At 41.7% G+C, this 139820-nt stretch overlaps 2 protein-coding genes across 2 annotated transcripts; both read left to right on the forward strand.

Moving 5' to 3' along the window:
* The first annotated feature begins 24229 nt into the window (after positions 1-24229).
* LOC106573258 (terminal nucleotidyltransferase 4B) lies at positions 24230-71189 on the forward strand. Its single transcript, XM_014148166.3, has 12 exons — positions 24230-25089; positions 35353-35476; positions 48552-48598; positions 48698-48827; positions 49008-49115; positions 49235-49363; positions 50974-51187; positions 51678-51804; positions 64689-64792; positions 64944-65113; positions 65413-65559; positions 68739-71189. Exons 1-12 carry the CDS (start codon positions 24515-24517, stop codon positions 68922-68924), a joined length of 2061 nt encoding a protein of 686 aa, XP_014003641.1. The 5' UTR covers positions 24230-24514; the 3' UTR covers positions 68925-71189.
* A 35016-nt stretch (positions 71190-106205) lies between these two features.
* LOC106573257 (sal-like protein 1) lies at positions 106206-113370 on the forward strand. The gene is made up of 2 exons (XM_014148165.3): positions 106206-109511; positions 110904-113370. Exons 1-2 carry the CDS (start codon positions 106281-106283, stop codon positions 111336-111338), a joined length of 3666 nt encoding a protein of 1221 aa, XP_014003640.2. The 5' UTR covers positions 106206-106280; the 3' UTR covers positions 111339-113370.
* The last annotated feature ends 26450 nt before the right edge of the window (positions 113371-139820 follow it).

Here is a 139820-nt window from a genome sequence, read left to right on the forward strand (position 1 = left end):
GTGCCAAAGTCTAGGACAAAAAGGCTTCTCAACAGTTTTTATCCCCAAGCCATAAGACTCCTGAACAGAAAATCAAATGGCTACCCGGACTATTTGCATTGTGTGCCCCCCCACCCCCAACCCCTCTTTTTACGCTGCTGCTACTCTCTGTTTATCATATATGCATAATCACTTTAACTATACATTCATGTACATACTTCCTCAATCAGCCTGACTAACCGGTGTCTGTACTTTTATAGCCTCGCTACTTACCGGTGCCTCGATACTTGTATAGCCTCGCTACTGTATATAGCCTGTCTTTTTACTGTTGTTTTATTTCTTTACTTACCTATTGTTCACCTAATACCTTTTTTTTTGCACTATTGGTTAGAGCCTGTAATTAAGCATTTCACTGTAAGGTCTACACTTGTTGTATTCGGCGCACGTGACAAATAAACTTTGATTTGATTTGATCCATCCCGTTCTGATCTAATGAGAGGGATGTAGGATTTTCTACGGGCTAGAATCGAGGCCTTTCCCAGTCATGAAGTACGAAGCTATAGGCCCCTGTTGGTTCTCATTGGCAAAGGCTGAACTCAAGTTATGTCAGATTCTCCTATACCACTTTGCCTAACATCTTATACCCCAGAGGTTGTAAATAAACCCTTTTTTAAAGGTGATATAACTTGTATCATTATTATAGGGCTGTGAAACCTATAGCCGAATGGCTTCAGACTGAGCATTTCTCACCATCTATTTACACATTGCAATTTTCGTTTTATAACAGGTAGTGTCCATTTATTTACAGTAGTGAACTATTACTTTCTTCAGTGGAAATACAGAATATATATAAAACTGTCAAATATACCAAAGCTAAATCAAGTAGAGAACTACAAACATTTAACCAGTTAAAGATAATGAATACATGACAACTAGAATATTTTATTATAAATAATGAATACAAAAGAGTTGGCTATAACAGTACAAACAAAGTGAGTGTGTGTATATGTGTGTTAGTGTTTGTGTGTGCATGATCATTTCCAATCATACAACTGTATCTCCATTCCCCAATTGAATACCTTCATTGTTAACACAAAAAATATATATACTGTATGTATATCTTTTTGGGTCCTATCTGACAACCCTCATAAAGTTCGACATAGCCTTGTATAAAATGCATTATGAAAGAAATGGTGTAATGTACACGTGGAGCCTTGTATTAAATGCATTATGAAGAAAATGTTTTCATGTATGATGATGGCCTACTTTATAATAAGGTGGTAGGCCTAATTTGGTGTTTTACGAATTAAAAAATGTAAGTGTATTATAAAATTATTTTATACAATAGGCTTCATGTCGGTACCAACTTTCATTCAGAAACGAAGGCTTAATAATAATAATAATAAAATGGTGCTCCCGTAGGCTACATTATAATAATGGCACTATACCACTGGATATAATACATATGAAGTAACTGCCATGGGTGGTCAATTGATCATTCCAGCATCGTTTTGATTGGGACAGTATTATTTCGCTGCTTTGAGACAAGCATGGGAACTCATCTTGATAAATCAATCAATGTCAGATTTTTGTTTTCAGTGAATCTCCGTTTGGATATTTGGTTACAATTAGGCTGAGAAATGTTAGTTAAATTGAGGTGAGCGCTCATGATCATTAGTCTAGCAATTGAAAGCAATGCAGATTTTATCTACACACACACAGATTAGGCCCATAGCCTACCTGATGAGCTTCCCTAATGTTTTCCTGAACAATCCTGATGCATTTCAGTCACTTAGCCTACTGATGCGAATACACATTTGTACACTTTTCACATAGGCTATTCAAGTCACTTGACATATTCATGTATTGTTTTAAAAAGGTCCTTCAATAACAATATAGCTGAAAACACTATTGACTTCATTGATTTACAGAGTTTATTCTCGTAATTGTAGGCTAGTCTACTTGGTGATAGATCGTTTTAAATAGTATTGTAACAGTAGGCCTACCTACACTATAACCCCATATGCGGTTACTGACCACAATCGATTCAATTAAAAATAAGAAGTGTTGATTCATTTATTTGGCAATGGGGAGAGCACCATGCGTGGAAGCGCTGCAGGAAGGGGTGCAGGAAGTGCTGCAGATAGATTGAAATACATATGCCAAATCCTTGAAAATGCTACACCAGTATAATTTAGCCACAGAGGACCAATAGCCTATTAAAAAAATTGCTGTAGATTGTGTTGTCATATTATGAGCGCATATGCCTAGTCTAGTCGGGAATCCAGCAGTTCGGCAATCGGTAGGCAAATATAAAACAGCTGACTGTTGATTGTGGCTGACAATGAATAGCAGGCAGTAGCTAAAAGGTTTTTCAAAATACTTCAAAATACAACTGCGGGAAAATTTGGTTTGAATAGGTGAGTGCAACTGGAAAAATTGTAGATGATAATTTAATTTCCACAGGCCTAAAATCATTGTATCCACATTTCATTGGAATATGCTATTGGTGGCCTTTAAGTCATGGGTCGTTCATTGTCTTGATCTCGGTATGCAAATGTAGGCTTGTCATTTTGATCATTTGTGTGATATAAAAAAATATTGTAACCTCTCCAGTCGTGTAAAATCATTTTAGAAAAGGCTTTTTTTTTTCAGAACGACAAACCCCTCAGCCCCTGTTCTTCAGGACTGAGTCCCGAATGCTATGGAACTTTGGAGACGGCCCCGGCCTGCCCTATACTTTATCTGTATCATCAGAAAATACATCAACTGCGCGATAAGAACGAATTCGACATGACAATTCAACATGCGAAAGGCAAAATACTTTTCAATGTTGAAGGGACACAATTAACAGAACAACTAGATACATTTCGATGAGAATGTAGGACATTCAATGAACCAAATGAAATACTAAACTCACGTAAATTCAATGTGTGTTGGTTGAACTCGTCTGGAATGCCTTTGGGTCTCTGAAATGCAGACTACGGCAACTTGCATTCAACTTGCTCGCTCTACGCGTATACTGCCTTCCACTCAGAGAAGTTCATGAATGAATGAAAGTGCGGAAGTGCGTCTCTTGATAAACTGATTCCGCCCTCAACAACCCGCCTTCATAAAAGACCTGTGGAAAATTAACGGAATGAGAACGAGTACTTGGAGTTTAAACTGAAGGACAAATCCTCCAGACTTAGTTTATTGTCGATAAGGAGGGAAAAGGGTCGGTGCTGTAATGTGCAACACACAGAATATTATTCTGGTTGCCGTTATAACAGACTTGGAGTATTTAATAGGCTATTTTGTTTCAGAAGGCTATAACGAATGTGTTATCAAGTAATTATTATAGCCTATATTAATGTCACTTTTATTAGTCCTATATTTTTATGAATTTGTAGTAGAATATTGTTATTATGTGGGCTATTTTCTTTATTTTCCACAAAGTTGAATTAGCCTACCAATGTGGAATGACTCGAGTCAAGCTGTGCTGAGCGGAGCAGAACTCGCTTCAAGATCACCTCCACCACCTGCTGGTCACAGCATGTACACAAGGACCATGCAGCAAACATATTTCACTCTTTGATTTCAATGTGTGTACTAAAAAAATCAGCATTAAGTCAAAATAAAGTGTGGTCAAAATAAAGAGCTGGCTCTGGGGGGCCCCAAACACGACAATATACTTTGTAGAATAGCATGAGAATCTATAAAACTGCAAATGTTTGTCACGTTGCAAAATTAGCTGTATATTTTCTGGGTTGGGATGATAACAATAGACATGACCACAGACAATTGTCACATACTTACAGAGTAGAATTGCCACACATTCTCTGCTTCCATTTGTGAAGTACATTAAAAATGAAAAAAGGAGAAAAAGGAGCAACAAATGAAACAAGACAGAACTGAAGACTGTTTCTGAGAAATGTTTTGTGCCCCCACTAAATCCTTACCACAACCTATGAGCATAACTGGGAAATGTTCCATTTCACCCCTCTCTCTCTCTAACACATTCTCTCTGTAGGGGTTTCCTGTGAGTCCAACAATTCACTGCTGCCGGCGGTTTCCTGTCATCTTCAAATAATATTTTTGCAGGAATCTCCTTGCGAATGATTTTGCCGAAGATTGTATCTCCGGCCTGGGCAACCTGAGCTTTTGCAAGATCTGTAATGACAACCACTTTTTTCCTATCTTTCTCTGTCCAGTGTCTGTGTTCTTTTGCCCATCTTAATCTTTTTTTTGAAACGCCAAATAGTATTATTTGACACGTCCAGTAGTGTTAAATAGTATATTTTTGACATGCAAAGACCCAAACGGCGTTCCATAGACATCCTGGTTGAGAATGAAACGACTGAACAACGAAACAGCACAGCAAGTACAGTCAGGGAAAAAAGTATTTGATCCCCTGCTGATTTTGTACGTTTGCCCACTGACAAAGAAATGATCAGTCTATAATTTTAATGGTAGGTTTATTTCAACAATGAGAGACAGAATAACCAAAAAATCCAGAAAAACGCATGTCAAAATTGTATAAATTGATTTGCATTTTAATGAGGGAAATAAGTATTTGACCCCCTCTACATCAGAAAGATTTCTGGCTCCCAGGTGTCTTTTATACAGGTAACGAGCTGAGATTAGGAGCACACTCTTAAAGGGAGTGCTCCTAACCGCAGCTTGTTACCTGTAAAAAAGACACGTCCTCAGAAGCAATCAATCAGATTCCAAACTCTCCACCATGGCCAACACCAAAGAGCTCTCCAAGGATGTCAGGGACAAGATTGTAGACCTACACAAGGCTGGAATGGGCTACAAGACCATCGCCAAGCAGCTTGGTGAGAAGGTGACAACATTTGGTGCGATTATTCGCAAATGGAAGAAACACAAAAGAACTGTCAATATCCCTCGGCCTGGGGCTCCATACAAGATCTCACCTCGTGGGGTTGCAATGATCATGAGAACAGCGAGGAATCAGCCCAGAACTACACGGGATGATCTTGTCAATGATCTCAAGGCAGCTGGGACCATTGTCACCAAGAAAACAATTGGTAACACACTACGCCGTGAAGGATTGAAATCATGCAGCGCCCACAAGATCCCCCTGCTCAAGAATACATATACATGCCCGTCTAAAGTTTTCCAATGAACATCTGAATGATTCAGAGGACAACTGGTGAAAGTGTTGTGGTTAGATGAGACCAAAATGGAGCTCTTTGGCATCAACTCAACTCGCCGTGTTTGGAGGAGGAGGAATGCTGCCTATGACCCCAAGAACACCATCTCCACCGTCAAACATGGAAGTGGAAACATTATGCTTTGGGGGTGTTTTTCTGCTAAGGGGACAGGACAACTTCACCGCATCATTTGACGGGGCCATGTACTGACAAATCTTGGGTGAGAACATCCTTCCCTCAGCAAGGGCATTGAAAATGGGTTGTGGATGGGTATTCCAGCATGACAATGTCCCAAAACACACGGCCAAGGCAACAAAGGAGTGGCTCAAGAAGAAGCACATTAAGGTCCTGGAGTGGCCTAGCCTGTCTCCAGATCTTTATCCCATAGAAAATCTGTGGAGGGAGCTGAAGGTTCGAGTTGCCAAACGTCAGCCTCGAAACCTTAATGACTTGGAGAAGATCTGCAAAGAGGAGTGGGACAAAATCCCTCCTGAGATGTGTGCAAACCTGGTGGCCAACTACAAGAAACGTCTGACCTCTGTGATTGCCAACAAGGGTTTTGCCACCAAGTACTAAGTCATGTTTTGCAGAGGGGTCAAATACTTATTTCCCTCATTAAAATGGAAATCACTTTATAACATTTTTGACATGCGTTTTTCTGGATTTCTTTGTTGTTATTCTGTCTCTCACTGTTCATATAAACCTACCATTAAAATTATAGACTGATCATTTCTTTGTAAGTGGGCAAACATACAAAATCAGCAGGGGATCAAATACTTCCCCCCCCCCCCACTGTAGTTATATTAATACACATAGAACAGAAGTAACCTCACTATCAGTACAATAGTATTTCTCACTCAGGCTTATAGAAAATAAATATTGATAAGCATTACATAAATGGTCCACAGGTAAGACGTGTGTGATCTTAATGGTCATTCGCTGTTGTGATGGACAGTGTGAGCAGTCCTTATGATCATAAACAAACCAAGCGTATTTGATAGTTTGCCAAATTCAAAAGGCCTATTCCGAAGAGTTGCATTTTCCAGAAAAGTTTATTTTCACTCTGAAAAGCTGGAAAAGAACATGTCCTTTTAATATAATATTAACTTTCTTGATAAGTTTGACATTTTCAGAAATGAGCAGTCACAGAGTGGACCTGCTCGTTCCTGGACAACACAAAGACGAAAGGCTTATGCTTCTTAGGGCAGGAAGTCCAACAATTCACTGCTGCCGGCGGTAAGAATATTTTATTGCTATAGAATCATTGTTGTTGTTGTTGTTGTGTTACATTTGTAAGTTGTATGCCCTTATTCTTAACCATATTTTTTTATGAACGTTTGCCTTTCAGATGTCACTACCACTCAGAGACTAGTGGTCCCAAGAGCACAATCTGATGAGCTGATGAGGGTGGTCCCTCAAGATAATTTCTCTGGCTGCTAATGAGTGCCATCCATTCCTCTGCAATAGTTGAGGGACCTGATTGGCAAAAATGCCTTTCTTGCAACTCTCAAAGTGAGTTACAATTTTACACAAACAAAGGCACGTTTGTTTATGACAATATGTAGGACTTCAGTAAGATGTGATTTTTGTATGTTACGTAATGAGTCCTTTATTTACTGTTTGTCTTCTGTGTGACAGCACAGCGTATATGGCGTATACAAGCAGGTGGGCCACATGATTGCTGTCTGTCTGGTACATGGGGTGTAGAGCCACAATTTTTTTCATAGAGGCTATACAGGCACGTGTGTGGCCTACAACCTCCTGTGCCAGAACTGAAAGAAATTGTGGAATATGACTTCAGAGAGAAGTTGGAGAAGGTAAGTCACTTTATACTGTGATGGATGTTATGTTACTGTTAATTTGCAGTTTAAAAAAGTATTAGGGTTGTAGTTGTTTATGAATACTTTTCCACATTGATTTGGTTTCCTTTTGTTGTCAATCTTTTTAAGGGTAGTGATAATCAGTTTAGTGTTTTGCTAATTTGTCAAAAACACTGTTATTGAACTATCTAAGATCCAGTTAGCACAAACTGTTGACGAGGCACAGGAAGCGGTCATGGAGGCCTCCGAACAACTGGTCATGTTGGGTTCAGTTCGATACATTCGTACATTGGAGGAGAGGGATGCCCTGGTGGAGTCAGCCACAAAGTTCTACTTAGAAAGCAGGCTACGGGATGCTCTAGAGCAGTGAGTTTCCATATATCTAAGGAATATCATAAGCTGAATTAAATTCTTCAGGGCAAATTCATTATGTGACTTTTTGTACTTTATAGATTCAAAGAGGGTCTGGAGTGTCTAGGTCTCCTGCCTTACATGAATAGACACTCAAGCCTCTTCAGAGAGGTTTTCATCTATGCTGAGCCTCTTTTGGCCAAAGACAGCTTCTCTCTGCAAAGCAGAGCTCTCCCCACCTGGTACCAATCAAAAAGCAATAGAGAGCAGAGTCATATGTTTCTGGAGGGACTGGCTGCTGGAGGTGGATAGTTAATGCAAAACCATGATCATTAAAGTAACACGTCAATAAAATATAACACCTAATCACTCTCACAGCTGTGGGACAGCATTTTATAGCCTTATTCTTTCATGGGCCCCCTAAGGACGTAATAGATCAATTAAATCCCAAACTACTTTCACTTAGAGTAACGTGTTCTCCAATAAGTGTTACTTATGGACTTTAATGTCCCCCTCTCCTTTTTTTTCAGAGGGGAATGCATACCATTTAACGCTGAAGAAGGTTCTCATTTTCACTTTGGGGGCTTCGGCCATTCCTAGGCTGCGATTCCCAGTGGAGCCACAGCCACAGTTCTTATACAAACAAGAGAATGAGGCTGCCAGGATCTTCCCGGAGCAAATACATGCAGCGTTGTTTTAAGGCTGCCAATACACCCAACTTACGCAACCTTCAGGGAGAAAAGGGTGATTGGAATTCTACAGTCACCAACATTTGGTGTCACTTAAAGGGAATTAATTTAAGGGGAATTATCCAAAATGTTTATTGCATGACTACCTAGTAAAGTTCGGAATACCGCAGTCAATGTTAATTGGTGATGTGTCCCAAGAGGATTGATATATTATGAAAGTTTCAGACAGGATCGGCCATCAGCAAAAGAAAGTTGTTTAGCGAAAGTTTTCAAAAGCATTACAACCAACCAGAATCAATTGGACACAGTAATACATAATGCAGCTTTAATATTTTAATAAATGTATGATTTCTTAGTAGAGTGGGTAAACTGAGTATTATGCAAAGTAGTTAAGTCATGTATGTCAAGGGACTATAATGTTACAGTATGTGCAATGTTACCATAAATAAATCTTACTGTAAATATGGACAACATTTCATTTACATGTGTTATGGCAATAAAAGACACTGTAGTTGGTACATAGGTCGTGGTGCAGCAAGTTGATGAGGAAAGTGGAGGAGCACTGGTGGGACTTTGAGTGAAGTGACTGAGGGCAGAAAAGGATATCAGGGTGCCCAGGAACTTGAAGCTGCTGATCATCTCCATGTCAATGTACAGTAGATGGAAGAATGGTCAAGTCTCACCATCTACTTTGTTTTGCTGACGTTGAGGCTGTTGTCCAATCACCATTATGTCAGACCCCACAGCTCCTTCATGTACTGGTGATCAGGTGTACCATGGTAGTGTCGTCAGCATGTTTAGGTGTCGGGTCCATTCTGGGGATACACGTTCTTGTGATAATGTAAAAAATGTAATTAGTTATTACAGGGTTTACACCCAGAGGCCTGAGTCTGCTAACCAGTTTGTGGGTCAGGATGGTGTTGAAAGCAGAGCTATAAAAGAAAACGCGCTCTGATGTATGTAAAATGCATAATTGACAAATGTGTTGACACAATAGGCAAACGGAAGTTGGTCCAGTGAATTTTTGCTACACGATATCTATTGTTCCAGTTTTTAAAATGGATATCGACTGGGCTGCAGTGGAGATGGTAAGAAGCTTCGATATCATGGGGACCTAACTTCTAACGTCCTTTCCTGGTACACCCACACAGACACCGCAGTCAAAAATGCCAACCAGCGGCTCTCCATCCTACGGTGGCTGAAGACGTTTTGCCTGACGTCAAACATTAACAAGAGGGTCGGATTGAAGTGTCTGAAAAAATGTAAAACAGAACCATAAGAGTAGATTCCTTTTTATTTGTATCTTTACTGGCACAGTGGTTTTTAAATCATTTCTAATTGTAGTCACTCTCAATTAATTCATTGACTCCAAGAACCGTAGATTGTTTGTAGTTCATTACATCAACACACAACTGACATTAAACGTTGCTTGGTCGTAGACTGGGATACATGCTCTAACAACACTGGATATTTGATTGGGCTTAATGTTGCATACCTTGCCGTGTTGCGCATGCCAACCAGGTCAGAATCACCAGAATTAACTGTGATAGTTGATGAATCAGGTCTTCTCTGCTGCTTTATCAGCCTCCCCCTTGCCCACTCCAAGTTCCTCTTCATGGTTCCCTTCTGCAAGACACAATTGTGTGAAAATAAAGCGGAAGGAATGGGAACCCTATTCCTTTGTACCAGTACTATATAGTACTGGGTATATGCCTAAAGTTGTTATTTTACCCTAATAGGCATTGATGGAATGTAAATATTCAAACAACGAAGTGAACGTCCACATTAAAGTCTACTCTGTTCGAAAACTGATATGTTGTAGATGTTCGCAAAGGTTTTACAAGGTTGTCACTGGACAAATTTGTTTTATGTGAGCTTTTCAGCGTCGACATGCTAATCGTGAGCTGGCGCAGCTAACGCTAGCATTGAAATGACAGCCAGTCAGGCTGAAGAAGTTGCCTACCTTCAGCTGTTGTTTTGCTTAAATACAAGGCTTTGGGCTAAAAACGTGACTCAAAAACATGTCCTGCTTCAATACTGGCCGATAAGTCACATTTAGGTAGCTTGTCTTCCTTTAGTCAATGATAAAGCAATATAGAGACAAAATAGTCCAAAAATCGACAACTGCCAGGATTTTCAGCAGGATGTTTTTGGAGTATCTCTGTTGTCTAATCTATGTATGCCTGGCCCTGCATTCAAGCAACAATCTTGCTAGCATGTATTTTACCTTGATAGTCTAATGTGTTTCCCTGGCTGTTGTAGTTGTTTTTTCAGCAGGGCTTTTAATAAAACACAAGATGGTGCCGTTCACTGTGGCGAGCAGTATGGCCGGGCAGAGGTTGAGGCTAACTATATGATATAATATGGCCGGGGATCGAGGCTGCCGACGTTAGCTAAATTAGCTGGCCAGTATCCGACTTAGTTTATGCTAAGCACTGCTGATCCTGGTGCTTGATTGTTAGCTGAATTTTATCCTCCACTGCAAACTAGCTGATAAACGTTATGATTCAGTAACAACAATTTTCAAAGACAAAACTGTTAACTTGTGAAGGCTCATACTCTGCTAGCAGTGGAAAAGGAAGTTCCTTCAAACTGTGAAATCTGGTTGAAAGGAGGACCTAGGGAAATTGGCTGGTAAAATTCGCATATTAAAGAACGCGTTAAGTTAGCGTGTGTCCGTGTATATTTAGCAGCTGTAGGCATTAATTTCACATGTGCAGGATCGCTTGCAGATGTTTATTTAGCACATGTTGGACCACCTGCAAGCACATTTGCACGAGCTTAACTTAGCGCGTGAAGATGCTAACTTAACACGTGCACATGTTAATTTAGTGCCTGAACCTGCTTACTTTACACACGTAGCGTTAAAAAGATTGTGTTTTGACCACGTGCTTTATGACCCAAACGGCATTCCATGACTGCTGCAACTGGTGGTACACGACTCCAGGATTTTTGGATTCGACTCCGACTCCTGTGTTTGGAGTCGACTCTTGCTCGACTCCCAAAACATGCTGAAACGAATGCGCACACACACACACACCACCTCATTATTGCAGAGTCATACTAGAAATAATACATGTCACAACTGTCGGAAGGATTAGACCAAAGCGCAGCGTGTTGAGTGCTTATCTTTGTTTATTAGAGTAACGTGAACACTTAAACAAAAAATAACAAAACGACACGCGACAGTTCCGTAAGGTAACAGACTAATACAAAAAACAACCACCCACAAACCCAAAGGAAAAAAGGGCTGCCTAAGTATGGCTTCCAATCAGAGACAACGAAAGACACCTGCCTCTGATTGGAAACCATACTCGGCCACACAGAAAATAAACATAGAAAATGAAAACTAGAACCAATCCCCTCTAAACAAACCAACCCCAAAACAACACCACCTACCACGCCCTGACCATACTAAAATGACAAATGACCCCTTTACTGGTCAGGACGTGACAACATGTGTATTCTAGCGAGGACTGGCATGTGCATGATGCTGCCCATTTGCTTATCAACTTATAACAAGGCATATTTTATTTGAATACATGTGCATAAACTAGAATATTTCAGTGACATTTCTGCTGTGCGCAGCCATGACAGCTCCCCTGGAATGATGCCCACTCGTCGCTGATAAGCATATTCTTTGCCTTGTTATAACTTGACGATAGGTTATAAAGGCCTGGGGAAGCTTGTGTAATTTAAATCGCCTCTTCCTCTCTGGTTTTAGGCTAAGTAAACAGGTAAGTTAAGTGTTATAATAATAAACACTGTACATTTTTTACAAAAAATAATTGAAAGACAAAACAAGAACCCTGTCTAACATGAATAAATTAGCCTAATTCAATCCCTTCAACAGGCGCGTAGGCCTATGTCAAAATGCAATTAATCAACAGTAGCACCAATTACACATTTACAAAAATTGCAGGGTTAACTCATGCCCATTCACAGAGACAGCGGAACAATGTTTTCACAGTGGGTGGAGAAAAAAAGTTCCAAACAACCATTTGACTGGTTTTAAAGAAATAAAAAGCTGTGAAAACAATCAAACATATTTCTCATAAGATTTCAGTTTGCCTACAAGAAAAGGTTCCTGGAGTATCCTTTAGGCATTCTTCAAATTGAAACTGTTGGGGAACCCCTATAAGTTCTTTGAAGAACCCTTTAAAAAAGTTATTCAAAGAACCCTTTTTAATGGATCCTCAAAGAACCTTTTGAAGAACATTTGAGTAATGTTTTAAATACCCCACCAGCCCAGTTATTATTATTCATAATAATATGCATAATAATAACACAATCTTTTAGTTCTTAGTGTTTGTTATGATTTTAGTAGCAAAGCAGAATAAAAAAAAAAAATCAAAATATGAGGTAAACTCCCAGCAGAGCCCCAAGTCCAATGGATATATCCTCTGGCGTGTTGATGTTCTCCGTATCCATAGCCAGAATGATTTTGTAGCGAATGGTGATCGAGCAGGTTTCCTGTTATATTCATCAGAGGTGTAGGTATATGCCTCCTTGTCTGTATACCTGCAGACACAGACACAAAAATGAGCATTTTTGGCTGGTACTGATATCCGATATTTTTCTTGACAAAAAAACCCCGATACCGATAACCAATATTTAAAATTTTAAGCATTCTAGTACAGTTAAATAGTTAACACACACACGGACGCAGCGGTCTAAGGCACTGCATCTCAGTGCAAGAGGCGTCACTACAGTCCCTGGTTCGAGTCCAGGCCGTGATTGGGAGTCCCATAGGGCGGCGGACAATTGGCCCAGCGTCGTCCGGGTTTGGCTGGGGTAGGCCATGATTGTAAATAAGAATTTGTTCTTAACTGACTTGCCTAGTTAAATAAAGGTTACACAAACACACACACACACACACACACACACACACACACACACACACACACACACACACACTGACCAAAAAGTTATTTTGTTGGCATTTACCTATGTCCCCATTACCAGTTAAAACATAATCAAAACCTATTTCTTTCACTTACTTGCTGTGCTGTTTCGTTGTTCATTTGTTCAGTCGTTTCATTCTCAACCAGGATGTCTATTGTAACGGCTGTCTATGGAAGAAGTGGCCCAAAATGCGGCGGAGTTAGGGTTTGTCATATTTAATGTCACGAACACTATGCATTTACAAAAACAACAAAAACTGACAGCCAACACAGTCCTGTCAGGTGCAACCACATTGACAAGCACAATTACCCACAAAACCCAAAGGAAAAACATGCTCCTTATGTGTGACTCCCAATCAACCACAACCCTCTACAGCTGTGCTTGATTGGAAGTCACACGGCCAAAATCAATGAAACAATAAAAAACACACACTCCCTTCTGCCACGTCCTGACCCAACTACACCCTCTACTGGTCAGGACGTGACATCTATGGAATGCCGTTTGGGTCTTTGCATGTCAAAAATATACTATTTAACACTATTGGACGTGTAAAATAATACTATTTGGCGTTTCAAATAAGCTTGTTAATCAATCAGGACATGAATATAGCTAACTATATAGCTAGGTGTCATCATCTAAAATAGCCCTAATTTATAAGACAGTTCTTATTTGATTAATGGTGGTCGGACCCATCTATGTGAAGCTAGCCACAAAAAGGATTAGCCACAATAATGGACTTTGCGGTTAACCTTTAAAATAAAAGTATGGCATAATTCTACTATTTGTATTCATTTGCATCACTGTCAATGACATACCTTTATTTTGAAGGCAAACCACAAATTCCACTATTGTGCCTAATCCTTATTGTGGCTAGCTTCACAACACATAACCCGGTCCAGTCGAGCGTCACTAGCCACATGACGCTAGCTGGCTGCTTATTCGGGTTAGATTTTGGCAACAGGGTTAAGTAGCTGGCTAGCTTTTTATTTTCATGAACTGAAGTTCAATTTCAATAGGTGAACAACAAGTGGAAACCTAGCTAATACTTACTCACAAGGATTCCGAAATCATTGCTATGAATAATGGAAATGACTGCAGTTCATACTGGTCATTGTTTTCAGGCTGGTTGTATTGATACTAGCTAGGTACCAAGCTAAAGCTAGCTACCCCAGAAGTTGTGGTCAAACAAATGATGCTTTATTACCAACGCGGTATTGTAAACACATAGTTCGTGGCCGGTGTTTGCTTGTTTGCAGACTTTTTTTGTACAGCTTTGACAGTGGTACTGTATCTTTTTTGACACGCAAAGACCCAAATGGCGTTTCATAGTATGTATATTGTGAAGCTATTACTGTGTAACTCCGGTAGGGAAACATCTGAAAAATAGCGCACTTGGTAGTGTGTACCGGTGCTCGACCAGTCGGTGACAGCCAACATCACCCACGACAGAAAACGGTTGATTGTCAAGGGCAATGAATTCCATTATCTTGCCTTTAATGTATTTTGCCTTTGAGTTGTCTCGCTGAAAATGTGTTACTTTCTCAAAAGACTGCTTGACTTGTTGACTGCTCGATCCACAAAGCAGACATTGTGGGCTAGTTTAGGAATGCTGGGTTTTGCACATCGGCGTTAAACTAGACATCGGCCGATACCGATGTTGGCATTTTTAGCTAATATCGTCCGATTCCGATATGTTCACCGATATATCGTGCATCCCTAGTTCAGATATCTGCATGCAATACAGCTAGCCATCAACATATTCTTATAGCCTACATATTCTTACCCGTTGATATCTGTTGAATCGTGTCCATTTTCTGTTTTAGAAAGATTGGCACAAATATGAAAAGATCGATGTAATCATATTAAACAATATACATTTAGATTTAGGACAAACCTGATATTGAAGAGATCTTTATATTTTTCAGGTAAGTGCCTGCACCTGTTGTCCTTTCAAGATGTGTCTGTTACTTGCACTCTGTGAAGCATTGATTTGGGCTGCAATCTGAGGTGCAGTTAACTCTAATGACCATATCCTCTGCAACAGAGGTAATTCTGGGTGTTCCTTTCCTGTGGCAGTCCTCATGAGAGCCAGTTTCATCATAGCTGGTTTTTGGGACTGCACTGGTTTTTGCGACTGCACTTGAAGAAACTTGCAAAATTCTTGACATTTTCCGCATTTACTGACCTTCATGCCTTGACCTTTTCACACATACCAACAAACTGGTGTGATTATTCTACAGTGGTCCCTGCAGCTTACGCTCAAACCGGTGTGGTTAGAACGTCAACTTTCGGTTGATGCAACAATCAGCATTTGAGCTGGCCACACTTTTTTCACAGAAACATTTTGCACAAAGACAGTCCTTACAAAGTTATGTCCAGAATGTGACCAGTTTATTTTTGGATGCAATGTTCAGACATTCACAGAAGTAGCTACAGCATAACACAATCATCCAACTTGGAAAATGCAGGCTACATTTGTCCTAGCACAAACTGAGAAAGAAATTGACGTAACAAGTGCTCATAACTATCGTCTGACAGAAACTACAGTGGGGGGAAAAAGTATTTGATACCCTGCTGATTTTGTATGTTTGCCCACTGATAAAAAAAGGATCAGTCTATAATTTTAATGGTAGGTTTATTTGAACAGTGAGAGACAGAATAACAACAAAAATATCCAGAAAAACGCATGGCAAAAATGTTATAAATTGATTTGCATTTTAATGAGGGAAATAAGTAGTTGACCCCCTCTCAAATCAGAAAGATTTCTGGCTCCCAGGTGTCTTTTATACAGGTAACGAGCTGAGATTAGGAGCACACTCTTAAAGGGAGTGCTCCAAACCGCAGCTTGTTACCTGTAAAAAAGACACATGTCCACAGAAGCAATCAATCAATCAGATTCCAAACTCTCCACCATGGCCAAGACCAAAGAGCTCTCCAAGGATGTCAGGGACAAGATTGTAGACCTACACAAGGCTGGAATGGGCTACAAGACCATTGCCAAGCAGCTTGGTGAGAAGATGACAACATTTCGTGCGATTATTCGCAAATGGAAGAAACACAAAAGAACTGTCAATATCCCTCGGCCTGGGGCTCCATGCAAGATCTCACCTCGTGGGGTTGCAATGATCATGAGAACGGTGAGGAATCAGCCCAGAACTACACGGGAGGATCTTGTCAATGATCTCAAGGCAGCTGGGACTATTGTCACCAAGAAAACAATTGGTAACACACTACGCCGTGAAGGACTGAAATCCTGCAGCGCCCGCAAGGTCCCCCTGCTCAAGAATACATATACATGCCCGTCTAAAGTTTGCCAATGAACATCTGAATGATTCAGAGAACAACTGGTCAGATGAGACCAAAATGGAGCTCTTTGTCATCAACTCAACTCGCCGTGTTTGGAGGAGGAGGAATGCTGGCTATGACCCCAAGAACACCATCTCCACCGTCAAACATGGAGGTGGAAACATTATGCTTTGGGGGTGTTTTTCTGCTAAGGGGACAGGACAACTTCACCGCATCAAAGGGACGATGGACGGGGCCATGTACCATCAAATCTTGGGTGCGAACCTCCTTCCCTCAGCCAGGGCATTGAAAATGGGTCGTGGATGGGTATTCCAGCATGACAACGACCCAAAACACACGACCAAGGCAACAAAGGAGTAGCTCAAGAAGAAGCACATTAAGGTCCTGGAGTGGCCTAGCCAGTCTCCAGACCTTAATCCCATAGAATATCTGTGGAGGGAGCTGAAGGTTCGAGTTGCCAAACGTCAGCCTCAACCTTGATGACTTGGAGAAGATCTGCACAGAGGAGTGGGACAAAATCCCTCCTGAGATGTGTGCAAACCTGGTGGCCAACTACAAGAAACGTCTGACCTCTGTGATTGCCAACAACGGAACGTTTTGATTAGTGTAATGTTAGCTAGCTACATAGTTGTCTCTGTATCAAAGATAAAAGATAAAGGTAAACGCAGCCACTGCTAGCTAGCCAACTCTACCAGCTAGCAGTACTGTATCATTTTTAGTCAATAAGATTTTTGCAACGTAAGCTTAACTTTCTGAACTTTCGAGTTGTGTAGTCCACTTGTGTAGCTAGCACGACTGAACTTGTGTTAGCTATTCAACGTTTAATTACTTCTGCGTTATGAAAGGAACTAGACACGGACACGAATGATCCATTGGTAGTTTGTTGTAACCAAGTATTGGTGCTAACCGTGTGTTATTGGATGCTAGCATGCTAGTTAGCTACGGCGTCATAGGATACGGTGCACTGGGTGAGTTTCACGGAAGAATATTGTACCAAGTTATCTAGCTGAATAAACTAAGTTTGAGCCTATTCCTGTAAACATTGAACCACTGTAGTTTACATCAATTAAAATTTCTAAAGTGGAAGTTGGAAAAGTTATATTTGAGTGTTTCAGTGAATGGTTAGTGAGGGAGGCCCTGCTCTCTCGCTTCCCCAGTTGTTTCGTTAATTTTCATTCCAATCTCCTTTGCATTAGCGTAGCCTCTCCTGTAGCCTGTCAACTATGTGTCTATCCCTGTTCTCTCCTCTCTGCACAGGCCACACAAACGCTTCACACAGCATGGCCGCTGCCACTCTAACCTGATGGTCCCAGCGCGCACGACCCACGTGGAATTCCAGGTCTCCGGCAGCCTCTGGAACTGCCGGTCTGCGGCCAACAAGGCAGATTTCATCTCAGCCTATGCTACCCTCCAGTCCTTCGACTTCTTGGCGCTGACGGAAACATGGATTACCACAGAAAACACTGCTACTCCTACTGCTCTCTCCTCGTCTGACCACATGTTCTCGCATACTCCGAGAGCATCTGGTCAGCGGGGTGGTGGCACTGGAATCCTCATCTCTCCCAAGTGGACATTCTCTCTTTCTCCCCTGACCCATCTGTCTATCTCCTCCTTTGAATTCCATGCTGTCACAGTCACTAGCCCATTCAAGCTTAACATCCTTATCATTTATCGCCCTCCAGGTTCCCTTGGAGAGTTCATCAATGAGCTTGACGCCTTGATAAGTTCCTTTCCTGAGGATGGCTCACCCCTCACAATTCTGGGTGACTTTAACCTCCCTACCTTTGACTCATTTCTCTCTGCCTCCTTCTTTCCACTCCTCTCCTCTTTTGACCTCACCCTCTCACCATCCCCCCCTACTCACAAGGTAGGCAATACGCTTGACCTCATCTTTACTAGATACTGTTCTTCTACTAATCTCACTGCAACTCCCCTCCAAGTCTCCGACCACTACCTTGTATCCTTTTCCCTCTAGCTCTCCTCCAACACTACTCACTCTTTCCCTACTCAGATGGTATTGCGCCGTCGCAACCTTCGCTCTCTTCCATCCTATCATCTCTTCCCTCTGCTCAAACCTTCTCCAACCAATCTCCTAATTCTGCCTCCTCTCCTTCCTTTCTGCATCCTTTGACTCTCTATGTCCCCTATCCTCCCGGCCGGCTCGGTTCTCCCCTTCTGCTCCGTGGCTTGATGACTCATTGCGAGCTCACAGAACAGGGCTCCGGGCAGCTGAGCGGAAATGGAGGAAAACTAGCCTCCCTGCGGACCTGGCATCTTTTCACTCCCTCCTCTCCACATTTTCTTCCTTTGTTTCTGCTGCTAAAGCCACTTTCTATCACTCTAAATTCCAAGCATCTGCCTCTAACCCTAGGAAGCTCTTTACCACCTTCTCCTCCCTCCTGAATCCTCCTCCCCCCCCGCCTCCCTCTCTGCGGATGACTTTGTCAACCATTTTGAAAAGAAGGTCAACGACATCCGATCCTCGTTTGTTAAGTCAAACGACACCGCTGGTCCTGCTCACATTGCCCTACCCTATGCTTTGACCTCTTTTGCCCCCTCTCTCTCCAGATGAAATCTTGCGACGACCGGCCACCCAACAACCTGCCCGCTTGACCCTATCTCCTCCTCTCTTCTCCAGACCATTTCCGGAGACCTTCTCCCCTACCTCACCTCGCTCATCAACTCATCCTTGACCGCTGGCAACGTCCCTTCCGTCTTCAAGAGAGCGAGAGTTGCACCCCTTCTCAAAAAACCTACACTCGATCCCTCCGATGTCAACAACTACAGACCAGTATCCCTTCTTTCTTTTCTCTCCAAAACTCTTGAGCATGCCGTCCTTGGCCAGCTCTCTTCCTATCTCTCTCAGAATGACCTTCTTGATCCAAATCAGTCAGGTTTCAAGACTGGTCATTCAACTGAGACTGCTCTTCCCTGTGTCACGGAGGCTCTCCGCACTGCTAAAGCTAACTCTCTCTCCTCTGCTCTCATCCTTCTAGACCTATCTGCTGCCTTTGATACTGTGAACCATCAGATCCTCCTCTCCACCCTCTCTGAGTTGGGCATCTCCGGCGCGGCTCACTCTTGGATTGCATCCTACCTGACAGGTCGCTCCTACCAGGTGGCGTGGCGAGAATCCGTCTCCGCACCACGTGCTCTCACCACTGGTGTCCCCCAGGGCTCAGTTCTAGGCCCTCTCCTATTCTCGCTATACACCAAGTCACTTGGCTCTGTCATATCCTCACATGGTCTCTCCTATCATTGCTACGCAGGCGACACACAATTAATCTTCTCCTTTCCCCCTTCTGATAACCAGGTGGCGAATCGCATCTCTGCATGTCTGGCAGACATATCAGTGTGGATGACGGATCACCACCTCAAGCTGAACCTCGGCAAGACGGAGCTGCTCTTCCTCCCGGGGAAGGACTGCCCGTTCCATGATCTCGCCATCACGGTTGACAACTCCATTGTGTCCTCCTCCCAGAGTGCTAAGAGCCTTAGCGTGACCCTGGACAACACCCTGTCGTTCTCCGCTAACATCAAGGTGGTGACCCGATCCTGTACGACCCTGCCTCACACAGGAAGCGGCGCAGGTCCTAATCCAGGCACTTGTCATCTCCCGTCTGGATTACTGCAACTCGCTGTTGGCGGGGCTCCCTGCCTGTGCCATTAAACCCCTACAACTCATCCAGAACGCCGCAGCCCATCTGGTGTTCAACCTTCCCAAGTTCTCTCACGTCACCCCGGTCCTCCGCACACTCCACTGGCTTCCAGTTGAAGCTCACATCTGCTACAAGACCATGGTGCTTGCCTACGGAGCTGTGAGGGGAACGGCACCTCCGTACCTTCAGGCTCTGATCAGTCCCTAGCTCCCTCACGACGCCAGGACAGCGGAGTCAATCACCACCTTCCGGAGACACCTGAAACCCCACCTCTTTAAGGAATACCTGGGATAGGACTAAGTAATCCTTCTAACCCTCCCCCCCAAAAAGATATAGATGTACTATTGTAATGTGGTTGTTCCACTGGATATCATAAGGTGAATGCACCAATTTTTAAGTCGCTCTGGATAAGAGCGTCTGCTAAATGACGTAAATGTAAATGTAAGGGTTTTGCCACCAAGTACTAAGTCATGTTTTGCAGAGGGGTCAAATACTTATTCCCTCATTAAAATGCAAATCATTTTATAACATTTTTGACATGGGTTTTTCTGGATTCTTTTGTTGTTATTCTGTCTCACTGTTCATATAAATCAACCATTAAAGTTATAGACTGTTCATTTCTTTGTAAGTGGGCAAACGTACAAAATTAGCAGGGGATCAAATACTTTTTTCCCCCACTGTACAATATGAATTAGCTAATAGCAATTACTATTTATAATTAATCACATTATGGGTGAGCTCACCATTGATGTAAATAATTGAGTAAAACACTTTCTAGAAATCGAAAGTAATCCGAAGATGGGTAGTTTGTGCGTGCCGCCATGTTTGTTTTTTCGCATCAACCAAAGATAAGAGGAGACAAGATGAGTTTGGTCTGTTTATAGTATGCATGTTGAATGGGGTGTGTCTCCTACGATCATTCACTTCCCTTCATTCACTTCTGGCGGTTTACCCGAAAGATGAATGAACCATTCCTTCAACTCATTATAACATCTTTGGTCTGACAGACGTTTACGTGACACCCAGAATGCATTGTATAATGTCAACAAACATGGCACCACACATAGCTGGCAAATAGCATAGCATTATCTCATTATAATCAGTACAACCTAAAAAAATATTTTACACACATCATAGATGTCCATTACAATCTATTCAATAATCAGGATGCATTATTTATCACAGGTCCTTGAAAACATGTAAATAAAATTGTAAATACATTATGCTACATACATACATACTGTATATGCCTACAGTAGAAACGACAACACGATATACAGAAAATAAGGAACTTACTGTGATAGGAACGTTCAAGGAGGGCAATGCGAGCGCCAGCCAGAACATTTTCCAATTTGTGCAAGACTGTGCAAATGTCTGCAGACTTGATCTGCGCAAACATTGGTGAAGTGCGTGGGCTCTCCTCAAAGAGAGAAGTTTGTCCTCAGTAAAGCCTCAAACATAAATTGTCCGTAACACTGAAATGGGCAACTTCTATGTGAATTAATGAGGAGGTGGAACACACCTCAATTCAAACTGTTGTTAGAAAATACAACTTGTTAGAAAATATTTTGAAATTGACACGTTGAAACACAGCTTATAGATAATTAGCAGGCAGCACGTGTTAACTGTCCTGTTGCATAATAATCACATTTTGGAACAGGGAGTGCATTCTGACATCACGTGCATAAAACAACTCACGCTGGGGTGACCGTTAGAGATATTTGGAACTCACATATGAAAAGGTTAAAGTAGGGCTATCTTCTGTATACCACCCCTATCTTGTCACAACACAACTGATTGGCTCAAATGCATTAAGAAGGAAATAAATTCCACAAATTAACTTTTAACAAGGCACACCTGTTAATTGAAATGCATTCCTGGTGATTTCCTCATGAAGCTGGTTGAGAGAATGCCAAGAGTGTGCAAAGCTGTCATCAAGGCAAAGGGTGGCTACTTTGAAGAATATAGAATATATTTCGATTTGTTTAACACCTTTTTGGTTACTACATGATTCCATATGTGTTATTTCATAGTTTTGATGTATTCACAATTATTATACAATGTAGAAAATAGTAAAAATAAATGAGTGAGTAGGTATGCCCAAACTTTTGACTGGTACTGTACATAAATAGTCTACTATCAATGAGGGCACGAACAGCAAAAACACTGCAACAAAACCAGGACACAGTATCCTTCGCTCCTACTTGACAAGCCCTATCGTCTGGCAACGTCATGGGAAGTAGCTACCTTATAGCCAATATGAGGGTTACAGTCACGGTAAGCACACGCTTAAAACACATGAAGCAACAGTACACCTATCAACAATACTTTTAATAAAAAATAAAGAATAGCCAGTTTTATAACTGAAAATGTACACTTATTTGTGTAAAACTAAGTGAAATAGGACTCAGACTCATCCCCTGGCTTAAAAACGTAAGTCCAAACTCTCGCGGTACCGTAGCTCAATTTACGGTAGGTGCGTGGTAAGAAACGGAAGAAAAAACAACAACAATCAAAACCGTCTAACTATAGCAGAACGCACCCACATGTCATTCAACACACCCACTACTTTCCCTAAGATCTTTATAACTGAACCGAGATAGACCACAGCCCGTCGTTTCAAATATGAAGAAATTAGTCATAGTGGGCAGAACAAGCAAGGAGGTGGGCAGAGCCAAGCACGAGCTAGCGAGATCCTATTGGCGCGTTGTAGCATATATTTTCATATTTCCGCTAGGGAACGCCTACTCTGAGGCGCCAGTGTGCTGTCTAGCTCCCGCCTATCCTTTCTTTGGATTGGTGGATACTTCTCATTATTGTATCTTGTTTTTAATATTCGACGAGGGTTGTTATTTAACTAGGCAAGTCAGGTAAAAACAAATTATTTACAATGACGGCCTACCGGGGTTAACTGCCTTGTTATGGGGCAGAACGACAGATTGTACCTTCTCAGCTCAGGGATTCGATCCAGCAACCTTTCGGTTACTAGTCCAACGCACTAGGCTACATGTCGCCCCATTTTTCAGGCAAAACCTTCTCAAACCTCAGTAGCACTGATAAACTTACACTTCTTTCTCTTTCCTACAGATCAACCTTTTGGCCTCAATCACTTTGCTTACCTTCACATTTGCTTTGATACCATAGTGTGACGACCCAATTCTCGCTCATTTCCACTATATCTATAAACTCAGACTCTACCAATCGATCGAAGATTTATCTTCGCAGCTTTCACATTGGAGAGGAAGTTACCACTCTAGATACTGATCTAAAATAATTTTGCATGTTACTACCTCATGGTGAAGGTTAGGATTTTTGGAGGTAATCTGATTGGAGGTAATCTGATCTGTGTCTAAAGCCCTATTCGCAGGGGACTAGTATTACAAAATAATTTTGGTTATGTAATTATAACCCCAGAATGTCCGTTATTCCAGAGCACGATTCAGACGGGACTATTCTTTCCCAAACTGCCACCTCTAATTCTTTCTCTTTTTTTCCAATAAATGGACAGTTCTGTCTGAAGCCTGGAGGTTCCATCAGCCTTCAGATGTGAGCGAAACAGCGCACTTGCACTTGATATGCATTTTTAGGCTATGGATGAGAAAGCGAACTTGTCCTTTCCAAACGTTTAGCTCAGTTGTATGCTGCTTTGCGATCTATTAACAGCAATGGTTGCATTAAATAGACGCAATATTTGTTTATGATGCATTTGACTATGCTCAATTCATTCGCACAAGACGTATTTACAAAAGCATTCACTGTGAAAGTCGATACACGTACTATAGGCCCTTCATATATAGACTATATGCAGCACTTCGTTTATTTATCGAATCAGTTACTGTTTTCTTGCTCAAACCGCGAGCAACACCTGTCAAACTCAGACATTTCTCAGGGATGTCGATTCGCATGGGACTAGTATTATCAGAGGACTTTGGAGTTTGCCCCCCCAAAAACAGTAGGTTATTCTGGCTGGAATTGTTACTCTCCTGCCATGTAAAAATGACTGACATGGCAGATTCGAACGGCACTAAAATGACAGATGTGCTGTTTTGTGCTTGTGCACATAATTACGTTACCCCAGTAAAACGAATCCCGTCCGAATATGGCTTTAAAAGCTTGGCAACTACCCCAAGTAGTGGAGAAATGAAGTGGGTATGACCATTATTGGCACAGCCAAAACAGATAGCAATAAATAGCTGTGGAAATATTCAATAACGTGGAATATAAGATAAATCATAAATGTATGTCTCGTTCGTTCATATTTTAAGCAGATGTATTGTTTCCCAGCAGCCAGAGTGAAGTAATTTGTCAAGCTCGGTGTCATCCGAAACACCCCTCTCCGCCCACCTCCAGTCTACTGTCCCGAGAGTGGAGTTTGCGCAATGTTATCAGCTCCGCCATTGACGGAGTCGCTGGAGAAAATTTGCACATAGCCTGTCACGTTTTGTTCTTAGCAAGTATTCGACGTTTAGATCATGTATTTTCACAGCGGAATTTAGTGTCGTTAACACATACGGTTGTTTACATCTACATTATTGGAATTGCATTAAACTGTACGCAGAAGTTGTCAACCCTCCTGCATCGTTAGCTAGCTTACGCACACCTAGCGTGTCGAAGTGCACGGCTGCGTTGCCCGTGTGCTCCACTCCATGGATCCAAGAATCGCCTGGTTCCAGCCAGAACAGCTCGGCCCTGCCAATAGTGCGTGGATGAATATTTGGGAAACGACACAAGGTCTGGGCAGTTTGAGTAATCATAACAACCACTGCTCTGCTGTGTGGAACACGCCCACCACCAAGACGAGCCCTAGTACAACGGGATCCGTGAACTGGGGCACGGGAAACGTGATTCAGAACGGAGTCCCCGACGCTGTCACGAGCAGCAGTGAGACGAGGATGCAAGGGACTATCAATCCGAAAGGCGATAATGAAATAGAACATAAATTCGACTTATTGGAAACAAATATCAACCAGCATCCTGCGGGGAGGGGTAGTAGTGGACCTTGGGTTGTGGGCGGAACTGCATTCGGTAGCTGGAGAGAACGAGAGCGAGAATGTGGACTTGGGAACAGACGGAGAAGAGACAACCGAGCGAGCACATTCGGATTTAACCGCAGTTTATTGAGTATTGGAAGTAACTCTGCAGTGGACGACGCTGGGTGCCGTGGAGTTGGTTACACAGGCACGCCTTGGAAAACCAGGAACTACTCTGCAGGGATTTTGGGGTAAGGAAGGATGCCTGGGGGCAGCAGAACTCCTCCACACACACACACACACACACACACGTGTCATGTTTGAACTGGCAGGATGTCAATGTATTACAGAACACAGGGAGGGACATTGGTGTGTGTTACCAATAAGTCATAGCCACCTGATAAGTCGACCTACATGAGATTTCTCACACAGAATGATCACACATTGCCTGTCTTTTCTAGCTCATCACTGATAAAGATGACTTTCGCTGAACATCATATGTACTATTCAGCAGCCGTTGTAGAATATGTGAAGTCTTATCATAAGACTCATGCAAGCACACATTTGGCATCATGTGAGTTGAAAGAGTTGGGGTCCACATAGGAGTAGACCACTATTATTATCCTCAGTCTTGTTTCCTTCCTCAGAACATGACCAGGTAGGTCTGAACTGGCACCACACAAGGCTAGCTCAGCTCTGCTACATTCCAATGACTCATCTGGTTCAGACTCTACAAACTCCTTCCTACTTGACATACTGAGAAGTTCATGGTGCATGTGTTTTTCAGTGAGAAGCGTGCATTCCTCAATTTTCCATTTATGATTTTAGAATAGTATGGGCTCCTTGAATTATGGATATTTCATAGCTATCCTGTATAGTTTGAATCAGAAATAGGTCCTACACCCAAAACTATTCAAATGGCTAAGGGCCCATTCTCTGAGCCTTTCAGTTAACCCCACCACTGATCTGAGACCTGTACATGTAGAAATGAAACCAACCTTTTCATTTTAATCTCCTCTGCTGTATTAATAGCCTAGCACAGGGGTCTCCAACAGTACCAGTAGCTCGCAGCACAACTATGAGTAGCTTACCAAACAATTCTGTTCCACTGCAAACTGTCATAAGGTCCCAGCTACTAACTAATCAATGCCACACTGATATTATCCAGGGCTTGACATTCACTTTTTTTAGCCTTTGGGCATGTAGGACTGATTCTTTACTTGTTTGAAAGCTCAAGTCACTTGTCCCCCCCCCCCCCCCCCTCCCCCCAGAAAAGGTGACACTTTTTTATTGTATGATGCAAGGGACCACTGTACAAAATAACCTTAGTTATTATCACTGGTATTGACAATGGGAGGCTGCTGGTCTCTTATCCCATGTATCATATCTCCTGCTGTTGTGGCCTTGAGCAAGGCACTTAACCCCCCACAAATTAAAATACTACACTGATGGGCAACTGATTCAAAACCATGTGGTCTGTCAACCCTCCATTTGGAGAGCTACTATCCAACCCTGCTCAAACACACCAGTCAGCTTATCAAGGTCCAGTTGATTGCCAGATTATTTTAATTTTTTTACAATGTGTTGTTACCCTCCAATCGTTCTCCTTAATGCTGAGAGCTAAACTGAGATGCATCATGTCCCATTTTTACAGTCTGACTCACGACCTTCCAATCTCAGGGCAGACACTCTAACCACAAGGCCACTGAGTTGGTCAGTTAGGCTATTCTAATATATATATTTTTACTTTGTCAGAATTACATGGCCAGTATTGAATAGAGGAGAATCCTAGCCAATTTTGAGTGCTTGCCCTAAATGCACCACCATCAAGCAGCTTAGGGAAGAGATCCTCTGTTTGTTAGCTCAGCTGCGAAAAAGGATAACCTGCTTTCTAAGTACACCTACCTTTCTGTAACCCAGGCAAATCGAATCTCAGTTTTAAATGCCTCCTATAGCAAAGCTGTTGCTGAGTCGGGCGGCGTTGATCTGTCCCAATCCAACGGACAGATGTAAAGCTCAACACCGCGGCCCACAGGAGACTGGACACTCGCAAGGATTAGGGAGGCAGTCTGGCCACACTTTCATCTATCCGATAAGATCCGATCCATCTATCTAACAGCTTTGCCCCTCTTGAGACGGACCTACCAGCTCCAGGAGTCTGCACGGATCCTGGGTGTATACTAACAGCCGGCGGCTGCCCGGTGGCACCCTCCCTAACGGCCACCACAGTTCCGCAGATCGCTTCCCCATCAGATTCCATCACCACCATTATTGTGGGCAGCTTGACGGTGAGAGATTTTGGCCTGCTTACGATCTGTGGACTGACCAAGGTCCACTGTCACCCAGGAGCCTGTGTCCATGACATCAACTCCCTCCTGCCCACGGTTCTGGTCAACTACTCCAATATTGACACCATCGTCACTCACACAGGTTTTAACAACTTTTTTTAATTTTTTTTAGGCGATCTGAGAAACATTTTCGAAACACCTTCGCTAGCACAGGGAAGATAATAATTCTCTATGGCCCCCTCCTGTGTTTTGCCGAAGGGGTTCGTAACTTTTCAGCCGACTCTTTGCCCTGAACGAGTACATGAAGAAACTTTGTAATGACAGGAACTTTGATTTGCTTTGGGAGAAACAAGCATTTTTTTTAAAGAGACAAGATTCACCCTAACCGCAGCGGTTCCATGATTATTTCCAGCAACATCGCAAACTGTTTTGAGACTGACGGACAGAGTCTATTAGTGCTGCAGTTCGCCCTGTCAGAATAAGCAACAGAGAACTTGGAAAGCATATCAACTCCTGTAGAAATGGCACTATGGTTATTGTGAGTAACCTAATTTTATGTTCCTTTAACTTTGCCTTCTAGTGAGTTTATACAAACTGTCATCGCCTACCATTCTGATAGATAAGAGACTGTCAGAAAACATGGTTGTAACGTTAATAAGTTATTCCAACCAATCCCCCCACCTGGACTACAGCTTTTCATACTTTACCAGAAAAGGGGAAAAGGGTGGGTGGGACAGCCTCTATCTTTTACTAATGCTCTCAGCTGTAAGACCATTTTGTTTGGCGACTTTGGGTCGTTTGAGCATCATGCTGTACTGTTTAAATTTCAGCCACCCGTGCTTGCCATAACCCTGTACAGGCCACCAAAACACAGTGGTGTAAACTACTTAAGTAGAAATACTTTGAAGTACTACTTAACCTTTCTGGCGCAGGCGTTCTGCTAGCGACCCACCTCGACAACATCCGGTGAAATTGCAGAGCGCGAAATTCAAATGACAGAAATAGAAATATTTAACATTCATGAAAATACAAGTGTCATACGTCAAAATAAAGCTTAACTTCTTGTTAATCCAGCCGCTGTGTCAGATTTCAAAAAAGACTTTACGGCGAAAGCACACCACGCAATTATCTGAGGACAGCGCCCCGCATACAAAAGCATGAACCATTTTTCAACCAGGCAGGTGCGCCACGAATGTCAGAAATAGTGATATAATAAATGCCTTACCTTTTAAAGATCTTCAGTTGGCACTCCAAAAGGTCCCAGCTACATCACAAATGGTCCTTTTGTTCGATAAATTCCTTTTTTATATCCCCAAAAACTCAGTTTAGCTGGCGCACTTCATTCAATAATCCACCGGTTTCCCTCCTTCAAAATGCATACAAAATGAATCCCAAACGTTACCAATAAACTTCTCCAAACAAGTCAAACAATAAAGTACTCGTTACATTTTGAATGTTTAGCAGCACAGGAAAAGGGTCCAATTCACGCACTTATCAACCGAACATCCCTGGTCATCCCTACTACCTGTGATCTGGTGGACTCGTTAAACACACATGATTTGTTTGTAAATCATGTCTGAATGTTGGAGTGTGCTCTTGCTATCCGCAAAATAAAAAAATGACGTATAGTGCCGTCTGGTTTGCTTAACCTCTTACATCTAGATGTTCCGCTAGCGGAACACCTGCTCCAATATCCAATGATAGGCGTGGCGCGAATTACAAATTCCTCAAAAATACAAAAACTTCAATTTTTCAAACATATGACTATTTCACAGCATTTTAACCTGTTATGGCTAGGGGGCAGTATTTTCACGGCTGGATAAAAAACGTACCCGATTTAATCTGGTTACTACTCCTGCCCAGTATCTAGAATATGCATATAATTATTGGCTTTGGATAGAAAATACCCTAAAGTTTCTAAAACTGTTTGAATGGTGTCTGTGAGTATAACAGAACTCATATGGCAGGCAAAAACCTGAGAAGATTTCATGCAGGAAGTGGCCTGTCTGACAAGGTGTCGTTCTTCTTGTCTCTGTTTATTGAAGAGTGAGGATCTTAGCTGTCCCGTGACACTTCCTACGGCTGCCATAGGTTCTCAGATGGCGGCAAAAAGCTGAATCGTGGCTTTGCAGGCTCTGGCTGAAACAAAGTAGCGCGTTTGGGTAGTGGCTGGTTACAGTACTGTGAGACTCAGGCTCGTGCCCGCGTCGACCGAAAGCTTTGTTTTCTTTCCTCTGTTTAGCTAAATGGACATTCCCGGTCGGAATATTATCGCTTTTTTACAAGAAAAATGGCATAAAAATGGATTTTAAACAGCGGTTGACATGCTTCGAAGTACGGTAATGGAATATTTCGATTTTTTTTTGTCACGAATTGCGCCATGCGCGCGACCCTTCTTTACCATTCGGATAGTGTCTGGGACGCACGAACAAAACGCCGCTATTCGGATATAACGATGGATTATTTTGGACCAAACCAACATTTGTTATTGAAGTAGCAGTCCTGGGAGTGCATTCTGACGAAGACAACAAAAGGTAATCAAACTTTTATAATAGTAAATCTGATATTGGTGAGTGCTAAACTTGCCGGGTGTCTAAATAGCTAGCCCGTGATGCCTGGGCTATGTACTTAGAATATTGCAAAATGTGCTTTCACCAAAAAGCTATTTTAAAATCGGACATATCGAGTGCATAGAGGAGTTATGTATCTATAATTCTTAAAATAATTGTTATGCTTTTTGTGAACGTTTATCGTGAGTAATTTAGTAAATTGTTAGCAAATTCCCCGGAAGTTTGCGGGGGGTATGCTAGTTCTGAACGTCACATGCTAATGTAAAAAGCTATTTTTTGATATAAATATGAACTTGATTGAACAAAACATGCATGTATTGTATAACATAATGTCCTAGGTGTGTCATCTGATGAAGATCATCAAAGGTTAGTGCTGCATTTAGCTGTCTTCTGGGTTTTTGTGACATTATATGCTAGCTTGAAAAATGGGTGTCTGATTATTTCTGGCTGGGTACTCTGCTGACATAATCTAATGTTTTGCTTTCGCTGTAAAGCCTTTTTGAAATCGGACAGTGTGGTTAGATAAAGGAGAGTCTTGTCTTTAAAATGGTGTAAAATAGTCATATGTTTGAAAAATGGAAGTTTTCGGATTTTAGAGGAGTTTGTATTTCGCGCCACGCCCATCATTGGATATTGGAGCAGGTGTTCCGCTAGCGGAACGTCTAGATGTAAGAGGTTAACGTACAGTGTCGGAGGGGTGATTTTTTTTTTTTCAACTTTTCTCCAATACTATCGGGCCATTACATTTCAATCAACGCTTGAATAGAAACGTAGTTCACACCCCAAATTTTGATGCCGACACAGTCGCTACAGTCCCATTAGTTTTTATTGCAGCCTCGTTTGAATGCCGCGGTTGCACAAATTTGTATGGCAAGGGGTTAGTCAACAACAGTAGCTAAATCCAAATAATTCAGGTAGCAAATGTTACACAGAACCATCGGGACATTATATAAAAAAAATATGAATATACATGTATATTTTATGTGGTACTGTAATTCAGCGTTTAGCTGTCATAGTACACATGAAACGAAATAAACTATTATCATTGAATCTTGGAGCGTTCTTTGCCAGTTGAGGTCGCGCAAGTCCTTTGACTCACTGGACATAGTTAGCTAACTAGCTAGCAAGCTAATGATAGCTAGCTAACTGTCACTGTTAGCTAGCTATGTTAACCATGTGGTTTCCTAGTCTTAGCTAGACTACCAATGTTTTACAAATAAAAACACTAGCTAGCTTAATTAGCTACCTAATATCACATAGGCTAGACCCTAAACATATTGACTTAGCTAGCTCGCTCTGCTCTAACAGTTAGCTAAGATAGCTAGCTGGCTAACATTAACATTAGCTGACATTAACGGAGAAGCTTTGACAACCATGACCAGTGCAGAAATTAAGCTAGCTACAATGTCACAAACTAATTAGCGACAGCGACGAAATACACTGCTACAAATACAATAGCTACAATTACCTATTTTGAACTTTTTGGTATCTTTTCCGGCTAGCTTGGCAGGCTTGAGCTGCAAGGCAGACGGCTCAAGCAGCAGAGGCCACCGCTGCTGCATCGTGTGTTTTTGGTTCCTTTAGAGGTAATGCTAGTTCCCTATTAAGGATACTTCAGCAAGCATTGATGAGGGCAATTGACGATACATGTATGCTGCTATTTGCTATGTTGAAAATTACAATCACAGATTTGTAAAACAGACAGGAAATAGTAGCCTATTGTTGACTTGGTGATGTGAGGTCTCAATCTTGAATTAAACTTTGTCTATGTTCAGGTTCAGCAAAAAATGTGGCATGCAAACTTGGGTTATGACAAAGAAACACTTTCAAAGTTACACAGTTGGTCATACAATTCATAACTTACCCTGTTTAGATACACAGTTATATTTTCTTCTGTCTTCTCAGAAAGCGCAGGCAACCCATACCTACTGTCAAAAGATCCATGCAGGAAATTGTTCGATATCTCACACATGAGGTGTGCAAAGATAATACATGTGACATTAAGCAGACGCTTTTATCCAAAGCGACAGTATGCATGCATTCATTTTCCGTTCGTTATTTATTTGGCTATTTTAATAGGCTATAGACTACAGTAATTCAACATGCATGGTTGTAGGGTCCATCACTCTTTCAGCCAAGGTAACAGATTATCAAATGGAAGATTTTGGCCTACGTTTTTAGAAAATACAATAATTCTACGTCCTAGGCTACAACAACACAGTGTAATGAGGAATGTATTATTGTTAGTACACAATTGATTGTCTAGGCTGTAAACTGCAGTGATGTAGGCTAATTTGAATAACCGCTCAAATGTCCTTTTGTGTTTCATGCCGAAATAAAGCCCTGATTTATACAACCATTTGGATCAGTTATGGGTTTATTCTCGACAGTTTACAAGGTCCAGAAAGTTACACTTGTCCACTCATATGGTGTATTTTGTCAGGATGTATCAGCATTTCCAGATGGGCCTACCGTAGAAAAATAGGCTACAGCCTATGACACTGAGATGTGATCTCTGTCTTATCATGTATCCCAAGTCGTCCTATAATTAATGTGGCCTCCAGCATATGCATAAAAATGGTCAATGCCATTTCATATTAAGCCAGCGTTGGCTGAATGACTGAAATTAATAGAATTAGTGTGAGTGGGGTTCCAAAAAACATCTGTAGTAAAATCTAATTTATTTATATCATAGATTCTCTAGGGGCCTTCTCCATCTGATAGCCTATAGGCTGAACATTTGCTTGCAAATAACCTAGCAAATTCGACCTGAGATTATTACATTCATTCGTTTTTTGTTATTCTTCCATCACCTGCCGAATAAAAACCTCATATGGCCCTACTATTGAAAATGTTAATTGTGCAAGATATGCTGATGTGGACCCGAGTACCATTAGTCGGAACCAAGAGTAATATGATTCTGCCGTACTCGGGAAGAGCTCGGCCCGTATGAATCTTTCCAAGTCGATGTAGAGTCCCACGAGTCTACAACAAAATAGGCCCGAACCCACCGGGTTGATTGGGTATTAATGCCCATTATTTTGGAATGAGATGTTTGACGAGCAGGTGTCCACATACTTTTGGTCATGTAGTGCATATCATGAGTAAGTATAATGCCTTCAGAAAGTATTCAGACCCCTTGACTTTTTCCACATTTTGTTACGTTACAGCCTTATTCTAAAATGGATATAAAAAGTACTGCAATCTACACACAATACCCCATAATGGCAAGGCGAAAACAGCTTTTTAGACATTTTTACAAAAGTCTTAAACATCAAATACAGATACCTTATTTACATAAGTATTCGGACCCTTTGCTATGAGACTCGAAATTGAGCTCAGGTGCATCCTGTTTCCATTGATCACCCTTGAGATGTTGATACAACTTGATTGGAGTCCACCTGTGGTAAATTCAATTGATTGGACATGATTTGGAAAGGCACACACCTGTCTATATAAGGTCCCACAGTTGACAGTGCATGTCAGAGCAAAAACCAAGCCATGAGGTCGACGGAATTGTCCGAAGAGCTCAGAGACAAGATTGTGTCTCGGCACAGATCTGGGGAAGGGTACCAAAAACATATCTGCGGCATTGAATGTCCTCAAGAACTCCGTGGCCTCATGGTTTGGTTTGGAACCACCAAGACTTTTCCTAGAGCTGGCCGCCCGGCCAAACTAAGTAATCGGGGGAGAAGGGTGTTGGTCAGGGAGGTTACCAAGAACCCGATGGTCACTCTGACAGGGATCCAGAATTCCTCTGTGGAGATGGGAGAACCTTCCAAAAGGACAACTATCTCTGCAGCACTCGACCAATCAGGACTTTATGGAAGAGTGGCCAGGCGGAAGCCACTCCTCAGTAAAAGGCACATGACAGCACCTAAAGACTCTCGGACTATAAGAAACAAGATTCTCTGGTCTGATGAAACCAAGATTGAACTCTTTGGCCTGAATTCCAAGCGTCATGTCTGTAGGAAACCTGGCACCATCCCTACGGTGAAGCATGGTGGTGGCAACATCATGCTGTGGGGATGTTTTGCAGCGACTGGGAGACTAGTCAGGGTCGGGGGAAAGATGAATGGACAAAAGTATAGAGATCCTTGATAAAAAAAACCTGCTCCAGAGCGCTCAGAATATGGCGAAGGTTCATCTTCTGAACAGGACAATGACCGTAAGCACACAGCCAAGGCAACGCAGGAGTGGCTTCGGGACAAGTCTCTGAATGTCCTTGAGTGGCCCAGCCAAAGTCCGGACTTGAACCCGATCGAACATCTCTGAAGAGATCTGAAAATAGCTGTGCAGCAATGCTCCCCATCCAACCTGACAGAGCTTGAGAGGATCTGCGGAGAAGAAAGTCCCCAAATACAGTTGTGCCAAGCTTGTAGCGTCATACCTAAGAAGACTTGATGCTGTAATCGCTGCCAAAGGTGCTTCAACAAAGTACTGAGTAAAGGGTCTGAGTACTTATGTAAATGTATATTTCATTAAAAAAAAATTGGTAAATTAGCAAACATTTGTCAACCTTTTGCTTTTGTCATTTCGGGGTATTTTGTGCAGATTGATGAGAAACTATTTAATACATTTTAAAATAAGGCTGTAATGTTACAAAATGTGGAAAAAGTCAAGGGGTCTGAATACTTTCCGAAGGCACTGTGTAGCATTTGAATCTATTATTATTTGTTGTTTGATAACTTTGTCATGAAATGAGCAGCAGCAGTACAGAACCATCGCTAGACTGACACATTAGATTACACATTACTCACTCGCTAGATATGCAATTAAAGGGCCAAATCCCCCCTAAAAGAAATTCCAGATATAAAACAAATTGTGTGCTGATGTGATTTAAGCATTGACATGGACTCAACATTCCAATTCCATTGTTTCCTTATGAACAATTGTAATTTTGAAAGTGAAAAACAGAAAATTACAGAATTTGTGGGAAAAATCTCAGGTTTTTACAGTTGTTTATTAATCATTATTTTACCAGGTATATTGACCGAAAACAACAGTGCGCTACTTTCTCTTGTACACAAAGGACCTGGGGAAGAGTTGCAAGGGAAAGGATAAGAATCTGCCTATTTGAAAGAAATTGAAAAATGTGTTAATTTTTTTAAAGTAGCTCTCATGCTAGAAAAGGTTGGAGACCCATGGCCTAGCGTAATGCAGCAGATAACCTTTTCTCGTACACCATGCAGAAGAGGGTTATTCTAAAGTACTTAATTACTCTGGATGACATATTGAAAAGCAGCTGGCTGGGCTGGCGCACAGTACATGTCCTCCTGGGAATACACACTGCTGCTCTTTTAGTATAGTTGCATATGTGTCCACTAGAGTGTATTTATAGTAACTCCCTGCTCTGTAATCACAGGCTTCATAGCACACTGACAGACTGAAGGCCACTTCTAGTTTACATACTGTAGTGCAATGGGATTAGTTGGCTATAACAGAAACATATCAAATGTAATTGGTGTCTAGCCTACTTGTTTCTCAATAAGCTCTAGACTTGATATAAACACATTTAAATGAATGAATCATGTGAAAAGTTGTAGGTTGGTTGTGTTTTTTCAGTTTCATAGCTTTGCCAGCGAACCCCTGAGTGCATTACTATTTAGGTATTTCACACATGTTCTAACCATGGTGTGTGTCTCTGACTTTGTAGGCTCCATGAGGAGATCCAGGATTTCTATGCCTACATGTCTCCGCGGCCGGAGGAGGAGAGGATGAGGAGGGAGGTGGTGGAGAGGATAGAGCGGGTAATTAAGGACCTTTGGCCCACTGCTGACGTAAGTCAATCACCTTCACTGTAGTAAAATATGTAAACCCCTTGACCATTGACTTCCTTGTCCAGTTATTTATTGGATTTGAAATGGTGTAGAAATTCTGATTACTTTTGTATACCAGTGGATACCAGTATGATAATGTTATAGCTTATGGTTGCTGTTAGTGATGTAACAATTCACCAGAACGCATTGGTCCCCGGTTCAAATGTTTAAAATGCGAGTGCATCGTTTCGCGGGAGCCTAAAACAATCCAAATGAAGCATGCATCGGTAAGAAAACCAATTAAAACGTTAGGAATCGCAAGTTCGCAAATGTTTTTTACTCATTTTCTTTCTGCCTTATTACAAAATACCTCATCTGTTGTGACTGATTTGACGCGTCCTCTCCTTCAGCCTATCACATTTTTATGCATGTTAACAGCGTATGACATTGATCTACAAGTCAGATGAGAACTGTGCGCACAGTGCGGGAGACGCAGCTGCTCGCACCAACGAGAGGTAGGCCTACCCTATCCCTGTTTTATATTCGTAAGCTACATCTACGCGGCACCTTAAGCATTCAGATATTTGTAAAATGGCTTTTGTAATATTAAATAATAGGCTTTATTAATTGAGAGGCAAGCCCATGTAGTTTGTTGGGTCATTGTTACCAAATGCGCTGTAGAAAAATGTGTTTTACCAGCAGAGCTGTGTAGGTTACCGGAATGAATACAACTCAAGTCATGCTGATTGCAAATCTAACTGCTTATTGGGACTTTTCGATTGTCAGGTTCACTGTACAAAATATTTTGGATTGTTCTGCTTTAAGGAGTCATTGCATTTGGTAATGTTTACATGAACAGTGTAACGGTGGAATTTCATAACAAGGACAGCAATCATTTTTGCGAGCAGGACTGGTCGGAACGGGAGAAGCAAGCCGCTCTCCTCCTCAAAGTTCCAAACGGTCAAAACCATTCTCTCTGAGACTGGTGATATCCAAAGCCGTGTTATATTAATTGCCTATGTTTCCATAGCTAATTTCTAAAGATAAATATTGACATATTACTAGATCAAAACATTTGAACCCTTTCCTTGGCCGTCCATTAGACCATGTTTCCGATGGTTGTCAATATCACTCCCTAAAAACACAACCTTATGGAACAATCCTTGGATAGCTTTTCAGAATTCACCAATAAATTGGTCCACATGGAAAACTAAAGGCATAGAAGTAGTACATTACTTAGTGACAGGAAATGCATTCATTTCCATGACAATATAAAAAAATGATAATATTGGAACCAACATTTAAAAAGAACTGTTGGCACAAGATGGAGGGAAAGTTGGCGCATAACTAACAAAATAACAGTTAACGAAAATGTATGCTTAGTCCAGTATAAACTAATGTATAGAATGTATTATACAAGAGACAAAAATCACAAATTCTACAGCATAACGGCAGAGTCATGTATTAAGTATCAAACTAAAAATGACTCAATAGGCCATGCTTTCTGGGAGTGCTATAAAGTCCGGAAGTTGTGGGCAGAGGTAGGAAGTTGGTTGTCAGAAGTATTACAATGTAAACTTACTTTTAATTCGTCTGTCTGCATATTTCTAGACATGGCATATGGGGGTGTAGTGACTAGAATGCTTTTCCAACAGTCTTGAAGGAGTTCCCACATATGCTGAGCACTTGTTGGCTTCTTTTCCTTCACTCTGTGGTCCAACTCATCCCAAACCATCTTAATTGGATAGAGGTCGGATGATTGTGGAGGCCAGGTCATCTGATGCAGCTCTCCATCACTCTCCTTCTTGGTCAAATAGCCCTTACACAGCCTGGAGGTGTGTTTTGGGTCATTGTCAGGTTGAAAAACAAATGATAGTCCCACTAAGCGCAAATCAGATGGGATGGCATATCGCTGCAGAATGCTGTGGTAGCCATGCTGGTTAAGTGTGCCTTGAATTCTAAATAAATCTCAGTGTCACCAGCAAAGCTCCATGCTTCAAGGTGTGAACCATACATGCGGAGATCATCCGCTCGCCTACTCTGCGTCTCACAAAGACATGGCGGTTGGAACCAAAAAGCTCAGATTTGGACTCATCAGACCAAAGGACAGATTTCCACCGGTCTAATATCCATTGCTCGTGTTTCCTTTAGTAGTGGTTTCTGATTCACGCCGGCCTGATTCACGCAGTCTCCTCTGAACAGTTGATGTTGAGATGTGTCTGTTACTTGAACTCTGAAACATTTATTTGGGCTGCAATCTGAGGTGCAGTTAATTGCAGATTTCTGAGGCTGGTAGTAATTAATGAACTTATCCTCTGCAGCAGAGGTAACAATAAGTCTTCCTTTCATGTGGCGGTCCTCATGAGAGCCAGTTTCATCATAGCGATTGATGGTTTTTGCGACTGCACTTGAAGAAACTTTCAAAGTTCTTGAAATGTTCCGCATTGACTGACCTTCATGTCTTAAAGTAATGATGGACTGTCGTTTCTCTTTGCTTATTTGCGCTATTCTTGCCATAATGTGGACGTAGTTTTTTACCCAATAGGGCTATCTTCTGTACCTATCTCCTACCTTGTAACAACACAACTGAATGGCTCAAACGCATTAACCTCTACGAAATTCCCCGAATTAACTTCTAACAAGGCACACCTGTTAATTGAACTGCATTATATGTGACTACCTCATGAAGCTGGTTGAGAGAATGCCAAGAATGTGCCAAGCTGTCAAGGCAAAGGGTGGCTACTTTGAAGAATCTCATTTCAAATATATTTTTATTTGTTTAACCATTTTTTTGGTTACTACATGATTCCATATGTGTTATTTCGTAGTTTTGATGTCTTCACTATTATTCTACAAAGTATAAAATAGTAAAAATAATCAAAAACCCTGGAATGAGTAGGTGTACATAAAACCCCTCTTTTGATAGGTTACAATGTCTGCATCAACGATATATGATTGGTTTAGGGGTTCAGGGGCGGGAATTAGGCTTTCTCTCAAGGTAAAACTCAACACCAAAGTGGCTCATTTGACGCTGCTGGCACAGGGAGGCGTTTCTCCCCCACTCAATCGGATAGGTTATGACCAACTTTGGCAGCGCCATCATTCTGATTTGGACAACAATATCAAGGTAAGCAACTGTATATAATTTGTTTTATGTTGGTAATGAGAATATTTGCATTTTAGAGTACTTTTCCGATTGATAAGATGTTCGTCTGCAAAATGAGCTTTTGACGCCTGGTGAGCTAACTAGCCACCAAGCCAAGTAGACTTGAAAAGTAAAATCAGCTTGAAAGTGAGTTGATTATTTCTGAGGTAAAAGTTAATATCTGCTCAATGATGTCAATATTTTTGAAGTACATGAAAGCTTTATTAAGTGAATCAAAGCTTTTAAAACATATCCTCAGATAAACTAGGTGGCTAACTAGCGATCTAGCTATGACTATGATGACTAGTTAGCGTGTGTTGGTCTAGTCAGTCACTCAAGATGGAATGGAGCAAGGTAGCCTAACAGTACTTGATTTATCTCTCCTCTTGCCTTCTTGATGTTCATGTTTTCTTTGATAACTGTACAAAATAAAATGCATTTCTCATTAGGTATTAGAGCTTAACTAAGTGGCTAGTGATTATATTTTAGCCGTAGCTAGCCAGCCAAACGAGAGAGGGGTGCTGAGAAGGAATGCACTGTGTTTTCGGGAAGTATTCGGACCCCTTGACTTTTTCCACGTTTTGTTAGATTACAGCCTTATTCTAAAATGTATTAAATAAAAAAAAATTCTCATCAATCTACACACAATACCCCGTAATGACAAAGCAAAAACAGGTTTTTTGAAATGTTGCCTAATTTAGAAGAAAAAACATTTACATAAGTATTCTGACCCTTTATTTAGTACTTTGTTGAAGCACCTTTGGCAGCGATTCAGCATCGAGTCTTCTTGGGTATGACGCTAAAAACTTGGCACACCTGTATTTGGGGAGTTTATCCCATTCTTCTCTGCAGATCCTCTCAAGCTCTGTCAGGTTGGATGGGGAGCATTGCTGCACAGCTATTTTCAGGTCTCTCCAGAGATCTATGATTGGGTTCAAGTCCGGACTCTGGCTGGGCCACTGAAGGACGTGATGAGACTTGTCCCGAAGCCACTCCTGCGTTGCCTTGGCTGTGTGCTTACGGTCGTTGTCCTGTTGGAAAATTGAACCTTCACCCCAGTCTGAGGTACTGAGCGCTCTGGAGCAGGTTTTCATCCAGGATCTCTCTGTTCTTTGCTCCATTCATCTTTGCCTCGATCCTGACTAGTCTCCCAGTCTCTGCCACTGACACACATCCCCACAGCATGATGCGGCCACTACCATGCTTCACCGTAGAGATGGTGCCAGGTTTCCTCCAGACGTGACACTTGTAATTCAGGCCAAAAAGTTCCGTCTTGGATTCATCAGGTGCCTTTTGGCAAACTCCAAGCAGGCTGTCATTTGCCTTTTTACTGAGGAATGGCTTCCGCCTGGCCACTCTACCATAAAGGCCTGATTGGTGGAGTGCTGCAAAGATGGTTGTCCTTCTGGAAGGTTCTCCCATCTCCACAGAGGAACTCTGGAGCTCTGTCAGAATGACAATGGGGTTCTTGGTCACCTCTCTGACCAAGACCCTTCTCCCCCGACTGCTCAGGTTGGCCGGTTGGCCAGCTCTAGGAAGAGTCTTGGTGGTTCCAAACTTATTCCATTTAAGAATGGAGTTCACTGTGTTCTTGGGGACCTTCAATGCTGCAGAATCTTTTGGTGCCCTTCCTCAGATCTGTGCCTCGACACAATCCTGTCTCGGAGCTCTACGGACAATTCCTTCAACCTCATGGCTTGGTTTTTGCTCTGACATGAACTGTCAACTGTGGGACCTTATGGACAGGTGTGTGCCTTTCCAAATCATGTTCAATCAATTGAATTTACCACAGGTGGACTCCAATCAATTTGTAGAAATATCTCCAGAATTAACTATGGAAACAGGTTGCACCCAAGCTCAATTTTGAGTCTTATAGCAAGGGGTCTGATTACTTATGTTAATAACGTATTCCTGTTCTTTTATTTTTTATAAATTTGCTAAACTTTCTTAACCTGTGTTCGCTTTGTCATTATGTGTAGATTAATGAGGATTTATTTTTATTTAATACATTTTAGAATAAGGCTGTAACATAACAAAGTGGAAAAAGTCAAAGGGTCTGAATGCTTTCCGAAGGCACTGTATGCATGTATGTACTGGCATTCTCAACTTTCCTAATATTAAGCACGTTGTTTATTTTTACAACAGGAGTATAGCCTACCTGGCTGGCATGAAATGATAATGGTCCATTCCAAATCAAAACACATTTCACACATCTATAATGGTAGTATATGTAAAGACAAGATTAAATCAAGAATAGTCCTGATGGGTGACAATATTAGCCAATCGCTTGTGAATTATATATTTTCACTTGTGAATGATGCCCAGCATAAGAAACTCCCATTTTTTTCCCGAATATTTCAGAATCATAGTCACACACCTCTTGTAGCCTAGCCCATAGGCCTATATGTTTTGATAAGGTTTTTATCACAAATAACTTTTAAAATTAATCACATTAGTCTGCTTTACAAGGTTTTAGAGCCTAACTGGCATACATAAGCAGTGCGCGAGTTTTAAGTTTGGGGAAGATAATTGTCACCATAAAAATGCACCTTAATTATAAAAGCATTACGTGCCTTATCGCATTTGCATTCACTTTTGATAATGGTGTTTTACTGCTAATGGAACATTCGCGCTTATAGCCTACTGCAATTTGTGCATTGCTGCACTTATAATGTGAAGAAATAAACTCTTAGGCTATCAACATTTTAAGCTAAATGTTCTGATCTGTTGCGTCAGCCACATTGCGTAATTATATATTTTTTTAAATTGCTAGTGATTGTATTAATTAGGGATCTTTCAAGCAACTTTTTTCAGATAATCATTAGTCGCATCATGCAGCCTTACATTGTATTAAAAATCAAAACATGTAGCCCAACGTTTATAGAACTGCAGTTACATTAATACCTATTTCTTTAACCGCTCAACACAGAATAGCTGCATGTGCGCACACCCTCATTTGGAGAAAAATGTTAGATTTAATTAGCTTTGTTCAATTGTATTCTTCATACTATAAAATAATGCCCCGGAATTCTAGGCAAATCTAGTCTGCTAAATGACCTACAGTAGAGTAGCCCACAGCCATTTGGCATAGCCAGATCAGGACCTAACATGAGGACAACTCAGAATAGGCTATTCTGTCCTTCTGAAATAGACTACATTTTCTTCATATCATGCTTCTTTAGACCGGTCTAAAAAATAATGAATTTATTGTGAAGGTGTAGGCTATATTACATGGATTTATTCTTTTTTTTTTTTTTATTCTTTTTTTTATGTTGATGTTCCAAAGGTTTGCATCAGTGGCTTGTAGGTTATGTGTGGAAGCCAGGAGATGCTAAATGTGTTTGTTAATTGTCAGTTACCATGAGGCCGGCAGTTATTTGCTTGACAATCACCGGCTGACAAAATCTTGTGACCGACACAGCTCTAGTCTGGAGAAACCTGGCACCATCCTTATGGTGAAGCATGGTGGTGGCAGCATCATGCTATGTGGATGTTTTTCAGCAGCATGGACTGGGAAATTAGTCAAATGCATTTTAGAATGAGTCTGTAACGTAACAAAATGTGGAAAAAGTCAAGGGTCCTAATACGTTTCGGCTGGCTGGCTGGCTCCATAGACAAACATTGGCAGTAGAATGGCCTTACTGAAGAGCTCAGTGACTTTCAATGTGGCATCGTCATAGGATGCCACCTTTCCATCAAGTCAGTTCATGAAATTTCTGCCCTGCTAGAGCTGCCCCAGTCAACTGTAAGTGCTGTTGTTGTGAAATGGAAATGTCTAGGAGCCACAATGGCTCAGCCGTGAAGTGGTAGGCCACACAAGATCACAGAACAGGACCGCCGAGTTTTGAAGTGCGTAGCGTGTGAAAATCGTCTCCTCGGTTGCAACACTCACTACCGAGTTCCAAAATGCCTGTGGAAGCAACGTCAGCACAAGAACTGTTCATCGGGAGCTTCAGCCGCACACAAGCTTAAGATCATTGGACTTTGGAGCAGCGGAAACGTGTTTTCTGAAGTGATGAATCACGCTTCACCATCTGGCAGTCCAACGAGAGAAGGCTACCTACCCTAATGCATAGTGCCAACTGTACATTTTGCTGGAGGAGGAATAATGATCTGGGGCTGTTTTACATGGTTCAGGCTAGGCCCCTTAGTTCCAGTGAAGGGAAATCTTAATGCTACTGCATACAATGGCATTCTAGACGATTCTGTGCTTTCAACTTGGGGGTAAGACCCTTTCCTGTTTCAGCATGACAATGCCACTGTGCACAAAGCGAGGTCCATACAGAAATGGTGTGTCGAGATGATAAGTTTGGAAGAACTTGACTGTCCTGCACAGAGCCCTGACCTCAACCCCATCGAACACATTTGGAATACGGACTGAGGAGGGGCCTAATCGCCCAACATCAGTGCCCAACCTCACTAATGCTCTTGTGGCTGAATGCTGGGGGGATTTGATTCCAATCTTCCAAAATCTAATGGAACGCCTTTCCAGAAAAGTGGAGACTGTTATCGCAGCAAAGGGGGGGACCAACTCCATATTAATACTCATGATTTTGGAATGAGTAGCTAGTTATATCCCCATAGCCATGTAGTCGTCCCCTGATGACATTTGAGAAATTTACCGGACCCATAAATGTTGGGTGCGTAACCTGATTAGGGCGTCCACCCACAGTGCTCAGACTGACAGAAATCACATTTCGAATATGGTAATTCTTTATATTAACATAACTTAACAAATTCTGATGTGCATTTTGGACATGTTAGAATAACTCCACATTTACTTTTCCTCAGCCAACAAGACAAGTAACGAATAGCAAAATCACTAGCTTATGTCAATCTATTGTAGAGAAGTTTAGGCTACCTATTCTACTGGTCAGCTTGTTGAGAAATAAATGGCCTTTTCCAAACAGACTCTGGGACGGTTGTGGGACGATAGATCCCAAATTCATACAACCTGTAGGCCTAGGCTACAGTACATTAAGTAAAATAACTTTAAAAAGCAACGAGTCTGCAACAGATCTGAACGTTTGCCTCATGTATTAAAACATTCAAGTTTCAAACGTTGCTTATTGCAAAGTGGTGTGTGACGTACTGATGAAGCCTGCCTTCCATTGCCGTTTGATGCATTCAAAACAACTGGGAAATTGGAAATCTCTGACTTCCGACTTCAGTTCGTTCAAAGATAACTGGGAAAAAACGAGCACCGACTGGGAAAAATATTTTTGAACCATCATCCAACTCGGAATTTCAACTCAGGAACTCTAGACTCTTTTTGAGTTCCCAGTTGTCCTTGCGATTGATAACTTGTGGATACACTAATCACTTTCATTCATGATTCCCATTTTTATTTACTGAAGTGTATTCTGAATATAACTTTGTCAATCTTAGGCTATTCTTCGGAGGGGTTGTCACTGATTTTACATTTGAAATGTACATTTTCCTTGTTTGTCTTTGAGTTTTAGAAATGGACAGAGGGGACCACTACCATCGAATAATGCAGTCCCTGTCTATGAGGAGGACACTGATGGAAAATGAACTGCGGGTCATTGCTGCGCAAGGCCTGTAAGGATGAGGACGACAATGAAGGCATGGCCTTTTTAAAGGAAGATACACTATGATGCTGAGCTACTCGGAGAAGACGAGGATGAAGAGAATGAGATCAAGGAGCCAGAGGAAGTGGAGCCACCAGCTGAGGCCTCTCAGCCAAGCTCTTCAACTGGAAGGTAACTATAGATGTGTTATTGTTAGATTCATCAGGCCTGATAATAGATATCTAAAGGACAGTTAAAAAAAAAAAAAATGTATTCATATATTATTGAGCATACTAACAATTTATTTATTTTCTCTCGTCTTTGTTCGTGCTCCACTTCCCGTTAGCCTAAACGCTCTGTCTTGCCCGATGGCATGTTTCAGTCCTATGATGATGTTGATACACAGGCACCGGAATCCATCTCTTTCAGGCCTGAACATCCAGTTGGTTTAAGTCTTGGCAGTGTACGTCAGGCAGTTCGGTCGACCGCTCAGGAAAGACTAAGGGAGATAGACTTCTTGTTGTTGTTTTTCATGCAGGCGTTGGTGGTAGAGGTTTGTGGGTTCCCAAATTAGTCAAGGTTGGGGTCTTGTTTTGGAGTGCCCGTCGTATGGTGATTCCATCAAAGCGTGGCTTGAGGTTACACCTACAGTATTCTACCGGTTTCTTGGACTGCTCGTTTACATGGGATTTACCGAACTGCCAGACCTTCATCTGTACTGGGGTGCAAAGTCTCTTCAGGGTTCTCTTGGGCAAGAGCTTTAATGTTGCGTAATCGCTTCAAAGCTCTGTTGGCTGCTTTACACGTTGTGGATCCTGCCACTAAGGATAATACAGATAGGCTTAGAAAACTGCGGTACTTCCTGGACCACCTGAAACAGACTTGTAAAAAGCTGTATCAGCCAAAGCGAAGTGTAGACCTAGATGAGTGCATGTTCAAATCAAAGGGGCGATCAGGATTCAAGCAGTATTTGAAAGGGTGGCCATCTAGGTGGGGATTTAAATGATGGGTCATTGCTTCATCTGACACCGGCTACACTTCAGGTTTGAAATGTTTACATATGGGGATATGTGTTGGCGTAGAATAGGGGCCAATGTATTGGCCATACAGTAGAGAGACACACGTACTGTTACTTGCCTTCCCAATTTTCCCAATGCAAATGATTCCACTCAAGTATAGGAAAGTGGTCCGCCAGCCTGCTGTAATCCACAGCAGGTTTGATAAGTTGACATGTTGACATTGCAGTTATCAACAGTTAACTTTTGTTCCAGGAATGGCAGTGTAATCACGCAGCACCTGGCAAGGAAAATGAGCAAATTGGTTACTGCCAGATTACATTCAGAGACGCTTTCTCATCAGTTAGGAGGTATTGGTGTTAATGACAGGTATCTTTTGACAGACCTTTGTCTGTGAAAACTGTAAACTCATCTTTTCACACACAGCACATGCCCAGTCTACAGGCGCCCTCTAGAAATTGTTGGCTGTGCTTCCTGTGTTACAGGAAAGATAAAAGAGATCAGGACCCAGTTTGTTTGTGTGGCACCTGAATGCGAGGGCATATGATTTTGCATCATGGAGGACCGACATTGTATTAGGTTGTGACACTCATCTGAGTGTGACCCATAGCAGAAATAGGCACTAGTAAAGGGACTCAGATGTAGCTCTCTTGCATGTTTCCCTTTCCTGCATGTCCTTTCTTCCTTACATGTTTTCCCTGTCTTTTCCGAGACATCCTGCATGCCAGCCTCCCTTTGTTTCATTCATGATTCTAATGGCCTTGGGGATGTAAAGGACTTGTAAATTGTAATGAGTGTAAAATAATGTTGCACTTTTGGAATTGTTCCTGTACTGACTATTTGTGTAATAGATGAAATCCTAGTTGAATGTAGAAATAGACGTTGTAAAAGCTAATAATTATTGTTAAATGCCTTATTTGTTCATATTTTGTCATTCCAGTTCAATTTTGATGAAAGTAGCCCTGGACTGAATGTTGTATTATATTATGGTTATGATAGCGATTTAATGACTTCATTTTCAGGTTTGAATGAGACAATGTATTCCGCTAAGATTATTCTTTCAATAAAGTTATTGTTTTATTAATATTATATCACTTGTTTGTCTTTTCTTATCATATGTAAGACTAAATGCTATTTGTAATTTTTGGTGCAGATACAGTTGAAGTCGGAAGTTTACATACTCAGGTTGGAGTCATTAAAACTCATTTTTCAACCACTCCACAAATTTCTTGTTAACAAACTATAGTTTTGGCAAGTCGGTTAGGACATCTACTTTGTGCATGAAACAAGTAATTTTTCCAACAATTGTTTACAGACAGATTATTTCACTTATAATTCACTGTATCACAATTCCAGTGGGTCAGAAGTTTTACATTCACTAAGTTGACTGTGCCTTTAAACAGCTTGGAAAATTCCAGAAAATTATGTCATGGCTTTAGAAGCTTCTGATAGGCTAATTGACATCATTTGAGTCAATTGGAGGTGTACCTGTGGATGTATTTCAAGGCCTACCTTCAAACTCAGTGCCTCTTTGCTTGACACCATGGGAAAATCAAAAGAAATCAGCCAAGACCTCAGAAAAAAAAATTGTAGACCTCCACAGGTCTGGTTCATCCTTGGTAGCAATTTCCAAACGCCTGAAGGTACCACGTTCATCTGTACAAACAATAGTACGCAAGTATAAACACCATGGGACCACCAGCCGTCATACCGCTCAGGAAGGATATGCGGTCTGTCTCCTAGAGATGAACGTACTTTGGTGCGAGAAGTGCAAATCAATCCCAGAACAACAGCAAAGGACATTGTGAAGATGCTGGAAGAAACAGGTACAAAGTATCTCTATCCACAGTAAAACGAGTCCTATATCAATGTGTTGTGGGGGTGCTTTGCTGCAGGAGGGACTGGTGCACTTCACAAAATAGATGGCATCATGAAGAAGGAAAATGATGTGGATATATTGAAGCAACATCTCAAGACATCAGTCAGGAAGTTAAAGCTTGGTCGCAAATGTCTTCCAAATGGACAATGACCCCAAGCATGCTCCCAAAGTTGTGGCAAAATGGCTTAAGGACAACAAAGTCAAGGTATTGGAGTGGCCATCACAAAGCCCTGACCTTAATCCTATGGAAAATTTGTGGGCAGAACTGAAAAAGCATGTGCATGCAAGGAGGCATACAAACCTGACTCGAATACACCAGCTCTGTCAGGAGGAATGGGCCAAAATTCACCCAACTTATTGTGGGAAGCTTGTGGAAGGTTACCCAAAATGTTTGACCCAAGTTAAACAATTTGAAGGCAATGCTACCGAATACTAATTGAGTGTATGTAAACTTCTGGCCTTCTGGGAATGTGATGAGCGAATAAATCATTCTCTTTACTATTATTCAGACATTTCACATTCTTAAAGTAAAGTGGTGATCCTTACTGACCTAAAACAGGGAATTTTTACTAGGATTATGTGTCAGGAATTGAGAAAAACTGAGTTTACATATACCTTAGACAAATACATTTAAACTTCTGACTTCAACTGTATGTGTTTAATATACTATCCAGATAAAGTGTCTAATCACAGAACATCTCATAGAATTTGAGAAAAATACCATCGGTCACTAAAACGTCTGTAACCCATTCACAGAAAAATTTATTTTAGATTTTTATTTCAGATCAATCCTTACAAAAAAAGGAAGACTCAATATTGGGCAAGTTTTATCGATTTTTGTATAAGATGCACATTTTCACAGGTTTTTTTCTTGACTGATTTACAGTTTGATTGAGGTGGTGCTATTGTATGTCATACCATTTGAAATAACTGTTTTTCAGCTTTGAAAATTTGTAACATGTTTTAATAGAATGTTTGACACCAGACAATTATTCTAAACTATGCACACCGGGGTTATGGTCCAGTAAAATATAGAACATTCCGCTGGGCAGGAAAGGGTTTTAATCTGCTATATGACAAATTAATCAGTGGTGCATTAGGATTTCCGATAAGTTTGAGGACAAAAACAAATTGCCCAACCTAATCAGATAGGGCAGAATGTGAATCTGCCACTATCGCTCAGCTCACACACTACGTCATTCTCTGTCACACACACACACACACACACACACACACACACACACACACACTCAGCTCAGACAGATCCAGCTGAGCTCCATCAGCATCAGATATAAATTTACAATGGAAAATGAACTTGTTAATGCAGCAATTGTTAGTGCATCGTATCGAACCGAATGGCATCAAATTAAATTGTTTCAAACTCGTTCTTGTATCGGAGCCCATGTATCCAGATGCATATCGAATCGTGCTTGTAAGGAGAGATGCACATCCCTAGTTGCTGTCATGGAGTTTTATATGCAATGTCACAATCTAATTTACTAATGCTGTGAACAATGCTTTGCAGGTTCAGGTATTTGGGAGTTTCAGCACAGGTCTCTATCTACCTACCAGGTAAGCTGTCCTTCCATTTCAAGTCATTTGAAAAGTTTTCATAACCGTTATATTCCACCTTGGCATGAGTTTGTGATAATGTGATTATTTGTGTTGCAGTGACATTGACCTGGTGGTGTTTGGGAAGTTCAGGGAAGGAGACAGCCTCCCTTTGTGGAGGTTAGAAGAGGCCCTGAGGAAACACAAAGTGGTGGAGGAGAATTCTGTCAAAGTGCTGGACAAGGCCACGGTTGGTGTAGTGTGGTGTGTGTGTGTGTGTGTGTGTGTGTGTGTGTGTGTGTGTGTGTGTGTTTTGTGTCCCGTCTGTGGAGGAAAGCTTGTTAAGTGTGTGTGTGTGTGTGTGTGTTGTGAACTTGGTAATAATTCCCTGTCCCTATGCCTGTCAAATCTGATCTCTCCTTGTCTTCAGGTGCCAATCATCAAACTGACAGACTCTCTCACGGAGGTCAAAGTTGACATCAGTTTCAACATGAAGAATGCTGTCAAAGCTGCTTCCCTCATTAAAGATTATAAAAAGGTACAATGCTCCCAGTGTGTGTGTGCTTGCACGCGCATACGTGTGTACGTACATATCTGCATTCAAGCACAATTCTCCTGGTTTGAACTGCTGTTCTAAAGTTCTCGCTCTCTCCTCAGAAATATCCTGTGCTTCCATACCTGGTGCTAGTCCTGAAACAGTTCTTATTACAAAGAGACATGAATGAAGTGTTTACAGGAGGAATCAGCTCCTACTGCCTCTTCCTCATCGCTGTCAGCTTCTTACAGGTGGGTAGGTGGCCTTCCTCTCTATACTGTACATAAGTATTCAGACCGTTTGCTATGAGACTCGAAATTGAGCTGTTTCCATTGATCATCCTTGATGTTTATACAACTTGAATGGAGTCCACCGTTTGTAAATTAAGTTGATTGGACATGATTTGAAAAGGCAGACACCTGTCTATATAAGGTCCCACAGTTGACAGTGCATGTCGGAGCAAAAGCCAAGCCATGAGGTCGAAGGAATTGTCCGTAGAGCTCTGAGACAGGGTTGTGTCGAGGCACAGATCTGGGGAAGGGTACCAAAACATTTCTGCAGCATTGAAGGTCCCCAAGAACACAGTGGCCTCCATCATTCTTAAATGGAATAAGTTTGGAACCACCAAGACTCTTCCTAGAGCTGGCCCGCCTGGCCAAACTTTGCAATCAGGGGAGAAGGCCCTTGGTCAGGGTGTTGACCAAGAACCCGATGGTCACTCTGACAGAGCTCCAGAGTTTCTCTGTGGAGATGGGAGAACCTTCCAGAAGGACAGTCATCTCTGCTCTTACTTTTCCAATCAGGCCTGTATTGTAGAGTGTCCAGACGGCTGCCACTCCTCAGTAAAAGGCACATGACAGCCCGCTTGGAGTTTGCCAAAAGGCACCTAAAGGACTCTCAGACCATGAGAAACAAGATTCTCTGGTCCGATGAAACCACAATTGAACTCTTTGGCCTGAATACCAAGCGTCACGTCTGGTGGAACCCTGGTACCATCCCTACAGTGAAGCATGGTGGTGGCAGAATTATGCTGTGGGAATGTTTTTCAGCGGCAGGGACTGGGAGGCTAGCTAGAATCAAGGGAAAGATAAACGGAGCAAAGTACAGAGGTCCTTGATGAAAACCTGCTCCAGAGCACTCAGGACCTCAGACTGATACGAAGGTTCACCTTCCAACAGGACAATGACCCTATGCACACAGCCAAGACACTGCAGGAGTGATTCGGGACAAGTCTCTGAACGTCCTTCAGTGGCCCAGCCAGAGCCCGGACTTGAAGCCGATTGAACACCTCTGGAGAGACCTGAAAATAGCTGTGCAGCGTCGCTCCCCATCCAACCTGACAGAGCTTGAGAGAATCTGCAGAGAAGAATGGGAGAAACGCCCCAAATACAGGTGTGCCAAGCTTGTAGCATCATGCCCAAGAAGACGCTGCCAAAGGTGCTTCAACAAAGTACTGAGTAAAGGGTCTGAATACTTATGTAAATGTGATATCTGTTTTTTATTTTTAATACATTTGCAAAAATGTCAACCAGTTTTTGCATTGTTATTCTATTTAATCCATTTGGAATAAGGCTGTAACGTAATTTTTTCTTGAAAAGTCAAGGGTTCTGAATACTTTCCTACTGCACTGTATCATAATTATTATACTCCCAATCTAGTATTCTAGTGAAATTATTATATGAAGGATTTTCCCAGCCTTTTCTCAACCATTGAGAGCAAGGAGTAATTACTTCTGTACTATTGACTAAACTTTATTGATCCCCAGAGGGGAAATTGGATTTGTCACCAGCAGCATAGTGTTCTTACTAATATGTGTTCTTATGGTAGAAACAAGTTATAGACTGTATTGTGTGTGTTTCAGCTCCATAGCAGAGAGGACGCCTGCAGTCCCAACGCCAACACTGGCGTCCTGCTCATTGAGTTCTTTGAGCTGTACGGCCGCCATTTTAACTACCTGAAGACGGGGATCCGGATCAAAGATGGGGGCTGCTACCTCTCCAAAGACGAGGTCCAGAAGAGCATGCTGGATGGATACAGGCCGTCCCTGCTCTACATCGAGGATCCACTGCAGCAAGGTGAGCCCCGGCTCACACACCTTTAGTTTGTTTATGATTACTTACTGCAGTGTTTCCCAAACTCGTCCTCTGGACCCCAAGGGATGCACGTTTTAATTTTTGCCTAACATTACACAGCTGATTCACATGTATAAAAGCTTGATGATTAGTTGATTATTTGAATGAGCTGTGTAGTGCTAGGGCAAAAACCAAAATGTGCACCCCTTGGGTTCCAAGAACCGAGTTTGGGAAACCCTGGCTTACTGCATACGGTAGTCAAAAATATGGTCGCAAGCTAGCTAGCTAGCTATGATGTCTCTGAAAAGTACACATTCAATGAAGTGTCTTGTGCTTCAGAGTTCTGCCATAACTAAGACAACAGATGTAGTTGTTTTATAGAGATGTTTGAGAACTCTTATGGTAGGCCAGATGCAATAAGCAGCTGCCAAGTTTATGTTTGTACCTGACCGTGAGCGTTTGGTGTTTGTCCTGTGTTCCCTGTGTTGCCCAGGTAATGATGTGGGCCGTAGCTCGTACGGGGCCATGCAGGTGAAGCAGGTGTTTGACTACGCCTACATGGTGCTGAGCCACGCTGTGTCGCCCATCGCCAAGTACTACCCCAACAACCACAGCGAGAGGTACAGGGCAGGGCTGGGACTCATGGGGGAAGGTTACTGTCACATAATCAGTAGTGATGGCAGAAATAGACGATAGTTGCATATCGCAGTATTATTTTAGGAAAATATTGGATCGGTATTTGACTCCCATCCTATAGCTTGCTCTCCATATTCTTTTTAAATAGTGAGCCAACATTTTTCAGCACTTTTATTTCGCTGACTGATCAAAACGTGTGTATTTTATTTTTTTGGTGAGGGTTTCAAATCACAGACAGGCAATCATCTTCAAAAAGTACTTTGATCCACCACTCCCTCCCGGCGATCATAGAAAAACTCTCCCCATACCACCCTTTCCATGTGGGCCTGAAAGTAAAAAATATAAAAATAGGTATGTAATGTACCTTCAGATAGTATTCACGCATTCGCGTACCGATAGGGGAGTGAGTAGCTCTGTTTTGTACTGATAAAACTGTGGTTATATGTAGAAGCCAGACAAGAGTTCAACTTAAGCGTCTAAAATCGCTAGATCAATATATCCATAAGCAACTGGGAGCGAGGGAGTGGTCAGTTATGTATAACAGCGAACCAATCAGTTGGTAAAGCGATGCAGCGACAAGAGCCCAATAAGGCATTGCTTTCCTCAGAGGAAAAGACAAGGAACAATCTGGAGACGCAAATGAGAGTAATGAACAGCTAAAGGAAATCCAGATAACATAACTATAATGCTCTCAATGCTCATCAAAACAAACTGTTACCATCTGTTGTTAAAAAAAGATTTGTTCGAAAGGAAAGTGGAGTCTATCATGTCAGACATGCACATACAAGGCTTGCGCATAAACGCCAGACAATTAAATTAGCCGTCTGGAAACAAGGTTGCAAACTTTAGGAGATGAACTGGAACAGAAAGAAAACAAAATGAGATGAAACATGAGAATATTGTCCTTCCCGGAAGACGAGAACAAAGGAGACCTTTCCAGCTACGTGGTCAAACTGATATCAGAGGAGCTTGGCGTGGATATATCACCAGAGGATCTGGAACGATGCCGTCGGATCAGTGTGAAACAGAAGAACGCTAAATACCCAGCATGGTAATTTTCAAGCTGTGGAACTATCAGACCAAAGTCAACATTTTGACGGGGGGAAAGGAGATCAAAATCCACGGCCAGTCCGTTCGATTCGTCCAGGACCTGTCTGCTAAGCTGAGAAAAAAACGCAAGCAAGTACATTCCCATCAGACAGTCACTGGAGGAAAAGGAATCAAGTCTCAACTTTGCTTCCCGGCAGTGCTGTGGGTATGGAAGGAAACACAAAAGCTGGAATTCACAAGCGCCGACGAAGCCCTAAACCGGCTGCAAGAGACCTATCCAGTTGAAGGAGAACCCACTGCCCTGAGGTGGGAAAAAGCGGGAAAAAGCAATAAGCACATACAAGTGATGTCTAAATGCAGCTTATCGTAAGTTGAGACAATATTCTTTCCCCCTTCCCCCCAATCCAATCTAAACTCTACTGTCCCCAAGTAACTGTTCTTCTCTAGGAAGTAATGATAGAAGTACCGATGCCAATGGACTACATGGACACAGAAAAGACAATACAAAAGAGAAAATGTAGCACGTATGTCAATAATTGTTCTATGGATGTGTGTGATTGTGTGTGTGTGTCTGTGCATATGAATGGGAGTGTGAAGGAGGGTGAGTATGAGGGTGGGAGAGAGGATGCATAGGGTATATGTTGTATGTGAATAAAGGAGAATGGATAAGTCGAAGGGTGTAAATGTGTCTGAGAAGAGGAGATGGGGAAAAGATGGGAAGTTGGGATAAACTTTGCCTGGACGGGTAAGGGAGGGCATGGTTTGGAGGTGGTGGGGCAAGGGTGTGTAAGGATGAGAGGTTGGGACAAGCTTGGCTTGGGTGAAGGGGGGAGAATTAGGAAAGGGAAGTGGAGAGGGAAGGGTTGGCTTGGGAGAGAGAGAAGGAAGGATTTAACTATACTACAATGTAATTGTATTTATTTGTGTGACTTGCAAACCTGCTGTAAAATGAATGAGTTCTGGAGAAATTAGCAGAGAATGTCGAGTCATTATTATTCCTTGTTTGTCATTATAGCTAAGATTCAATGGTGGTTATTGGTGAGAGTGTAGAGGGGCTCTATCCACGGTATTCGGATGGGGTGACTGGGAGGGCATCAGACACTTCTCTGAAGTATGTGTGGGGCTCTACTCATCCCACTTCATTCAGTCTCTCGGTGGACCCACTCTCCCCAAGTAGACCCCCACCAGCCACTATACTTTTAATTTACATGGTAATACAAACTGACCACAGTACTTATGTGTCAGTGTTCCTCCAATGTATGTACAATGACATAACCCAGTCTTTTGGATTTTTTTTACATTAGGAGAGGAGTTGGAGCTTGAAAGCCCTATAAAGGCATAGTGCCACAAAGTACAAAGAAGTACTTTGCTTTATGTTTCTTGTGTGTTCTCTGTTAAATGTCTGCTCAGCCCACATGCTCACACGCTATATATGTAATGTATATAATAACTATGTATTCATACTATGACTATCCCATTCCATGGAATGCCCTCCTATGACATGTCGGCTAAAATGTTTTCTGGTTCGTCAATGATAGGCGGAATAGACAAGGTTAACTTTGATTCTATACAAGTAAAGACCCAGGAAATCCAACTTACAACTTGGAAAGGTCACGGGCTTCATGATGGGAAAAAAAGCATATGGTACTTGAACACTTAGAGATTGTCAGCAGATGGTTTTTTTGCGAGAGTTATATTTCAAAAAGGAGAAATGTAATATTTAAAGAGGAACCAGGTTGGAGAGGCCTCCGCTGCCACCTGCTGTAGTAACAGCAGAGGTGTAGGCATCCTGATAAATACGAATACGCCCTTTTCCATTATATCCCAGCAAATGGACTAAAAAGGCCGTTTTCTAATGTTGAATTGTACCTTACATGGTGAAGAATACACATTGTTTTCATTGGAAGTGAGTAAATGTTTTACTCACGTTGGCCATGGTGAAGGAGAGCCCACAGGCTTTGGTAGCGGGCCGTGTCAGTGGCACTGTATTGTCCTCAAAGCGAGCAAAGAAGTTGTTTAATTTGTCTGGGAGCAAGACGTCGATGTCCACAACGGGGCTGGTTTTCTTTTTGTAATCTGTGATTGACTGTAGACCCTGCCACATACGTCTCGTGTTTGAGCCGTTGAATTGCTACTCTACTTTGTCTCTATACTGGCTCTTTGCTTGTTTGATTGCCTTGCGGAGGGAATACACTGGAGGGAATATCTGCATTGTTCGTATTCGGTCATGTTTCCGGTCGCCTTGCCATAATTAACTCTTACATCTAGGCGTTCCGCTAGCGGAACCCCGTTCTGCCAGCTGAACCCCTAGCCAACAGCCAATTTGATCGCATGGCGCGAAATACAAAAACAACTAAAATACCACAATTCAATTTTCTCAAACATACGACTATTTTACACCATTTGAAAGACAAACCTGTCCTGAATCCAAACACGTTGTCCGATTTCAAAAAGGCTTTACAGCGAAAGCAAAACATTAGATTATGTTAGGAGAGTACATAGACCGAAATAACCACACAGCCATTTTCCAAGCAAGCCTAAATGTCAATAAAACCCAAAACACAGCTAAATGAAGCACTAACCTTTGATGGTCTTCATCAGATGACACTCCTAGGACATTATGTTATACAATACATGTATGTTTTGTTCAATCAAGTTCATATTTATATCCAAAAACAGCTTTTTACATTGGCGCATGATGTTCAGAAAATGTATTCCCACCAAAAACTTCCGGTGAATTTACAAAAATACTCATCATAAACGTTGACAAAATACATAACAATTATTTTAAGAATTATAGATACAGAACTCCTTTATGCAATCGGTGTCAGATTTTAAAATAGCTTTTCGGCGAAAGCACATTTTTCAATATTCTGAGTACATAGCTCGCCATCACGGCGACACCCGCCAAGTTCGGGGCAACCTAAACTCAGAATTAGTATTAGAAATATTGTATTACAAATATTGTATTACCTTTTCTGATCTTTGTCAGAATGCACTCCCAGGACTGCTACTTCCACAAGAAATGTTGTTTTTGTTCGAAATAATCCATAGTTGTGTCCAAATACCTCCATTTTGTTCGTGCGTTCAGGTCACTATCCAAAGGGTAACGCGCGAGCGCAATTCGAGACACAAAAAGTCAAAATGTTACATTACCGTACTTAGACGCATGTCAAACGCTGTTTAAAATAAATGGTATTATGGTATTTTTAACGTATAATTGCGATTAATATTCCAACCGGACAATAGTGTATTCATTCTAGGAGGAAAAGAAAAAACAGCGTGCTCGCGGGAACGCGCATATCCAATCTCTTTGTCCTCAGGCAGACCACTCAGTAACTGAGCTCCTATACTCTGCCCAGAGACAGGAGAAGGCTCAATCCACTTTCTGAAGGCTTTAGACAGCCAATGGAAGCATTGGAAAGTGCAACGTAACAGCACAGATACTGTAGTTTCGAAAGGGACTAGAAAGAAGGACGACATTTCTCAGATCCTACACTTCCTGGTTGACTTTTTCTCAGGTTTTTGCATGCCATAAGAGTTCTGTTATACTCACAGACACCATTCAAACAGTTTTAGAAACTTCAGAGTGTTTTCTATCCAAATCTACTAATAATATGCATATTCTCATTTCTGGGCAAGAGTAGTAACCAGTTTAAATCGGGTACGTTTTTTCATCCGGCCGTGAAAATACTGCCCCCTTTCCATATCAGGTTAAAAGCGGTGGTTCGCGCTTTCAGTTTTGCGCCAACACTGCCATCAATACATGGTTTCTGGTTAGGGGAGGTTTTAATAGTCACAGTGGGTTCAACATCACTGATGCACTTGCTAATAAACTCTCTCACCGAGTCAGCGTATATGTCAATGTTGTTGTCTGAGGCTACCCGGAACATATCCCAGTCCATGTGATCGAAGCAATCTTGAAGCGTGGAATCCGATTGGTCAGACCAGCGTTGGATAGACCTGAGCACGGGCTTTTCCTGTTTTAGTTTCTCTCTATAGGCTGGGAGCAACAAAATGGAGTCATGGTCAGATTTGCCGAAAGGAGGTCGAGGGAGGTGAAGACAGGATTTGTCCAGGACATTATACTCTACACAGGGTCCACCACTGACATTCAACATTATGAGGGGCTTGGGGTGTCCGGGTCCGTGGTGATGACCATGCTGGCTCCTCATCTCGGCAAGGGACACACTTAGTGTGTGGACAATTGGTACAGCAGAGAATGTCAATATAGTGACAATATCTCACCCACCTACCCACTGCCTCATCCTCTCCCTTTCCTCATCCTCCACACTCCCTCTCCCCCATAGGTAAAGTAATTACCTACCAAAAGTACAGAGAGAACCAAATGAGAGCGCTGCTGGAGGAGCACCACACCCCTCGACGCCCATCCACTAGGGGCTGTGCTGCTGCAGACAATCCCCTACGCCTCACTGCACGGCATTTTCCCTGCGAAGTCCCTCAAACTGCAACTCAAGGTAGTCGCACACGGAGGCACTACAAAGTCTACCTGTCTGGCACCAGAAGAAGGAAGCAGAGGTGGTTGACAAAGTACATGTGTTTAGCTTGTGGCACACCACTGTGTTTCAACCATGCTTTGGGTAGTATCATATGCTCAAGCACTATTGAGCACAACTGCAGCAATTAATTACTGACTGACTGACCTGACTGGTGACCTGCCATGATATTATGTCTTTAGAGGTGGGGGGTGGAAATACAGTTGTTGTTCAATCACTGCATGAATATGAAATATGGTTTGTGCATATTCATAAGTTGTAAGTCTTTCCGAGCAGTTTTTTTTCTCTAGCAAACAAGTTGTTGTTGTTCAACCGCCACCAATACTTCAATAAAATAGACGGCTATTACTTATAGGCCTATGTGTTTTCTTGCTTTGTTTTCATCCATTAAAACTGTTGCGTGTACGCTAGCATACAAAAGCTGTCCTCAATCTTCACCTCAAAAGATGTCCGGTTTCATTTATGATATTGGCAAATAATGTTCAATACTGTTTGTGTGTGTGGTTTTTGAAAGTACAGAATAAAGAGGAATTATTAGTAATTACAATACAATATCAGGATATAGCAATACAACAATATTACAAAGTAGTAACGTAACATGGCTATAAAAAATTATAAATTGTATTGACAATATCCCAAATATGAGTTATATAACAGTAAGAAACAGTAACTATTGAGCTTCACAATTGGGCAGGGCAGAACAGAGCTATGCTAAACAGGCCGAATGATAACAAACCATAGTCATAAGGCCAGGGTAGCTTCAAAAGACAACACAAGCTAATACTTCTCTGACGCAATTATCATTTGTTTTACAGAGCTAATAGAAGAATGTAGCTAGCTACATAAGCACAATTGTGTATAACACCATAAAGGTTATGAAATAAGTAACGTTACCTCACGTGCGCGGTTATAAGGAATACACACATACATTATGCTCCTTACATACAGTGAGCTACAGTAGAAACGACATAATACGACATACAGAAACTATTATAACATAATAAGGCACTAATTTTGATAGAAACGCACATGTCCAAAGTTATTATCATGTAGTAATGAAAACAACAATGAAGGCAATGCGGGTACCAGCTGGAAAATTTGAAAAAGTTTGTGCAGGTCCTGTTCTGACTGGAGATGCGAAAATGTCTTCATACTTGATCTGCGGAAACAATGGGGAAGTGCTTGCGAGCATTTGTCCAGCTCAGTAATGCCTAAAAAAATGTATTGGCCGCAAAAGTGAAATGGCCTACTTTTATATGAATCAATGACGAGGCAAAACACACCTCAATTCAAACTGTTAGAAAATAAAACAAGTTAGAAAATCATTTGAAATTGACAAGTTGAAACAGCCTATAAATAAACGCAGGCAGCGTGCCTTGGTTTGAGGGCATGACACATTCCATGGCACATGGTTTATGAACTGATATGTAAAACGACGGCGGATTCAGAACTTAAATTATTATACAAAATTCTTGCAACCAATAGAATGTTATATGCAGTAGCAGTCAAAAGTTTGGACACCTACTCATTCAAGGGTTTTTCTTTGTTTACTATTTTATACATTGTAGAAAATAGTGAAGACATCAAAACTGTGAAATAACACATGGAATCATGTAGTAACTAAAAAAATGTTAAACAAATCTAAATATGTTTTATATATGAGATTCTTCAAATAGCCACCCTTTGCCTTGATGACAGATTTGCACACGCTTGGCATTCTCTCAACCAGCTTCACGAGGTAGTCACCTGGAATGCATTTTAATTAACAGGTGTGCTTTCGTAAGTTCATTTGTGGAATTTCTTTCCTTCTTAAAACCTGTTTAGGATAGGGGGCAGTATTTTCACGGCCGGATAAAAAACATACCCGATTTAATCTGGTTATTACTCCTGCCCAGAAACTAGAATATGCATATAATTGTTTGATTTGGATAGAAAACACCCTAAAGTTTCTAAAACTGTTTGAATGGTGTCTGTGAGTATAACAGAACTCATATGGCAGGCCAAAACCTGAGAAGATTGCATACAGGAAGTGCCCTCTCTGACCATTTCTTGGCCTTCTATAGCCTCTTTATGGAAAATAGAGGATCTCTGCTGTAACGTGACATTTTCTAAGGCTCCCATAGGCTCTCAGAAGGCGCCAGAACGGGGAATGATGACTCTGCAGTCCCTGGGCGAAAAACAGTAGCGCATTTAGAAAGTGGTCGATCTGAGAACAATGACACGGGCGTGCGCGTGCACGTGAAGACACCATTTTCTATTTTCAGTCTTTTGACTGAAAATAGCGTTTGACATGCTTCGAAGTACGGTAATGGAATATTTTGATTTTTTTTGTCACGAAACGCGCCGGCGCGTCACCCTTTGTTCTTGCGTTCAAGACACTATCCAAACGCAGCTATTTGGATATAACTATGGATTATTTGGAACCAAAACAACATTGGGTGTAAAGTAGAAGTCCTGGGAGTGCATTCTGACGAAGAACAGCAAAGGTAATCCAATTTTTCTTATAGTAAATCTGAGTTTGGTGAGTGCCAAACTTGGTGGGTGTCAAAATAGCTAGCCTGTGGTGGCCGAGCTATCTACTCAGAATATTGCAAAATGTGCTTTCACCGAAAAGCTATTTTAAAATCGGACACCGCGATTGCATAAAGGAGTTCTGTATCTATAATTCTTAAAATAATTGTTATGCTTTTTGTGAACGTTTAATTGTGAGTAATTTAGTAAATTCACCGGAAGTTTTCGGTGGGTATGCTAGTTCTGAGCATCACATGCTAATGTAAAAAGCTGGTTTTTGATATAAATATGAACTGGATTGAACAAAACATGCATGTATTGTATAACATAATGTCCTAGGAGTGTCATCTGATGAAGTTCATCAAAGGTTAGTGCTGCATTTAGCTGTGGTTTTGGTTTTTGTGACATTATATGCTAGCTTGAAAAATGGGGTATTTCTGGCTGGGTACTCTCCTGACATAATCTAATGTTTTGCTTTTGTTGTAAAGCCTTTTTGAAATCAGACAATGTGGTTAGATAAAGGAGAGTCTTGTCTTTAAAATGGTGTAAAATAGTCGTATGTTTGAAAAATGGAAGTTTTTGGATATTTGAGGAGTTTGTAATTCGCGCCACGCCCTATCATTGGATATTGGCGAGGCGTTCCACTAGCGGAACATCTAGATGTAAGAGGTTAACCTCTTGAGGATAAAATCCCGTTAACGGGATTGGTTGGACAACAACCAGTGAGAGAGCACGGCGCGAAATTCAAAAAAATAATAATCTCAAAATTAAAATTCAAGTATTATACGGCATTTTAAAGATAACCCCCTCGTTAATCCAATCACATTGTCGGATTTCAAAAAGGCTTTACGGTGAAAGCAAAACATTAGATTATTATAGCATAGCACATTAGCAAAAAAATAAAAGCCATTTTCCAAGCACGGATAGCTGTCACAAAACCAGATATACAGCTAAAATGAAGCACTAACCTTTGACAATCTTCATCAGATGACACTCCTAGGACATCATGTTAGACAAAACATGCATTTTATGTTCGATCAAGTTTATATTTATATCCAAAAACCCAATTTTTACATTGGCGCGTGATGTTCAGAAAATGTTTTCTCCACATAACCGCCGGTGAATAGGCACATACATTTACAGAAGAACTCATAAACGTTGACAAAATGTACAACAATTATTTAAAGAATTAGAGATAATCTACTCCTTTATGCAACCACTTTGTCAGATTTCAAAATAACTTTACGGAAAAAGCACATTGTTCAATATTCTGAGTACAGAACTTAGCCTTCAGTGCTAAGCTATACAGTTAGCCTACAACCACGACGTCGACAAATCTCAAAAAATATGTTCGAAATATTTACTTACCTTTGCTGATCTTCGGCGGAATGCACTCGGATGGGCACCCACTTCCACAAGAAAGCTTCATTTGTTCTGCAAAGTGCATTATTTATGTCCAAATATCTCAGTTTTGTTGACCCATCCAGAACACTTTACAATGCCATGTGGCGTGGACGCAAATCCATAGACGAAATGTTCAAAGTTCCATTACCGTTTGTAGAAACGCGTCAAATGATGTTTACAATCAATCCTTTAGGGTATTTTTTTACGTCAAATTGCGATAATTTTACAACCGGGCAATAGGTATTCATCCCAGAAGAAAAATAAAAAACAACGAAGTCATGTGCACGCGCGCCATAAGACACCTGTCCTCAGACTGGCCAGTGATTGACTGAGCCATAATTTTCTGCCCGGTAACAGGTGACGGATGAAACCAGTTCCTAAAGATTGTTGACAGCCAATGGAAGAGTTAGGAGGTGCAACGTAAATCCTATGTCACTGTAGTTTTTCAAGGGATTCAAAAGAAAAACTACATTTCTAATTTCCCCCACTTCCTGATTACATTTTTCTCCGTTTTTTTGCCTGCCATATGAGTTCTGTTATACTCACAGACACCATTCAAACAGTTTTAGAAACTTCAGAGTGTTTTCTATCCAAATCTACTAATAATATGCATATTCTATTTTCTGGGCCAGAGTAGTAACCTGTTTAAATTGGGTACGTTTTTCATCCGGCCGTGAAAATACTGCCCCCTAGCCCCAATTAAAACTTCTTGGTGACAGGGGGCAGTATTCGGACATTCAGATGAATAACGTGCCCAAATTAAACTGCCTGCTACTCGGGCCCAGAAGGTAGGATATGCATATTATTAGTAGATTTGGATGGAAAACACTCTGAAGTTTCTAAAACTGTATGAATGATGTCTGTGAGTATAACAGAACTCATATGGCAGGCAAAAACCTGAGAAAAAATCCAACCAGGAAGTGGTTTGTAGTTTTTTAACTGATTGCCTTTCCAAACTACAGTGTCTGTGGGGTCATTTTGCACTTCCTAAGGCTTCCACTAAATGTCAACAGTCTTTAGAACCTTGTTTCATGCTTCTACTGTTACTGGGAAGAGAATAAGAGCTGTCTCAAGCCTGAGACCAACAAGTTGTTTACTGCGCGGTGACGCAGGCACGCCGTTCCTTCTTTTTCCTCTGTAATGAATACGCTATTGTCCGGTTGGAATATTAATAATACCTTAAGGATTGATTGTAAACATCGTTTGACATGTTTCTACAAACGGTAATGGAACTATTTGACTTTTTGTCTCGGGTTTTGTGCTCACGCATTATGCCTTTGGATTAGTGATCTGAACGCGCGAACAAAACGGAGGTATTTGGATATAAATATGGAGTTTATCGAACAAAACGAACATTTCCTGTGGGAGTCCTGGGAGTGCATTCCGACAAAGATCAGCGAAGATTTATAATACTATTTCTGAGTTTAGTTGACTCCAGAACTTGGCGGGTAACTGTATAGCTTGCTTTGATGGCTGAGCTCTGTACTCAGAATATTGAACAATGTGCTTCGCCGTAAAGCTATTTTGAAATCTGACACAGCGGTTGCATTAAGGAGAAGTGTATCTATAATTCTTTCAATAACTGTTGTAAATTTTATCAACGTTTATGATGAGCATTTTTGTAAATTGATGTGCTCATTCACCGGCAGTTTTGGAGGCAATACATTTTCTGAACATCGCACGCCAATGTAAAATGGGGTTTATGGATATAAATCATAACTTTATCGAACAAAACATACATGTAACATTGAGTCCTGGGAGTGTCATCTGATGAAGATCATCAAAGGTTAGTGATTAATTTTAGCTGTATTTCTGGTTTCTGTGACGCCTCTCCTTGCTTGGAAAATGGCTGTGTGGTTTTTCTTGTTTAGGCGCTGTCCTAACATATCTAATGTTATGCTTTCGCCGTAAAGCCTTCTTGAATCGGACAATGTGGTTGGATTAATGAGAATCATATCTTTAAAATGGTGTATAATACCTGTGTGTGAGAAATTTGAATTATGAGATTTTTGTTGTTTTGAATTTGTCGCCCTGCTATTTCACTGGCTGTTGGCAGTGTGTACCGCGGGTGGAACGCTAGCGTCCCACATGTCCCAGAGAGGTTAATGCGTTTGAGCCAATCAGTTATGCTGTGACAAGGTAGGGGGGTATACAGAAGATGGCCCTATTAGGTAAAAGACAAAGTCCATATTATGGCAAGAACAGCTCAAATAAGCAAAGAGAAACGACAGTCCATCATTACTTTAAGACGGTAATGTCGGTCAATACGGAACATTTCAAGAACTTTGAAAGTGCAGTCGCAAGAACCTTCAAGCGCTATGATAAAACTGGGTCTCATGAGGATTGCCACAGGAAAGGAAGACCTAGAGTTACCTCTGCTCTAGAGGATAAATTCATTAGAGTTACCAGCCTCAGAAATTACAGCCCAAATAAATGCTTCACAGAGTTCAAGTAACAGACATATCTCAACATCAACTGTTCAGAGGAGACTGTGTGAATCAGGCCTTCATAGTCAAATTTCTGCAAAGAAACCACTACTAAAGGACACCAATAAGAAGAAGAGACTTGCTTTAGACCGGTGGAAATCTGTCCTTTGGTATGATGAGTCCAAATTTGAGGGTTTTGGTCCCAACCGTCGTGTCTTTGTGAGGCGGATGATCTCCACATGTGTGGTTCCCACCGTGAAGCATGGAGGAGGAGGTGCTTTGCTGGTGACACTGTCAGTCATTTATTTAGAATTCAAGGCACACTTAACCAGCATGGCTACCACAGCATTCTGTAGCGATATGCCATCCCTTCTGGTTTGCTCTTAGTGGGGACTATCATTTGTTTTTAAACAGGACAATGACCCAAAATACACATCCAGGCTCTGCATGGGCTATTTGACCAAGAAGGAGAGTGATGGTGTGCTGCATCAGATGACCTGGCCTCCACAATCACCCTACTTCACCCCAATTGAGATGGTTTGGGATGAGTTGAACTGCAGAGTGAATGAAAAGCAGCTAAGTGCTCAGCATATGTGGGAACTCCTTCAAGACTGTTGGAAAAGCTGGTTGAGAGAAGCTGGTTGAGAGAATTCCAAGAGTGTGCAAAGCTGTCATCAAGGGTGGCTACTTTGAAGAATCCAAAATATATTTTGATTTGTTTAACACTTTCTTGGTTACTACATGATACATGATATGTGTTATTTCATAGCTTTAATGTCTTCACTATTGTTCTACATTGTAGAAAATAATGAAAAACCCTTCAATGAATAGGTGTGTCCAAACTTTTGACTGGTACTGTATATATTTTTTGTTACAATATTAAGTGGGGAAAAAGATTGCACATGTACGTGTGTCCACTTTTCCAACCTGTGGTAATATTGTTTTTTGTGTGTCCTGCAGTATACTGGGCAGAATAATCCGGGTGACTCAGGAAGTGGCAGAATACAGGGACTGGATCACCATGAAGTGGGCTGATCTATCACTGAACTCCCTGACCTTAAACGGTAAGGAGATGAGACATTTTAGAGCCCATTTTATTTTATATAATTGTTTTTTAATAGATTTTCACAATTATCCAGTCCAAGTACAGCACTATATCAAAATAGTGTAAACTTTGCTAACCCCACATTTCTTACCGTTTCCCCTATGTCACAGGAAATGATGTCACGTTGCTGGTGGAGCCTCAGCAGACGTACGAATGCAACAACAATCTCTCTGAGGAAGGGGCGGAATCACCAAGCTCCTCCTCTCCTCCTCCTTCCTCTCCATCCTCCTCTTCATCATCCCCCTCGCCGCAGTCTTCATCAGCTAGCTCCAGCGATGCTGTGGGTGCCTTGTGAAACTGAGCATGTTCTCTCCACACACTTTGCACCTTAAAGACCAGGGGCTGTATGTGTCAAGTGATACTCTGAGACGCTTAATACCTACAGCCCCAGTGCTGACCTTTCCTTTGCAACTATGATGTAAAATCTCTAAAGATAGCTCTAAAATATTTTTCTAACTAGTAGTTAGTCTATCAGAAAGGTCCCTTAGGCAATCTACCCTTTCATGTGTTAGCAGTTTGAGATACCTGTCTTTAAACTGTATTTTGCACATGTTTGATTGGATGCTCTGAAATCTCCAGGATTCGGACGGAAGCCCCTGTAAAACTGTGTTGCCGCGTGGTAGGCGGGGCTTATCCGCACACAGAGCTGCCCCCCTAGGATTGACCAATCACAGGGCTACAAGTTCCTCTTCCGGAAGCCACGTGAGCCATTCGAACAAGAGCAAGGTAGGTGACTAACTATAGCATTGGTCACCAACCGGTCGGTCGCGATCGACTGGTCGATCTCCAAGGCATTTGTAGTCGATCACCAAACATTTCTGTAAAAAAACAGCAATGATAAAACCTTGCATTCGTATTTTTTTTTTTTTTCGTTTAGCTCTGTTGGCGGTAGGTTCACATGATTCAGCAGCCCTAGTGCCAGGAAGGCAAAGTGTTCCCATTTTGAATCATTTCATGTGTCTGAAGGTAGAACTCTGCTTACCCTGCAGGCCCACTGTGGCCAATCCGATAGCTCAGATCTCTGTGTCTGCACAGTTTCCTCAAGCCATTTGTTGTAAAAAGAAGCCTCTAGTACACAGCAAATTCAAAACTTGACTAGAGAGATTCAATGAATACAGCAAAGAGCTGTTGTTTTTTTAAAGTAAGTTCATGTTTAAGTTGTTATTCAGCACCGTCACCTTGTTCAACACTTTTATAAGCCATAAAATGTGTGTTCTCCATACTTTCACTCATGCTACAACCAGTACTGCAGCTGCAATGAGTGAGTATAGCAAAGTGTTTCGATAAGCTTGAGTTGTTATTATTAGAGGCAGAGGCTTGTCTTTTTTAGTATTGAGGAATATTTCACTTTCTCTGGTCATAAGAGTAGCAACTTGAATTGCTGCACGAGGCCGAAATAATGCAGTGCGACTTGAGTTTCACCATCAGCTGGAAGACTTTTTCTCGGTGAGAGTGGAGGTACGGTGAGTCGGGTGAGGCAGCCTCACCGTTGTTCTCCTCTCTCCCTCCCCTCAGACTGGCCATCAGATGCAGGCCATCACACCAGTAAAATGTTTAAAAATCGAATTATTATGCTCACTTAGCTCTGCCTCACATTGTTTTTATATGATTTCAAAATGGTCTGGGAAGAACAACATAAGAATAGCCAATATGCAGTGATAATGTATTGGGCCTATAGCCTACTGCACACACTTCATTACTACAGAACAGTTTTTTATAAGTTAATGTTGCATAGGCTTGTGTTTTTTAAGTCATGTTAAAAAAGAATCGGAGCAGTAGATTTCGGCTTGCTTTTGGACTTAAAGTGATCTTGATTCAGAAAAGGTTGGTGACCACTGAACTATAGGGTCGTTCCCCTAAATAAGGGCCTTTTGCGTCCCTTTAATATCTTAATTCAGCACCAATATTGCATTTTTTAAAGCCTGTTTTATTCAGTGAAGTGCCCTTTTTAATATAGACCACATGGAAAATTAAATAAATCAGACTTGCTAAAGTGCCAAAATTCAACACCGTGACTTTTACGAAGACCCACTTAACCCCGAAATTTCTCCAAGTTCCCTTTGCCAGTCAACTTCAGTACAACATACTATGGGGAGTCGCACTTTCGCGACTTCGGTTGAAGGATCTACAATGAAATCTGCGCCTCGCTAGAAGCCAACCTTCCACAGGTGATAAGCATGAGGCTTGGATTCATTTCTTCAATTATGCCGCTTTTCTGTTAACAGGAACAATTCACGCTACTAAAACAAACAATTGGAACTCGAGACTGTCTTTCGTTACGCCAACTAAACTGTCCCTTAGTGTTAGAACATGATCTCCCACTGGATGTTGTGGGCTGAAGTTTGTATGGTTCTCAAGTTTCCTAATCATAAACAATTAGTTATTCTTTTAGTGCAGCTGGTGGCCACACCGACTGTTACTTTTGATTTTGACCCTCCCCCTTTGTTCAGGGACACATTATTCAATTTCTGTTAGTCATAAACGCAGTTGACAGTGAGAGGATGTTTCTTTTTTGGCTGAGTTTAGCAGCAAGAGGCAATGCTTACCTAGCAGTGTACGCGCCCACTCCACCAGGGGTCTGTCAGCGTCTTGGGCATTGTTTAAAGTGTTGACTATAGGAGATATTTGTGATGCGGGGAGTTGGGCATCACCACACACTTTCAGATTTTATCACTGGGATGTGACTGCTCCCAGTGTAGCCCACAGCATGCTTACGGCTGGGTCAGAGAAAAGTCACTAGGCAACGCAATACCCAGACTTCCGCATCTGGCAGGGTCAGGTCTGGGTGGTCTGCCATGGAGCATTTTCATTTAGTATCTGTTGGGGTCCGTATGGGGCGTGATTATATTTCCCCATAATATGTTGTACCGACATTGAATGACTGAAAGGTAAAGTAACGTTATGACTCTAACTACTTTTCCCTGAAGGAGGGAATGAGCTACATCTGTTTGGACCCGCGCCGCCCGTTCCTGGGCTCGGTGAAGAGCGGTATTAAATTAAAGGAATGAAACCGAGCCTCACGCTTATCACCTGTGGAAGGCGGGGACTTCCAGCGAGGCGCGGACTTCACTGGCCTGGACAGGTGTTATTGTAGATACTTCAACAGAAGTAGTGAGAGTGCAACTCCCCATAGTATGTTGTATGTAATTTCCCTACTTCAGGGAACAGTAGTTATAGTCATAACATTATGTTTTCACCATCATTGCAAAGCCATAGTTTTGCTTTTACAAAGTCATTTCTGAATGTTATTTATTTCATGACATTAGTGATTAATTTACATCTGTCCCTCATTTTAAGGTCAACCCTGTTATGTGAACTGAACTTTCATTTTAATATGGTATTTTCTTTCAAAAGAGACATTGAACATCTAATAGTCAAATCATAGTGTAAAAGCAGGTGAGCTGGTTCTACTCTTTTTGGCCCTTTTCTGGTGTTTTGTGGTGGAAAACTGAGCATCAACCCCGTTACTCATAGATAGACAGGCTATAATGTTTTAACTATTTCAAAATTAAGCTTGCATTCAATTGCGTCTTTTCAGAAGTGGATTTATGGCTGATTTAAGATGAAATCGTCAACCTGTTACTTTATTTGCTATTTAATAGGCACTTATTATAGTATTTTTTTTTTTTTTACATTTAACCTCATCAAATGGAAATACACCGTTTTTTGAAGTTTAACATATGCTCTTTATGACAATGTTAAAATGTGGTGATATCCCGTTTTTTTCCCCCCCAAGTTGCACATCTCAAAAGGCACCGAATTGGTGGAACCAACCCTATATCAGACAAGCTTTAGTGTTAACTTACCACACATCCATGTATGTCACACTAAATGTTATTCCAAGACAAATTTCCCATCAGGGGACAATACAGTTCATCTTGTCTTATGTGTTTTCCTGGCAACAGGTGGACAGAGAAAGTTTGACATCTCGTCAGAACAGCCATGCCAACACACAGCCAAGCACAGAAACAGGACAGTCGTCAGGCAGGAACCACCAAGGCAGCAGGCGGAGCTGTCCTGGCAGGAGGAGGAAACCCCAGCCTCAGCACCAACGCAAACTTGCGCCTGCAGTGGAGGATCTCTGTAGATAGGATGCGCCATGTCACAGAACTCAACTCCACTCTCTGTGCTGCCGAAACGGTGGCGATCGAGTTACTCTTACCAGGGCTTTTGGTAGTGATATTTTTAAAGCCAAGTTGGAAGGAGATTCCTCCTTTTTCTGTTAGTTGAATGGGCAGATTGACGCTATCCTCGTCTTGAGGGCATAGTCTTTCTGTAATATGAACACACTGCCCATTGGAGGAAGGTCGTCGAGCCTGATCAGTTGTTCCTGTACTTTATCAGTGGCAATACACCCTGGTGCATTGGTTGGGTCTAGAACCTACTGGCAATTCAACTTTACAGCATAAATGACAATGGAAAATGTATGGTATAAAACTATGGATATTATTGCTATATTGGGCAAAATGCTTGCACTGAGAAAATGAGTTGTTGAAAATGTACGTATTTCAGCAACTCATCTACATTTGCAATTGAAAAAGTAGAGCAAAATGTTATTTAAAAAGGCAAAATGGAGGTTGGAGGGAGAAAAAAAAAAACATTGGATAGGGATTGTATATTTTTCACCAGCTGAATTAAAATGAATATCGATTTGCCATCTCTCCTGGACTGGGCCAAGTGTAGGTTCTAAGTGCCAACTCCAACCATCAGCAAAATAGATTACTACACTACTATGTATGAGAGCACAAGATCACGAAAGGATCAGGCCAAGGGATCAGCCCAAATGGACCAGTTTCAGTGCATAAAGGGGATGATTTTTGTAATGATCTGTTCAATGGCTATTTCACAATACTGTTTAATCACCGTAATAGCTTACAGTCTAATGTACCTACTGGTAGAATACAAAATGCCACAATATCTGCAATTTGCAAACTTCCTGTACATGAAAACATCAATACTCCACTATTTTGCCTATTACAAAATTATTTGTATTTGTTTATGTATTTATTTTTTTAGTATATTTATATGAATCTATAAATGTTAAGCCCTATGGATGGAAAGCTTAGGAATAGCCTGTATGCGTGTGTAAGAGATGGTTCAGATGCACATTTTGTGCCGAATATCTCAGACGCCTGTGTTCTAAAAGTCTTACACCCCAGATAGGTTTTGGAAATAGTGTCTAACACTTTGCTCTTACTTATCCAGTGCTTTCAGACCACTGATTGAAAGTCATTGGCTTTGTTCAATTTCTGTCTCTAGCTCTTACTTCTTCCTGTCTGGCTTTTATATGAAAGGATTGGACTGGATGTAAACAATATGGTGATAGTTCCTCTAAGCTTTTAAAGAGGGTGAGTGCAGCTTCTTCCAAGTTGCTTTCACCCATCTAATCCTTTGAGATCCGCCAAAAGAATATAGGCCTAACTTTGACAGTGCAAATAAATTGTGCTACTGTTAATTGAGAACATTATACACCTTACACTGCATTCATTTTAAAGTTGCATACAGTTTCAACAAGAGCACTACTTTTGACGTTATCAAAATGGCAGGTTGACGTTTATTGGGATGAATCCTCTCCTGGAGGCAGAGCGATTTCTGATAAGGTTAGCAGTGTGGTTGGGGTTAGGGTTGAAGTCAGATGTTGACTGTGGCTGTGCCAGCTAGTGACTAGCCTGCAGTGGCCTCCAGTACATGAGTCATCCCAATAAATTCCAGCACCAAAATGTCACTAAGGGTTGGGCCACTGTTAGTCCTAGCATTTTCTTTTGTTCCCAAAATTGGTCCTCACAAAACATTTTGTGTGCAGTCCAGACATTTGTTCCAACCTTCAAGATAGCTCATTGTTTTACAAGTGATAATATATTGTAAAAGAAATGCATATTTTCCCATTGCCTGTTCTTTATTATATGTGATTAGAATATAACAAAATTCATGACTAAGGAATGTGTTGTTTTTTTCCCCGTTTGTCTTTCACTGCAAATTTGTTCATGTGCTCACTGCTCAATCATTTCAACACTGAATTGGTTTTTCAAGCAGACAAGCCACCATCAAAAATCCTAAAAGTCAACATTTCTCTCCACTCTCCAACCATGACTGAATTTGAAGTGGAAAAAGGTTTTATTGCTGTGAACAGTAAAGCTGTTTTGTAGAATGGTAATTTCCTTATTTTTTCTTAGCATTGTCTACAGCAAATGTACAATCCCTGCATTGAAGTTGTATTTTCATATGATTATTGATATTATTTAGCTAATTATATTTTTGTGGAAGATGAATAGATATAAATGTCAAGACCCTGAGGGTAAAAGTGGCAAGTGGGGAAAATGTAAGTCTCTCATTATTAAAATAAACTTTTGAAAGAACTGCTGGTCTGTCTGCATTTACATGTCCCATTTAGCACTCTTTTGAAAACGTTCTCCCCAGTTGAAGTTTTCCACAACTCTCCCATTGACATCATAAAATATTTTACAAGAAAGTATAAATTGTGCACCAAAGAACAGTGAGTGAGGGAGAAGAGCCAATAATGAGCCGAATGAGATACCATTAAATGCCTACCATTGAACGTCTGACTGACATGTCGTGATACCAACAACTGACTAACGTCTGCGTGACACCTGCATCTTAAATAGCATTGAGCTATATTGTTAATCTGCAGGCTATTATAATACCATAAAATTCAACTGCGTGAGGGTCTACTAATACAATTAGATTGTATTTATACTGAACAAAAATATAACCGCAACATGTAAAGTGTTGGTCCCATGTTTCATGACCTGATATAAAAAATCCCAGAAATGTTCCATAAGCACAAAATTATTTACCTTAAATTTACATCCCTGTTAGTTAGCATTTCTCCTTTGCCAAGATAATCCATCCACCTGACAGGTGTGGCATATCAAGAAACTGATTAAACAGCATGATCATTACACAGCTGCACCTTGTGCTGGGGACAATTAAAGGTCACTCTAAAATGTGCAGTTTTGTCACAACACAATGCCACAGATGTCTCAAGTTTTGAAGGAGCGTTCAATTGGCATGCTGACTGCATGAATGTCCACCAGAGCTGTTGCCAGAAAATGTAATGTTAATTTCTCTACCATAAGCTGCCTTCAACGTCGTTTTAAAGAATATGGCAGTACGTTCAACTGGCCTCAGAACAGCAGACCACATGTGGGCGAGCGGTTTGCTGATGTCAAAGTTGTAGAAAGACTGCCCCATGGTAGCGGTGGGGTTATGGTATGGGCAGGCATAAGCTACGGACACCGAACACAATTGCATTTTATCCATGGCAATTTGAATGCACAGAAATAATGTGACGAGATCCTGAGGCCCATTGTGAGGCCCATTTTTTTCAAGATATCTGTGACCAACAGATGCATATCTGTATTCCCAGGCATGTGAAATCCAGGGGCCAGTAAAATCCATGAAATTGTTGCATGTTGCGTTGACATTTTTTTCAGTGTATATATTAAACCTTTTGGTCAATTCAAAATGTAACTGCCATTGCAATTTAAAAACCAATTGCCAATTCATTCCGGCATGACAACGCAATAGGACAGTGGTTGAATCAACTTGCAAGTAAGCACTTCATTTTTTTAAAGTATCAAGGTAAGCAAAGTTGGTTATTTAATTTAAAAAATATGTAGCCAAAGTCATATGATAAACTATAGACTAGATAAATAAAGTTTCATTGTTATTAGAATGTTAGCACATTTGTAAGCTAGCTGCTAACTTAGCTAGCTAAACAGAAAAAGCTAGGCTACTTTAATTTGTCACTTTACAAGCTGGCCAGCTAGCTAACTCTTTCAAATAAATGTCATTTTTTATTAAGGGATACACTAAAGAGAATTACAGACCCAGCCAGACATTGGCAATTAGCTAAGTCTTTATTTCAGGGCGCAACTTTCACTGGGGACCAGGGGGACATGACCCCCCCCCCCCCCCCCGTTCCTTTTTGTCCCCCAGTTTTATCATTGCACTGTGATAAACTCGGCTGACATTTTCAACTTGTCCCTGACCGAGTCTGCAATACCAACATCTTTCAAGCAGACCACCGTAGTCCCTGTGCTGAAGAACACCAAGGTAACCTGCCGAAATGACTACCGACCCGTAGCACTCACATCTGTAGCCATGAAGTGCTTTGAAAGGCTGGTCATGGCTCACATCAACACTATTATCCCAGAAAGCCTAGACCCCCTCCAATTTTCATACCGCCCCAACTGATCCACAGATGACGCAATCTCTATTGCACTTCGCACTGCCCTTTCCCTCCTGGAAAAAAAGGAACACCTATATGACAATGCTATTCATTAACTACCGCTCAACGTTCAACACCATAGTGCCCTCAAAGCTCATCACTAAGCTAAGGATCCTGGGAATAAACTCCTCCCTCTGCAATTGGATCCTGGACTTCCTGGTGGGCCGTCCCCAGGTGGTAACGACACATCTGCCACGCTGATCCTCAACACGGGTGCCTCTCAGGGGTGCATGCTCAGTCCGCTCCAGAACTCCCTGTTCACCCACGACTGCATGGCCAAGCATGACTCCAACACCATCATTAAATTTGCCAACTACACAACAGTGGTAGGCCTGATCACCGACAACGATGAGAAAGCCTATAGGGAGGAGGTCAGAGAGCTGGCAGTGTGGTGCCAGGATAACAACCTCTCCCTCAATGTGATCAAGACAAAGGAGATGATTGTAGACTACAGGAAAAGTAGGACCGAGCACGCCCCCATTCTCATTGACATGTCTGTAGTGAAGCAGGTTGAGAGCTTCAAGTTCCTTGGTGTCCACATCACCAACAAACTATCATGGTCCAAACACACCAAAACAGTTGTGAAGAGGGCACAACAATGCCTATTCCCCCTCAGGAGACTGAACGAATTTGGCATGGGTCCTAAGATCCTCAAGAAGTTCTACAGCTGCACCATCGAGAGGATCCTGACTGGTTGCATCACCGCCTGGTATGATAACTGCTCAGCCTCCGACCGCAAGGCACTAGAGAGGGTAGTGCGTACGGCCCAGTACATCACTTGGGCCAAGCTTCCTGCCATCCAGGACCTCTATACCAGGCGGTGTCAGAGGAAGGCCCAAAAAATTGCCATAGACTCCAGCCACCCTAGTCATAGACTGTTCTCTCTGCTACCGCACAGCAAGCGGTAGTGGAGCACCAAGTCTAGGTCCAAAAGGCTTCTTAACATCATCTACCCCCCAAGCCATAAGACTCCTGAACACCTAATCAAATGGCTACCCAGATTATTTGCATTGTAGTCGTCCCCCCACCCCCATTTTTAAGCTACTGCTTCTCTCTGTTTATTATCCATGCATAGTCACTTTACCTCTACCTACATGTACATATTATCTCAATTACCTAGACTAACCTGTTCCCCCGCACATTGACTCTGTACCGGTACCCCCTGTATATAGCCTTGCTACTGTTATTTTTTATTTTATTTTTTTACTTCAGTTTATTTTAGTAAATACTTAAACACTTTTTTTCTTAACTGCATTGTTGGTTAAGGGCTTGTAAGTAAGCATTTCACTGTAAGGTCTACACCTGTTGTATTCGGGGGCATGTGACAAATACAATTTGATTTGATTTGAACTCTGGAGCTCTGTCAGAGTGACCATCGGGTTCTTGGTCACCTCCCTGACCAAGGCCCTTCTCCATCGATTGCTCCGTTTGGCAGACATTTTTTGGTACCCATCCTCAGGTCTGTGACTGGACACAGTCCTCTGTCGGAGCTCTACGGACAATTCCTTCGACCTCATGGCATGGTTTTTGCTCAGACATGCACTGTCAACTTTGAGACCTTATGTACAGTAGTCAGGTGTATGCCTTTCCAAATCATGTCCAATCAATTGAATATACCACAGGTGGACTTAAACATCTCAAGGATGATCAATTGAAACAGGATGGATTTGAGCTCATTTTCGAGTGTCATAGCAAAGGGTCTGAATACTTATGTGAATAAGGTAATTCCGTTTTTTAGAATTCAAAAAATCTGTTTTCACTCTTTCATTATGGGGTATTGTGTGTAGATTGAAGTGAAAAAATAAATATTTCATCCATTTTAGATTAAGGCTGTAACGTAACAAAATGTGGAGAGAGTCAAGGGTCTGAATACTTTGTGAAGGCTGGCTGAATTCTGGCAAAGAGTATGTTATTTTATCACAGCATGTCTACAGATTGTCCCTGCTCCCTGTTTTTGTTTGCTTAGAAATGTAGATACTGGAGACTCGGCAGAAACTGTGTAACCTAGCATTTATAGCGGCTAAGAAAAGCATTGCCATTAATTGGAGGGTTGGTTATCCTCCCACAATGGATGGAATAAATATCAAGTTATGTATCACTAGATATGACTTATTACCAGATTTAGGGTATACTGTGCAACTTTCATAAGGTTTGGATGCCTTATTGGGAATAATGTACAACAAAAGGAGTCTGTATTTAAAACATGCTCACGTCAGGGGAGATACCTATTTAGGCAATCCCTAGCTGCTGGGCTGCTCAGTCCTGGCCCTGGGGGTCTGCCGTATTGTTGGTTGTCACTCTGGTCTTGGCCAAACATACCTGAAACCAATAATGAATATTTCACTAAGATCCTAAAGCTGAGTGGGATGTGTTGGGTTGAGGCGCTGCAGGGCCGTGGACCCCTAGGGGCAGGACGGGGTGACCCAGCTATATTGTGTGCAAGTAAAAAGAGCTCTACAGTACTATTACGCATGTGATATGAATTACATGGAGGGTCTACTGTTTCTGTGTATTATTGTGTGGGTTTATGTGTGTTTCCCTTGAGATATAAAAAATAAGATGGGAAGGAATTTGTTTTGGGGAGAGTTTAGGTATTGACTAGGCTGGTGGGGGGTAGAGCGTGCAGGCGGCTCAGGCTGGCTGTGCAGTCTGGCAGAAATTTGATACAAATAAAGTACAAAAAAAGTATTAAGACATCCTGTAAGTTGTTCATTTGTTGAGCTATTAAAACAGTTGCAACACAATACTGATTCAGAGGGGTTGGGTTAAATGGAAGACACATTTCAGTTGAATGCATTCAGCTGTACACCTGACTAGGTATCCCCCTTTTCCTTTCCCTATTGATTATTGTATCATTGATTTAGTTCAGTCTTATCAATCACTTAATCATATTTAATAAGGATCTCTTACCTAGCTTGATGACTGTGGGCCTTTTTGCTTACTTTTTGTTCTAAATCGAGATGGCTAGAAGGGCCATGGGTCATATTAGATTGTGTAGAAATGCAGGAAATTAGCTTTAGCTGTCCCAAAAAATGGGAGGACCCTCCGGCCAAGTTATGTCCCCGCCACTTCTAAAGCCCAAGGTGGGCCCATGGTTTATTTTACTTCAGTGTGGTGTCAACTGAGGGGACTAGCCTATGTTTCATAGCCATTTTCAAGACGTTTGCTGACTGAGAGGAGGTATAGTGCCTTCAGAAGTAATCAGACCCCTTGACATTTTTCACATTTTATTAAGTTACATCCTTATTCTAAAATTGATAAAATATCCTCAGCAATCTACACACAAAACCCGTAATGACAAATCAAATACAGGTTTTTAGACATTTTTGCAAATGTATTAAAAATAAAAACAGAAATGCCTTATTTACATAAGTATTCAGACCCTTTGCTATGAGACTTGAAATTGAGCTCAGGTGCGTCCTGCTTGATTGGAGTCCACGTGTGGTCAATTCAATTGATTGGACATGATTTGGAAAGGCACACACCTGTCTATATAAGGTCCCACAGTTGGCAGTGCATGTCACAGGAAAAACCAAGCCATAAGGTCGAAGGAATTGTCCGTAGAGATCCGAGACAGGATTGTGTCGAGGCACAGATCTGGGGAAGGGTACAAAAAAAATGTCTGCAGCTTTGAAGGTCCCCAAGAACACAGTGACCTCTGTCATTCTTAAATGGAAGAAGTTTGGAACCACCAAGACTCTTCCTAGAGCTGGCCACACGGCCAGAAGGGCCTTGGTCAGGGAGGTGACCAAGAACCCGATGGTCACTCTGACAGAGCTCCAGAGTTCCTCTGTGGAGATGGGAGAACCTTCCAGAAGGACAACCATCTCTGCAGCACTCCACCAATCAGGCCTTTATGGTAGAGTGGCCAGACGGATGCCACTCCCCAGTAAAAGGCACATGACAACTCACTTGGAGTTTGACAAAAGGCACCTAAAGACTCTCAAACCATGAGAAACAAGATTCTCTGGTCTGATCAAACCAAGATTGAACTCTTTGGCCTGAATGCCAAGTGTCACGTCTAGAGGAAACCTGGCACCATCCCTACAGCGTGGCATGGGGGTGGCAGCATCATGCTGTGGGGATGTTTTTCAGTGGCAGGGACTGGGAGTCTAGTCAGGATCGAGGCAAAGATGAATGAAGCAAAGTACAGAGAGATTCTTAATGAAAACCTGCTCCAGAGTGCTCAGGACCTCAGACTGGGGGCAAAGGTTCACCTTCCAACAGGACAACAACCCTAAGCACACAGCTAAGACACCACAGGAGTGGCTTCGGGACAAGTCTCTGAATGTCCTTGAGTGGCCGAACCAGAGCCTGGACTTGAACCTGATCGAACATCTCTGGAGAGACCTGAAAATAGCTGTGCAGCAACGCATTCTATCCAACCTGACAGAGCTTGAGGGATCTGCAGAGAAGAATGGGATAAACTCCCCAAATACAGGTGTGTCAAGCTTGTAGTGTCATACCTAAGAAGACTCGATGCTGTAATCGCTGCCAAAGGTGTTTGAACAAAGTACTGAGTAAAGGGTCTGAATACTTATGTAAATATAATAATTCAGTTCTTTTTTTTAAATATAAATGAGCAAAAATTTCAAAAAACTGTTTTTGCTTTGTCATTATAGGGTATTATGTGTAGATTGATGAGGGTGGAAAAAACGATTTAATCAATTTTAGAATAAGGCTGTAATTTAACAAAATGTGGAAAAAGTCAAGAGGTCTGAATACCTTCCGAATGCATGTATAAATTATTAAATTCCCTGTCTTAGGTCAGTTAGGATCACCACTTTATTTTAAGAATGTGAAATATCAGAATATTAGTTGAATGATTTATTTCAGCTTTTACTTCTTTCATCACATAACCAGTAGGTCAGAAGTTTACATACACTCAATTAGTATTTGGTAGCATTGCCTTTAAATTGTTTAACTTGGGTCAAACGTTTCGGGTAGCCTTCCACAAGCTTCCCACAATAAGTTGGGTGAATTTTGGCCCATTCCTCCTGACAGAGCTGGTGTAACTGAGTCAGGTTTGTAGGCCTCCTTGCTCACACATGCTTTTTCAGTTCTGCCCACAAATTTTCTATAGGATTGAGGTCATGGCTTTGTGATGGCCACTCCAATACCTTGACTTTGTTGTCCTTAAGCCATTTTGCCACAACTTTGGAAGTATGCTTGGGGTCATTGTCCATTTGGAAGACCCATTTGCAACCAAGCGGTAACTTCCTGACTGATGTCTTGAGATGTTGCTTCAATATTTCCACATCCACTTTCCTGCCTCATGATGCCTTCTATTTTGTGAAGTGCACCAGTCCCTCCTGCAGCAAAGCACACCCACAACATGATACTGCCACCCCCGTGCTTCACGGTTGGGATGGTGTTCTTCGGCATGCAAGCCTCGCCCTTTTTCCTCCAAACATAACGATGGTCATTATGGCCAAACAACAGTTATATTTTTGTTTCATCAGACCAGAGGACATTTCTCCAAAAAGTACCATCTTTGTCCCCATGTGCAGTTGCAAACTGTAGTCTGGCTTTTTATGGCGGTTTTGGAGCAGTGCCTTCTTCCTTGCTGAGCGGCCTTTCAGGTTATGTCGATATAGGACTCGTTTTACTGTGGATATAGATGCTTTTGTACCTGTTTCCTCCAGCATCTTCACAAGGTCCTTTGCTGCTGATCTGGGATTGATTTGCACTTTTCTCACCAAAGTACATGAATCTCTAGGAGACAGAACGCGTCTCCTTCCTGAGCGGTATGACGGCTGCGTGGTCCCATGGTGTTTATACTTGCGTACTATTGTTTGTACAGATTTTTTCTGAGGTCTTGGCTGATTTCTTTTAATTTTCCCATGATGAGGCACTGAGTTTGAAGGTAGGCCTTGAAATATTACTATTTAATAGTTGTAGCCATATTTTATAAATGGCACCATGCATGGTTCTATATTGAACCATTTTGGCTCAGTGAAAGAAGAAACTCTAGCACTATTAAAAGGGTTATACAGTATATCACTTTTAAGGGTTCCTTATATGAAGCAAGCCATTAAACCATTTTTGTACTAAGAGTGTACAGAGTTGGAAATGAACTTCCTTGATAATTTGTGTGAGATTGAGAGCATCTAGATTAGATTGTAGGACGACCGGGGTGTTAAGCATATCCCAATTTAGGTTACCTAGCAGCTTCTGGTGGCCTTCCAATTGGTGGCCTTCCAATTGACTCAAATTCTGTCAATTAGCCTATCAGAAGCTTCTAAAGCCATGATGATCCCCGTCTCTCTCTCTCTCTCCGTCTCTCTCTCTCCCCATCTCTCTCTCTCCCCATCTCTCTCTCTCTCCATCTCTCTCCCCATCTCTCTCTCCCCATCTCTCTCTCTCCCCATCTCTCTCTCTCTCCCCATCTCTCTCTCTCTCCCCGTCTCTCTCTCTCTCTCCCCGTCTCTCTCTTTCTCTCTCCCCGTCTCTCTCTCTCTCTCCCCGTCTCTCTCTCTTTCCCCGTCTCTCTCTCTCGCCGTCTCTCTCTCTCTCTCCCCGTCTCTCTCTCTCTCTCTCTCTCTCCCCGTCTCTCTCTCTCTCCCCGTCTCTCTCTCTCTCTCCCCGTCTCTCTCTCTCTCTCCGTCTCTCTCTCTCCCCATCTCTCTCTCCCCATCTCTCTCTCTCTCTCTCCCCATCTCTCTCTCCCCATCTCTCTCTCTCTCTCCCCATCTCTCTCTCTCCATCTCTCTCTCTCTCTCTCCCCATGTCATTTTCTGGAATTTTGCAAGCTTTTTAAAGGCACAGTCAACTTAGTGTATGTAACCTTCTGACCCACTGGAATTGTGATACAGTGAATTATAAGTGAAATAATCTGTCTGTAAACAATTGTTGGAAAAATTACTTGTGTCATGCGTGAAGCAAATGTCCTAACCGACTTGTCAAAACTATAGTCTGTTAACAAGAAATTTGTGCAGTGGTTGAAAAACGAGTTTTAATGACTGCAAACTAAGTGTATGTAAACTTCCGACTTCAACTGTATGTTTGGCTCAGTCTGACAGTAACCCAGAGGCAGAGGATCTCTTTCGGCTGCTGCTGACAAATACCTAACGTAAGTTGTTCTTTATCATAATATGTATTTGTCTGCATAGCATTTTGTCTTCATTTTGTCAGATTAACTCGTGCTTATTTGTGAACATTAACTTGTTTTTGCTCCCTTTTTATTCTTCTCTGGAACCAGTCAAGCAGCTAGCCCAGTGACTAAGGAGTTGGACCTGTGGCAGATGTTGGACACGTGGATGAATAGTGGCCGGTTCAAATCCCGGGCCAGGCAAGACAAAAATGGGTTGAATTGATCTGACAACTGGAGGACGGCTGGGTTCTCATACTCAAAATATTCCCCTACCGTTGGGCCCTTGAGCAAGGCCCTTACCCTTCAACATGCGCTGCATGCAGCTTGAACCTGTGCTCATATCAACTGTATGTGTGAGGTCTGCTGTTTGGGAGGGTTGAGAATGAAGAACAAGACATATTTTGTTGTTCACTGTAAGTAATGGACAAAGTATATTGTATTGTATAGTAAAGAAGTCTACCAGAGTTGACTTGGGCCATCATTCAAACATAGAGATCAAATCAAATTTTATTTGTCACATACACATGGTTAGCAGATGTTAATGCGAGTGTAGCGAAATGCTTGTGCTTCTAATTCCGACCATGCAGCAATATCTAACAAGTAATCTAACCTAACAATTTCACAACAACTACCTTATACACACAAGTGTAAAGGAATGAATAAGAATATGTACATAAAAATATATGAATGAGTGATGGCCGAATGGCATAGGCAAGATGCAGTAGATGGTATAGAGTACAGTATATACATATGAGATGAGTAGTGTAGGGTATGTAAACATTATATAAAGTGGCAGCGTTTAAAGTGGCTAGTGATACATTTATTACATACATTTTTCCATTATTAAAGTGGCTCGAGTTGAGTCAGTATGTTGGCAGCAGCCACTCAATGTTAGTGATGGCTGTTTAACAGTCTGATGGCCTTGAGATAGAAGCTGTTTTTCCAGTTTCTCGGTCCCCGCTTTGATGCACCTGTACTGACCTCGCCTTCTGGATGATAGCGGGGTGAACAGGCAGTGGCTCGGGTGGTTGTTGTCCTTGATGATCTTTTTGACCTTCCTGTGACATCGGGTGGTGTAGGTGTCCTGAAGGGCAGGTAGTTTGCCCCCGGTGATGCGTTGTGCGGACCTCACTACCCTCTGGAGAGCCTTATGGTTTTGGGCGGAGCAGTTGCCGTACCAGGCGGTGATACAAGTGGCTCGGGTGGTTGTTGTCCTTGATGATCTTTTTGGCCTTCCTGTGACATCGGGTGGTGTAGGTGTCCTGAAGGGCAGGTAGTTTGCCCCCGGTGATGCATTGTGCAGAACTCACTACCCTCTGGAGAGCCTTACGGTTTTGGGCGGAGCAGTTGCCGTACCAGGCGGTGATACAGCCCGACAGGATGTTCTCGATTGTACATCTGCAAAAGTTTGTGAGTGTTTTTGGTGACAAGCCGAATTTCTTAAGCCTCCTGAGGTTGAAGAAGCGCTGCTGCGCCTTCTTCACCACGCTGTCTGTGTGGGTGGACCATTTCAGTTTGTCTCCCTTACCTCCCTTACCACCAGTGCGCATCCAAACTAATGTTTGCATATAATGACAATACATTCTAAAAACTATGCTGGTATTCTTTTGACCATTATATTCTTACCTCAAAATATGACTATTCAATAGTTGTAGCCATATTTCATTTTTATTTAACTAGGCAAGTCAGTTAAGAACAAATTCTTATTTTCAGTGACAGCCTAGGAACAGTGGGTTAACTGCCTTGTTCAAGGGCAGAATGACAGATTTGTACCTTGTCAGCTCAGGGATTCGAACTTGCAACCTTTCGGTTACTAGTCCAACGCTCTAACCACTAGGCTACGCTGCCGCCCCGCCGTGTATGGCATGCATGGCACCATGCATGGTTATGTATTGAACCATTTTGGCTCAGTGAAGAAGAAACTCGGTTTCTTATCAAAGAACCCCATAAAAGGGTTATACAGTATATCACTTTTAGGGGTTCCTTATATGAAGCAAGCCACAGAACCCTTTTTGTACTAAGAGTGTACAGAGTTGGCATAGGAAGTTTGAATGGCGAGAGGGACATCAGTTTCAATGAGAAAAAAAAACGATTGAATAAGTTATTATTAAAATGTAATCTCAATTAGACCAAAAACATGATGTTTTTGCCTTTGTTGCTTTTGTAGAGCAATGTGAAATTAACTTGGACTCCAGAAAAATCCCATTCTAGCGAAAACAAGTTTAAATGTCTTTATTATATATACACTGAGTGTACAAAACATTAGCAACATCTTCCTAATATTAAGTTGCACACCCTTTTGTCATCAAAAGGACTACAAGGTGTCGAAAGCGTTCCACATGGATGCTGGCCCATGTTGACTCCAATGCTTCCCGCAGTTATGTAAAGTTGGCTGGATGTCCTTTGTGTGGTCGACCATGGTTGATACACACGGAAAACTGTCGAAAAGCGTTGTAGTTCTTGACACACTCAAACCTGTGCACCTGGCACAGTGGCGATTTTAGCATGTAAATCTTGGTGGGGCAAAACAAAATAATAAGTGGGATGCATGCCAGCAAAGCCCTAACACTAAACAATACATTAAGTGCACTATAACAGTGACAAACGGTGCCCACAAACTGTTAGGGCCTACATAAAGTTGTCCCTACAGCAGTCCCAACATCTTACCATTGATACACCTGGTTATCGGCGGAGCCTTGTCTGGCAGCAAAACAGTTCATTCAGCCTCTTTTACTGCCTTTTAGCAAAACATAGCTGATATGGCTGACTTGCTTAAACAAATATGGTTTCTAATGACAATTGAGATGTAGAAACTATGGCATAAGGGGACGACAAGCTGATAAGAGGCAATCCGTAATTTCGATTAAGCCATTAAAGAGCGAGCTAGGACGGACATAGTCAGTATAACTATTTGTTTAGCACTTTTGAAATGTACAGCAACAGAATTCAGAACATGGGCCGTTCTTACAGTGTTCTCCCTGTACACCAAGTCAGAACCGTAGGATAAATAAAGGGGGCATATAAGCAGACAATGAATGCTCTTGCAATATTCGATGATTACGTTTCTCTAAAACAGGTTATAGGCTACATGTGCACCACCAACACAGAACAGTAGGTGGAATTAAGAGGGTTAAATAGACCAAATTACTAGGGTGAGGCACATGGGCTACTAACAGCTTACTACACAACATACACTTAGTATTATTTCCTTAGCTACTGTATACATACAGACATGCTCAAATTTGTTTGTACCCTTACAGTTCATTGAAATAATGCTTCATTCTTCCTGAAAAGTGATGAAATGAAAAGCTATTTTATCATGTATACTTGCATGCCGTTGGTATGTCATAGAATAAAGCAAAGAAGCTGAGAAAAGAGATGAATTATTGCTTATTCTACAAAGATATTCTAGAATGGCCTGGACACATTTGTTGGTACCCCTTAGAAAATATAATAAATAATTGGATTATAGTGATATTTCAAAGTAATTTGTTTCTTTAATTAGTATCACACGTCTCCAATCTTGTAATCAGTCATTCAGCCTATTTAAATGGAGAAAAGTAGTCACTGTGCTGTTTGGTGTCATTGTGTGCACCACACTGAACATAGACCAGAGAAAGCAAAGGAGAGATTTGCCTGAGGAGATCAGAAAGAAAATAATAGACAAGCATGGTAAAGGGAAAGGCTACAATACCATCTCCAAGCAGCTTGATGTTCCTGTGACAACAGTTGTAAATATTATTAAGAAGTTTAAGGTTCATGGAACTGTAGCCAACCTCCCTGGGTGTGGCCACAAGAGGAAAATCAACCTTAGATTGGACAGAAGGATAGTGCAAATGGTAGAAAAATAACCAAGGATAACTGCCAAAGGGATACAAGCTGAACTCCAAGGTGAAGGTACGTCAGTTTCTGATTGCACCATCTGTCGCTTTTTGAGCGAAAGTGGGCTCCGTGGAAAAAGACCCAGGAAGACTCTACTTTTGAAAGAAAAACATAAAAAAGCCAGACTGGAATTTGCTAAAATGCATATTGACAAGCCACAATCCTTCTGGGAGAATGTTCTTTGGACAGATGAGTCAAAACTGGAGCTTTTTGGCAAGTCACATCAGCTCTATGTTCACAGATGAAAAAATGAAGCTTTCAAAGAAAAGAACACCATACCTACAGTGAAACATGGAGGAGGCTTGGTTATGTTTTGGGGCTGCTTTGCTGCTCCTGGCACAGGGTGCCTTGAATCTGTGCAGGGCACAATGAAATCTCAAGACTATCAAGGCATTCTGGAGCAAAACATACTGCCCAGTGTCAGAAAGCTCTGTCTCAGTCGCAGGTCATGGGTCCTCCAACAGTATAATGACCCAAAACACACAGCTAAAAGCACCCAAGAATGGATAAGAACAAAACATTGGACTATTCTGAAGTGACCTTCTATGAGTCCTGATCTGAATCCTATCAACATCTATGGAAAGAGATGAAACTTACAGTCTGGCGAAGGCACCCATCAAACCTGAGACAGCTGGAGCAGTTTGCTCAGGAAGAGTGGGCCAAACTACCTGTTAGCGGGTGCAGAAGTCTCATTGAGAGCTACAGAAAACGTTTGATTGCCTCTAAAGGTTGTGCAACAAAATATTAGGTTAAGGGTCCCATCATTTTTCTCCATGCCATCTTCATTTGTTTTATTATTTACAATATAATGTTGAATAAAAAATCTAAAGCAAAGTCTGATTTCTATTAAAAATGGAATAAACAATGGTGGATATCATTTATATTTTTAATTTTTTTATTTCACCTTTATTTAACCAGGTAGGCCAATTGAGAACAAGTGCGATCGGTAAGCTGCTCTGACAGCTAACGCATACAGTTAGAGGGAGATATAAATCTCCAACTTCAATGATTTTTGCAATTCGTTCCAGTAATTGGCAGTAAAGAACTGGAAGGCGGCCAAAGGAGGTGTTGGTTTTGAGGTTTGACCAGTGAAATATAGAGTTGAAGTCGGACGTTTACATACACCTTAGCCAAATACATTTAAACTCAGTTTTTCACAATTCCTGACATTTAATCCTAGTAAAAATTCCATGTCTTAGGTCAGTTAGGATCACCACTTTATTTTAAGAATGTGAAATGTCCGAATAATAGTAGAGAATTATTTCTTTCAGCTTGTATTTCTTTCATCACATTCCCAGTGCGTCAGAGGTTCACATACACTCAATTAGTATTTGGTAGCATTGCCTTTAAATTGTTTAACTTGGGTCAATCTTTTCGGGTCACCTTCCACAAGCTTCCCACAATAGGTTTGGTGAATTTTGTGACCAAGTGTTAACTTCCTGACTGATTCCTTGAGATGTTTCTTAAATATATCCACATAATTTTCCTACCTCATGATGCCTTCTATTTTGTAAAGAGCACCAGTCCCTCCTGCAGCAAAGCACCCCCACAACATGATACTGCCACCCCCGTGCTTCACGGTTGGGATGGTGTTCTTCGGCTTGCAAGCCTCCCCCTTTTTCCTCCAAACATAACGATGGTCATTATGGCCAAACAACAGTTATATTTTTGTTTCATCAGACCAGAGGACATTTCTCCAAAAAGTACGATCTTTGTCCCCAAGTGCAGTTGTAAACTGTAGTCTGGCTTTTTTTATGGCGGTTTTGGAGCAGTGCCTTCTTCCTTGCTGAGCGGCCTTTCAGGTTATGTCGATATTGGACTCGTTTTACTGTGTATATAGATGCTTTTGTACCTGTTTCCTCCAGCATTTCGCAAGGTCCTTTACTGTTCTGGGATTGATTTGCACTTTTTGCACCAAAGTACATTAATCTGTAGGAGACAGAATGCATCTCCTTCCTGAGCAGTATGACGGCTGCATGGTCCCATGGTGTTTATACTTGCGTACTATTGTTTGTACAGATGAACGTGGTACCTTCAGGCGTTTGGAAATTGCTCCCAAGGATGAACCAGACTTGTGGAGGGCTACAATTTGTAGGTAGGCCTTGAAATAAATCCACAGGTACACCTCCAATTGACTCAAATTATGTAAATTAGCCTATCAGAAACTTCTAAAGCTTCTAAAGCCAAGTCAACTTAGTGTATGTAAACTTCTGACCCACTGGAATTGTGATACAGTGAATTATAAGTGAAATAATTTGTCTGTAAACAGTTGTTGGAAAAATGACTTGTGTCATGCATGAAGTAGATGTCCTAACCGACTTGCCAAAACTATAGTTTGTTAACAAGAAATTTGTGGAGTGGTTGAAAAACGAGTTTTAATGACTCCAACCTAAGTGTATGTAAACTTCCGACTTCAACTGTACCTACTGGAGTGTGTGCTACGGGTGGGTGTTGCTATGGTGACCCGTGAGTTGAGATAATGTGGAGCTTTACCTAGCAAAGACTTGTAGATGACCTGGAGCCAGTGGGTTTGGTGACGAATATGTAGCAAGGACCAGCCAACGAGAGCATGCAGGTTACAGTGGTGGGTAGTATATGGGGCTTTGGTGACAAAACGGATGGCACTGTGATAGACTGCATCCAATTTCCTGAGTAGAGTGTTGGAGGCTATTTTGTAAATGACATCGCCGAAGTCAAGGATCGGTAAGATAGTCAGTTTTACGAGGGTATGTTTGGCAGCATGAGTGAAAGAGGCTTTGTTCTGAAAAAGGAAGCCGATTCTAGATGTATCTTTGGATTGGAGATGCTTAATGTGAGTCTGGAAGGAGAGTTTACAGTCTAGCCAGACACCTAGGTATTTATAGTTGTCCACATACTCTAAGTCAGAACCGTCCAGAGTAGTGATGCTAGTCGGGCGGGCAGGTGCGGGCAGCGATCGGTTGAAGAGCATGCATTTCGATTTACTAGCAGTTAAGAGCAGCTGGAGGCCACGGAAGTAGTGTTGTTTGGCGTTGAAGCTTGTTTGGAGGTTTGTTAACACAGTGTCCAAAGAAGGGCCAGATGTATACAGAATGGTGTCGTCTGCGTAGAGGTGGATCAAAGAATCACCCGCAGCAAGAGCGACATCATTGATATATACAGAGAAAAGAGTCGGCCTGAGAATTTAACCCTGTGGCACCCCCGTAGAGACAGCCATGGGTCCGGACAACAGGCCCTCCGATTTGACACACTGAACTCTATCTGAGAAGTAGTTAGTTAATCAGGTGAGGCAGTCATTAGAGAAACCAAGGCTGTTGAGTCTGCCGATAAGAATACGATGATTGGCCTTGGCCAGGTCGATGAAGACGGCTGCACAGTACTGTCTTTTATCGATGGCGGTTATGATATCATTTACGACCTTGAGCGTGGCAGAGGTTCACCCGTGACCAGCTCGGAAACCAGATTGCATAGCGGAGAAGATACGGTGGGATTCAAAATGGTCAGTGATCTGTTTGTTAATTTGGCTTTCGAAGACTTTAGAAAGGCAGGGTAGGATGGATATAGGTCTTTAACAGTTTGGGTCTAGAGTGTCTCCCCTTTTGAAGAGGGTGATGACCGCGGCCGCTTTCAAATCTTTAGAAATCTCAGACGATACGAAAGAGAGGTTGAACAGACTAGCATTAGGGGTTGCAACAATGGCGGCGGATAATTTTAGGAAGAGAGGGTCCAGATTGTCTAGCCCAGCTGATTTGTAGGGATCCAGATTTTGCAGCTCTTTCAGGACATCAGCTATCTGGATTTGGGTGAAGGAGAAGCTGGGGGGGGGCTTGGGCCAGTTGCTGTGGGGGGTGCAGAGCTGTTGGCCGGGGTTGGGGTAGCCAGGTGGAAAGCATGGCCAGCCATAGAGAAATGCTTATTGAAATCTCAATTATCGTGGATTCATCAGTGGTGACAGTGTTTCCTAGTCTCAGTGCAGTGGGCAGCTGGGAGGAGGTACTCTTATTCTCCATGGACTGCACGGTGTCCTAAAATGTTTGGAATTAGTGCTGCAGGATGCAAATTTCTGTTTGAAAAAGCTAGCCTTTGCTTGCCTAACTGACTGTGTGTATTAGTTCCCTGGAAAGTTGCATATCGAGGGGACTATTCGAAGCTAGTACAGTATGCCACAGGGCGTTTTTGTGCAGGTCAGGGGCAGTCAAGTCTGGAGTGAACCAAGGGCTATATCTGTTCTTAGTTCTAAATTTTTTGAATGGGCCATGCTTATTTAAGATGGTGAGGAAAGCACTTGTAAAGAACAACCAGGCATCCTCTACTGATGGGATGAGGTCAATATCCTTCCAGGATACCCGGGCCATGTCGATTTGAACGGCCTGCTCGCAGACGTTTTTTAGGGAGTGTTTGACAGTGATGAGGGCTGGTCGTTTGACCACAGACCCATAATGATGCAGTGATCACTGAGATCCTGGATGAAAACAGCAGAGGTGTATTTAGAGGGCAAGTTGGTCAGGATGATATCTATGAGGGTGCCCATGTTAACGGATTTGGGGTTTTACCTGGTAGGTTCCTTGATAATTTGTGTGAGATTGAGGGCATCTAGGTGAGATTGTAGGACAGCTGGGGTGTTAATCATATCCCAATTTAGGCCACCTAGCAGTACGAGCTCTGACGATAGATGGGGGGAAATCCGTTCACATATGGTGTCCCCAGCTGGGAGCTGAGGGGGGTCGATAACAAGCGGCATCAGTGAGGGACTTATTTCCGGAGAGATGGATCTTTAAAAGTAGAAGCTCGAACTGTTTGGGCATAGACCTGGATAGTGTGACAGATCTCTGCAGGCTATCTCTACAGTAGATTTCAATTCCGCCCCCTTAGCAATTCTGTCTTGACGGAAAATGTTGTAATTGGGGATGGAAGTTTCAGAATTTTTGGTGGCCTTCCTAAGCCAGGATTCAGACACGGCTAGGACATCAGGGTTGGCGGAGTGTGCTAAAGCAGTGAATAAAGCAATCTTAGGGAGGAGGCTTCTGATATTAACATGCATGAACCGAAGGCTTTCACGGTTGCAGAAGTCAACAAATGAGAGCACCTGGGGACACACAGGGCCTGGGTTCACCTCTACATCACCAGAGGAACAGAGTAGGATGAGGGTACGGCTAAAGGCTATAAGAACTGGTTGTCTAGTGCTTTGGGAACAGAGAATAAAATGAGCAGATTTCTGGGCGTGGTAGGATAGATTCAGTGCATAGTGTACAGACAAGGGTATGGTAGGGTGCGAGTACAGTGGGGGTAAACCTAGGCATCGTGTGATGATGAGAGAGATTGCATCTCTGGAGGCGCCAGTTAAGCTAGGTGCGGTCTCTGTATGTGTGGGTGGTGGGACAAGGGGGCTATCTGAGGCATGTTGAGCAGGACTAGGGGCTCCACACTAAAATAAAACAATGAGAGCTGTCCTAAACAACAGTATACAAGGCATATTGACATTAGAGAAAAACATAAAGCAATCACGGGTGTTGATTGGAAGCGCAAAGACAACAATGGGTGAGACAACAACGGGCAAACAGCTAGGACAACAACAATGGGTAATTGGCGATGAATGGGCAGAGAGGGTCAGTTAGCTACACACAGGGCCTGCGTTCGAGGCTGGGGCCAACAGCTAAACAAAATGAATAACCATGTTAATGAACAGTCCAGCAGGCATCAGCTGTGTAGCCGAGTGAACTATAGTTTGTTAACAAGAAATGTGTGGAGTGGTTGAAAAACGAGTTTGAATGACACCAACCTAAGTGTATGTAAACTTCTGACTTCAACTGTATGTGTGGTCTCATTGAAATAGAGTAGGCTGACTACATGGGGAGAGCTTCACATGGCAGTTAACTTAAAGATGCACTATGCAGAAATCGCTCTTCCATTTCCTGGTTGCTAAAATTCTAATAGTTTGCCTAATTTCAGTTTATGTGACAAAATAAGCTAGTATAGTGTAGAGAATCATTGCACCATCTCAAGTGCTCTGAAATATATTCTCCATAACCAAAAATATTGTCAAATGAAAAAAGGAAACTTAAGAACAGGAAGCATAGAAATAGGGCACATAGAACAGATCTACCGCTTCTTAGACTTGCTTTCAATGAGAATGACATAGCTATAACTCACACTTCTATGTGAATTTGGTAAGTCCCCAAAAAGTTATATATTGCCACTTTAAATATGATTAGACTGTAGTCTACAACAGTGTCTGTAAATAAATATTGTTAACGGAAAGAAGTGGTGGGCACTCGTGAGTTGAGGTGCAATCCATTTTCTTATCATCATTGAAAAGGAAAAGGCACATCACGCGCATAGGTTAGGCTAATATGGTGAGCGAGCGTTGCACATTTTCTTTTTCATTAAGTATTGATTACCCATTTATTTGTCTCTACCTGTAAACCTTCCTCCTTAAATGTAGTCTATATCCTATAAGAAAAACGCAGCAAGTGTTGCTGTCATCATTCTTGCTGCTTCAAGTTCAGTAGCCATACCTGCAAGATTCAAGGAAATGTACTTCCTAAATATGATTAGGCTATGTTGTTTACTACATTGCCTATAAATAAATATTGATCACCCATATTTCTCTGTCTGAAAATCTTCCCACTCCTATAAGGTAGGAAATAGAAACAGCTCAAGAGAAAAGGGCAAGTCTCTCCAACCCTGCTCTATTGAAACTACATCTACATCTAGCATATTAGCACGTCAAACTACATCTAGCATATTGGCTGATATAGCCCAGTAATATAAACCTAATATAATGGGACAAGTGAGAATCTCTGGTAATTTCAGTGGTGTAAAATGCTTAAGTAAAAATACTTTAAAGTTCTACTTTACCCCACTACATACCTAAAGAAAAGTATGTACTTTTTACTCCATCCATTTTCCCTGACACCTAAAAGCACTCGTTGCATTTTGAATGCTTAGCAGGAGTAAATAAAAAATACATTGTGTGATCTCGTTTGCTTAATATAAGAAATTTGAAATGATTCATACTTTTACTTTTACTTTTGATACTTAAGTATATTTTAGCAATTAAATTTACTTTTGATACTTAAGTATTTAAAACCAAATACTTTTAGACTTTTACTCAAGGAGTATTTTGCTTTTACTCAGTATGACAATGGGGTGCTTTTTCCACCACTGGGTAATTTAACCTATTTGTTAAGTTATTTTTGCTGATTTGATATTGCCTATAGGGCGCAAAATTGCTGGAACCATGGCTGGCAAATGAGCTGTGTCACACATGCCTAAAATAACATTTTGGGGCTGGGGTTGGGTTTGGGATCAATTCTTGCGGGTAGTGAGTGGGAGTCCGACTGAAAGCCAGTGGGTGCGGGCGGGGCGCGGTTTGAAAAGTTGCATGGGATGAAGAAATCAATCCCGCGCAGACCTCTATCGGGAAGCATAGAAGTAGCACACATAGAACAGATATAACGCTTATTAAACTTGCTTTCAATGAGAATGACAGAAAAATAACACATTTTCATGCGAATTTGGTCGGGTCGCCCAAAAAGTTACATATTGCTGCTTTAATCACCATCCCTGTGTAGCCTATGTGGATCCATGATTAGAGTTCAACTGTCTGTTTATGGGAACTCCTTCATATGCGCTGATCAACAAAAAAAACACCTGACGGAAGAAAGAAAGTCCCTGGCTTTCAGCTGTCATGTCTTCTCATCTTGATCCAGATAAAGGAAAGGTGATTAGGAGGAAAATCACTTATTTAGATGTAGCTCATGTCTTCCCTCAGCCTGTATGAGGTATGCTCAACACAGGTTATTGTGAAATAGACACAAATTGCATGAGGCCTGACCAGGTAAGGAAATCTGGATGTTTTATCTGTTCATGTTGTAGTACCAGCTATGTCCTCTGGATGGCGACTTGTTCAAAGGATGGCTGTATCAATGTTTGCTTGGCTGTCTAGTGACATTGTTGGCAGCAGTCAATCAGTATCATTTGGTTCAAAGTGTTTTCTTCAGGTTTGTTTTGGGATCTTAATACGCAAAAAAATAAAATAATAATAATTAAGACAATGCATTATACATGGCTGGGAATTTTTTTATTTTGCAAATGAGAATTAATGCACATGGATGTCTAGACAGTTAAATTGTTTTGGTGACAATGCCATCATGACTACCCCTCACTTGTATAGTGTATATATTTTTTTATGAAATCATTCAAAGAAAAGTGCATATCCACTCTATTTTATAGACTACAAAGACAGGTATGAGAACGCCATATATACAGTACCAGTCAAAAGTTTTAGAACACCTACTCATTCAAGGGTTTTTCTTTATTTTGACTATTTTCTACATTGTAGAATAATAGTGAAGACATCAAAACTATGAAATAACATTACATGGAATCATGTCACCCTTTGCTTTGATGACAGCTTTGGACACTTTTGGCATTCTCTCAACCACCTTCACCTGTAATGCTTTTCCAGCAGTCTTGAAGGCATTCCCACATATGCTGAGAACTTGTTGACTGCTTTTCCTTCACTTTGCGGTCCAACTCATCCCAAACCATCTCAATTGGGTGGAGGTTGGGTAACTGTAGAGGCCAGATCATCTGATGTAGCACTCCATCACTCTCCTTCTTGGTCAAATAGCCCTTACACAGCCTGGAGGTCTGTTGGGTCATTGTCCTGTTGAAAAACAGAGGATAGTCCCACTAAGCACAAACCAGATGGGTTGGCGTATCGCTGCTGAATGCTGTGGTAGCCATGCTGGTTAAGTGTGCCTTGAGTTCTAAATAACTCACTGACAGTGTCACCAGCAAAGCACCCCCACACCATTACATTTTAGTCATTTAGCAGACGCTCTTATCCAAAGCGACTTACAGTAGTGAATGCATACATTTCATTTCATGCATTTTTTTGTTTTGTACTGGCCCCCCGTGGGACTCGAACCCACAACCCTGGCGTTGCACACACCATGCTGGCATTGCAAACACCATGCTCTACCAACTGAGCCACAAGGAAGACAAGCCACCATCACACCTCCTCCTCCATGCTTCACGGTGTGAACCACACATGCAGAGATCATCCGTTTACTTACTCTGCGTCTCACAAAGACACAGCGGTTGGAACCAAAAATGTCAAATTTGGACTCATCAGACCAAAGGACTGATTTCCACCGGTCTAATGTCCATTGCTCGTGTTTCTTGGAAGAGCAAGTCTCTTCTTATTATTAGTGTCCTTTGGTATTGGTTTCTTTGCAGAAATTTGACTATGAAGGCCTGATTCACACAGTCTCCTCTGAACAGTTGATGTTGAGATGTGTCTGTCACTTGAACTCTGTGAAGCATATGTGACCCGTTTCAGGAAACTAGGCATATGGAGAGCCGTTTGAACGTAATTTTATTTTATTTTAATCAAAATGTTTTTTTTGCAGGGCAGAAATGCCTTCTCGAACATGTGAACGTTCATGTCCTTAATAACAAACTTGTAAGCCATCTGTAAATACGAATACAATTGTTAAATTATGAGCCTAGTTGGTTAAGCCACAGAAAAGGAGAGCAACCTTCCTGCTAGCCATGATTGGCTGAGATAATGAGAAGGCTGGACATGCTGAGAGAAGAGTTTGGATTGGTCTGCCACATAGCCCGCTTCTGTCTATTTGAGCTGGTCAGTATGTGTAGGGTAAACCTGTCTAACGCAGCTTTTTTTAAAAACATATCACGTATTAAAACTTAACAAAAGACTCCAGTATGCAAGTATCCATTTCAATAGAGCGTCACTGCAACAACACCAACGCTCTGGATAACATGAAAACAGAATAACCGGCTCTGCTTGGGCTGCAATTTCTGAGGCTTGTAACTCTAATGAACTTATCCTCTGCAGCAAAGGTAACTCTGGGTCTTCCTTTCATGTGGCGGTCCTCATGAGAGCCAGTTTCATCATAGCGCTTAATGGTTTTTGCGAATGCACTTGAAGAAACTTTCAAAGTTCTTGAAATGTTCCGGATTGACTGACCTTCATGTCTTAAAGTAATGATGGACTGTCGTTTTGCTTTGCTAATTTGAGCTTTTCTTGCCATAATATGGAATTGGTCCTATACCAAATAGGGCTATCTTCTGTATACCTTGTCACAATACAACTGATTGGCTCAAACACATTAAGAAGGAAAGAAATTCCACAAATGTACTTTCAACAAGGCACACCTGTTAATTGAAATGCATTCCAGGTGACTACCTCATGAAACCGGTTGAGAGAATGCCAAGAGTGTGCAAAGCTGTCATCAAGGCAAAGGGTGGCTTCTTTGAAGAATCTCAAATATAAAATATACTTTGATTTCTTTAACCCTTTTTGTCTTACTACATGATTCCATATGTGTTATTTCATAGTTATTCTACAATGTAGAAAATAGTAAGAATAAAGAAAAACTCTGGAATGAGTAGGTGTGTCCAAACGTTTTACTGGTACTATACATTACACAAGTTTTTGTGTGTACTGAGCAGCAAGTTGTAACATTGGATCTATCTCACGCTCAGACATGAGCCACAGTTCCCGCTAGTTTATAACTGTGAGACTGATGCAGATGAGAGCTTTATCCTTTAAACACCAACCAGCATCCCTTTATGAAACAGTCCAGTGTCTGTCTATCTAGTACAGCCATAAGCACATAAATGAACGCTTGTGAGGGAAAACAATGGCATTTCATCAGAGCCCATTGTTTTAACCACCGAGCTGGGACGCTATGCATTTATTTCTTAGATTTGGTGATACATTTCTCTCTGTTTGTACCAGTGACTGAGCATAATTCCGTGTTTGTTCTGAGGCCTGTGTGTACAGTGTGCTAGAGCAACAGCTGCGAGAGATGAGTCTGTCTCATTGTGATTGTTAGCCTGCTAGCTGAGCTACTAATGCAAGCTGCCATTTGAAATCTGCTATAAGGAATGGTCCATTGTTACACATAAGTGGTGAGCAGTGAGCAATACTCTAATGTAAACGGTTGCAATCAATAACGGCTTTTATAGCTCTATTTGTCCCACTTAACCTGTCAAGAAAATGTCAGATATGACATAGATGATAACGTTCTTGAAAGCCTTAACTTCATGTTTAGCTGCCTGTCTGTTGAGAGATTCTAATAAATGGTAATAAACTATTTGTTATGTCAGAGTGGGATTATTTTACATGACAGTTATCAGCTACTGCCAACTGATTGAGTTAAACCTCTCTAGTCAATCAAATCGGATCTCCGAAGTGATGAGATGACAATCACTTATAACTCAAAGTACATGTTGAAATGTCAGACCCATTTTGAAATTGATTGGTGTTAAATTAAATCAATTCCAGGTTTATGAAGGCAATAGGCCTATTGCTAATTTATAAGGCGTTGTTCACCAGAATAAACATGTTCGCTGCCATTTGTGTTCATGGGAGTCTTGTGTGTTAATCCAAGAGAAAAATCTGTCATCAATTGCCAGTGTGGGCTGTATGAAAAAAAGGAATGGTCAACTGTTAAGAGAAATGGCAAGGTCAAAGTAATTAGTGGAGTCAATGGGAAGCCATCTTGACTCTTAGGCATGTGGAATATGATGAGTTATATGGGGGCAAACTGAGTGAATTTAGGGCTTCTTGGCTAGTGCAACTTCTGACTAGTAGCAGCACAACTGGTTCAGTAATTTATCAATGTATAAAGACCCTTTTTTAAATCATAGGGAATAGGTTAGATTGTCATGTGTCTTAAAGAGTGTATGGATTGATCTGGATCTATCTCTGCATGGCCATGTGAATGACGTGTCATTCATAAATTGTAGATATACTTTTCCCTGGGAGGGTGACAATTTACTACATGGTGGGTTTTAAGAATTGAATGTCAGAAATGGACAGGATTGTACAACCTCCACCGGTCATTCAAAGGAAGCATTTAGTCCTGTTTGTCTTCCTTCCTTTATTTTAATGACATGATTTACTGTCACAAACTCCATGACTACCTTTTAAAAATGACAAACTGTAAATTTGATGAGCGTTTTGCCAAGAGGAGCTACAACTTGACCACGGTTAGGGTGTCGTCAACATCAGTCTCCAACTGTCAAATGGCTTCATCGCTATGGAAATAGACAGCTCCCGTGGACATATTTTGGACAAGAGAGATAATGTGATAATATTTTTTTCTAAAGAATTCTCCCTTTTTTCCAGACTTTAATACCTTTTTGATACTTTTTGCTGCCATCTTAGGGCTGGATTCAATCCGTATCAATGAAGTAGCGCAGAAGATCTGCGTTACAGGGCATTTCCACAGAACACGTTGGGGGTGATGAAACAACGGAGCCCCATTCATTTTCAAAGGAGGGAAGTGAAGTGGGCAGGGACCGTTGGCTGATGCAAGCATGGGTGAGGGATCGTGAACATGGCGGGACCAACGTTGGGGAAAGCGGAACTTCCTGCAAACACTCTGTGACATTGCGGTGCTACTGACCAATCGAAGCTCACTGTAGCTTCCAGACCCTACTGGATTGGCTGTTGATAACGAGCATTACCTAGCCTGCTTGCTAGCACCCACATGAGGGCGAGGCTACTGTGGCTATCGGAATGATCTTGTTATGTGGGAATTGGGCATTACGGTTCGTATTCAAATACTTGCGCAGTGAAACATCGGAAGCAATTCAAATTCATTGGAAGGAAATCAAAGATAAGCAGAGTAGGCTGGGAACCGTTGAGCGAAGTGAGCATGGAAGTGAGCATGTGCGAGGAATCTGAAGAGGGAAGGACTAAAGTTGGGAAATGCTGAACTGTATGCACATCCTATCGCAACGGGAGTGTCCAATCGATGCTCACCATAGCATCCAGCCCTACTAGATTGTCTGACAATGGCTGTTGATACATAGCACTACCTAGCTTGCTTGCTAGCTTTTTAGCACCCACATGAGGGCGAAGCTAGCGTGGCTAGGCGAATGCTGCTTGTGTAGTATAACAGAGCAATTATATCTCAATTGAAATTTAAGGCTATGTTCCCACATTCATGGAGACTGCATTCACGGTAAACGCTGCATGTCATGTCAGCTCAATCGGAAATTCGGATTGAATTCAGCCCTTAATGCTGTGATACACTACAAGCCATGCTAGCTTCTCCCTCATGTTGATGCTAACAAGCTAGCAAGCAAGCTAGGTAATGCTAGGTAGGAACAGCCATTGTCAGCTAATCCAATTGGGGCTGGAAGCTAAGGTGAGCTTCGATTGGTCACCACCATATCGCGGAGATTTGCATAAAGTTCTGTTTTTCTCCAACTTTAGTCCTGCCCCGTTTAGCTCCCTTGCCCATGCTTGCGTTGCTCAACGGTCCTCCCAATAAAAATGAATGGGAAGCTGTTACTTCACCGCGCGATGGCACTGTATATTCATACAAGCTATTAGTCTTTTCAATTTGGTTTATAACTTTACAGACATCTTTTGTGCTTGTTGTCCATTCCGATGCAGTGATATGCAAAAGCAAAGCCTAACTTCTAAAGTGAAAATCACCTTATAACTCCCTCAAGGCCTGATGGGCAGATTTAGTTAAATAACAACAGAGAGGAATTTGAAGAAAAAAACCTTGTAAGAAATACTTGGACATCTTGGCAAGACAATGAGAGAGGAGGTTTTGACAGCTCTACCTTTCAGTGGAATAAGGGGACAGAAACAGAAACCTTGCTTTTTGAAAAGCAGTGAAGCCAGAGGAATCTGCCAGTCATAACTGAAGGTGTGAAGAAGAATGTGTTGTCCCTATAGGTTTAAATGTATCTAGAGGCAGATTTCATGGATAAATTAGATTTTGTGATGTCAATTGGTACAGTGTTGTCCACCAAGGAATGTTTCCTTAGTATTGAGTTGTCTTTGCAAGGAAAACTCAAAAATAAAGGGAAAGAACCTAGGCCTACATTACATCCTTTAAAAAAAGCGGAATGAATCAAGACATTGTTGTCTGATGTTTCTAATATTAATTCATACACTGGCTCATAAGTAAGTAGGCTATACAAATACATAACTGTCTGGCCTGCCGCTTTAAGGTAGCTAAGGTGGGCAAGAAACTGTGTTTTTTATGTTTACACGCCTCACTGTTCTGCAAACGTTTGGCTCCTGAGTCTGTTTCTAAGGCCCTGCAGGCCTGGGACTGGGATGTTTATGTGCCATCAGGCCCCTTCATATCTAATGACGGTAGGCAGGTGAGTCATAGGATGGAGCAGGGAGCACCTGGCGCGCTCCCTGTCAGCCCTTACCTGTGAAAGAGGCAGGCCAGACAGATATGTATTTCAGCCTCGAAATGAGTCAGCCATGAATCAAAGGATTTGGTGGACAGTAGTTGTCATGTTCATTGAGCGTCAAAGGGTGAGGCGAATTCCAAACCTCTAAGGTAGTTGGTTGACTGACTCAGGTCACCCAAGTTTTTGTTCATGAGAACACTGAAAAGGTGCCAGTTAATGATATTGTATGGAAACAGTGGGCTACAAGTCTTTTAATCTACAATAAGATAAAATGAAAACATACTTAATTGTAATTTTAAGATGAATGAGTAACCAATAGCCTTATTCGCGTAAACTGTTTAAGCCAAATGATTGCACATACTCAAAGATTTGTGACATTGCACCAGCAGAACACACTTCCACACAGATAGGTAGCCTACAAACACTCACAATCCATCTCTTTCTTCCCCCCTGTCTGTTTTGATACAATAGCTTGGTAACCATTAGCAGTGCTGGCCAGCATTGTGGACTTCAAGTCATGTTAAATACTAGAAACAGACATCAATATCAAGCACTTAACAATGAGCACAATAACAAATAGCCTATTTTTAATGCACTTCCTAAGGACTTCTCAGTGATTTAATTGAATGCAAGATCTGAATTTTAATATTGTCAAAAACAATTCAATAAAACTGTGAACTTTGTTGAATTTCACCTTTAGTTTATGTGTACTTTTTCCAAGTATAGGACAATTGGTTGGGATATCAACACTACCCAGCGGATTGACTATTATTGATAGATGGGTTGTTCCACCAATTCGGTGCATTTTGAGAAGTGTAAATTGGTCAAATAAACGTTCTGTCATAAAGAGCACATGTTCAACTTCAGAAAAAACAAGTATTCCCATTTTATGAGGTAAAATTCCAAAAATTCTATAGTAAGTGATGATTAAGTGCCAAATAAAGTAACAGGGTTGACCATAAAAGGGTTGACGATTTCTGCCCTGGTCAACTACCGGGCATTCAGAAAGTATTCAGACCCCTTCACTTTTTCCACATTTTCTTACGTTACAGCCTTATTCTAAAATGGATTCAATAGTTTTTTTTTCCCTCATCAAGCTATTTTCAGCTCGCTCCAGAGATGTTCGATCGGGTTCAAGTCGAAGCCACTCCTGCGTTGTCTTGGCTGTGTGCTTAGGGTCGTTGTCCTGTTGGAAGGTGAACCTTCGACCCAGTCTGAGGTCCTGAGCGCTCAGGAGTAGTTTTTCATCAACAATCTCTCTGTACTTTGCTGACTAATCTCCCAGTCCCTGCCACTGAAAAACATATATTTAATACATTTTAGAATAAGGCTGTAACGTGACAAAATGTGGAAAAAGTCAAGGAGTCTGAATACTTTTCCAATGCACTGTATAAGTGCTGTTATTGTGTTGTGGAAATGTGCAGGAGCAACAACGGCTCAGCCGTGAAGTGGTTGGCCACACAAGCTCACAGAATGGGAACGCCAAGTTCTGAAGCGCGTAGCTCGTAAAAATCCTCTGTCCTCGGTTGCAACACTCCCTACCGGGTTCTAAACTGCCTCTGGAAGCAACGTCAGCACAATAACTGTTCGTGGGGAGCTTCATGAAATGGGTTTCCATGGCTGAACAGTTGCACACAAGCCTAAGATCACCATGCGCAATGCCAAGCGTTGGCTGGAGTGGTGTAAAGCTCGCCACCATTGGACTCTGGAGCAGTGGAAACGTGCTGTCTGGAGTAATGAATCTGGGTTTGGAGGATGCCAGGAGAACACTACCTGCTCGAATGCATAGTGCCAACTTTAAAGCATGGTGGAGGAGGAATAATGGTCTAGGCTTCTTACCTCCAATGAAGGGAAATCTTAACGCTACAGCATACAATGACATTCTACATTTTGTGGCAACAGTTTGGGGAAAACCCTTTCCTGTTTCAGCATGACAATGTCCCTGTGCACAAAGCGAGGTCCATACAGAAATGGCTAGTTGACATCATTGTGGAAGAACTTGACTGGCCTGCAAAGAGCCCTGACCTCAACCCCATCAAGCACCTTTGGGATGAATTGGAACGCCAACTGTGAGCAAGGCCAATTCCCCAACATCAGTGCCCGACCTCACTAATGCTCTTGCGGCTGAAAGCAAGTCCTAGCAGTACTGTTCCAACATCTAGTGGAAAGCCTTCCCAGAAGAGTGGAGGCTGTTATAGCAGCAAAGGGGGGACCAACTCTAAATAAATGCCCATGATTTTGGAATGAGATGTTCAGGTGTCCACATATTTTTGGTCATGTAGTGTATCTTATTTCAACATGGAGTTATAAGCCATTAAACACACTGCTCACATGTAATAATCTGCCTATCACAGTATGGGGTTGGTTTTCACAGTGTTTGTAGTTGTTTTTCAGCAACAATTGAACCAATTTACAAAGTTTTTTGAAAAAGTAAAGCCTTTATTTGGAGAGAAAAAAAGGTAAAGCCTTATTTATTGAACAGTATTTATATTTAACATAATAAAAATGAAGTAAAAATTAAAATAAGTTCAACATAGTTGAATATGTGATTTGACATTGTAGTTCTTACTCCACTCAAATCGTCATATCAATGCTTATTAAACAAACAGTAACCATCTGATATTTGGATGAAAATTTAATATTTTAATAAAGTGAAAAAAGTAAAGCTGTAAACATTTGTGTTAACTCCATTTTTGGTTGAAAACAAGGAATGCTTGTTCAAACAGTAACAGGTGTGTGTGTGTGTGTGTGTGTGTGTGTGTGTGTGTGTGTGTGTGTGTGTGTGTGTGTGTGTGTGTGTGTGTGTGTGTGTGTGTGTGTGTGTGTGTGTGTGTGTGTGTGAGAGAGAGAGAGAGAGAGAGAGAGAATGTTGCTGACTTTCAGTCGCATGACTCACAGTTTTGACAAGCAGATCCAGACTGGACCAAATCTGAACCAATCATAGACGTCTAAGTTTGGACAGCACAGAAGTAGAGCACAGTATTTACAGTAAAGTAAGTAAAAGTATAGTATATTCAATAGAGTAGGGTACAGTAAAGTAAAGGAAAGTATAGTTCAGTACAGTAGAGTACAGTATAATGAACTGTGTTGTATGCTACTGTACTCTACTGAATTAAACTCAACTGTACTGTACTCTTCTTTGCTCTACTGAATTCAACTGTACTGTATAGTACTCTAACACACCGTAAAAAAAAAAATACATAAAAAAAAAAATACAAATAAATTCCTCTCACCTCAATGTTTTGTAATCATGCTCTGAATTGACCACATGAATGCCCTCTCCTATAGAGGACACACATTTTTATCTTGAAATTATTACACCGTGACAACCAAACCCGTGAGACAACCAACCCCGGTCTCCCCTACTGCGTGTGGTCAAGTGCAGACTGCTCCTTGAAAGAGAAACTGGTGGTGCACGCTCAGTCAGCTGGCAGTTAGCCTAAAACTACAGAGTTCATGGGATACAAACTGGGTGGGTGGATTCGGCTTCCGTAACTGAAGACAATTTTTTGGGAAGTTTTCTCTTCTGTCTGAATTGACGTTTGCGCCTTGGACATCATGTCGCGCAGGAAGCAAGCTAAGCCTCAACATGTACAGTCGGATCATAATTCGTCTTTATTGGAAAACATCGGTAAGTTTGGGACAAGACTGTAGGTTAAACGTTATTAAGGGAAACGACTGTGCAATTGAAAATGAAATGTATGTAATTTAATAGTTGTGTGCAATTCTGTACTGAGTTCGGGGCAATGTTAGCCAAACATTAGAAGTTTAAATTATAATTGTTTCATTGAGTGATGACTTACAGTAGAGCCTTCACATGCAACTTTTCTTTCATGAGTTTTACCATGCTAAATATGATTGTTAGTCCAATTGTCTGTATATTTCATTGTTGTAGGTCTATTTATTAACGTAGACCTAATGATGCCTAAATAAAGTTTGAACAATGATCACGATTCAGTTTTCATGTCAGACATTGTGTTTATGCCCCTTTTAATTGAACAGAAATAATGTATTCTGAAAAGTCATTAGAGTTAATATTTTGCACCCAGCATTCCCTGGAAAACAGTGACAGTAGTTACTGATTGGACTAAATGATTTGGCTACATGAAATTATATTGAATATATTAACTGAATTTCAAATTGATGAAAAAGGTGGGCAATTAGGCTACATGACCAACACAATTATTCATTTCATCACTGTCCTTGTGATACTCCTAACTGAAATAATATTTATAGAGGAAAACGTGTCATGAGTTGCAGAGGTTTATCATAGAGTGGGGAGGGATCTGAACAAAATATCAGAGCTACTCCTCCATCCCCTTAGACAGGCAATGTCTCTTGTGGCTCAGTACCTGACACCTTTGTGAGTGTCATCTCTCCTAAGCTTGTAATTTTGGAAAAGCCTTGAGCTCTGAGACTAAAGGGTTCCCTTACCTTATTTTATTACTGTTGATCGTAGGCAATTGCTGTATAACATACAGTTTAATAAGTGATTACCCACACGCAATGTCACTACAATGGGTACAAGTGCATAAATGCGCTGCTTTTCTCTTCCTTTCTTTTTCGCTATGGGTCAGTCAATGAGGTGGTGCTCTACAGAATATAGTAAATAAAGTCATAGAGTGGGGTAAGTTAAGCCATTTTTTACATTCAGCATCACTCAGTCAAGGGAAATATAATATTCTTTCTAACAAAGACATTTACATATACAGCATTTCAGGATGTTGTGTATTCATGTAAACATTGTAAACATAGCTTGTCCAAAAATAGTGGTCTCTTGGCACGGGGAAGGGGTGAGTTGAGCTGCGGGACAGGGTAAGTTAAGCCGCCTGCAAATATCTGTACTGAATGAAATATTACCACTACCTTTTTGAAACCATGTCTATCTTTATTTCGCAAACACTATTCAACACAATCACAATTGTTTTTTTGGCCTTTAATAATTTTAATCATCTTTTAACACAAGCGTAAAACCTAACAAACACTTTATACTTATTTTCTTTACACTTGTAACATAGACCAGGCCCTGTTGTTACCTCATATCCCAGCGATAATGCCTTGCATTACACCTGGGAAGAAAACACTTATATTTGATGAACTTACCATTGGCTCAACCATTGGCTCAACTTACCCCTTGGTCATTGGCTCAACTTACCTTAAAAGGCAAACATTTTGACTACATTAGCCCACACAGCTACAAGGATGCACTTTCACGCTAGGTTTAGGACCTCATATTGAAGCTTATAGAGAACAATCTTAAAATACATGTATCTACCTTGGGTTTAGATACAAGCATCATGAAACCTCTAACACAATAAATTAATTTGACTTGTTGAAAATCCATTTTTTGGACTTAACTTGCTTGTCACTTTTTCCATGTGGTTTATTCCTTCACAGACTCTATGAAATTATCATCTCTTCCTAAGTACTTGGTCAAATGATTAATTTGATGTATGGTTTCCTAGAAACAAGGGTGGCTCAACTTACCCCTTTGGCTCAACTTACCCCACTCTCCCCTAATATAAACTCTATATATAGTCATAGCTGCGGGATGTAGGGGTGCTGAGGATTCTGCAGCACCCCTAAAAAATCCCAATAAAAAAACTTTTTTCAGCATCTCTCCTTTGGCAAAAAAAGGTGGTTGTATAATTAAGAACAGTATCTGGCAGGATTCAGTAGTTGGAATTGTAAGAGTTGTTTCCCTGTCCTTTCTCTGTGATTGTCATTCTAATGGAATCCAGAAAGAACAAAACTCTGTCCTCAAACATTTACATGAAAAGATGCAAAGTTATGAGCAAAGACACAAAACCTTTTTTTCTTGATCAAATAACATGGAAAACAACCTATTTTTCTGCTGTATTAATTCACTATCCTTACAGACTACTTAATGCAAATGTACAGTACCAGTCAAGGGTTTTTATTTATTTATTTCTTTACAAAAAATATTTTTGATTTTAGATTCTTCAAAGTAGCCACCCTTTGCCTTGTTGACAGCTTTGCACACTCTTGGCATTATCTCAACCAGCTTCACCTAGAATGCTTTTCCAACAGTCTTGAAGGAGTTCCCACATATGCTGAGCCCTTGTTGGCTGCTTTTCCTTCACTCTGCGGTCCAACTCATCCCAAACCATCTCAATTGGGTTGAGGAGGGGTGATTGTGGAGGCCAGGTCCTCTGATGCAGCACTCCATCACTCTCATGCTTGGTTAAAAAGCCCTTACACATCCTAGAGGTGTCTTGGGTCATTATTCTGTTGAAAAACAAATGATAGTCCCACTAAGCGCAAACCAGACGGGTTGGAGTGTCACTGCAGAATGCTGTGGTAGCCATGCTGGTTAAGTGTGCCTTAAATTGTAAATAAATCCCACACAGTCACCAGCAAAGCACCCCCACACCATAACACCTCCTCCTCCATGCTTTATGGTGGGAAATACACATGTGGAGATCATCCGTTCACCTACTCTACTTGGCCCAAGCAAGTCTCTTCTTCTTATTGGTGTCCTTTAGTAGTGATTTCTTTGCAGCAATTTGACCACGAAGGCCTGATTCACGCAGTCTCCTCTGAACAGTTGATGTTGAGATGTGTCTGTTACTTGAACTCTGTGAAGTCTGTTAACTGCAATCTGAGGTGCAGTTAACTCTAATGAACTTATCCTCTGCAGCAGAGGTAACTCTGGGTCTTTCTTTTCTGTGCGGTCCTCATGAGAGCCAGGTTCATCATAGCGGGTTTTTGCAAATGCACTTGAAGAAACTTTCAAAGTTCTTGAAGTTTTCCAGATTGACTGACCTTCATGTCTTAAAGTAATGATGGACTGTCATTTCTCTTCGCTTATTTGAGCTGCTCTTACGATAATATGGACTTGGTCTTTTACCAAATAGGGCTATCTTCTGTATACCACCCCTACACTGTCACAACACATTAAGAAGGAAATAAATTCTGCAAATTCACTTTAACAAGGCACACCTGTTAATTGAAATGCATTCCAGGTGAGAGAATGACAAGAGTGTACAAAGCTGTCATCAAGGCAAAGGGTGGCTACTTTGAAGAATCTCAAATATAAATATTTTTTGATTCGTTTAACTCTTTTTTTGGTTACTATACGATTCCATATGTGTTATTTCATAGTTTTGGTGTCTTCACTATTATTCTACAATGTAGAAAATAGTAAAAATTAGAAGAACTCTTGAATGAGTAGGCGTGTCCAAACTTTTGTTCTGGTACTGTACATTACTATATTCTACATAGGCTGGTCATCTACGCTTGTACCTGTAGACTTTCCATCACCTTGAAGAAAAACAATGACCAATACAGTACTTGAGTACATTGAGACATCGAGTGGTTTGTGATGATGTGATGATGAGGCTCAGTTGGTAGAGCATGGCACTTGCAATTCTAAATTCTAGAGTTGTGGGTTCATTTCCCACGGGGGACCAGCACAAAAGTGTATGCACTCACTACTGTACGTTGCAATGGATAAAGAATGAAAATACTATTTCAGTTTTCACATAGAAAGGAGTTGCATTTGCAAAATATTTCAAGAAACTGATAAACATATATGAAGCAAGTATTTTTATATTCGACAAGTATTATCAGATTAACTTTTTTTGTACAGGTAATTATAAGACTCAAGTTACAAATGCTGGTAAACACTGAAATCCATTAAATGTTTTTTTCACAAAAGTAGCACACTGGGCCTTTACTAGTCCTGTATTAGCGGACCGATATAGACGTCTTCAGCGTGGGGGGACTTACCCCTCCCCCTCCCCCTGGTATTTCTTTTTTTGCAGCATCCCTCCCTCCAAATACTTCCCGCCACTATGTATAACCCTTGCTTCCTTCTTGTCTGTTTCAGGGGGCACACACCAGAGTTTAGGGACTCCCCCCACCTTGGACTACTGTGCTCATGTCTGCAGTAGATGCTGTGCTGAGTTTGTTGAACTATCAGATCTGGAACTACATGTCAGGGATTGCTTTTCCAATCAGTTAGTCCTGATTGTCAATGACAATGAAGACCCAGTGTCGTCTGCTGAAATGTTCCCTCTAGCCTCATCGCCCAGTACACCAGGAGAACCAGGCGAAACAGTCAACAACTCTGAAATGGAAGAGTGCAGTGATCTGTTGGAGGAGAAACCAGAGGGGAATGAAGACTCTATGGATGTTTCCAGAAGTAAGAGAAGCAATGGCCGGCTAGATAGCACCAGTAGCAGCCGGAGCAGCAGTACTGACAGCCTGACGGATATTGTCTCATGTATCTCAGTTCTCCCAATTTCACTACCTCAACCTGGCAACAACCTGTCGGAACAGCAGGGGACATTATCATGGTTCAACAGCAACGTCATCATTGAAAACCTAGAGAGCACTAAAGTAGCCGTGGCCCAGTTTTGTCAGCAGAGCCGATCGGACACCGGCAACAGTGGCAGCAGTAAGATGGCCGTCTCATCTCTGATGGAGAAACTCCTGGCTTTGCAGCTGCAACAGATCCACCAGCTGCAGCTGATGGATCAGATTTGTCACCAGGTCTTACTGTTTGCCTCCCAGAGGTCTGAGGTATCAGAGTCTGCAACGCAGGCACCCACCAGCTGCCCTCAGGTTAGTCTAGCATCAACGCATGCCAGCCAGCTGACAACCCTCAGTTCTCATCTATCCCAGCAGCTAGCTGCAGCCACTGGGTTAGCCCACAGTCTCGCCACTCAGTCTGCCAACATCAGTCACTTTAAACGATTAACAGCAAAAGTACAGTTACCACAGAGCCCCCTTGGAAGCAGCATTGTGCACTCTAGCACCGAACCCTTACAAAGCATGGGTAAACTCATAGCTTCAGCAGTTAGCAAGCACCACTCTAGAAAGAAGTACACTCATGCTAATGGTCTATACCCTCAACTAAATGTTTCAGCCCATACCAAAATGAACTCACCAGCACTTGGCACAGGTACCTTGCTAAACCCATCGAATAAACCATGTCTACCTCTGCCACCATCCAGCAATCAAACACTCTCTAGCGCTGGACCAAGCATTGGTGCAATTGTGGAGGATCTGAAGGCTTTGACAGCATTAGCCCAACAAAGGAAAGGCAAACCAACCAACGTGACTTCTTTAGAACGCAAAATGTCTTCTGAACGGGCTTACTTTAAACACAAATGCAGGTTTTGCACTAAGGTATTTGGGAGTGACAGTGCCATGCAGATCCATTTGCGATCCCACACTGGGGAGAGGCCATACAAGTGCAACATCTGCGGGAATCGTTTCTCCACCCGTGGGAACTTGAAGGTACACTTCCAGCGGCACAAAGAGAGGTACCCCCACATCCAGATGAACCCTTACCCTGTTCCAGAACACCTTGACAATATCCCAACCAGCACAGGAATCCCTTATGGCATGTCTATGCCACCACAGAAACCAGTCACATGCTGGCTGGAGAGTAAATCATCCCTAGCCACCTTGACTACTTCTGTTGGCCGGTTGCTCCCAACTGTATCACCCAACTTACCCTTTCTTATCAAGAAAGAGGAGCAGCCAGTCTCAATAACCACACTTTCCAGTCCAGGCGTACGTGAATCATCTAGTGCGGTAAAGTCTACCAAGAGTGTTGACCTTGTAGAGCCTGGAAAAGTCCCCACCTTCCCCACCTTGAATCTGAAAAGAGAAGACGTTAAACCCCCTTTGACCTTTGTCTCAAAGATGAGCTCGAGAAAAGAAGGATCAGCTGACTATGTATCCACCAACATCACTTCCATTAGCAGAAATTCCATCAAGTCGGAGCAGTTCAAGACCAAACATCCCTTTGGAGGAGGAGTCCATGATCCCCTGCAGACATCAGAGACCTCAAAACTCCAGCAGCTAGTGGAGAACATTGACAAGAAGATGACGGACCTCAACGAGTGCATCATTTGCCACCGCATACTTAGTTGCCAGAGCGCCCTCAGGATGCACTACCGCACCCACACAGGAGAGCGGCCCTTCAGATGTAAAGTGTGCGGACGGGCGTTCTCTACCAAAGGGAATCTGAAGACGCACCATGCAGTTCATCGTGCCACGCCGCCACTGAGGGTCCAGCACTCCTGCCCCATCTGCCAGAGGAAGTTCACCAACGCTGTTGTCCTACAGCAGCATATTCATATGCACATGGATGGCCAGATTCCCAACACCCCTCTCTCTGAACAGAGCTACCCAAAGTCAATGGAGTCTGGCGGAGGTTCAGTGGATGAAAGGAAATTAGAAGAAATAGAGAACCTTTCTGATTATGATATGGACTTCAATGACTGTGGGATTGCAGGCATGTCCAGGTTTATTAACTCCTTATCTGACAGCTTGTCTCCTTCTGACAGTACAGGAGCAGGCTCCTTTGATGCCCAGAAGAAACTCAACTATCTTAGGCCAGTGGAGGAGACGCAGGTCAGCTGGTTTAAGTCAAAGGGACTGGCTAAAGAGGATCAACATGCCTATGACTCATCATCTCTTGGAGGTGACCGAAGTGATGGGAGACTTGCTGTTTCTGAGAATACAGCTGCAAAGCACTTTTTTTCCCCAAGTGAGAGTGTTCCAGTATGTTCTAGCCCCACAAGCTGTGAGGAAAGGTACCAGAATGCTTTATCCCAGGCACATATCAATCCAAGCCCTCTGCAATTCACTGACAATGGCATGGCATCTCTTCACCACCTAAAATCTTTAAACCCACTAAAGGATCCCACTAATATGGCCCACACATTCTGTGAACAACGAGGCATTTTTAAGAACACTGCATGCAATATTTGCAGCAAGACCTTTGCCTGCCAAAGTGCCTTGGATATCCATTATCGAAGCCATACCAAGGAGAGACCCTTCATTTGCACAGGGTGCAACAGAGGGTTCTCCACTAAGGGGAACCTCAAGCAACACATGCTAACCCATCAGATGAGGGACCTGCCATCCCAGTTGTTTGAGCCCTCCATTCCCAGCCTTGCTTCCAGCCCCAATTCCTTTGTACATCCTCTGGCCTCCCAAATGATTAAGCCAGAAGTTAACAGTTTCCTGGGTAGCGTCCCCTATGGGGAACCAAGGGATCTTCAAGGCAGTTTGAGTTTGAGGATGTCCTCAGCCTCCTCTTCCCCAGCGCTCGCTGCGCTGCCACCTCGACGAACTCCCAAGCAGCATTACTGCCACACTTGTGGGAAAACCTTCTCTTCCTCCAGCGCCCTGCAAATCCACGAGAGGACTCACACTGGGGAGAAGCCGTTCGCTTGCACTGTCTGTGGTCGGGCATTCACCACCAAAGGAAATCTGAAGGTACGTTCCACTTTTGCATTTACGAGATAGGGTTTAGACTGATTGACTAGCAAAAAAAAATTAAAACTGTGAAAGTGATGGACACCGTATATTGTTTTTTGGGCGTCATTTCATTCATTAGTGCTGCAGAATTAACCAAAATGTAGGTTATTTTTCAGTTTTTAAACAACTAATTGACTGACATCGGTTCAATGATTTGAATTCCATTCAATTCATATTTGCTCTGTGAGCTCCGTGTGCAGTTTCTGTAGAGATAAATCAGATCAAGCCTGAACTGTGCGATGTAGTAGGGAGTTGTAGTTTCCAACAGGCCAATATTCCACATAGTTTAGCTCAGAAAATGTGGTAATTAACTACAATGACCATATTCCATAGTCTATGCAGAGCAAGACATGGAGACTGAGAGAAGAGAAAATGAGCGATTGAGAGGGATAGAAAGCAGTTGCTTCACAAGACTGAAAATACATGATCTAAAGGCTTGTTCACACTTCAGGCCTTAATGCTCAAATCAGTTGTGTTTTCAAATCCATTTTGGAATACTGTCTGTCCAAACAGCAAGAGACAAGTAACCACATCTGATTTGTGTGTGTTCAGACAGCAGCCATTTGCTGACACGACTATGCTCGTTGTCATAGTAATGGCAGGTGTGTGCACAGAGGTGTAGACTGATTGGTGGTGGTGCTCAGGCTTCCTATCACTAGGAAGTTATGTAGCAAGCTAAGGTGACAACAATTCCTGCCATGGAAGTTTCCCAGTTGCTTTGAATGTTCAAAATCATAGTGTAGGAACACTTTTAGAGCCTCAAAGGATAAGATGATACAACTTTTCAAAAGTCCTTTTTGGCTAGCCAGGGCAGTTAACTAAGTTAGCTAGCTAGGTAGCTGTTTAACTTTCTATCACATTAACTCATTTGTTTGTAAATCATGAACAAGCTAAATAGCTACCACATGTTCTTGTCAAACTGTCAACAGAGTGGTTAGCAAGCAATGAGATATGCCAAATAACAGTCTAAAAACCACTCGAGGGCAAACAAATTAGATTAGACTGTTACAGACACAAGTCACATGGCCAGGAATCAGATTTGTATCTGACTTCAAACCACCTACGAAGGTCTCGACATCCCAGAATAAAAATCTCGCGCCAGCTCCTCAGTTAAGTTTTTGGGGAGATGTATGAGAAAATATACTAAAACGGGGAGCGGAAGCAGGGCCGTAGCTCCACCCCCCTCGCTCTGCAAGTTTTGGTCAATGCTATGGGCCAAATGTCCCCTTCCCAATTTCAAAAGGTGCTCACAAATGCTAAATCGTGGGAGATTAAGTATATCGAATCATTACACTGATATTTGTCTTCATAAAAGGAGTGTAACTCAACATTGCTCTCTTCCTCATGTAGGTCCATATGGGAACTCACATGTGGAGTAGTGCCCCCACCAGGCGAGGACGCAGACTGTCTGTGGACGGACCATTGATGTTTATGGGAACCCATCCTGTGAAGCTATCAGAGCCACTTCAGAGGCCAGACATTAGGTCCAGTAATGGAGACTCCTTTAGTCTCTGGAACCACTGTACAGACTCCTTCTCTAAGAATTTGGCCATGAGGACCAATGATATCTCAGTCATCCAGAACGGAGGCGGGCCTTACCTCTCTGGACCAATGGGGCATGGGGCCAGCTCACCCAAAGGGAGTGTAAATGTTGGTCTAGACAAATTGCCCCGTATAGAACACAATGCTTCTTTGACGCTGCCTGGGGAAAATGATACAGAAAGAGCGACTTACTTCCGTTTCACTCATTTGATGGAGGAGAGGAAGGAAATGATTGCCAATTAAAGAGACTGTATATTATTTTAGAGAGAGGGAAGGCTGCTGTTGTTGATGGAGTACAGCTTTCTTTTTTGAAGGAAACTAACTGCAATGTTGGAATAGACTGAGTTTCTTTGAGTTTGTATATAAATGATAATAACCTTATTTGGAGTCAAGTGTCTAGTAAAGTCTCCCTGCTTTTCAGTGTGCTTATTAGAGTTTGACTATTTTTTATGACCTATTTACATGGGTAAAATAGCCTATTGGTTGTGTAATTATGCTTAATGTTACGGTTTTTATAATTCTAATATAATTTTGAGGTGTTGATGTTATTGAAGAGGAATTCACTTGTGACATACTTTGTCATATCATTGTGAAACACATGGATATATAATTGATGTGTCAATATCAATGTTCTAATATACTTTATACATCGGGTGGGTCTAATTCTGAATGCTGACTGGTTAAAACTGCATTCCAGCCGTTGTCTATTCCACAAATTACCACTGGCTAAATCTATGACGTTAAAATGCCTATTTACTCTCTTCCATCTGTTTGCACAATCCACTGTCTCATCAGCCCAGCCAGGCAATTTATAAACTTGATCTCCACTATAAAAAGTATCTAGACATTATCTCACATTTCTTTTAGACTAACATTTAGTTTTCAACAGCGGAGATTTGTATAAACTCTCTCGACATTTACAACATTGTTTCAATATTCAAATTCGATCTCCAGCTGTCCCATAGTAATGAACGTTTTGGGACGTAACAAATAGGCAGCAGCGTTTCTCATCCAGTCGAAATCATAATTTTTATGGATATATAAATTGAAAAAAGGTCAAACGAAACAAAGTGCAGCTAATTTGCAGTCTTTCCACCGTCAGTTTGAAGCTGTGTTAACTGTGTTGTTGGCTAGCTCCTCTGAACAATAGTGTCCTGAGGTGAGAGCACATTTTCTATGGCAGGCGAAATCGCGCCTCATTAGCTCATTGTTATGGATGTATCCAAATAAATGTCACTAGAAAACAGCTTAAACAAATGCAAACGCGGCTACTGTTATTCTGGCTGCACTGTTTCACGTGACTGTAAGTTAGCAGTATGGCAATGGAACATTACAAAAAATGAATGACTGGGTCACGTCCATAGATATAGAACAAAAAGACTGAACGACTGGGTCACATCTCTGGCAACCGAACCGATAGAACGAATGACCAGCCGGCTTGGGTAGCAACCCTAGATTTGTGTCAGGACTATATCTTGTGGTAGGATGAAATAGTATTAATAAATTCCTCAAAATAAAGTTCATGAAAATATGTCAACCATTATTTGAATATGTTGGTAACCCGTTGTATAAAAGTGATAATACCCTTGAAGCCGGTGTTCGGAGGATATATTGGCACGGTTTGCCGGTCCAAGACAAAGTCTCTGGCCAAACAACACCCGTGGCAATATATCCTACAAACACCGGCTTCGAGGGCATTATCACTTAAGTAATTCATGTTAATTGACTATTTCTCAAACACTCACAGCAAAAAATGACTAATATGTAATAATGACATTTCAAATAAGGAGGCAACATACATTGCACATGAAGGCCAACTGTAAAGAGAAGTACTGTTACTTGAGGTGCTGTAATACATTGTAAATCTTTTTACTATTGGTTTTCAGAAAATGATTGGCCATTACACCACTTCTGTACCTCAGTTGTTGTAGAATCCTATTCTGTGATATGCTGTGGAAACGTATCTTTTCCCCTGTTCAATAACAATTGATATACATATTAATGCTAAAGGTGGACGTCAAAATAAAATAAAAAGATTGAGATGGGTTATAGCTTTGTATCACGTTCTTCTAGATGTCCTTCCTGTGGGTGGCAGGTAGCCTAGCGGCTAGAGAGGCAAGCCAGCAGCCGGAGGGTTGCTGGTGTAAAATCCTAGATGCCATTGCCTGCCATTGTGGGCACTTAAGGCATTTAACCCCCCACAACAACAGCTCCCAGGGCGCCCAGTGTGGCAGCCCCCAACACATCTCCAAAAACATATGTATGTACTCTATGTATGAACCAATAAAGTAATGTGTTTCTGTCCTGAGGTGTTTAGTCACCTTATTCAGCATTCAAGTGTGTATGCCCTCTGCTAATGATACAATTTGTTGATTTGATATGACATATCAATTTCCAGCTAACAGCTAATGAAGATATGCTACTCTGTTGTGTACTACACCTTGTCACTTTTAAATGGAGACGGTACAAAGTGTCAGTCACCTAGGGATATTATGTGTGTTTATCTTCAAACGCTGGACTCAACAATGTCATGCTATTGCTGTTACGCTATCATATTGTCAATTTTGTTAGTGTTTTAACAAAGACCAAAAAGCATATTTTGGCTTTTCAAACATTGCTGCAAGTTTCATTTCACATGAAAACTTTTTCACTTTGTATATTTATTTTCATGTTGCATCGCTAATTCACAAAATGAACATTTGAGTCAGGAGTCAGTACTTTTGTCTCCTGTTTTACTCTAGGGAGTAAACCTGATTCCCGCTGGTTGTGAAACACTACCCCATCTAGCCTGTATGGCTGTAGCAGTATCCCGGTGAAAAGCTTAACAAATGCACAACACCTCTGACTCATAATGGCCACTAATATGTCCATTGACGGTAACCACATTCATCCCACATATCAAATCCCCTGTGAAAGAGACATGGTCCCTGTGCTGTCACAACGTATTATACATATCTGACCAGCTGACAGGGCCGAAACCTTAAACCAGCCCTTCGCCATTAGCATTAGAACATGAGTAATCAACTGGAATGAACCATTACAGAGCCCAAAACAAAGGCCAGTTGGTCCGAAGCTTTTCAAAGATATATATCTGATAGAGACAGATGAATGTCACACACACACACATACGCACTCACGCACGCACATATCCACCCACGCACGTGCACACACACACACACACACACACACACACACACACACACACACACACACACACACACACACACACACACACACACACACACACACACACACACACACACACACACACACACAGAGTCTTGTAAAGCTAACCTTGTGGGGACACACAATTCCGGCCCATTCAAAATCCTATTTTCCCTAACCCCTAACCCTAAACCCAACCCTAACCCTAACCCATACTCTTACCCTTACCTTAACCCTAACCTTAACCCAAAAACCTAACCTTAACCCTAACCCTAAACATAACCCTAGCTCCTAACTGTTATGTATGGTACGACGTGCTGTTCGTCGTACTGTACGTTGTTATGGTTTACGACAGTGTGCTGCTTTACGGGTGAATGGGTTGTCAGAATGAGTGGCAGATGTCATTAAACGAGAGGTGCAATGTGAAACTGTGCAGATGTGCATTCTTTGACAGCTAAGCTAGATATAACACTAACCCTAACCCTAAAACTAACCCTAGCTCCTAACCCTAACCCTTAACGTAATTGTAACCCAAACACTAATTCTAACCTTAACCCTAAACCCCCTAGAAATAGCATAATGTCCCAAGTTGGTCAAAAAAATGGTTACTATTCTTGTGGACATAAACTTTGTTCAAGCGTGTTATCACTTGAGATATAACGTATGCAGTGGTGGAAAAAGTACCCAATTGTCATACTTGAGTAAAAGTGAAGATACCTTAATAGACAATTACTCAAGTAAAAGTGAAAGTAACTCAGTAAAATGCTACTTGAGTAAAAGTATTTGGTTTTAAATATACTTAAGTATCAAAAGTAAATGTAATTGCTAAAATATACTTAAGTATCAAAAGTAAAAGTATAAATAATTTCCCATTCCAGACCAGACACAATTTTTCTTGTTTTTAAAATGTACGGGTAGCCAGGGGCACACTACAAAACTCAGACATAATTTACAAATGAAGCATTTGTGTTTAGTGAGTTCGCAAGATCAGAGGCAGTAGGGATGGGCATCGATGTTCTCTTTATAAGTGAGTGAATTTGACAATTTTCTTGTCCTGCTAATCATTCGAAATGTAACAAGTACTTTTGGGTGTCAGGGAAAATGTATGGAGTCAAAAGTACATTATTTTCTTTAGGAATGTAATGGAGTAAAAGTTGTCAAAAATATAAATAGTAAAGTACCCTAGTAAAGTATACCAAAAACTACTTAAGTAGTACTTTAAAGTATTTTACACCACTGAATGTGTGTTGAATCATATGGGTCATTTGGGGAATGGTATTTTCAAGTTCTGAGAAATTAGATACTGGTAAGTTGAATATGTATTGTCAGACTGAGTTTGCCCTTGATGGACATGTTGACTTTGCCAATAAATAACAGACAAAAAGTTGGTTAAAATGTTGAATATACGTGACACCACACATACAATCTCTGGTGATATCAGTCTTACAAATGAGTGGTTTGTATGGGTGTGAGTGAGTGCATTAGCTTTACAGTGAATAACATCCTTGGTGTTGACTCGTTCCACAATAGAAACATAGAATTCTCTGGAGAGTCACCAAATACATTCCAAAATGATTATACCTCTGTCCAGGGTTATTATTATTGAAATATGTACAGTGTTTTTCAGAATACATTGTAAAGAATCAGACAGAGGAGCAAGTGAGGGGGGAGTGAGAGGCTGTACACAATGAACTCAACAGCTTACTTTTTAAACTCATCACAGGCAAACAAACGTGCTTTTCTAATCATTGCATATTTCACTTCAAAACTGCCGAGGTCAGCATGCTGTTTGCAAGATGGCATTTCCTTTGTAAGCATTTGAACAGTGATCCTCACACTTTTGTTACAGTGACAATGGAAATATTCAATAATAGAAGACCTGCCAAATCTCTGGCGGGGCGAAAATCTATCCCTCCCCTCCACCAAACCAGAGCGTTGATAACATTGTGATTATGCCTTTGTGTCTATCTGACGTGCCTATTGCACAGATCATTTCTGATCATAAACGTGCATGGGTCAACTGTTTCACGGTGACCCACCGGCCAGCCGACTCCATTTGTGCCTGTGTTTCTAGAGACAGGTTGGGGGCAGGCAGCTTTAGCCTGAATCCATCTGTCTACATCAACCCTCTGATAGCTCACAGCCCATAGCTGGCTTAGTGCTGTAGCCTAGTACTGTATAGCTTATCAATGTCACGTTGACAAGAATTGCCCTGTTATCTGAATAGAGTTATAGGTCCCACTTCAAATAAACTTCAACTCAGAAAGGCCATATAGGCATTAGTGGTCTATGAAGGTTTGTGAAGGCTTGAAAGTAGTTATTTGTTGAAAGTGTGACTATAAGGGTTATTCCATAGTAATAATAATCAGTTATTTACAATGAGTTGGTAGGCTACTTAAAAAAATGAATGTTCTCTGCCAACTGCAATTTGCATTTGTCCACAAATCACCTCACGTATGAAATATTTTATGAATAAAGCAGTTGGGATATACTAAGCTAAAATATGGAATTATTTTAAGATGGTCATACCATGGATCAATTCGCAATTTGATTTTGTAATTTTATGACCCTTGTAGGTATAAAAAAAAATACCTACAATTATTGATATTGTATTTGGCTTTTACTGCTATAGCCCACAGAAACGCATTGAATAACACATTAATAAATTCCAAAACATACTACAATCAAAAATAATTCTTAAGGATTAAGGTTTAGAAGTGTCTGTCCTATATCTAGGAAAGAAAGCTCACAAATTATAAAAAAACGTTTATGACACATTTGACCCCTTTTTTGGGGGCACAAAAGAAAACTGCTTCCATACTTCCATTCATTTTTTAAACCGGTAATGGGTTAACTTCAGACGAGTTCCGTGAGGGGTCGTACAACAAAATGGAGAATACCATTGTGTTCGTGAGAGTCTCATCTTTCCATTGAGCGGTATATAGTTTGTAGGCCAAACCGTTCGGATGCTACAAATGTTTTTGTGGGAAGACTGATCTTTGGGATGTTTTCTGGTCTCACAAACAGTGCTGTAGCTCTGCCACTTTCCACCGCAGATGCGGAAGACCGACATAGGCGGATGAGGTGGATTGAAACGGCAGATAAACGTTAACATAATCTTTCAAGTCTGCTTGATTCACAGGTATGTATGTATCTGTCCCTCCCTGAATCAATACAACCGCATTGTAGATTTGGTTAGTTAACACTAACAGTGACAAATAGCATTGTGTCGATGCATCTCTCTCTGTCATCACTCATTCTGTAAAATCACCTCATTCATTTTCTGACAATCTCTGAAACTTACTTAGATAATACCTTTGATGATACAGTGGTAGCAATACATGGTTATAAGATCTAAAGAAAATACAGAAATGCCAAAGGTGGAGGTATGGCTGTTTATATTCAGAACCACATTCCTGTAAAGCTTAGAGAGGACATCATGTTAAATACTGTTGAAGTAATATGGCTACAGGTTCATCTGCCTCACCTAAAGCCCATTCTGGTAGGAAGCTGCTATAGACCACCAAGTGCTAACAGTCAGTATCTGGATAACATGTGTGAAATGCTTGATAATGTATGTGATGTCAATAGAGAGGAATATTTTCTGGGTGATTTAAATATTGAATGGCTTTCATCAGGCTGCCCACTCAAGAAAAAGCTTCAAACTGTAACTAGTGCCTGCAATCTGGTTCAGGTTATCAACCAACCTAGGGTAGTTACAAACAGCACAGGAATTAAATCATCAACATGTATTGATGACATCTTCACTAACACTGCATAAATGTGTTTGAAAGCAGTATCCAAATCCTTCGGATGTAGTGATCACAATATAGTAGCCATATCTAGTAAAACCAAAGTTCCAAATGCTGGGTCTAATATAGTGTATAAAAGGTCATACAATAAGTTTTGTAGTGATTCCTATGATGTTGATGTAAAGAATATGTGGTCCGTGGTGTGTAATGACGAGCAACCAAACGCTGCACTTGACACATTTGACACACATGAAATTGCTTATCCCAGTTACTAAGAAGCATGTACCCATTAAGAAAATGACTGTAAAAATGGTTAAATTCCTGTGGATTGATGAGGAATTGAAAAATTGTATGGTTGAGAGGGATGAGCCAAAATAAATGGCAAATAGGTCTCCTGTACAACCAATTGGCAAACGTACTGCAAATTGAGAAATCATGTGACTAAACTGAATAAAAAGAAGAAACTACACTATGAAACAAAGTTAAATGACATAAAGAATGATAGTAAAAAGCTTTGGAGCACCTTAAATTATATTTTTGGCAAAAAGGCAAACTCCGCTCCATCATTAATGGAATCAGATGGCTCATTCGTCACAAAACCCACTGATATTGCAAACTACTTTAATTACCTTTTCATTGGCAAGATTAGCAAACTTAGGCATGACATGCCAGCAACAAACGCTGACACTACACATCCAAGTATGTCTGACCAAATTCTGAAAGACAAGTATTGTAATTTGGAATTCTGTAAAATAAGTGTGGAAGAGGTGAAAAAACGATTGTTATCTATCAACAATGACAAGCCACGGGTCTGACAACTTGGATGGAAAATTACTGAGGATAATAGCTGACAGCATTGCCACTCTCTTTGACATATCTCCAATTTAAGCCTACAATAAAGTGTGTGTGTAATGGGTGCGTGCTGGTGGCAGGGAAGTCAGGCGCAGGAGAACGAACTTGGTATAAACAGAGTCGTTTAATAAGTGCTCACAAAACTCCGAAAACCAAAATATACAAAATAATAAAAGTGGGTACAAAACCCGTCGCGCACCAGAACATAACTTGCACATCACATACAAACAAACAAACACCGACAAGGACATGAGGGGAAATACACAACATGTAATTGATGAGATTGGAACCAGGTGTGATGTAAGACAAGACAAAACCAATGGAAAATGAAAAATGGATCAGCGATGGCTAGAAGGTCGGTGACGTTGACCGCCGAACACCGCCCAAACAAGGAGAGGGACCGACTTCGGCGGAAGTCGTGACAGTGTGCCCTCAGGCCTGGAGGGAAGCAAAATGTATCCCCCTACCTAAGAATAGTAAAGCCCCCTTTACTGGCTCAAATAGCCGACCAATCAGTTACCAACCCTTAATAAACTTTTGGAAAAAAATGTGTTTGACCAGATACAATACTATTTTACAGTAAACAAATTGACAACATATTTTCAGCACAAATTGATGAAAAAAAGATTGTGGGGGCTGTTTTGTTAGACTTCAGTGCGGCTTTTGACATTATCAATCATAGTCTTTTGCTGGAAAAACATATGTGTTATGGCTTTACATCCCCTGCTATATTGTGGATAAAGAGTTACCTGTCTAACAGAACAGAGGGTGTTCTTTAATGGACAACAAAATCCAGGTAGAATCAGGAATTCCCCAGGGGAGCAGTCTAGGCCCCTTACTTTTTTCAATCTTTACTTATGACATGCCACTGACTTTGAATAAAGCTACATGGAACTCTATTCCACATCAAGTAACTCATGCAAGCAGTAAAATTTGATTTGAAAAACAGATAAAAATACACCTTATGGAACAGTGGGGACTGTGAAGCAGCACAAACGTAGGCACAGACACATACATACAAACACACAATAATATACGCACTATACACACACATGTACACATGGATTTTGTGTTGTAGATATGTGGTAGTAGAGTAGGGGCCTGAGGGCCTACACTTACTATGTTGTGAAATCTGTTGCGAATGTATTGTAATGTTTTAAAAAATGTATAACTACCTTATTTGCTGGACCCCAGGCTTACATAATAAATACAAATACAAATACCTCTGCTTTCATTATTCACACCATTGCCCTCATCAAATCAGCACCTGTGATATTAGTTGACATGGATATAGTGGTGTCAGTAATACTATAGTTTGTTTCCTCACACCTCTGACTGCTGTAACTGCTCTCCTCTCACTGTTTATCACACCTGTATTATATCAATCTATCTATCTCGTCTCTCAATGCATACTCCATAAACAGAGAGCCAACATCCTGATCTACTTTTCTTATATATCCTATACAGTGGGGCAAGTTTACTTCTGAGTGACATTGTATCAGGTGTAGAGCGTATAGGTTATCCTTCCCTCAGGGTTGGCTAGTTCTCTGTCCATCCTAATATCACTCAGCACCTGTCATCTCAACCTCATATCCCCACTAAACACCTGATCTCCACTCTGTCACACACAGCGGCGCCGTGCATATATGTTTTAATAAATGATTATGGGTAGCCTGTGGCTAGGAGATAGAGGAATGCTCTCCAGGTGCAGAGTCTAAGGTTACTAGGCTGTGTTTGTTGTTTAGTGAACGTGTATGTTTTCGTCCCATTTGATGTACAAAAGACATGACAGTATTACATTCTGACCAGCAGGCCTCTGACCTATAATATGTGTGTCCCAAATTTCACCCAATTTCCTTTATAGTGTACTACATTTGAAAAATACAGTGCACTATAAAGGGAATAGTGTGCCCTTTGAACTTTTGGGACATAACTGGGTCCTGTGTTTAGGGAGTCACACAGGGAGGGAGAAAAAATTCATTTGGAGTTTTGGAAAAATGTGTCAAGTTCATTTTTCAACTTGGCATGTACATATAGGCCTTGAAAAATCCAGGTAAGTGCACTAATTTTGACCATAGTCCTATGAGCCCAGGTAAAAAGAAGTAGGCCTACACTATGGAATAGAGTACTATTTGGGATACACACCTAGTATGTTTTTTCATTCAGTGAGAGAGCAGTCAGCTCTCTGAATAGTAATAGCATGGTACTGCTAGGATATCTGTGTCACAGAGGAGCAGGCTGTGGAGGATGAGGGTGGACATGGTAGGAGATGGTGAGAAAGGTGAAACTGCCATTCACAACGCTTTTATCCCCCAGAGAGAGAGAGAGAGAGAATTTACCCCCATTCACTCCCTATTCTGCTCTTGAACTTGATATACGGTAGAGGAAATTGTCTGCAATTATAAATTATTTACAACTTTACCCATGCATTGTAAATAATGCCTGTACTCTTAAACCTGATAGGGTATAGCCTACTGCACCCCTTTCAAATCTTAGTACAAATTCTGTGCAGTCTCATCAAGTGGTTAACACCAGTTCAGTTGAAGTTAATAATCAGGGGCGCAACTTTCACTTGGGACGGGGGGGAGCATGATCCCCCAACATTCTGAAATTGCATTTTTGTCCCCCCCAATTTTATAATTGCACTGTGATTCATAACACGACACCGGCGTGCTTTAAGACCATGCAGATGCCTCAGAGCGGTTGGGTAGGCTGTTTTCCGGTTTCAGCCGGCTGGATTTAGGACCACACAGACACCACAGAGCAGAACAAGTAGGCAGGCTGTGTGAAGGCAAAGCTTCTGAGAAGCTGCCATATAGGACCAGCATGGGAGAGATGAACAGAGGCGGATGCTGTCTGTGTTGCACTTTTTCTTCAAATTTTAAAAGCAAGCAGAGCAGAAACTTGCTACTCTTTAGTTGACTGATCTAGCAGCTGAAGTAAATTCTGATTGACAGCAAAAAAGTATTTATTCCCAATGCTGAGCTAGTAATGCAACTGATATGTTACATTAGCTAATGTTTCATCCCCTCTAAACTGAATTGAATGAACTACTAGCAGCTAGTTAGCTAGCTAGTACAGTGCATTCGGAAAGTATTCAGACTTCTTGACATTTTCAACATTGTGTTACGTTACAGCCTTATTCTAAAATGTATTAAATAGTTTTTTCCCCATCATCAATCTACACATAATACCCCATAATGACAAAGCAAACTTTTTCTTAGAATTTATTTGCAAATGTATTAAACGTTAAAAACTGAAATATAACATTTACAGAAATATTCAGACCCTTTAATCAGTACTTTGTTGAAGCACCTTTGGCAGCAACTACAGCCTCGAGTCTTCTTGGGTATGACACTACAAGCTTGGCACACCAGCATTTAGGGAGTTCCTTCCATTATTCTCTGCAGATCCTCTCAAACTCTGTCAGGTTGGATGGGGAGCATTGCTGCACAGCTATTTTCAAGTCTCTCCAGAGATGTTCCATCGGGTTCAAGTTTGGGCTCTGGCTGGGCCTCTCAAGGACATTCAGAGACTTGTCCTGAAGCCACTCCTGCATTGTCTTGGCTGTGTGCTTAGGGTTGTTGTCCTGTTGGAAGGTGAACATTCGCCCCAGTCTGAGATCCATGAGCACTGGGATCTCACACATTGGGTTCTTACTCACCACCTGCACCAAGGCTGTCACGTCCTGACCAGTATAAAGGTTATTTGTTATTGTAGTTTGGTCAGGACGTGGCAGAGGGTATTTGTTTTATGTGGTTCGGGGTGGTGTTTTATGTAATAGGGCGTTTGATTTATTATTTCCGGGTTTTTGGTCTATGTTCTTTCGGGTTTGTTGTATTTCTATGTTTAGGTTAATGGGGGGTTGGACTCTCAATTGGAGGCAGGTGCTTTCTCGTTGCCTCTGATTGAGAGTCCTATATATGGGTAATTGTTTGGGTTAGTGTTCGTGGGAGATTGTTTCTTGTTTAGCGTGAGTGAGCATGACAAGACTGTTGGGTTGATCGTGAGTTCGTTTTGTTTATTATTTTGGTGTTCACTTTTGAGTTAAATAAACGTCAAGATGAGCATTCACATACCTGCTGCATTTTGGTCCTCCTTTCCCGACGACAACCGTGACAAAGGCCCTTCTCCCCCGATTGAAAAGTTTTGCCTTGGTGGTTCCAAACTTCTTCAATTTAGGGATGATGGAGGCCACTGTGTTCTTGGGGACCTTCAATGCTGCAGACATTATTTTCGTACCCTTCGCCAGAACTGTGCCTCGACACAATCCTGTCTCTGAGCTCTACGGACAATTCCTTCGACCTCATGGCTTGGTTTTTGTTCTGACATGCACTGTCAACTGTGGGACCTTATATAGACAGGTGTGTGCCTTTCCAAATCATGTCCAATCAATTGAATTTACCACAGGGAGACTGCAATCATGTTGTAGAAACATCTCAAGGATGATTAATGGAAACAGGATAAACCTGAGCTCAATTTCAAGTCTCATAGCAAAGGGTCTGAATACTTATGTTAATAAGGTATTTCAGTTTTTTATATATATATATATAAATGTACAACAATTTCTTAAAACCTGTTTTCACTTTGTCATTATGGGGTATTGTGTGCCGATCAATAAGGGGGGAAAATTATTTAATCTATTTTAGAATAAGGCTGTAATGCAACAAAATGTGGAAAAAGTCAAGGGGTCTGAATAATTTTCGAATGCACTGTAGCTACCACAGCCAGTTCAGCTCTAGCTTGCCTCTAGCTATCTGTCAGGTACTATCTAACAGAGCTTTTGTGTTTATTGAAATGTTTTGTTGCATTTGTTTTGTCCCGTTTCAACATAAGTACATTTGATGATGTACCATTGCACCATTAGCTAGAGCTAGCCAAAAGTTGGCTAATGTTAGCTAGGTAGCTAGCTCACTAACTTTAGCTATTATTTTTGCCTCAATCACACTAGACCTGAATCAAACAATGAAACCAGCAGCCAAACAATTGAACACCGAAATTCTGATGTTTTTTCAGCGCACTCTGAGTTTTATTAGTCAGTATAGCAACGTAAGGTTATTGATCTGTCAGTTTCCCTAGCTAATTCCCTACTTTTCAGACTGAGTGTGTTGGGTTGGGGCACTGCAGGGCCGTGGACCCCTAGGGGCAGGACGGGGTGACCCAGCTATATTGTGTGCAAGTAAAAAGAGCTCTACAGTACTATTAAGCCTATGATATGAATTATATTTACATTTACATTTACGTCATTTAGCAGACGCTCTTATCCAGAGCGACTTACAAATTGGTGCATTCACCTTATATGGAGGGTGTACTGTTTCTGTGTGTTAATGTGTGGGTGAATGTGTGTTTTTATAAAACTTTTGTTTTTCAAACCTTTCCCTTGAGACATTAAAAAAGATTATGGGAAGGAAGTTGGGGCGAGAGTTATTGACTAGACTGGTGGGGTTCAGGCATGCGGGCGGCTTGGGATGGCTGAAATTGAATGTAGAGGATGTCTAAATAAAGACAATCAAAAACATTTGTACTTTATTTGTAAGAATTGTTCATTTGTTAGGCTATTGGTTAAAGATATTTGATTATTGAATTATTGATTATTGAATTATCATTGATCTAGTTCAGTCTTATCAATCACTTAAACATATTTAATAAGGATCTCTTCCCTAGCTTGATGACTGTGGGAATTTTTTCTTACTTTTTGTTCTAAATCGAGACAGCTAGAAGGGCCATGGGTCATATTAGATTGTGTAGAAAGTCAGGAATTTAGCTTTAGATGCCCCCAAAAATGGGAGGACCCCAAGACCCCCCCCCCCCCCCCGCCAAGTTGTCCCCCCCACTTCTAAAACCAATGTTGCGCCCCTGTTAATAATACAGTCTGCAGTGCAGGATGATGATATTTAAGATGACAAACACATGCATCACCTCCTATCTGCAGCTGCGCCTATTATCAGCAACCTCTAATATAAATATTTCAATCTACTGCTCGGACAATACAATCTTCACTAGAGGCAATTCGTCTCCTAAAAGATTTCATTTGCATGGGGAGAGGGACCATGCATCATCACGTCATTTCTGAAACCAAATATGAATCAATTGTGAGGAGGCCTGAATTGTCCCAAAGCTGGCAGGCTGTTGTATATACATACAGCAAGCCCATAGACTTCAACTGTGATGTACATATTCACCCCTATAGTAAGGATAAAAGTCACAAGATAATTCAGCTTTGGCATCAAAATTCATTATTAAGGGGCAAGACCTGCCCTTATCACTCTGTAGCACAGTCAGAGCCTATCTGCTGTGGAGATCATGCGCCGCACCGCTCCATTCAGCCAGTTAACCTTGACTGGCCATGCACCTGCTACTTAACCACAATCCTATATGGTGTTTGTCTGGGCAGAAATGAATGAGAGCAGATAATACGTAGACTACACTAATACACTGTTAATGGTATTCATTGAACAGAAACATCAAATGTATACTATTATTAAAGATCATATATACCATTAAACTTTCCTTCATTTGACTTCATTTGTCAGCATTCTTTTCAACGTTGCTTAGTGTTGCCATTAGAGGCCTTTCGTTGGCCTTTTACTGTGCTGACATCATTACAAAATTACACTGTCCAGAATAGTAGTGTTACACTGCGCACTACTTTTGACCAGGGCCTAGAGGATATCAAAGGGCCCATAGGGCTCTGCTCAAAAGAAGTGCACTATATAGGGAATAGGGTACCATTTGGGACTCACCCACTGACTGTACAGCAGCTAGATTGTGATGCATGCAATGGGTATACACACACACACACACACACACACACACACACACACACACACACACACACACACACACACACACACACACACACACACACACACACACACACACACACACACACACACACACACACACACACACACACACACACACACACACACACACAAATTCACTTATCTGTGTATTAAAGTAGTCAAAGGTTTTGTATTTGGTCCCATATTCCTAGCACACAATGATAACATCAAGCTTGTGACTCTACAAATTGGATACATTTGCTATTTGTTTTGGTTGTGTTTCAGATTATTTTGTGCCCAATAGAAATGAATGGTAAACAATGTATTGTGTCATGTTGGTGTCACTTTTATTGTAAATAAAAATATAATATGTTTCTAAATACTTCTACAATAATGTCAATCCTACCATGATCATGGATAGTACTGAATGAATCGCGAATGATGATGAGTGACAAAGTTACAGACACACAAATATCATACCCCCAAGACATGCTAACCTCTCACCATTACAATAACAGGGGAGGTTAGCATTTTTTTATGTTGACACGTGCGTCTGTAACTTTCTCACTCATCATTATTCACGATTCATTCAGGACTATCCATAATCAAACACAAGCAGCAAATGCATCCAACTAGTTTGAAGAGTCACAAGCGTGATGTAATCATTGCATACTAGGAATATGGGACCAGATACTAAACTTTTAATATTTTAATACACATATAAGTGAATTTCTCCCAATACTTTTGGTCCCCTAAAAGGGGGGAATATGTACAAAAAGTGCTGTAATTTCTACATGTTTCACCTGATATGGATGGAAATACCCTCAAATTAAACCTGCACTTTAACCCCATACTCATTGTATCATTTCAAATAGAAAGTACTGGAGTACAGTGCCAAAATAATAATACAAAATGCTTCTCTGTCCCAGTAACTACAGAGGGCACTGTATACCCTCCTCTGCTCTGACTGATACTAAACATTATACGACCATGAAATCTGCCCCCCGCCTGGCACACGCTGGCACACCATTGTTCAGAAATTATGTCTCAGAGCAGCTGGTTGATATGATAATCGAGAGTAACTGATGAACCATTGTTTGTGTTTCTGTGTGTGGTGTGTGACTCAGCACTACAAGAACAGATACAATAAATGTACATCTTACTACCACTGAACCATATTTGCATTTCATCCCCTTCAATTTCTCCTAGGGAATAGATGCTAAAATGTGTAATACTGTACTTTACAATAGTGTGCATTGGTAATCATTTCAACAAGCATACCAACCAGCATCCCACTGCTGGTGTATCTCTGAAGATAAGCAGGGTTGGTTCTGGTCAGTCCCTGGATGGGAGACCAGACGCTGCAGGAAGTGGTGTCGGAGGGCCAGTCACTCTTTCCTCTGGACTATAAACAATATCCCAATGTCCCAGGGCAGTGATTGGGGACATTGTCCTGTTTTGGGAGCCGTCTTTCAGATGGGAAATTAAACAGGTGTCCTGATTCTCTGTGGTCACTAAAGATCCCATGGCACTTATTGTAAGAGCAGCGGCGTTAACCCTGGTGTCCTGGCTAAATTCCCAATCTGGTTCTCATACAATCATGGCCACCTAATCATCCCCAGCTGCTAATTGTCCCATTCATCCCCCTGTAACTATTGCCCAGGTCGTTGTTGTAAATGAGAATTTGTTCTCAGTCAACTTACCGGGTTAAATAAATACAAGCAATGGGTCTGTGTTATTTTGTTGTTGTAAGCAGCCACTTCTATAACAGACACAACGGACAAATCCATAGAGGGAGAGATGCTGAGCACTAATTTACTTCAAAGGTGAAAATCAACATGAAAATGTAAGGTTGAGTGTTGTCACTGTGACACACGGGCACAGCAGCGCAAGAAAATCTAATTTTGTAGCAAGGTGGCAGGTGTTTTTTAAGTACCAAAAGTATCGATTTGAAGAGACCAAAGGGGCTTGAGGGACATATGATATGCTTTTATCCAGTGCAGACATGGACATGGAGGAATGACAATTAGTTAGAGAGAAAAATTCCACCTGAGTATAGGACGCAACAGTGGGAGCAAAAACAGAACAATGCCATTTATCACCAGCCAATAATGTCTTAGCATCGCTCTTCAGGAAGCACAGTTAGGGCCATCGACTACTCTTCTCCAACACACTCTGTTCTGAGTAGTCTTCTCCTGCTGACTTCACCCCATGCCAGTTTATTACGGGTTAGCTGACGATGTCACGAAAAAGATGCGCTCTTCAAAGGTGTACTTCAAAAGTGCTCATTGTGCAACTTTATTTAATGTTTTCAATAAACATTGGAGACGGAATATAGTTGACATGTTGTAAACAATATAAGCCAACCAAGTCTGTTTCGCCCCATAGTTGCGCATAAGTCGGTTTTGTTGCTAAACAACCAACCCGTCTATAAGCTTCCACTTTCAGGTGTTTCTTGGGCACCCTCTTTTCCTTGTCCCCTGTGTTCCAAGTTCAGTCTTGACCAGGGTTGCACATTTTGGGGAATATCCAGAGGTGGAAACTTTCTGTGGGAATTAACGGGAATATATGGGAATTAACGGGAATATATGCAAATTAATATTAATACCATTTAAATGTAGATGTTTTTGCATTGGATATATTTACCATATCGTAAGGAGACAGAAACATGAACCTTTTACCTTATCATAAGTAGACATAATTGCACATGATTAAATCCTTCCAATAGAAATAAAAATAAAAATGTAGTTATGAATTGAACTTTAATTAAATGAGTTGACTCTTCACATGGGATGATTTCACTGAACAACAAAAGAAAGGGAATATTGAATGATCCCAATGATCCATCGCATCTCCCAAAAACGTTTTCAACTTACATTTGTAAAATGATAGTCTAGAAACTAAAGCTTTGGTTGTCTTCCTCTCAGGCTTCCATGTCTTCTCCCTGCACCTCCTCAATGTCCACCTCTTGAACATCAGACTCTGAGGCCTCATCTTCACTGTCACTTTCCACTTTCCTTGTTGAGGATGGCTCGTTGTCAGGCCCAAAAAGCCTCAAATTTGCCTGGATGACCACCAATTTTTCAACCCTTGTATTGGTCAGCCTGTTGCGTGCGTGGTGTGTGTGTTCCCAAACAAGGACCAGCTGCGCTCTGAGGCGGCTGATGTTGGTGGGATTTGGAGGATGATGGAGGCAACAGGGGAAAGAGCCTCAGATCCACAAAGTCCCTTCCACCAGGTGGCTGATGAGATCTGTTGGCACGACTGCATCTCCATCCCAAAGCCTTTGCTTGGAAGTGTACTTCGCCAGACTGCCAAGAACCTTTCCCTCATCCAGGTCAAGGTGGCGAGACACGGTAGTGATGACACCATAGGCCTTGTTGATCTCTGCACCAGACAGGATGCTCTTGCCAGCATACTTGGGGTCCAACATGTACGCTGCGGTGTGTGTGTGCTTCAGGCAGAAGTCTTCATGCTTTTTGATGAACTGCATTTTCCTCTGCTTGGGGCAAGAGTGAAGTGAGCAGGGCAGTACGGATTTATTCTCTTACATCTGCAAGCAGAGACTGAACATCAGACAGGATGGCATTGTCTCCCTCAATCCGTGCAATGGCTACTGCTATAGGTTTCAGGAGTTTCAGGCTGCTTACCACTCTCTCCCAAAATACATCATCCAGGAGGATCCTCTTGATGGGGCTGTCCATATCGGCAGACTGTGATATGACCATTTCTTGGAGAGACTCCTTCCCCTCCAGGAGACTGTCAAACATGACGACAACACCACCCCAACAGGTGTTGCTGGGCAGCTTCAATGTGGTGCTCTTATTCTTCTGACTTTGCTTGGTGAGGTAGATTGCTGCTGTAACTTGATGACCCACCTAACCATTTCTTGGCTCTCGTGTAGAGTGTATCCATTGTTTTCAGTGCCATGATGTCCTTGAGGAGCAAATTCAGTGCATGAGCAGCACAGCCAATGGGTGTGATGTGAGGGTAAGACTCCTCCACTTTAGACCAAGCAGCCTTCATGTTCGCAGCATTGTCTGTCACCAGTGCAAATACCTTCTGTGGTCCAAGGTCATTGATGACTGCCTTCAGCTCATCTGCAATGTAGAGACCCGTATGTTTGTTGTCCCATGTGTCTGTGCTCTTGTAGAATACTGGTTGAGGGGTGGAGATGATGTAGTTAATTATTCCTTGCCCACGAACATTCAACCACCCATCAGAGATGATTGCAATACAGTTAGCTTTCTCTATGATTTGCTTGACATTCACTTGAACTCTGTTGAACTCTGCATGCAGAAAATGAGTAGATAAATCATGTCTGGTTGGAGGGGTGTATGCTGGGTGAAGAACATTCAGAAATCTCTTCCAATACACATTGCCTGTGAGCATCAGAGGTGAACCAGTGGCATACACAACTCGAGCAAGACATTAATTAACATTTCTCTGACTACGTTCCTCCATTGAGTAAAAAAACTTCTGATTCCAGGAGGACCATGAGCTGTTGCTATCGATAAGGTGTCTGATTCATCATTTTCACCTTGAATAAAAGTAGAGGAACTTTTGTCAGAGGTTGCTTGTTGTGAGCGCTGAGGGAACTTTATGCACTTGGCCAGATGATTCTGCATCTTTGTTGCATTCTTCACATATGATTTGGCACAGTATTTGCAAATGTACACAGCTTTTCCTTCTACATTAGCTGCAGTGAAATGTCTCCACACATCAGATAGTGCCTGTGGCATTTTCCTGTAAAGATTAGAAAAAAATGAGTAAAAAAAAAGAAATACAATTTCATGTACAGATAAATAGTTTAGCAGTTACATTAAACAACTCCTTTGTAAGATACATGTTTTAAAATGAAACATGTATGGAAACAGGTATATTAACACTAAGTTAGCAGGCTCAAGCAAGCTAAAACCCACATGGTAGCAAAAACTAACTTGCAGAAATTGTTAACAAGTTAGAAATGATTTAAACACACTTTGCTGTAGGCTACTATTTACTAGTTAACAAAAAATCATGTATGTCATATAAAATATATTCACCCCACCCAGTGTTGTAATTAAAACTTACAATAAATCATGAAGTCCTTGGCTCAGACAGTGTAGTAGTGTGGGCTCAATAGCATCTCATTAGTGTGCAAGATCTTGAGAATCAGCTATACACGTGATTGAAGAGTGCACCGTGCATGCAGAGGGTTGTAATTCCATTGAATTGGGGATCGTTTAACCAACATATCCCACAAGACCTAGAATTGCCTTATGTGTATCCCACAAAAAAAATTAACTGTTATAAGCTAACTTTTTTGATGAATTTTAGCAAAATTCCCCAAATTCCAGGGCTTAACTTTACCGGAAAGTTTCTGACCCTTTGCAACCCTAGTCTTGACAGCCTAAAGTAGAGGCAAATAAAAACAGTACTAATTTAATAAAAAATGTGACCTTGTTCTCAGTACATCACTGTGTTCTCAGTACATTGCGCAGATAGGAACAAATAACCTTCCTGGAAGAAGAAAGGTGGAGGTGTATGTTTCATGATTAACTACTCATGGTATGATTGTGCTAACGTACAGGAACTCAAGCCCTTTTGTTCACCCGATCTAGAATACCTCACAATCAAATGCCGACTGCATTACCTCCCGAGAGAATTCTCTTCGGTCATTGTCACAGCCGTGTACAGTGCATTCGGAACGTATTCAGACCCCTTGACTTTTTCCACATTTTGTTAAGTTACAGCCTTTTGCTCATCAATCTACACACAATACCCCATAATAACAAAGCAAAAACAGTTTGTTTGATATTTTTGCAAACAGAAATACCTTATTTACATAAGTATTCAGACCCTTTGATATAAGACTTGAAATTGAGCTCAAGTGCATCCTGTTTCCATTAATCATCCTTGAGATGTTTCTCCAACTTGATTGGAGTCCACCTGTGGTAAATTCAATTGACTGGACATGATTTGGAAAGGCACACACCTGTCGATATAAGGTCCCACAGTTGACAGTGCATGTCAGAGCAAAAACCAAGCCATGAGGTCGAAGGAATTGTCCGTAGAGCTCAGAGACAGGATTGTGTCAAAGCACAGATCTGGGAAGGGTGCCAAAAAATGTCTGCAGCATTGAAGATCCCAAAGAACACAGTGGCCTCCATCATTCTTAAATTGCAGGAGTTTGGAACCACCAAGACTCTTCCTAGAGCTGGCTGCCTGGCCAAACTGAGCAATCGGGGGAGAAAGGTTTTGGTCAGGGAGGTGACCAAAAACCTGATGCTCACTCTGACAGAGCTCCAGAGTTCCTTTGCGGAGATAGGAGGACCTCCAAAAGAACAATCATCTATGTGGCACTCCAACAATCAATCATTTATGTTAGAGTGGCCAGATGGAAGCCACTCCTCAGTAAAAGGCACATGACAGCCCGCTTGGAGTTTGCCAAAAGGCACCTAAAGATTCTCAGACCATGAGAAACAAGATTCTCTGGTCTGATGAAACCAAGATTGAACTCTTTGGCCTGAATGCCAAGCGTCACGTCTGGAGGAAACCTGGCACCATCCCTACGGTGAAGCATGGTGATGGCAGAATCATGCTGTGGGGATGTTTTTCAGCGGCAGGGATTGGGAGACTCACTTCCAAAACTCTAGACGATTGTTACTCTTCCTTCCAGGATGGCTACAAGGCCCTCCCCCACCCTACCTTCGGTAAATCAGATCATGACTCCATTCTGATCCTCCTTTCATATAGGCAGAAACTCAAACAAGAAGTACCAGTGCTAAGGTCTATTACATGGCTGGTCTGACCAATCGAAATCCAAGCTTCGAGATTGTATTGATCATTGATCATGTGGATTGGGATGTGTTCCGGGTATGTTCTGAGAATAACATTGACATATACATTGACACGGCGACTGAGTTCATCACGACGTGTATTTGGGATGTTGTTCCCTCTGTGACAATGAAAAACTATCCAAACCAAAAACCGTGTATAGATGGCAGCATTCGCACAAAATTGAAAGTGTGAACAACCACAATTAACCAAGACAAGGTGACTGGGAATACGGTCAAATAAAAACAGTCCAGTTATGCCCTCCTTAGGGCAATGAAACATACAAAACGTCAGTACAGAGACAAAGGGGACTCCAGACAATCACTGATTATAAGGGGAAAACCAGCCACGTCATGGACACCGACGTCTTGCTCCCAGACAAGCTAAAAACCTTCTTCGCCGCTTTGAGGATAACACAGTGCCGCCAACTCGGGCCGCTCCCAAGGACTGTGAGCTTTCGATCTCCATGGCCGACGTGAGTAAGACAGGTAAGCGTGTTAATCCTTGCAGGGCTGCCGGCCCAGACGGCCGAGTCGCGTCCTCAGAGCATGCGCAGAGAAGCTGGCTGGAGTGTTTATGGACATATTTAATCTCTCCCTATCCCAGTCTGCTGTCCCCGCACTTTCTTTCAGATGTCCACCATTGTTCCTGTACCCAAGAAAGTGAATGTAACTGAACTAAATGACTATTGCCCCGTAGCACTCACTTCTGTCATCATGAAGTGCTTAAAGAGGCTAGTTAAGAATCATATCACCTCCACCTTACCCAACACCCTAGACCCACTGCAATTGGTATACCATCCCAATAGATCCACGGATGAGGCAATTGCACTGCACACTTCCCTATCCCATCTGGACAAGAGTAATACCTATGTAAGAATGCTGTTCATTTTTACAGCTCAGCCTTCAACACCATAGTACCTTCCAAGCTCATCATTAAGCTTGGGGCCCTGGGTCTGAACCCCGCCCTGTGCAACTGGGTCCTGGACTTCCTGACGGGAGGCTACCAGGTGGTGAAGGTAGGCATCAACACCTCCACTACGCTGATCCTCAACACAAGGGCCCTCAAGGGTGCATGCTCAGCCCTCTCCTGTACACCCTGTTCACCCATGACTTTGTGGCAACGCACGCCTCCAACCCAATCATCAAGTTTGCAGATGACACAACAGTGGTAGGCCTTATTGCCAACAATGACGAGACAGCCTACAGGGAGGAGGTGAGGGCCCTGGCAGAGTGGTGCCAGGAAATTAACCACTCCCTCAACCTCAACAAAACGAAGGAGGTGATCGTGGAATTCAGGAGACAGCAGGGGTAGCACGCCCCTATCCACATCGACGGAGCTGCAAGTTCCTCAGCGTACACATCACTGACAATCTGAAATGGTTCAACCACAGGCGCCTAAGAACCTCACAAACTTTTACAGATGCACCATAGAGAGCATCCTGTCGGGCTGTATCACCGCCTGGTACGGCAACTGCACAGTCTGCAACCGCAGGACTCTTCAGAGGGTGGTATGGTCTGGCCAATGCATCACCGGGGCACACTGCCTGCCCTCCAGGACATCTACAGCACCCGGTGTCACAGGAAAGCCAAGAAGATCATCAAGGACCTCAGCCACTACCACCCGGTTACTCAACTCTGCACGCTGCGCTATGTACACAGACATGGAACACTGGTCACTTTAATGTTTACATATGGTTTTACCCATTTCATTAGTGATTGTCATCAGGGGTGTCATACACGCCAAACATCTGAGGGGACATGAAGTACGTGAGGATGGCTCGGGGGGGGGGGGGGGGGGGGGGGGGGGTCATTATGTCTACTGTATTTATATGTAAAAAACGGTTTATTTTCGGCATATCTATGCATACCTCTGTCTATATCCTGACTTGTGGTTCTTTTTTTAAAGATTTAAAAAAATCTGGGTAAAAGACTGAAAGAAATGTTAGTTATTGCTTGCTTGCTTTTCATCCAACCTTTCCAGCAGGCATGCTAGCTAAGATAGACAAGCTAGCTACTCTAACTTGATTGATAGACTGAAATGGCTTCTTGGTGGCGAGTTATAAGGTTGGGAGTTTGGGAACCTATCTGGGCGCGCTCAAGCCAGTGGCTAGTAGTATTACAGGGGAAAATATATGTATATGTAAATAGGAAAAATCTGAGAGCGTACTTGCCCCTGTGCCCCCTATGGGCATGACGCCTCTTATTGTCATTGACTAACATAACAAGAGGAAAACAGCTGAGGCACTAGCACATTTAGACATTTTACCTTGTATATTCTACTAACTCTCAACAGTTAGTTGAGACCCCAACTGAGTTCTAGTGGTCGGAGGCACTACGTGAAAGCGTATAGACAGAGGCAGCACTGCGCACACACACAACAGCAAAAGCCTCCACTTCACAACTTCCCAGATCCTGCAGAGCTACACTCAATGTCAAAAGCTGGAAAATTGACAGATTTGGATCTGGATTGAGCAGCAGCATAAAGGTTGAAAAAAAACACCACGTACTCATTTAATCAATAATTATTATTGGTTTATACAGTTCACCTTTTCAGTAGGGGCAATTCTCTGAAAACATTCACACATTTTCAGGAATACATTTAATAAACCATGCAAATTAAAACATACCAAAGAAGAAGCAAAAATCACAAGCAAAAAGTGCAGCCCAGGAGACAGGCATTCGCTTTCCTTTAAGCTCTTTTTTTTCCATCAAACACATCCACCACCGTGCTCTGGACTGCATCACTTCCCATGCACAGACGCTTTCTCAAACAGAGAGAACATTGCTAAATGTTATACAGGTGACCACTTCAACAGTCCATTATCGAATTACATTTTAATTGGAGGAAATGAGTCACACTTGTGACATCGCCTTCGTCCCGTTTTGTTGTATAAACAAAGATGGGGGATAAATGAAGATGTCTTACTCAGGCTATTTACCAGGCTGTTTACCATTGAAAAAAAGGGTCACAGTTCCAGTCTGCTTAAGCCAGGGGTGGCTCTCCCATACACACCAATGCGATAGCAGCTAGGTCTGGTCTGCTTAGTTCAGGGGTGTCAAACTCATTCCATGGAAGGCCTAGTGTTTGCGGGATTTACTTTTTCCTTTCTTTTAAGACCTAGACAACTAGGTGAGGGGAGTTCTTTACTAATTAGTGACCTTAATTCATCAAACAAGAACAAGGGAGGGCTGAAAACCCGCAGATACTCGGCCCTCCATGTAATGAGTTTGACATGTGGCTAAGGTCATTGACTGTATATGAAGCAGAAAAAACATGAGGGAATGGGATATCTCGCTCTGGTGTAAATGCCTTACAGTTGGATGCATTAAACATGTCTTTAAAACAGGATGCTTCACTGCAGCGGACAGAGCTTTTTAAAGTTCCAACAAAACACCCCAATGACCTAAACTGGGATATGCTTAACACCCCCCGGCCGTCCTACAATCTAAGGTAGATGCCCTCAATCTCACACAAATTATCAAGGAACCTTCCAGGTACAACCCTAAATCCGTAAACACGGGCACCCTCATAGATATCATCCAGACCAACTTGCCCTCAAAATACACCTCTGCTGTTTTCAACCAGGATCTCAGTGATCACTACCTCATTGCCTGCGTCCGTTATGGGTCCGCGGTCAAACGACCACCCCTCATCACTGTTAAACTCTCCCTAAAACACTTCTGCGAGCATGCCTTCCTAATCGACCTGGAACGGGTATCCTGGAAGGATATTGACCTCATCCCATCGGTAGAGGATGCCTGGTTGTTCTTTAAAAGTGCTTTCCTCACCATCTTAAATAAGCATGCCCAATTTCAAAAAATGTAGAACAAAGAACAGATATAGCACTTGGTTCATTCCAGACTTGACTAACCTTGACCAGCACAAAAACACCATGTGGCGTACTGTACTAGCTTCGAATAGTGCCCGCGATATGCAGCTTTCAGGGAAGTCAGGAACCAATATAATGTAAGTGTTTTGCTTTTTACAGCGTGCACTGTACTGTACCTAGGTAGCTAACGTTAGAAGCTAGCACATGTAACTTAGCTACCTGTCTACAGTAACGTTAGCGAATGTGATCGACCAAATATATGGTTCGACTTAGTGTAGCTAACGTTTATGCTTACTAGCTAACTTTAGCTAGCTAGTTAACGTTAGTTAACATGGCCACTAGCTTAATAAACTCAACTCCATTGAGTTCACTAAGTAAGTCACCAGGCCAGGCACGTTTGCCTCTGGGCTCTTGAGACAAAAAGGGGTTCCAAAATTGACAGAAATCCTGTCCAAAAATGACCTCATTAAACAGAAAGGGGCACACCAGACATCCTGATATCTATGAACAAAACTAAATCATAAGTTATGTTGTTTACCTAAAACGGAGGATTTGGTGTCATATAGCTAACGTTACAACATTCGCAGAGTACGACCCTGCCTCACACAGGAAGCAGCGCAGGTCCTAATCCAGGCACTTGTCATCTCCCGTCTGGATTACTGCAACTCGCTGTTGGCTGGGCTCCCTGCCTGTGCCATTAAACCCCTACAACTCATCCAGAACGCCGCAGCCCGTCTGGTGTTCAACCTTCCCAAGTTCTCTCACGTCACCCCGCTCCTCCGCTCTCTCCACTGGCTTCCAGTTGAAGCTCGCATCCGCTACAAGACCATGGTGATTGCCTACGGAGCTGTGAAGGGAACGGCACCTCCATACCTTCAGGCTCTGATCAGGCCCTACACCCAAACAAGGGCACTGCGTTCATCCACCTCTGGCCTGCTGGCCCCCCTACCTCTGAGGAAGCACAGTTCCCGCTCAGCCCAGTCAAAACTGTTCGCTGCTCTGGCACCCCAATGGTGGAACAAGCTCCCTCACGATGCCAGGACAGCGGAGTCAATCACCACCTTCCGGAGACACCTGAAACCCCACCTCTTTAAGGAATACCTAGGATAGGATAAAGTAATCCTTCTAACCCCCCCCCCCCCCTTACAAGATTTAGATGCACTATTGTAAAGTGGTTGTTCCACTGGATATCATAAGGTGAATGCACCAATTTGTAAGTCGCTCTGGATAAGAGCGTCTGCTAAATGACTTAAATGTAAATGTAAATGTAAATATACACAGTCAGTTAGGAAAGCAAAGGCTAGCTTTTTCAAACAGAAATTTGCATCCTGCAGCACTAATTCCAAAAAGTTTTGGGACACTGTAAAGTCCATGGAGAATAAGAGCACCTCCTCCCAGCTGCCCACTGCACTGAGGCTAGGAAACACTGTCACCACAGACAAATCCACGATAATTGAGAATTTCAATAAGCATTTCTCTACGGCTGGCCATGCTTTCCACCTGGCTACCCCTACCCCGGCCAACAGCTCTGCACCCACCGCAGCAACTGGCCCAGCAACTGGCCACAGGGTTCAATTCTCGGGCCGACTCTTTTCTCTGTATATATCAATGATGTCGCTCTTGCTGCGGGTGATTCTTTGATCCACCTCTACGCAGACGACACCATTCTGTATACATCTGGCCCTCCTTTGGACACTGTGTTAACAAACCTCCAAATGAGCTGCAATGCCATACAACACTACTTCTGTGGCCTCCAACTGTTCATTAATGTTAGTAGAACTAAATGCATGCTCTTCAACCGATCGCTGCCTGCGCCCGCCCGACTAGCATCACTACTCTGGACAGTTCTGAGAATAGACAACTATAAATACCTAAGTGTCTGGCTAGACTGTAAACTCTCCTTCCAGACTCACATTAAGCATCTCCAATCCAAAATTAAATCTAGAATCTGCTTCCTATTTCACAAAAAAGCCTCCTTCACTCATGCTGCCAAACATACCCTCGTAAAATTGACTATCCTACCGATCCTTGACTTCGGCGACTTCATTTACAAAATAGCCTCCAACACTCTACTCAGCAAATTGGATGCAGTCTATCACAGTACCATCCGTTTTGTTACCAAAGCCCCATATACTACCCACCACTGCGACCTGTATGCTCTCGTTGGCTGGTCCTCGCTACATATTCGTCGCCAAACCCACTGGCTCCAGGTCATCTATAAGTCTTTGCTAGGTAAAGCTCCGCCTTATCTCAGCTCACTGGTCACCATAGCAACACCCACCCGTAGCACGCGCTCCAGCAGGTATATTTCACTGGTCATCCCCAAAGCCAACACCTCCTTTGGCCGCCTTTCCTTCCAGTTCTCTGCTGTCAATGACTGGAACGAATTGCAAAAAAATCAATGAAGTTGTAGACTTATATCTCCCTCACTAACTTTAAGCATCAGCTGTCAGAGCAGCTTACAGATTGCTGCAGCTGTACACAGCCCATCTGTAAATAGCCCATCCAACCAACTACCTACGTCATCCCTATATATTTGTTTTTGTTTTTCTGCTCTTTTGCACACCAGTATTTCTACTTGCACATCCTCATCTGCACATCTATCACTCCAGTGTTAATTGCTAAATTGTAATTACTTTGCCACTATGGCCTATTTATTGCCTTACCTCCTTACTTCATTTGCACACACTGTATACAGAATTTTCTATTGTGTAATTGACTGTACGTTTGTTTATCCCATGTGTAACTCTGTGTTGCTTTTGTCGCACTGCTTTGCTTTATCTTGGCCAGGTCGCAGTTGTACATGAGAACTAATTCTCAACTGGCCTACCTGGTTAAATAAAGGTGAAATAAAAACTGTACAGTCATGGCTAGATGGGATACATCTTATGTCAAAGTGATGTCAAAACTTGCATGTTCGAGTCACGGCATGGAGAATGTTTGCATTTGACTTAACCCTAGTCCTTTTCATAACTTTACCCTTATCCTCCTAACCTGCTGACCGTAGCTGTATACCATGTAGTCAAAACCCTGCTGTCTCTTTTGAAATTAAATTGCAAGCTTACATCTATAAAGTTCAAGTTTCATTTTATGGCTGACAAAAAAATCTGACAGTTGGTTATCACTATGTTTATATTGTTTTACTATGTTTGGGTTATCGTAACCTTGACATGCTTCCGTTCAAGAGCACAAACGGGTTGTTGTACGTTCTGTGCCATTGAAGTTAAAAGATGGTACACTGTTTATGACCTGGCCAGGGTCCTGCTGAAAGCTGCTACAACCTGGCTATTCTTTCCAGCGGTGGTCAGATTGGCCCCCATACAAATCGAATGCTTTGTAGAGAAATGAAATAATAAAAAATTATTACTATTGTTGGCTCATGATATTGCAAGACAAAAGTAGTAGCAACACAAGACACGTAAAAACATTGGCTTATGTAAATGTGGAGACTGTTGAATGCCTAATTGAAAAAGTAACAAAGACACATTCACATAAGCACAATCCCTGTCATCCTGTATAA

The sequence above is a fragment of the Salmo salar genome, chromosome 16 (genome assembly GCF_965601325.2).
Source record: "Salmo salar chromosome 16, fSalSal1, whole genome shotgun sequence".
Classification (NCBI taxonomy): domain Eukaryota; kingdom Metazoa; phylum Chordata; class Actinopteri; order Salmoniformes; family Salmonidae; genus Salmo; species Salmo salar.

Bases quoted from the DNA above. Each gene is read 5' to 3' on its own strand.
- LOC106573258 (XM_014148166.3), top strand. From the start codon at position 24,515: ATGGATCCAAGAATCGCCTGGTTCCAGCCAGAACAGCTCGGCCCTGCC. The intron at 49,116-49,234 runs GTACAATGCTCC...CTCTCTCCTCAG, and splicing joins TCATTAAAGATTATAAAAAG to AAATATCCTGTGCTTCCATA. The intron at 49,364-50,973 runs GTGGGTAGGTGG...TGTGTGTTTCAG, and splicing joins TCGCTGTCAGCTTCTTACAG to CTCCATAGCAGAGAGGACGC.
- LOC106573257 (XM_014148165.3), top strand. From the start codon at position 106,281: ATGTTCCCTCTAGCCTCATCGCCCAGTACACCAGGAGAACCAGGCGAA. The intron at 109,512-110,903 runs GTACGTTCCACT...TTCCTCATGTAG, and splicing joins CCACCAAAGGAAATCTGAAG to GTCCATATGGGAACTCACAT.